The sequence below is a fragment of the Martes martes genome, assembly GCF_963455335.1.
Source record: "Martes martes genome assembly, chromosome: 12".
Taxonomy (NCBI): Eukaryota; Metazoa; Chordata; class Mammalia; order Carnivora; family Mustelidae; genus Martes; species Martes martes.
Window position 1 is genome coordinate 95,583,339 of NC_137900.1, and position 126,566 is coordinate 95,709,904.

General features: G+C 64.2%; 18 protein-coding genes across 30 annotated transcripts; 11 read left to right on the plus strand and 7 right to left on the minus strand.

Moving 5' to 3' along the window:
- Positions 1–647: 647 nt before the first annotated feature.
- Positions 648–23,958, plus strand: GRIN1 (glutamate ionotropic receptor NMDA type subunit 1; the record flags this gene model as incomplete). 8 transcript variants are annotated; one of them, XM_080819258.1, is made up of 21 exons in its annotated part: positions 648–905; positions 3,371–3,505; positions 6,009–6,185; positions 8,925–8,987; positions 9,760–9,860; positions 14,137–14,258; positions 14,334–14,508; positions 15,618–15,762; positions 15,860–15,943; positions 17,606–17,747; positions 17,839–17,966; positions 18,206–18,370; positions 18,460–18,578; positions 18,695–18,807; positions 18,882–19,030; positions 19,132–19,289; positions 19,545–19,706; positions 19,882–19,991; positions 20,101–20,246; positions 21,490–21,600; positions 23,890–23,958. In XM_080819258.1, 21 exons carry the CDS (start codon positions 648–650, stop codon positions 23,956–23,958), a joined length of 2,832 nt encoding a protein of 943 aa, XP_080675384.1. The 8 variants fall into 8 exon arrangements, with proteins under 8 accessions (XP_080675384.1, XP_080675382.1, XP_080675388.1 ...); XM_080819256.1 differs by lacking the exon at positions 23,890–23,958 and adding an exon at positions 23,522–23,638; XM_080819262.1 differs by lacking the exon at positions 21,490–21,600.
- Positions 23,959–24,796: 838 nt separating this feature from the next.
- Positions 24,797–25,996, minus strand: LRRC26 (leucine rich repeat containing 26). The gene is made up of 2 exons (XM_080819299.1): positions 25,251–25,996; positions 24,797–25,164 (listed from the first exon to the last, which is right to left on the minus strand). The coding sequence occupies exons 1-2, from the start codon at positions 25,921–25,923 to the stop codon at positions 24,878–24,880; spliced, it is 960 nt and encodes a 319-aa protein (XP_080675425.1). The 5' UTR covers positions 25,924–25,996; the 3' UTR covers positions 24,797–24,877.
- A 752-nt stretch (positions 25,997–26,748) lies between these two features.
- TMEM210 (transmembrane protein 210) lies at positions 26,749–27,751 on the minus strand (the record flags this gene model as incomplete). The annotated part of the gene is made up of 4 exons (XM_080820264.1): positions 26,749–26,947; positions 27,150–27,179; positions 27,385–27,520; positions 27,664–27,751. 4 exons carry the CDS (start codon positions 27,749–27,751, stop codon positions 26,749–26,751), a joined length of 453 nt encoding a protein of 150 aa, XP_080676390.1.
- Positions 27,752–29,914: 2,163 nt separating this feature from the next.
- ANAPC2 (anaphase promoting complex subunit 2) lies at positions 29,915–40,964 on the minus strand. 2 transcript variants are annotated; one of them, XM_080819264.1, is made up of 13 exons: positions 40,810–40,964; positions 39,985–40,607; positions 38,976–39,102; positions 37,816–37,990; positions 37,281–37,400; positions 36,771–36,888; positions 35,704–35,885; positions 35,016–35,157; positions 34,620–34,695; positions 34,328–34,531; positions 30,698–30,827; positions 30,286–30,521; positions 29,915–30,186 (listed from the first exon to the last, which is right to left on the minus strand). In XM_080819264.1, exons 1-13 carry the CDS (start codon positions 40,912–40,914, stop codon positions 29,974–29,976), a joined length of 2,451 nt encoding a protein of 816 aa, XP_080675390.1. In that variant the 5' UTR covers positions 40,915–40,964; the 3' UTR covers positions 29,915–29,973. The 2 variants fall into 2 exon arrangements, with proteins under 2 accessions (XP_080675390.1, XP_080675391.1); XM_080819265.1 differs by having other exon boundaries at positions 38,976–39,108; positions 40,810–40,963.
- Positions 40,965–40,985: 21 nt separating this feature from the next.
- SSNA1 (SS nuclear autoantigen 1) lies at positions 40,986–42,524 on the plus strand. The gene is made up of 3 exons (XM_080819308.1): positions 40,986–41,141; positions 41,596–41,795; positions 42,032–42,524. The coding sequence occupies exons 1-3, from the start codon at positions 41,090–41,092 to the stop codon at positions 42,134–42,136; spliced, it is 357 nt and encodes a 118-aa protein (XP_080675434.1). The 5' UTR covers positions 40,986–41,089; the 3' UTR covers positions 42,137–42,524.
- Positions 42,525–44,011: 1,487 nt separating this feature from the next.
- Positions 44,012–52,065, minus strand: TPRN (taperin). The gene is made up of 4 exons (XM_080819276.1): positions 50,233–52,065; positions 44,819–45,074; positions 44,635–44,741; positions 44,012–44,522 (listed from the first exon to the last, which is right to left on the minus strand). Exons 1-4 carry the CDS (start codon positions 52,048–52,050, stop codon positions 44,460–44,462), a joined length of 2,244 nt encoding a protein of 747 aa, XP_080675402.1. The 5' UTR covers positions 52,051–52,065; the 3' UTR covers positions 44,012–44,459.
- A 1,226-nt stretch (positions 52,066–53,291) lies between these two features.
- Positions 53,292–55,933, minus strand: TMEM203 (transmembrane protein 203). The gene has a single exon (XM_080819306.1). The coding sequence runs from the start codon at positions 55,688–55,690 to the stop codon at positions 55,280–55,282; it is 411 nt and encodes a 136-aa protein (XP_080675432.1). The 5' UTR covers positions 55,691–55,933; the 3' UTR covers positions 53,292–55,279.
- A 52-nt stretch (positions 55,934–55,985) lies between these two features.
- NDOR1 (NADPH dependent diflavin oxidoreductase 1) lies at positions 55,986–65,517 on the plus strand. Of its 4 annotated transcripts, none has more exons than XM_080819272.1 (14): positions 55,986–56,200; positions 56,518–56,595; positions 61,295–61,392; positions 62,320–62,418; positions 62,500–62,601; positions 62,679–62,888; positions 63,065–63,186; positions 63,289–63,509; positions 63,609–63,716; positions 63,928–64,042; positions 64,177–64,323; positions 64,403–64,521; positions 64,597–64,691; positions 64,779–65,517. In XM_080819272.1, exons 1-14 carry the CDS (start codon positions 56,066–56,068, stop codon positions 64,921–64,923), a joined length of 1,794 nt encoding a protein of 597 aa, XP_080675398.1. In that variant the 5' UTR covers positions 55,986–56,065; the 3' UTR covers positions 64,924–65,517. The 4 variants fall into 4 exon arrangements, with proteins under 4 accessions (XP_080675398.1, XP_080675399.1, XP_080675400.1 ...); XM_080819273.1 differs by having other exon boundaries at positions 56,006–56,200; positions 56,567–56,595; XM_080819274.1 differs by having other exon boundaries at positions 56,017–56,200; positions 64,837–65,511.
- A 103-nt stretch (positions 65,518–65,620) lies between these two features.
- On the plus strand, positions 65,621–67,790 carry LOC308353429 (ring finger protein-like; the record flags this gene model as incomplete). The annotated part of the gene is made up of 2 exons (XM_080820265.1): positions 65,621–65,662; positions 66,174–67,790. 2 exons carry the CDS (start codon positions 65,621–65,623, stop codon positions 67,047–67,049), a joined length of 918 nt encoding a protein of 305 aa, XP_080676391.1. The 3' UTR covers positions 67,050–67,790.
- Positions 67,791–68,360: 570 nt separating this feature from the next.
- Positions 68,361–69,324, minus strand: RNF208 (ring finger protein 208; the record flags this gene model as incomplete). Its single annotated transcript, XM_080819304.1, has 1 exon — positions 68,361–69,324. The coding sequence occupies one exon, from the start codon at positions 69,322–69,324 to the stop codon at positions 68,527–68,529; it is 798 nt and encodes a 265-aa protein (XP_080675430.1). The 3' UTR covers positions 68,361–68,526.
- Positions 69,325–74,722: 5,398 nt separating this feature from the next.
- CYSRT1 (cysteine rich tail 1) lies at positions 74,723–76,106 on the plus strand. Its single transcript, XM_080819305.1, has 2 exons — positions 74,723–75,128; positions 75,424–76,106. Exon 2 carries the CDS (start codon positions 75,432–75,434, stop codon positions 75,858–75,860), a length of 429 nt encoding a protein of 142 aa, XP_080675431.1. The 5' UTR covers positions 74,723–75,128; positions 75,424–75,431; the 3' UTR covers positions 75,861–76,106.
- Positions 76,107–78,092: 1,986 nt separating this feature from the next.
- Positions 78,093–78,545, plus strand: RNF224 (ring finger protein 224; the record flags this gene model as incomplete). The annotated part of the gene is made up of 1 exon (XM_080820266.1): positions 78,093–78,545. One exon carries the CDS (start codon positions 78,093–78,095, stop codon positions 78,543–78,545), a length of 453 nt encoding a protein of 150 aa, XP_080676392.1.
- Positions 78,546–80,237: 1,692 nt separating this feature from the next.
- SLC34A3 (solute carrier family 34 member 3) lies at positions 80,238–86,015 on the plus strand (the record flags this gene model as incomplete). The annotated part of the gene is made up of 14 exons (XM_080820267.1): positions 80,238–80,244; positions 80,368–80,390; positions 81,084–81,207; positions 81,498–81,587; positions 82,013–82,141; positions 82,219–82,362; positions 82,442–82,553; positions 82,634–82,829; positions 82,992–83,081; positions 83,164–83,251; positions 83,557–83,724; positions 83,809–83,925; positions 84,006–84,130; positions 85,464–86,015. 14 exons carry the CDS (start codon positions 80,238–80,240, stop codon positions 85,926–85,928), a joined length of 1,878 nt encoding a protein of 625 aa, XP_080676393.1. The 3' UTR covers positions 85,929–86,015.
- Positions 86,016–89,716: 3,701 nt separating this feature from the next.
- On the plus strand, positions 89,717–92,188 carry TUBB4B (tubulin beta 4B class IVb). The gene is made up of 4 exons (XM_080819296.1): positions 89,717–89,835; positions 90,136–90,244; positions 90,339–90,449; positions 90,988–92,188. Exons 1-4 carry the CDS (start codon positions 89,779–89,781, stop codon positions 92,046–92,048), a joined length of 1,338 nt encoding a protein of 445 aa, XP_080675422.1. The 5' UTR covers positions 89,717–89,778; the 3' UTR covers positions 92,049–92,188.
- Positions 92,073–95,523, minus strand: CIMIP2A (ciliary microtubule inner protein 2A; the record flags this gene model as incomplete). Of its 2 annotated transcripts, none has more annotated exons than XM_080819301.1 (7): positions 92,073–92,269; positions 92,624–92,741; positions 93,101–93,195; positions 93,516–93,600; positions 93,732–93,994; positions 94,077–94,291; positions 95,468–95,523. In XM_080819301.1, 7 exons carry the CDS (start codon positions 95,521–95,523, stop codon positions 92,181–92,183), a joined length of 921 nt encoding a protein of 306 aa, XP_080675427.1. In that variant the 3' UTR covers positions 92,073–92,180. The 2 variants fall into 2 exon arrangements, with proteins under 2 accessions (XP_080675427.1, XP_080675426.1); XM_080819300.1 differs by having other exon boundaries at positions 93,516–93,642; positions 93,729–93,994.
- A 1,946-nt stretch (positions 95,524–97,469) lies between these two features.
- STPG3 (sperm-tail PG-rich repeat containing 3) lies at positions 97,470–99,428 on the plus strand (the record flags this gene model as incomplete). Its single annotated transcript, XM_080819302.1, has 6 exons — positions 97,470–97,576; positions 97,669–97,823; positions 97,931–98,065; positions 98,162–98,250; positions 98,870–99,170; positions 99,295–99,428. 6 exons carry the CDS (start codon positions 97,470–97,472, stop codon positions 99,426–99,428), a joined length of 921 nt encoding a protein of 306 aa, XP_080675428.1.
- A 2,314-nt stretch (positions 99,429–101,742) lies between these two features.
- On the plus strand, positions 101,743–111,639 carry NELFB (negative elongation factor complex member B). Its single transcript, XM_080819277.1, has 13 exons — positions 101,743–101,977; positions 102,124–102,287; positions 102,461–102,560; positions 102,882–103,112; positions 105,081–105,266; positions 105,887–105,999; positions 106,554–106,656; positions 106,882–106,977; positions 107,179–107,321; positions 107,423–107,529; positions 110,167–110,308; positions 110,529–110,637; positions 110,737–111,639. Exons 1-13 carry the CDS (start codon positions 101,876–101,878, stop codon positions 110,932–110,934), a joined length of 1,794 nt encoding a protein of 597 aa, XP_080675403.1. The 5' UTR covers positions 101,743–101,875; the 3' UTR covers positions 110,935–111,639.
- Positions 110,826–120,243, plus strand: TOR4A (torsin family 4 member A). Its single transcript, XM_080819298.1, has 2 exons — positions 110,826–110,947; positions 114,115–120,243. Exon 2 carries the CDS (start codon positions 114,152–114,154, stop codon positions 115,418–115,420), a length of 1,269 nt encoding a protein of 422 aa, XP_080675424.1. The 5' UTR covers positions 110,826–110,947; positions 114,115–114,151; the 3' UTR covers positions 115,421–120,243.
- Positions 120,244–126,566: the final 6,323 nt, after the last annotated feature.

A 126,566-nucleotide genomic window follows, 5' to 3' on the forward strand; every position in this document is an offset into this window, starting at 1 on the left:
ACACTGCCAGGACACATTTGGTCATGTTAAAAGACATGCCAGGCAGCTGCAGTGACACGAACCCCACTAACCTCTGTAAACTCATCTCCCTGCGGCCCACGGTCCCAGCGACCCCTCCAAACACACCTGCGGGCACACGCACGCTCGCGCCCAGCCCCCCCCCCCCGCCCTCGCGTGCTCTGATAAATGCTCGCACCAACGCAGGCGCACACTCTGGCGCGGGAGGCGCCCCTCCGTATTGGGAAGCGGGGGCGGCGGGAGGAGCAGGAGACGCCGGCCCCGCTCGCAGCTCCGCAGCTGCCGCGGTCGCCGCAGCGTCGGGACCAGGAGCGGGACCAGCGAAGCCGCGGCCGCGTCGTCCTCTCCGCGCCGGGCGCCTGGAGCAGCGCCGGGACCCGCTTCAGCACCGCGGACAGCGCCAGCCGCTCCGCCCAGCGTGGGACCCACGCGCGCCCGCCCCGCGGCCGCCGGCTCGGGGACCCTCTTCCCTCCCGCAGAGCCCGGGGCACTCCGGCTCCGCGGGAAGACGTGGCGTCGTCCCCAGCCCGCGGGACCGGGCGCGCGCAGAACGGCCGGGACACCCCGCTGGGGATGCGCCGAGGGCCCTGTGCTCGCGCGGCCCAGAGCTAGGGCCCTCCCCGGAGCCCATGAGCACCATGCGTCTGCTGACACTCGCCCTGCTTTTCTCCTGCTCCTTTGCCCGCGCCGCCTGCGACCCCAAGATCGTCAACATTGGAGCCGTGCTGAGCACGCGGAAGCACGAGCAGATGTTCCGTGAGGCCGTGAACCAGGCCAACAAGCGGCATGGCTCCTGGAAGATCCAACTCAATGCCACCTCCGTCACCCACAAGCCCAACGCCATCCAGATGGCCCTGTCGGTGTGCGAGGACCTCATCTCCAGCCAGGTGCCCACCACCCCCCACCAGGGCTCCCCCCCACCCCGCTGCGCAGCTCTTACCCCTCCCCCCACACCTTCCCACCTTCCTCCCTCCTCCCCACTCCACCCCTCCTACTGTCCCAGCTTCATCCCACCCTTTCCCAGCCCTCTTGAGAGAGGACCCCTATGCCAGCTGGCTTCTGCTGGAAAGGGCTGGTCTCACTAGCAGCCAAACACCAGTCCCCCATCATGCTCCCCGCCCCCCCCCACTGGTCACCTGCTACGCTGGTCGGTCCTCACAAGGTTCCAGGGCTCCAGGACTCCCGGTCCTGACCCCTGTGTGCAGATGTGAGGCAAGAATTTCATGGTTTGTCTCATCACTGTGACGGGTGGGTGTCCTGGGCTTATGGGCAGAAGTGCTCTCCCAGCCACAAGCACGCACTCTGTGCACGTCTTTAAGCAGGATGGGGCCCGGGGCCATCTTTGTCTCCGCTTCTAGACCTCCTTCCCTTCCTCTCCCCCTTCCCCCACCCATGGATTTGACTGAGATGGGAAATGGCCCAGGTGTTGAAGCAGGGTGCTCTGGAGGGTGGGAGGGGGGACTGTGCTTGTGGGAAGCGTCAGGGCACAGCGTGGGAGCCGCCGACAGCCAGCGCTGCGGGGGAGGACGTGACTCCTGGGCTTTTTGCCTGTCGGAGCTGCCCGCCCCTGTGCCGCGCTGCCTGCCGCATCCCAGTGAGGCCACGGGATCACTGCAATGCAGCCTTTATGTAAGCGCCGGGCTGACGCTGGGCCGAATGGATGCTCACCTGACAGACACCCCACATCTGTGGGCATCGGCGGGCGGGCACACTCACATGTGCACGCATTCACGCCTGTGCTCGTGCACACAGATGCCTAGACTTGCACTAGCACACACTCACGTACATCGGCATCACAGTTGACTGCACACGCTCACTCACGCCCACCCGCCCAACACACAGGCACACCCACGGACACCCACGCTCCGGGGCCACACAGCGCTCAGCACACCCAGGTGCACATGCTCACACACGGGCGCCATCATGCACACGCACGCACACACACACAGACATGTTGGGTGTACGTTCATACACACATGTAGTCCAGCACACACCTGTGAACACCCGCCTGGTCAGACACTCGTGCAGACACAGACCGGGCACTTTGGGGTGCCTACTGGAGGTGCGGGCCCGGGGAGGAGGAGCCGGTCCAGACGGCTCCCGCTGCAGAGACTAGGGGCTGAGCTTTCTCGGGGATCTCCCCCTCCCCGCCTCGCAAGCCACCTCCCTGCTCCCAGCCCCGAGCAGTAGACAGAGGACTGGGGGAAGCCTTCGTGGCCAGCAGCTTAGGTCACGTGTCCCATCTGGGATGAGGGAGAGACGTGAAGAAGTGCAGTTAGAGAATCCAGGTAGAGCCCTTTCTGGGGACCCGTCCTCCCACTCCCAGTCACACTGTCTGTGAGCATTTGTTCCCTCAGAGAACAGAAGTGCCAGGAGCAAAGGTGAGGGCGGCCGCTGCCCCTCCGTGAGCACACCCGGAGGGCAAGGGCTCTGCTAGCGCAGGAAGAGGTAGGCCCTGGGGCTGCGAGTGGAAGGCGGAGTTGGGACAGACACGGGTCCTTCTAACGTGAGGATGGCAGGGAATTGCCAAGCCCTCGGCTCCACGCCACCCTCCTTCCCCCGTCTGGGAGGACTGAGCCACCGGCTTCAGACCTGCCCGCAGGAGCTGGCCATGGCCTGGGCAGGAAGGCAAGGCTGCACCCCCCACCCCGGCACCTCCTTTCCCTTCCTTGAGGATGTAGTCGGTGCTCAAAGTCAGGACTGGGTCTTGTTCAAACCAGGCTGAGCTCAGCCGGCCCCTGGAAGAACCTGCCGAAGGACTGAGGGCTCCGTGGCTCCTCGCCCGGCTTCTCCCAACAGAGCCCGGTCCGCAGTATTAGATGGAGACTTTCTGGGGCAGCTCTCCGTTGCGGGCGCCCTGGCCTCCGCACCCAGGAGGAGGGACGGTGGGTGGCGCGGGTGAGCTGGTCAGCATGCGGCAGGACCAACCGCTCTGGCCGCCCCACGGGGCGATGTGCGGCTCCGGGACATCCCAAGAAGAGCCTTTGTCCTTCCTCTCAAGGCCTGAATACACGCCCCAAGGCAGTCCCCCCAGTGAAAGGGGGTGACGGCAGGCCCCGCCAGGGAAAGAACGGGGAGGTCCATCATCCCCTTGTGTGTCCTGTCTGCTCCCTGCAGTCTTGCTCTGCCTCTGCCTCAGCCTTCAGTTGTCCTGAGGGTGGTTACAGGGTCTTGTCCCCTTGCCGGGGGCGCGTGCCCCCTGGGCAGCACGTGCGCACACACGAGGCCCCTGGACTTCCCCAGCCCGGCCTGCTGAGTTCAGCCTCCGCTGCTCCTGGGCGGCCAGCTCCAGGGCGGTGCCCATCCCACCTTCGGCCCCACCTTGAGCTGACCCTGTCCCCTGTGTCCACAGGTCTACGCCATCCTAGTTAGCCACCCACCTACCCCCAACGACCACTTCACTCCCACCCCCGTCTCCTACACAGCCGGCTTCTACCGCATCCCCGTCCTGGGGCTGACCACCCGTATGTCCATCTACTCAGACAAGGTAAGCCTGACCACTCAATGGGGACCCAGCTGGCTCTGTTCCTGTGTTCAGACCCAGTGGCTGAGTGCTGCCGCCCAGGGCCGCTGGCAGCTGCCCTGGGGAGAGGGGGAGGGCGGAGGCACGGACGTGCTCAGACCACGGGCTCTGGGCTCGAGGAGCAGCAGGATGAGACGAGAGCTCATGCATTCACGCATGTTCACACACTCACACGCGTACACAGAGCCGAAGACACACACACGCACATGCACACTGATGTGCGTTCTCCTAGCAGGCAAACTCGGACTCCCACAGATGCACGGCTTCAAACACACCTGTACCTCCACACTAAGCCCGCGTGCACACAAACACATTCCCGGGAACGCTCGGGTGCTCTTACACACGCCCACACACATGCACAGTCACACACACTCACAGCATGCACTCTGACATACCTTCACATCAGGTTCCGGCGCACACACACATTCCCATGAACACTCAGGTGCTCTTACACATGCTCACACATGTACACACACCCTACAGTCACAGTGACACTAATGTGTTCACCCTCCCATACTCATGTTCCATCACACACACACACACACACACACACACACACACACACTCATAAGCACAGTCTGCACTTATCCTCATGCCCACACACGGACACACACTCACTTTGGCAGCTGACAGGCACCAATAAGGAGCCCTCGGAAGCAGCAGAGGTCCCCGCAGGCTGGGAGAAGGGACAGACGGGTGGATTTGGAGAGCTGGAGGGGGTGCTGCCAGGGGAGGAAAAGCCCGGAAGGGGCGCACAGCCGTGAGGTTGTGGGTCCCGGTCCTTCCCGCCGCAGGGCACAGGTGGCAAAGACGCCCACATGGGTGCAGGGTGACAGAGGATGCCGCTCGTGGCAGGAGAGGCTAGTCTGGGGTCTGCAGGTCCCGGGGCGGCCAGCATCACCACTCAGCAGCATGTAGGACACTTGTGGCCCCCAGGGGGGGTTGGGGGTCTGGCTGGAGCCATCCAGCCCTGGAGCAGCAGCTGGAAGTCAAGAGGTCACCGAGTTGGTATCCCATAGAGGCAGGGAGCTCGTTCTAGGTCACATAGCTCTCCCACAGCGTCTGCCCGTGATCTGGGCACAAGAGCTGGGGAAGCCAAGAGCCGCCGAGAGGCTGGGAGGGCCCCGCAGCCTTCCCCACGTCCTCCTCCAGACCTTGGGCTCCCTGCAGACAGATCAGGAAGGATCAGATGAGGCGCCATGTGCTGGGGGCTTCCCGGTCTCCCGTCCTCTCCAAGTTCATCTCGCCAGGAGCTCACAGTTCGAGATAAAGCTTCCTAAGGCACCGAGGTCATCCCAGCCGGGGCCAGGGAGGTCGGGGAGGTCAGGGATGGGTCTGTCCAGAGGCAAGGGAAAGTGAGGCCAGAGCCAAAGTTTCTCCAGGAGGCCCCCAGGGGAGGAGGCCGGTTGGACGCTGGAGCTGCAGCTCCTTCCTGAGGCTCCGGAGGCCCCGGCATGTAGGTGAGGCATCCACATTGGTCCGGTGCACTCAGCCGTCGGCTGCGGACAAGTGGGGGATCCTGTCCCGTGCCCTCCAACCTCCTTAGCTCTCGGGCACCAGACCCCTCATATGCAAGAGGAAGGAACTGTGCTCTGCCCAGGAAAGCGGCTGGGAGGAGGCGCCCTGTGCCAGGGCAGAACTGTAGCCCAGATTCAGATCGCGGCCCAAGTCCCCGGTCCAGCGTGAGGTCAAACCTAATGACCTAACCTCACAAGTCCGCCCTGGCCCCACTCATGGTCCCAATCCACTGCCAGTCTGTGCCCAGCACACAGACCGCGAAGGCCTGGGTCAGAGCCAGCCCAAGACCCGGACTACAACCCCCTTGCTGCCGCACTGACAAGTGGGTGAGGGCTGGAGGCGAAGGGGTCCGCTTGCGTTCAGGTTCCAAGGCACTGCCCCGGGCCACAGAGAGGGAGCAGGTGGGGAAACCACGTGGTCATCTCAGAAGACCACGAGACCAGCGTGGGACTAGCGTCTCCTGGGTAGACGTGGAGGAGCTAGGCCGAGGAGGGTAGAGCCCGCTGCGCGCTCCCGTCCCGCCGCGCCCTGTGCTGGCCCTTGCGGGGACCTACGGAGCAGGGCAGGGTCCGCAGGCAACCACCTCTGCACTTGCAGACAAGAAGTAGTTGGCCCCAGATCAAGACTTCTGGCAAACACTGCGGTTCTGTGGATTTGGGAAGGAGCCCCGTGAAGCCCCAGTGGGGATCTCCGAGAGGCTGCTGCAGGGGGAGGCCGCCAGGGAGCAGGGGAGCTCATCCCAGGGACGGTGCCGGGGTCCCCATGTCTGTCCCGGAGCCGCTGGGCAGACGTGGAGCGGCCCTGACTCTGGCAGGTGTCCCCGGTGCTGTGAGGGCAGAGCAGAGGCGGCAGGGGCCCCGCGGTGTGGGGTCTGCTCGGTGGGGAGAGCGCCCCCGCGCCCCCCCCGCGCGCCCCGCGCGGCCCCTCAGCCCCGCCCCTGTCCCCGCAGAGCATCCACCTGAGCTTCCTCCGAACCGTGCCGCCCTACTCCCACCAGTCCAGCGTGTGGTTCGAGATGATGCGCGTGTACAGCTGGAACCACGTCATCCTCCTGGTCAGCGACGACCACGAGGGCAGGGCCGCGCAGAAGCGCCTGGAGACGCTGCTGGAGGAGCGCGAGTCCAAGGTGAGCCCGGGCGGCGGGCGGGCGGCAGGAGCAGGAGCCGCCGGCCTGTGTCTGTGGCCCGTGTGTGACACCCTCTCTTTCCATCGTGCATGGTCAGCACCACCACGTCTGGCGAGCGCCCGCCCCGGCCTGTTCTCGGCTCATTTCACTCGCTTTGCCATTAGTCCGAATCTCCTTCGTGTCAGTCCCTGCGGGGCGAGGGCAGGACCACCTGGAGCTCCGCAAACACCCCACCCCGCCCGCCGCCGCACCCCTCCGCACGGGGCTGCGGGGCCGCCCCCCACCCGGCCCCGGCCCCGGCCCCGGCCCCGCACCCCGCCCCGGCCCCGACCCCGCACCCAGCCCGCGGCCCCCTCCGCCCCAAGCCCGCGTCCCCCCCACTCCCGCCCCGCTCAGTCCTCCGGCGCCGCCCCGCGTAGCCCCGCCCCCTCCCCGCCCCTCTCCCCCCTCCCCGCCAGCCCCATTGGCCTTAGGGCCGCCGCAATCGTGCGTCGTGCCCCTCCCCCAAAGGAGCCGGTACTCTCCCTCCCTGCATTCCACGACGTCCCCTCCCCCGCCACCCTCCCTCCTTCAGCCGCCCATTGTCCTCACCAGAGCTCATCCACGGACATCTGCCGCCCCCTTCCCTCGGCCTGGGCTCTGCCCCCTTCAGGCCTCCCACTCCCCCCACTGAGCCCCGAGGCTGTCGCCCCCCACTCCCCTCGTGAGGCTGGGCTCCCTCCCGGCTCTAGATACACTCAGCAACAGCCCCAGCCCGGCCCCCACTCCGGGGGAGCGGGGGAGCGCAGAGAGAGCAGAGGGGCAATTTATGGGGGGTCCAGGTGACCCCCGGCCCCTTCCTTGCCCGCCCCCATGGCCAGCTTGAGGAGGCCCAGGGTCCCGCCTTCACGTAGGCCGGAGCCCTGAGCGCTCAACCCCAGGGCCATGGCCCTCAGTTAGGACTGGGGAGAGCGGGGGGAGGCCTAGGCTGCGGCGGGCGGGGAGGCCAGATCGAGGGGCTGGCGGGGAGCATGTTCTGTCCGTGAAGTCAGAGCTGGCTTCAACCAACTTAGTGCCAACCCCAGGCCCCCATAGGCCCCTGAAGGGAGTAGAGGGCACCGGCTGGGGTGGGTGAAGCCAGAGGGCAGACTCAGAGGGTCCTGGGGGCGCCCCGTGGGGGGAGATTGGCTGAGTCTAAGAGGGAGGGCTGACTGCCAGTGCCAAGGGCCCCCACGCCTCCCGAGACAGCATCTCCCAGTGCCCGGCAGGCTGAGCCCCTCCTGGTGGGCCCACTGGTGGTGCACACACTCACTCACACGCTTACCAGCCATGTCCGCGCACACCCACCCATGTGCACTCGTGCTCACAGGGATGTGCCATTCCCAAGACGATCCCCTCACACTTCACACCCTCCCCAGCCAGAGACCGCACCTGGACATGCACACAGGCCCGGAGCCCACGGACACACTCACCCCACCAACTCACACACGGGCCCACACACACCCCGGCTCACACATGCACACACACGCCCACACATGTGCCTGCACACACGCCTACACACATTCTTACACATGCACGCGCACATGCTGACACACGTGCCAGCATACACGTGTCCCTGCACAAACACACGCCCACACAGGCCTGCACACGTGCCCACACACACACAGGCCTACACACGTGCTCACACACCCGTGTCCCCATGCACGCACACCCACACACGTGCCCACACATGCGTGCACCATGCTGACACACATGCCTGCATACACATGTCCCTGTACACACGTGCACACGCCCCCCACAGGCCTACACGCATGCTCACACACCTGTGTTCCCGTGCACAGACACACCTACACATGTGCCCACACATGCCCACACATGCCTACACACGTGCCCACACACAGACACCAACACACGTGCCCACACACATGCTTGCACACGTGCCCGCAATGCACACATGTGCCTACACACGTGCTCTCACACACATGTCTCCACACACATGCATACACACACCCACACACGTGCCTGCACACACGCCCGCACACATGCCTATGCACGTACCCCACACACGCTGACACACGTGCCTGCACACACATGCATGCATGTGCCCACACATGCATGCGCACACGAGTGTGCAGATGGCACTGGCCCTCATTTCCCCACCAAAAACCTGGTGTAGACTAACTTTCACACAGATGCCCACAGATGCATACCACGCTGTGCGCACAGGTGCACACACACACACACAACCCTGTCACACTCGCTCTCCCGTGCACACGTGGGCCGACAGGTGTACACATGCCCGTCAGTGAGAACAGGCACCCGGGCCTCTAGGGGAGACAAAGGGGAGGGACCAAGGGGACAGGGCGTGAGGGAGGCACTGCTCATCCCCATGCAGGACTGCCTGGGGCGGGCTGGGCACTGCCGGGACCACACGGCAGGTGCATGGCAGGGGCTGGGGGGGGCGGCAGGTGGGGCCCCAGAGGGACACGTTGGTATTGGGACAGACAGGGTGCCCTTCCTCCCAAGTGTGACCTTTTCTGAGAGCACAGCTCCACAGCCGGGAGCCCCAGCGGCCCGGCCCCCACCCCCAGCGCCCCGGCCCCCAGCCCCGCCCGGGGCCGCGGTGTTTGCGAGCTCCAGGTACGTGCCCGTCTGCACACGCGCCGAGGAGGTGGTGTGGTTGCTTTAGCGCCGTCATTTTCAACCGTTTATAATCTTCTTCTGTGTCTGCATATTTTCTCTGTGCACATTATTCATCAGAGTAAAAAAAGGAACTATGAAAACCTCGACCAACTGTCCTATGACAACAAGCGCGGACCCAAGGTATATATGCATGGACGTGCACGCCACCCACCGACTAGGGAGCCCTGGCCTCCGGCGCCTCGGCCACGGGGCCGCTGTCGGCCCGGCTGTGCCGCGCCGCGGGCCTGAGCCTTGAGGAGAGTGAGGTCGTGAGGCAGGCAGCCGCAGGCAGGACAGGGCAGGAGCAGGCCGCCTGGGTGCCCGCGGCCCGCCCACCGCGGCCTCAGCCCGGGCCTGCCCCGAGAAGCAGGCACGGCCGGCCGCAGGAGGAGCTGCTCTCCGGGAAGTGCATGCGAATCTCCGGGACCCCCAGGGCTTCCTCGAGGAACCCAGGAGGGCGCCCGCCCGCCCAGCCGCCCGCCTGCCCCTGTCGGTCCAGCTGCTCCCGCAGGGGCCTGCAGGGTCGGCCCGAGAGGACCTCCCGTGGTTTTGGAAAAGTCGGCCCTATCTCCGCTCCCGGTTGCATTCCAAAACTCTTTTCTGTTTCCTGTCCGCTGCACGCATCCTCTGAGTCTCGGCCCACCTCCGCTTGCATGCTCAGTGCAACAGTGAGGACAGGAGAGAGCTGGAGTGAGTGCAGGAGAGCGAGCAGGCTGAAGAAGGACGGCACGCGAGGCCAGGCCAGGCCAGGCAGGAGCCGGGCAGGCAGGTGCACAGTGCAGGTGACAGGTGCGGGCCGCGGTGGCCCTAGCTAAGCTGTCTCTGGGCTCCTAGCAGCTACAGCCCGCCTCTCGCCCCTGAGGCCCTATGCCCCTGCCCCAGCCACCTGCTGACACTCCCGCTCATACCGCAGGCGGAGAAGGTGCTGCAGTTCGACCCGGGGACCAAGAACGTGACGGCCCTGCTGATGGAGGCACGGGAGCTGGAGGCCCGGGTCATCATCCTCTCCGCCAGGTGAGGCTGGACTGGGCCCCGCCCCCTACTTCACCCAGGCCTGGCCCTGGCCAGGGGCACTGTGGGGCTGATGCTGAGTTTCAGCTTCCCAAGTGCCACGGCCGAGGAGAGCCCCCCGCGCCCCTCCTCCCATGTACACCTGGAGACCCGGCCGATGCAACGCCCTCTACTTGTCCATCCTTCCGGTCGCCTGTTGCTGCTTGCTCTGAGATGGGAGATGGACGAGTCCCTGCTCTCGGAGCACAAACATGGTCCAAGGGGAGAGAGATGACCCAGGACTCTGGGAGCTGGGCTCAGAGGCAAACGCCGGGGAAGGGACATGTGGGTGTGCAGGTGAACCCAGGGGAGAAGGCCACAGCAGGGAGAGAGCCAGAGTCCTAGGACGGAAGGACTGGAGCGGCTGGAGTGGGCAGTAGGAAAAGGGAACTGGTTAGGGACCTGTGGAAACCAGGCTGCAGCCAGCCAGGACCTGACCCCCAGGCTGACCTTGGAAATGAGACCCCAGCAAAAGGTTTTCTACCTGTAAATGGCTAAGTTCCCCCTGGGAAGGGGACATCCAGGCCCCTGGTCTAGAAAAAGGAAGAGCCAGGAGGGTCTCCAGGGACACACCACAGTCTGCCCTTTCCCAGAAGTGCCACTAGACTCCAACAGAGTGGAGAAAGAAATGGGGTCACCTGGCCCAGAGGAGTGTTCCCCAAATGCCGCTGCCTGCCAGGCCACAAGGAGGAAGCAGTCCTCTGAGTCGCAGCAGGTGTCCGTTCGGACATTCAGTCAACAAACCCCTGACACAGAGCCTGGTGCCCCGCCTCCTGGTGCTGGGGTGGGGGGCGGGCAACGAAGGCTCTGTGGGCTAGACGGCAGGGAGCTCCGTGCTTACCGCAGCTGGGAGCTCGTCCCATCTGCCCCTGGCTGACCCGGGCTCACGCCAACCACCCAACCCTGGGCACTGGGGGGAGGACTCCGGGAGAAAGTGTAGGGACAGGCCCAGGCAAGGCACCATCCCTCCTAGGGCAAGCCCTGCCCAGAAGGAGCCTACAGGGAGAGCCCCAGCAGACCCTCCCATTTGATTTCCCAATTGGCTTCTACCCCCTCATTCATCATGGGGCTTGAGAGAGGTTCAGGGGATTTGGCGGGATCAAAGGCTGGGTGGGTGAGTGGACCAGCACACAGACAGATGGGCAAACGGACAGTCAGCTAACAACCAGCAGGCCTCTACAACCAGGACAGAGTGACCCGAGGAACTCATGCCAAAACATAGATGTTCAGCTGTTGGGCGCTTGTACGAAGGGTGAGGTCACGTTGAGCTAGACCCACTCAGCCCTCCCCTTATCAGCGGAGTGGCCACCAGGACATGGCCGGAAAGCCATGGGCAACAGCGATCTGCAGACTCCCCGCCGCACCCAGGTCCCAGCAGAGGGCTGGCCACTGTCTCGGCTGTTTCCCTTGCCCCGTCACGTCCCATGCCACACTGCCAAGCCCCCGAGTGTGGGCTGAGAGGGGCCTGCCATGCGTCCCCAGCCCCCAGGCTCAAGGACAGCTTTGGCAGGGGTGGATCCAGCGAAAAGCTCAGTCTGGGGCAGGCTATGTGGTCCTGTCTGACAGCTGCACACACACTCTGCACACATGGAAACACATACACGGACTCTGCGTGTGCACCACATACACGAATGCACATGAGCACACACGCATCACATGCACACGGCACATGCTCATCACACGCATCACATGCACACAACACATGCACATGCATAACATGCACATGACACACACACCATCACGTACACACATGCATTGCACGCACGCGCACATACACATCACATGCACATGGCACACACGCATCGCATGCACACATGCACACGACACACACACATGCATCACATGCACACGGCACACACATGCGTCACACAGCAACACACACATCACATGCACATACATGCACACACGAACACAACACACATACACACAAACATGACTCACATGCACACATGCATCACACGCACATGGTACACAGACATCACATGCACACAACACACGTGCACACACGCCCAAATAAACCTGCACGCACGTGCCCAGAGGCACACAGCATACTCACACCACTCACACACACACACTGCTTGTGTGCACACCCACACACGTGCAAACACCACATACACACCATGCACAATACATGCCAAGCGTCCACACACGTACACATTGTACCGTACATATATGCACATGAGACATTCACACACACACACACACACTATCCGTGCACATAGAGGCACAACACGGCATACACCACAAACACAGACCAGTGCACGCTTCTATACACGTGCGCGCGGCACACACATATGTACATGCACGGTGCACATTTGTAGTCACGCATACATACACCCACCACATGCACGCCACACATTGCATGCACACACCTGCCCCACACGTGTACCAAAGCTGTCGACAAGGCCGAGCACACACATCAGCCACACAGCCGCCAAGCCCCTCTCGGTCCGCATGAGGCCCCTCCCTGGATGTTAAGACTGGAAGGGACCCCTCCCCTCACAGCTGGGCTCCTGGGAACAGAGGCGACAGAGGGCCCTGGGCTGCCCAGTGCGCCCGGGTCCCCGGGAGCCAGGGAGGCAAGCGGGCAGCATGCACAGGTCTCCTTGGCCCTGGTACTCCCCCTGACACATTGGCTCCGCCTTCACGAAGGCCATTGAGAGCACATTCTGGAGAGACCTCACAAGCCAGTCCTAACTTTTGAGCAATTTTCTGCGGAGGGCAGAGAGTTCAGCTCTCAACGTTCGTGCTTACCTTCCGGAGATTGTCTTTTCCGGGACTGATTCCTTCCCTCAGACAGTTTGATGGAATGATCAGGGTTTTGCCTACAACTTTTTACCGGTGATCACGATTCACACAGACGCAAGCCCAGGCATGCGCTCAGTCCGCTCAGCCAGATGTCGCAGACATGAAGGTGTCGCGCAGACGGGCTTCTCTGCCAGCTTTAGTGGGCTGCCTGTGCCCCTGCAGACGCAGCGCTGGCTTCGCTGGGCCGTCCAGGCTGGAGGCTGTCCTTGGTCACGGGGGTGGTGCTGCCCGGGGCACCTCTCTGTGTGTGGCTTACATCTGACAGGAGCACATCATGTAGAGTGAGCATGGAAGGTCTGCACTTCCTCGCTGGCTAACCCTCGAGAAAATTGGAAGCAGACCCCTTAGGGAGTCTAGAAACGCCTCAGTTTCCAGAGTCAGTCATTGTGAAAATAACCCACCACTCAGACGGTCTGCCCAACCCCTCTGGACCCTGAAGTAGCAAATGTCAGCTGTGTTCCAGGCCCATCTGGGGCCGGGTCCAGGCTGGCAGAGAAGGGAAGGTGTGAGCAGGGGCAGGGCCCCCAGGGGCCCCCGTAGCTCCACCAGACCCAGGATGCTTGTCCGGACGTCCCGACGAGGAGAGCCTTCGAGGACCAGGTGCACAGGGAATCACCTATAAGGACGCCCCGAGAGCTCAGGATGACATTTGCCCCCAAGGCCAGGCCCTGCCCTGCCTCCTGCCGGCACCTGGCTCTGGGTGGCCGGGCAGCCTCCTGAGTGGGGGCAGCGGCTCTTGCTGCCCTGCGGGGGGCAGCTCCCGGGCATGGGGTCCCACCCACATCTGACCAACCTGGAGCATGCCTGGCCCCTTGTCCTGCATGTGCGGGTGGGGGGAACCGGAGGGTGCAGCTTGTCCAGGAGGGCGGAGTGTGGACTCTGGGCTGGCTGTCCACACACGGACCCACAGGGAGAGCACTGATCCCGCTGCATAGGGACGTCACGATAATTAAATACGAGAGTCTATAAAGTGCTCAGAGCAGGGCCCGGCACCTGGTGACCTGGTGGGCAAGCGAGCAATCCGCAATGACCGTGACCCTGCTCCCCAAGGCAGGAGGCCAGCAAGAGAGGCTGGAAACTCTGGGGGTCTGGGCCCCACACCCCCTCCCACCCTCCACCCCCTCCCCTCCCTGCTGTTGTGGGCGGGGTGCGGGGTGGGGGGGGGTGTCTCCTGGCCCAGGTGTGGGCTGGCAATGCAGGCTGGTACCGGTCCCTCTGCACCATCACTGGACACAGGGAGGGCGGGAGGTGGCCGTGGTGCTGGGCCTGTCACCTCTGCAGTGTCCCCAGGCCTATTTCCAGGCAAGGGCATAGCTGGGGGAGGGGCTGGGGGGCGCCCAGACTCCAGAAGAGAACGTGAGAACTGAGAGCAGCCCCAGGCCCGGTGGGGAAAGGCTAGAGTCCTGGCCCGTCACCCCCCTCTGCCCCACAGCGAGGACGATGCTGCCACCGTGTACCGCGCAGCCGCGATGCTGAACATGACGGGCTCCGGGTACGTGTGGCTGGTGGGGGAGCGCGAGATCTCAGGGAACGCTCTGCGCTACGCCCCGGACGGTGAGTGCGGGGCCTCTCGGGGTCCGGGTGGGCAGGGCGTCCCCACGGACTCTAAGCCCACCACACTGGCCCCAGGCATCATCGGACTGCAGCTCATCAATGGCAAGAACGAGTCCGCGCACATTAGCGACGCCGTGGGCGTGGTGGCCCAGGCAGTGCACGAGCTGCTGGAGAAGGAGAACATCACCGACCCGCCCCGCGGCTGCGTGGGCAACACCAACATCTGGAAGACGGGGCCGCTCTTCAAGAGGTGGGCGGGGCCTCCTCTGGGGTGGGCGGGGCCGCTCTTCGAGGGGTGGGCGGGGCCTCCTCTGGGGTGGGCGGGGCCGCTCTTCGAGGGGTGGGCGGGGCCTCGTCTGGGGTGGGCGGGGCCTCGTCTGGGGTGGGCGGGGCCGCTCTTCTGGGGTGGGCGGGCCCTCCCCGGAGACGGGAGTAGCTCTCTTGGGCAGGTGGTCCCGCCGCCGACACCCAACAGAGGCAGTCGTCTTCCTCACTTCCCTCCTCTTCCCCCAACTCTCTTCCACCCCCGCCTCCACTGTGCTAATCGCCGCCTCATTTCCGACCTGACATGAACGCCTCGGAGGTCAGTGCGGTCGCGGCTGCCTCCACTGCTCCTGACCCCACCTTTTAACGACGCAGCCAAGCCTGCGCTGCGACCCACCCCTGCTGACAACCTTGGGAGGAAGGTCCTGCTCCAGATGGGGACAGGGGTCCCCAAGGCCTGCCAGCAGATCAGACAAAGGAGGCCCCCAGGATGGAACCCAAGGCTGTAGAGAGCCGGGGTTGGCCAGATGCGCAAGTGGATGGCCACAGGGGGCAGCGTCCTGGACACTATGCCGCTCTGCCCATCACCAGACATCCCCCCCCCCCCCCCCGCTGCCGGCTGCAAACACTGAGGCGCAGCGCGTGTAGAACACAGTTCTGCGGCCCACAACAGGAGCACACACGCAGCCGCAGGTCTCTGCAGCATGTGATGTGTGCACAGACTCAGAGGCGTGTGGCACACACACAAAAACAGGACCTCAGCCCTACCTCCCCCGCTTGCTGGTGAACAGGCTACTGGCTCCTACGGGGCTTACTCCTCCTCATTTGAGAAGCAAGGACGGCTGCTGGGAGGGAACGTCCCAACCTGCAGAAAGCCCTCCACTAGGGTCTGGTGCTTAGGAGTCTCCGGGCGACCATAGCTGTGTTATCCGTCGGTGCTAGCCGCCGGGCATGCCGTCCACCAGATGCCCAGCGTGAGGGTCTGACGCCTGCTGGTCTTTCCTTCTTGGGAATGAGGCAGAAGAAGGGGCTCGGGCTCGGAAGGCCAGGGAGAGGAGCTTTGCTGATAAGTCCGCCCACACCGCCCCCCTGCAGGGTGCTGATGTCTTCCAAGTATGCCGACGGCGTGACCGGCCGAGTGGAGTTCAACGAGGACGGGGACCGGAAGTTCGCTAACTACAGCATCATGAACCTGCAGAACCGCAAGCTGGTGCAAGTGGGCGTCTACAATGGCACGCATGTAGGTGGGGGTCATGAGGGGGTGGGGGCTGGGGCCTTAGGGTCCTGGGGCCAAGACCCCTGCGTGGCCACCCTCCATCTCATACTCCCACCCCCAGGTCATCCCCAACGACAGGAAGATCATCTGGCCAGGTGGAGAGACAGAGAAGCCCCGAGGGTACCAGATGTCCACCAGGCTGAAGGTGGGGAGCCTGCCGCTCTGTGCCAGTGTCCACAGCCCGAATCTCCAGTCAGCTCCTCGGGCCCAGAGGAGGAGACAGTGAGGCCAGCGACAGTGACTGAAGGAAGTGGGGAATGGCAGGCACCTGGCTGCTGTAGCCCACGCCCCGCACCACAGAGCAACAGGGAGAGCAGGTGCAGGGAGGAGAGGGAGGAGAGGGCCCCATGGGTTCTCCACTTAAGCCGGGGAGGCCTGGGGGACAGGGCTTTCCTGGGGAGGCACTGGTGGAGACAGAGGCCACCCGGTGGCTCTTCAGTGGACTCTGGCTCCGGCACTCTCCGTCCTGAGTCCTGGGTCTTTAGATGCTACTTCCGCACCCCTCATCACTCCTCTGGGTGGCCCTCACCACCTCCGTCCCCAGGCTTCACAGCCTCCTGTTGTGACCCAGTCGAACTGTCCTTTTGGCCCTGTCCCCCACCGCCTGGCCCTTCCCCATAGCAGGCTGTTCCCTCCTTGGCTCTCTCCCTGGGCCTCTGGGAGCCCCTCCTTGGCTGACCTTTCCCCTCAAGATTTCCCTTCCTAGCTCCTGTGGCCTCATCCCTCCTCCACGGTCGTCCCCCTTTATGGCAGGCAGAGTTGTCTTCTCCAAAGCAGTTGGATACTTCGTATTGAGAAGTGTGAGAGTAGGAGCCCAATGATGGCTGGATGGGCCCGTTCAGCCTGCCAGATGCAGATGGCTTTATACACACCGATTTTTTAAAACCACAAACATGTATTGCTTTTATGATAGAAAAACTTTTTAAAGAAAAACATGATGGAAGTTTAAAAGCAACAAGTTCCTCCCAGTGCTCCCAATCCCCGGAAGGGGAACGTCAAATGCTGCCCTTGCAGCAGAGACGGTGAACAGCCCATCCCTGCAGACCCACCCTCCCCCACGTGCCATGAGACCGTCCCCCTCAAACTGACCCCTGCCTACTCTATGTGCCCAATTCCAACATCACCTCCTCTGGGGCCCTCGTCAGCCCCCCGTGTCCTCACCTCCAGGGTCTGGGCCCATGAAAGACAGGAAGAGAGAACCCCAGCATGAGCCTCAAGGGTGCCCTGGGTTGAGACAAGCTACAGGAGAGAGCACAGTGACCGCAGAGGAAAGCAGCAAAGCTAGGTGGTCAGATGCCCTCTGCTGTGGAGGCTGAGGGCCAGGAGAGGCCAGGTGATCCGACAAGGGTGATCCTTGTAGGGCCCGGGGTCCTGTGTAGATTCGGAGTGGATGTCATACGTGGCCCTGTCCTCATGGTGGGAAGTGGCGGGAGGATGGGTGCCCTGGGTTGGGACAGGGAGTTTTTCATCCCTGAGAAATCAGAGAAGGTGCTGGGCAGGCTGGGCATTCCAGCAGAGTCTGATGGAGGGATTGATGCCTAAGCCAATACCCCAAAGACAAGTGGCCAAGAGGGGGGGACAGTGTTTCAGGAGGCCATGTGCCTTCTGAACACTGAGTAGCCTGGGGAACCTCCCAGGGACAGCAGGCAGGTGTTGCTGATGGTGACCAGGGAAGACAAGGAGCTGGGCAGAGGGGCAGCGGCTGGAGGTGGGGGGATGTCAGGGATTTGGAGGGCATCCAGGGCAGTCTGGGAGCTTAGGGTGAGTGGTCCAGGCTGGGTCTTCTCCCCTCCCCACCGCCCCCCAGATTGTGACGATCCACCAGGAGCCTTTCGTGTACGTCAAGCCCACGCTGAGCGATGGCACATGCAAGGAGGAGTTCACCGTCAATGGGGACCCGGTCAAGAAAGTGATCTGCACCGGGCCCAACGACACGTCGCCGGGCAGCCGTGAGCGCGGGGCTCGGGCGCGGGGGTGGGGCGGGGGGGGGCGGAGGAGCCGGGAGCCCAGCGATGATGGCCTCTGTTGGGCCCCCCCTAGCTCGCCACACTGTGCCTCAGTGCTGCTACGGCTTCTGCATCGACCTGCTCATCAAGCTGGCGCGGACCATGAACTTCACCTACGAGGTGCACCTGGTGGCTGACGGCAAGTTCGGCACGCAAGAGCGGGTACGCGTGGATTGCTGGGTGCCACGAGGGACGGGTCCGAGGGGACGCAGTCTGGCTAGGGACAGGGCCTGGGGTGGGCGGGGATGGGCGGGGCCCGGGGACGGGGTGGGGATGGGCGGGGCCCGCGAACTGGGGTGGGGTCTGGAGTGGGCGGACCCAAGAGCCGAGCTGGGGCAGGTGCGGGGGGCTGGAGCGGGGCTGACGGCGGCCGCGCGCCCGCCGGCCGTCTCGCCCCGCAGGTGAACAACAGCAATAAGAAGGAGTGGAACGGGATGATGGGCGAGCTGCTCAGCGGGCAGGCGGACATGATCGTGGCGCCGCTGACCATCAACAACGAGCGCGCACAGTACATCGAGTTCTCCAAGCCCTTCAAGTACCAGGGCCTGACCATCCTGGTGAAGAAGGTGGGCAGGACCCGGCGGGGCTGGGCGGCGCGGGGCCAGAGGCGGTCCTAGGTGAGCTCGGAGGGCGCTGACGGCCTGTCCACCTGCAGGAGATCCCCCGCAGCACGCTGGACTCGTTCATGCAGCCCTTCCAGAGCACGCTGTGGCTGCTGGTGGGGTTGTCGGTGCACGTGGTGGCCGTGATGCTGTACCTGCTGGACCGCTTCAGGTGAGCGCGGCCCGGGGGCCGGACACCTCCAGCCGCGGGGGTGGGCGGAGCGGAGCGAGGGGGCGGGGCAGGGCTGTCCCTGCCGCCCTCTCCCGCCCGCCCTCTGTGCCCCGCAGCCCCTTCGGCCGGTTCAAGGTGAATAGTGAAGAGGAGGAGGAAGACGCGCTGACCCTGTCTTCCGCCATGTGGTTCTCCTGGGGCGTTCTGCTCAACTCGGGTATTGGGGAAGGTGAGGCCACGCACTGGCCGGCTCGGGCTCTGCCCCTTCCCGCCGGCCAGGAGCTGACTGTCCTTTGCCCGCAGGCGCCCCCCGAAGCTTCTCAGCGCGCATCCTGGGCATGGTGTGGGCCGGCTTCGCCATGATCATCGTGGCCTCCTACACCGCCAACCTGGCGGCCTTCCTGGTGCTGGACCGGCCGGAGGAGCGCATCACGGGCATCAACGACCCACGGGTGAGGCCTGGCCCGCAGGGGGTGGGAAGCGTGAGGTCAGCGGAGCTCTGCCTTGGGTGGGCCCCAGGAGCAGCCCTGAAGCCTGCCTTCTCCTCCTGCAGCTGAGGAACCCCTCCGACAAGTTCATCTACGCGACGGTGAAGCAGAGCTCGGTGGACATCTACTTCCGGCGGCAGGTGGAGCTGAGCACCATGTACCGACACATGGAGAAACACAACTACGAGAGTGCTGCAGAGGCCATCCAGGCCGTGCGGGACAAGTGAGGAGGGATGGGCAGGACGCTGGGGGGACAGACGGGTGGAACAAGGGAGGGGGACGGACAGGACAAGTGAGGGGGGAGGGGCAGGCGAGGGGCATCCACCCCTACGGGAAGTGGAGTGTCCAGGCTGGATGGGGAGCACGGGGTGGAGATAGAGGTGAGGTTTCCAGGGGGGCAGGATGAAGGCAGGCAAGGTGCAGAGGCGAGGGCAGCCCGATCGTGCGGGGCCCCTGTGACCCCCAGCCCCGCCCACAGCAAGCTTCATGCCTTCATCTGGGACTCGGCGGTGCTGGAGTTCGAGGCCTCACAGAAGTGCGACCTAGTGACCACTGGCGAGCTGTTCTTCCGCTCGGGCTTTGGCATCGGCATGCGCAAGGACAGCCCCTGGAAGCAGAACGTCTCTCTGTCCATCCTCAAGTGAGGGCCTTGCCCGCCGCCTACCGCCCTTCCGCTGTCCCCAAGAGGCTCCCCCCAGAGTCTAACCCCTCCCCAGAGCCAGACCCTACCACCGGGGCACACGGACACTGCCTCCCGCACTGGGGTCCGGGCCCCGGCCCCGGTGCGCGGCCCACTCCAGGACGCTCCCTCCCAGGTCCCACGAGAACGGCTTCATGGAGGATCTGGACAAGACGTGGGTGCGGTACCAGGAGTGTGACTCCCGCAGCAATGCCCCTGCCACCCTCACCTTTGAGAACATGGCAGGTGGGTTTCTCCCCATTTCCCTCAGCGCCCCTGCTGACACTGGCAGGGCTCTCCAAGGGGCCCAGAGACCGGCCAGCCAACAGCTGAGGTGCTGGGTCCTGGCCCACAGGGGTCTTCATGCTGGTGGCCGGGGGCATCGTGGCTGGAATCTTCCTGATCTTCATCGAGATCGCCTACAAGCGGCACAAGGACGCCCGCCGGAAGCAGATGCAGCTGGCCTTTGCGGCCGTGAACGTGTGGAGGAAGAATCTGCAGGTAGGACAGGCCACCCTCCGAGGCCTGGTGCCCATGGCCCGGCCCGGCCCCGGCCCTCCTCCATTCCCACAGGCCGGAGCGCTGGCTCAGGCTCCCCGGAGCCCGTGCGGGCAGGACCGGAGCCACAGCCCGGGGCAGCGTTGCTGGGGGGCCACCCGCAGATGGCGGCCCCCTGCAAAGCCCGGCGCCGAGCCTCCGCCTGGCCCCTCTGTCTCCAGAGTCGCCCGCCGGCACCCATTCTAGGAAGGCAAACTGAGGCAGGGTAAGACAGGGACCCACCTGGGTGTAGCACGTGAGTCCAAGACATATTCTGCCCTCGCCGCCCCACGCCTCTCCTCGGCACCCGCCAGGGACCTCCTTCCCTGCTGCCCTGCTGTGTTCTGTGCTCCGTGACTCCAGCCTGAATCAGGCCAGCTGGCCCTGCCCGGCACCCCAGGCCGTGTCTGTGGGAACTTGCTGCCAGCAGGAAACAGGCTGCCCGTGGGGCAGCCACAGCCCCTCCGGGTAGGGCAGGCACTGGGGCCCGTGCGGGCCTGCGGGCTCAAGCCCCACAGCCCAGTTCTGGTTTCCCTCATCTCTTCTCTTTCTCTGGGCGCCTCCCCAGAGCCTGTGTCCGGGGACGAAGCTGACGTTCAGAGAGGGAGGGCCGCGGGGGCATGGGCTGCTGGAGCCCTAAACCTCTCATCTGCCTACTCTTGCTCTTGGGACCTGGTCACTGCTCTCACCGGCTGGCACAGGGCCATCCTGGCCATCGGACCCCAGGCCCGGGTCTGGAAGCCGCCTCCGTCTGTCTCTCCAGTTCATCTTGCCGCCTGCCTTGGCCCCAGCCCCTTCCCGAATCTTGATGTCCCCCTCAGGGGACAGAACGGCTGGCAGGGCCCAAGGGGCAACTCCTCCAGTGCTCGGGGGACCCTCCCCCTTGGGACGCCTGTAATCCAGGGTCGCCCAGGAGCCAGGGAGCCCGGCCAACCTCCCAGGAAGAGAGCCGGACGGGACTCCCCACCCCCACTCCCCGGCCCCGGAAGCCCAGCCCCAGCACAAGCGAGGTCAGGCCCGAGAGCCGGCAGGAGCACAGGCTGCCTGCACGTGTTCGGCCGCTGGTCCGTCTGTCCAGCACAGGGAGGCAGGCAGGAGCGAGGGCCTGAGTGGCCGGCCAGGCTGGGCAGCAGCCCCCGAGGAGCAGGCGAGGGCAGGTGTGGCCGCCAGCCTTAGCTGTCTAATCACTTATACATATTCATTTTAGGATAGAAAGAGTGGTAGAGCAGAGCCCGACCCTAAAAAGAAAGCCACATTTAGGGCTATCACCTCCACCCTGGCTTCCAGCTTCAAGAGACGTAGGTCCTCCAAAGACACGGTAAGGGAAAGAACGCCCAGTCCCACGTCTCCGACTCTGATCTCGCCCCGCCCCCGTGTCTGTGTCCCGTGCATCAGGCGTGCCCGCTCCCCGTCCCTCACCATCCCATCCACCCCCGCCTCTGACCGCTGTGGCCCTTCTGCCTTCATCTCTATTTGCCCAGCACATGAGGTCTTCACTCTCTCTCTAGACCTTTCCGGGTCCTTTCTCCCACTGGCCCTCACTGGGTCCTCTTTCCCCGTGTGTCTCTGCGTTGGTCTGCCCCCATGCCATGACGCCATGCGCCATCTTGAAGCTGTGTCATGTCGTTGGTCAGCCAGTCGGCCTCTGAGCCCAGGGCCCCTGGGAGCCCAGAGCCAGTCGGTCCTGGACTCCTCACCTGTCGGGAGGCCACGCCACCTCTGTGACACCCGTCTCTCCAGCCTCGCCCAGGGGAGCCCACTGCCCTCTCTACCCCACTGTGACCTCCAGGGAGGGGTGGCTGTGCTGTCCCATCCGCCCATCTGTCTGGCCGCCAGCCCCGCCACCCAGACACCTGTCTCACGTGTCTCACCGGAGCCATGCCTGTTGCATCCCCTCCATGTGGTCTCTGTGTGGGCCGGGGCTGGGGGCCGGGCCGGCTCCCTCCGGGTGGACGGCTGGGGCCTGGAGCTGGGACAGGCCCCCAGCCGCAGGGGACCGTCAGGCGGGGACTGGGAGGCACCAGAGGGGGTGGAGCCCACCCCAGGCTGAGCCTCGGCCTGCAGAGCCGGAGTCACTGAGGCTCCCGGGCAGGAGGGCCCTCCCGGGAGATGAGCTCCTGACCCTCCAGCCCCTCCCCACAGGGCGTCAGAGGAGGCCTCCTCCCTTGGGCAGCTTGTGGCCGCACCAGCTGTGCACACTTGGAATAAAGCCCTTAAAGTGGACCCAGTCTTGCTAGGGGCACCCCGGTCCAAGGTGGGGAGGGGGCGGCCCAGACTTAGCACTGCCCTTGGCCTCCGTGCAGTCCGGGGCCCGGCTTGGCCTCCATCCTGCAGCGGCTTATGCTCCGAGGTGGAAATGGGATTTGCACCCACCCACCCAGCCACACACACACAGCACACTGGAAAGGGAGCAGATCCCCAGGACACAGACAGGGCTTGGCACAGAATGACCCCAGGCCAGGGCGAAGCTGCAGGGTGCCCCACGAGGGGCCCGTGAGGCCTGGCTGCTCTGCTTCCCAGGACGGGCTTGGCACTGGGAGGGCAGGTGAAGAGTGAGGGGCCGGGAGCTGGGAGCACAGCTGGGAGCTGTGAAGCCTGGGGCTTCACAGGCCCGAGAAAGTGGACAGAGCCTGAGCCGGGGCCCTGCCAAGGGGTTCAGGAAGAGACCCAAGACCAGAGAGGGGAGGTGGTGGGCAGGCCTGGGGAGAGGGTACCCTCATAGCACTTCCAGGGAGGAGCACAGAAGTCACACAGGCCATAGGCTGTTTTGTGAGGGCATCCTTGATTCTCCCCAATACCCCCACCCAAAGAAAACCCTCATCCCCTTAGCTGGTCCAGGTGCAACTCCGAGACCTTCGAGGTGCCTTTCCGGGGACACAATCCCAGCAGACTCTGCCCGAGCCTCTGCAGGCACCAGGGACCATCTCCCAGGCCGGCCCTGACACCACGGGGCATGTGGGGCTGGACCTGGCCTGTCGGGGTGACTGGGGGTGCTGCCAGCTGGAGGGGCTGGGCGGGGGAGGGCAACCCAGTTCCCATCCTGTTTCGGGCTGGGCACCTGCTTGGAGGGAGGCCTGGGTGGGGGGCTCTGCTGGGAGGGGTGGGGTCGGTCCGGCCGCTACGATCCTCTGGCCCTGTCCTGTGGCCGGTCTGGGCCAGGGCAGCACTGGGCGCTCAGGGCTGGGGCCCCTGGCGGCCAGCGGGGCCAGCGGGTATTGATTGTTGGTTCTTATTTATAGAGCACCGGGGGTGGACGCGGCGCTTTGCAAAACCAAAAAGACACAGTGCTGCCGCGACGCGCTATTGAGAGGGAGGAGGGCCAGCTGCAGATGTGTGCCCGTCATAGGGAGAGCTGAGACGCCCTGCCCGCCCTCCTCTGCCCCCCTCCCCCGCAGACAGACAGACAGATGGACGGGACAGCGGCCCGGCCCACGCAGAGTCCCGGAGCACGACGGGGTCAGGGGGAGGAGCGCCCCCCAGCCTCCCCCAGGCCGCGCCCGCCCGCCCGCCGGTCGGCCGGCTGGCCGGCCCACCCGTCCCGGCCCTGCGCGAGCCCCCGGGCGTGGGGGCTAACGGGCTGCCTTGTCTGTGTATTTCTATTTTGCAGCAGTACCATCCCACTGATATCACGGGCACGCTCAACCTCTCAGATCCCTCGGTCAGCACCGTGGTGTGAGGCCCCCGGAGGCGCCCACCTGCCCAGTTAGCCCGGCCAAGGACACTGATGGGTCCTGCTGCTCGGGAAGGCCTGAGGGAAGCCCGCCCGCCCAAGACTGCCCACCCTGGGCCTCCCGTCTGTCTGTCCGCCCTGCTGCCTGGCGGGCAGCCCCTGCTGGACCGAGGCTCGGACCAGAGCGGCTGAGGACAGGCCAGAGCTGAGCTGGCTGGGCAGGGCCACAGGGCACTCCGGCAGAGGCAGGGGCCCTGGGGTCTCTAAGCAGTGGGGGAGAGGGGCTACCCTGGCCCCGGAGGGGCTGGGAGCAGAGACTGAAGCCCAGACCTTCCCCAGCCACTACCAGAGCCACAGTGGGGGTGCAAGGCCCCACCTGGCTGGGTCACCCCATCCCCCAGCGCCTGCTCTGGGCGGCCTCGGCTCCGCCCCGCTCCTTTTCTTACCCTTCTCGCCTCCTCTCGTCCGGCCCCGAATCCATCCAGCTGGCCCTGCCCCTCCCCAAGGGCTGGCCCGGACCCTCAGCAGGCAGGTGCCTCCCAGCGCTGCGCTGGGGTTCTCCGCTGCCTCTGACCCTTTCTTCCGGTGTCCGCGAGGGCCGAGCCAGCTCTCCGCCTCCTCCAACCTGCAGCCCAGGATAGGCTTCCCCACGCGCGCTGGCTCGGACCGTCCTCAGCCCTGCCCTCCGACTTGTACAGGCCCAGCCCTTCCAGTGCCGAGCGCGTGCCTTCCCCGTGCGGCCCGTGCGCAGCCGCGCGCGGCCCCTCCGCCCAGGGGCCCGGCGCGCGCTGCCCCCGACCCGGTTTGTGCAGTGGTGATGTCTAAAGGAATGTCACGAAAATTTCTGTGTCGCTTGTTGACGCCTTCAGGGACCGAGAAGGAGGGCAGGGGACAGGGGGAAGATTCGAGAACAGCCAAGGCCCGCTCAGGCCCGAGCAGAGGCGGCAGGGGGCCCCGGGTCCCGGGCGCGCGGTCTCAGGCGGCCGAGGACATCCGCGCGGCAGCGCCGCGTGCGGCAGGCGGTGAGCGCGGAGCCCAGCGCCAGGCAGGCGGCGAGGCTGGCGAGGAAGGAGACGGGCCCGAGCACGTAGACCACGGCCAGGTCCCGCGGGCCGAGGGGCTGCGAGCAGTGGCTGAAGGCGGCGTCCGTGAAGGCGGTCAAGGGGCTGAGCGACTGGCGCCCCGGCAACACGCAGAGCAGCGTCTCGGCCTCTGCGGGACACGGGCGCCCGGTCAGCCGGCGGCGGGGGCTGCGGCCGCGAGCGCGGCCCCCTCCCCCGCTCGCCCCGAGGCCTCACCTGGCGCGGGCCGCGGGTGCCTGCGCAGCCAGGAGCAGAGCGGGCGCAGCGCGCAGCCGCAGGCCCAGGGGTTGCCGCGCAGGTGCAGCGCGTGGAGGGCGGGCAGGCCGGCCAGCAGGCCCGGCGCGAGCGCGGACAGCTGGTTGTCCCGCAGGCTGAGCGCGCGCAGCAGCGGGAGCGCGCCCAGAGCCGCGGGCTCCAGGCGCGCCAGCCGGTTGCCTGCCAGCGACAGGGAGCGCAGCGCGCGCAGGGGCGAGAAGGTGCCGGGCTCCAGCGCCTCCAGCAAGTTGTCGCCGAGGTCGAGCTGCTGTAGCGCGCCCAAGCTCCAGAAGGCCCGGGCGTGCACCCAGCGCAGCCCGTTCTCGCGCAGGTCCAGGCGCAGCAGCGTGCCGGCGCCCGCGAAGGCGCCGGGCGGCAGCGCGCGCACACGGTTGTGGTCCAGCAGCAGCGCGCGCACGCCCGGGCTCAGGCCCGCGGGCACGGCGGGCAGAGCGCGCCCCGAGCAGTTGACCAGGCCGCCCGGCGCGCGCGCGCACGCCTCGGGGCAGTCCGGGGCGCCTGGGGTTCCCGAGGTGGCCGCCGCGGTGGACGACTCGGCCCAGACGGGCCACGGCGACAGCAGCAACAGCAGCATCGGCGGCGGCCGCCGCGAGGGGAAGGAGGGCCTCCGCATGGGGCAGCGCGAGGAGCCCGCTGCTTGTGCGTCCGCGGAGCCGGCGGGTCTCCGCCGCTCCTGCACAGATACTAAATCTGCGGCCCGAGGGCCGGCGGTTCCTGTTCCAAGGCCAGTCCCGCACCTAGGGCGGGGGCGGGGCAGCCAGCCAGCGCCCTGCCCCGCCAGCCACCTGTCCCGGAGCTGGGCTCCTCTTGGCTCTGTGCCAGCCGCAGCGCTGACAAGACGCCTTGCCCTCCTGCCCTGGGGTATCCGCCACCCTGCGCCCCAGCGGAGGCCTGAGCCCCTGGACGACACCCACACCCACCAAACTCATTGATGCCACACGTGGAACGGGACCCCGTGAGCCCTGCTGCTCTCCCCAGTCCCTGCCCAGTCCCTGCCCAGCCAAGCGACCCCAGCACACACAGGCGCCCGGCCAAGTTCTCTTGTTGAACGCCGCTCCCTCTGGAGTCATGGCAGTTGCACATCCTGTCCCGAGGTTCCTGGTGTGGGGGTGGGGTGGACAGGGCCCCGGAGGCGGTGTGCCGGCTTCCCAGGACACAGCGGCAGGAAGATGTGGGGAGGAGCCAGGCCGAGACCCAGGCGAGGAGAGGTGGAAATACCAGGGCTGGGCTTCCCTGCCCTGGGGGCGGACGGTGGGTGGCTTGTGCAGGCCCTGGGCATCCTTCCCCACCCGGGATGCAGGAGATGACCCAGGTGTACGCAAACCCCTCCCCACTTGACGCAGCTGCACAGCCGCTGGAGAAGGAGCCTGCAGGGGGGACAGGGCAGAAGCACTCAAAACTGTTTAATTCCCCTCCCCCAGGCTGCCTGCAGCCCTGCTCAGGTTGGGGGGGCGAGAGGGGGCGGCTCCTCTACAGTCACGTTTGGGGACATGGGGTCCATGGGGATGGTCATGAGGCCTTGCTCCTCCAGGGGTGGCATCATAGAGACCTCCAGGTCAGGGTCCATGACGTGAGGCCCCACTTGCACGGTGTGTAGATCCATGCGATCTTCCTGGACCCCGTAGTGCCCCACCAACCTGCACGGCAGGGGCCGGGCCAGGCTGGCAGCAGGCAGCTACCATCACAGGCCTCACGAGGCCTTGACTCCCCTCCCAGGGCAGTCCTGGGCCTCCTGTCAGTGCTCCTTCATGCTCGTGATGCATGTGACCCCCCCCCAGCCCTGGGGGCAGGAAGCAGGAACCGGGCTCACCTGTGGGGTCCTCCCCTGAGGCTACTCACCTGCTGTTCATGTGTCTGGGGCATGGTTCACTGGAGGGACAAAGGGAGGAGTGGATCCTGGAGCAGTGGGGCTGGCCTCCAGGAGCCCGGAAGTACGTCCCCCCACCTCTCCACAACCTGGCCTGGGAAATGCCATTCCCCAGCTCCTGGTGACATCCCACCCAGGGCCAGACGCCCCTCCCCCAGTGCGGCCCTGTGGCCCTCACCCACCACCCCGGCCCCGGGGCTCATGCACCTCTTGGCTTTCATGACACCGACTGCCACGATGACGAGGGCACAGAAGCAGCTGGCGCCGATGCCCGCCAGCACCACGAGCAGGGCGATGAGGGCCTCGCGGCTGAGGCCAAGGCTGCACTCGCAGTACGTCCCAGCTGCAGAGACAGGGCCCGTGCGGCCGAAGGGCCCTCGTCACCTGCCGGTGGAGGACCCCCAGGGCCGCCCCTCCCCCTGGTGGCCACCGGAAGGCTGCCGGAGAGCCCCTCGCAGGGGCAGGGCTGGGGGCAGGAGGAGGCACCTGCAGCAGGGTTGAGCAAAAGGGACAAACATATCCGGCCAAGGGGGCTGCCAACCAGGCAGGAGTCAGGCTGGGGACAGGGGGCCATGTCCAGCCCCCAGCCCCACCACACACCTCTGGACGGAACCCATCAGAAGGCGCTGACCTCACAGTGGGGCTCTGAAGCGGAGCGGGTGGGGGCAGGGCCTCGGCTGGCGCGTCACTTGAGCTCGGGGGCCGGAGTGGAGGAGTCCTGGGCAGGCCGCCCTGGGGTGGGGCAGGTAGGGTGGACAGGGGCCTGGGAGCCACTCAGAGTGCCCTGCTGGACCCAGGACCAAGGCAAGGATGGGGCTGCCCTGGCCTTGGGGGATGGTGCTTCTTGGGGAAGGGGAAGACACCCATGCTCAGGGCCCTGGGAAGGCGGAGACAGTGGCCTGGAAAACCTGTGCGGGGGAGGGGAGGGCCTGGTCCTGTCTCAGGATCCGCGGAGGCTGGGACAAGCAGGGGTGGATGGGGGGACCTGTGCTCACTGCCCTCCCTCACACTGGCTGTCCAGAGGAGGATCTCGCCTACACCCCAGCAGTGCTCAGGTCCAGGGGAGCCTCCAGGGGTTCTCCCGCCCCCCAGAGAGGTGGGGGGCACCGCCCACAGGTCTTCCCAGAACCACCTCCCCTGGGCGCAGCCGGCTCGGACACCGTGCATCTTCCGTCAAGCGCCCAAGCGCCGCCTGAAGGACCCACCTGCAGGCCGGCGTCTTCAGGGTTAACCCCAGCCTCCTCCCCTAAGGACTTGGCCAAGCAAACCACCCGGGCAGCAGCGGGAGGAACCGCCCCCCTCAAACGGCTGACCCGACAAGGCACCACGGGCAAGGTTGCAGAGGGGCCCCAGCTGACCCCTGCCCACCGGGGACCTCCCTGCTCCTGACACGAGCGGCCCCTCCTAGGGGAGCGGCCAGGGACCAACCAGCAGTTGCTGGCCCCCCTCTGCACCTGAGGAGTTAATGCTGTGACCCAAGACACAGCTTTTTAACCACATTCGTCCACAAATCACGTCCAAACTCACAGAAGCTGGAGTGCCGCGCCCAGGAGTGGACGCCGCCCCCTGCCGGGCCAGTCTAGCAGGTTTGCATCCTGGTTAGGATGACAAAGGTACACTCAGCCGGTGCCAGGTGGCCTTCCGTGGAGGGGACGGCGGGTGTTAGAGGCTGCAGGGCACCCACCCAGGATTTGGAGGAAAGCGGGAGGCCCCTTCTAAGTGACCACAGCACAGCAGCTGTGGTGGCGGGCAGAGACCGAGGGAGGGAGACACTGCCTGCTAAGACCACACGCCCAGTTTCCACCACTTGGTCCTGCAAACCCGCGGCAAACAGAACGCTCTGGGGCAAGAAGGGGAAGCCCCAGAAGAGGGTCGACCTCAGGGCCCCTGTGCGACAGGCCCAGGAGGAGGTGGCATAGGCACTGAAGACAGCCGGGGGGACCCCGGGGGTGTGCGGGGGCAGCAGGCATGGCTCCAGGCCTGGGAGGGCACCCTGGGCGGACAGGAGCAGGAGAGTGGAGACTCCTTCCCAGGGGCCTCCGTCGCTGTCTGGGAGGACAGCGGCCCCAGCTAGAGCGGAGCTCCCGGCACTGGAGGCGGCTGCACTAGCCCGGGTGGGGCCAACACCCTTCCCCACCTTCTGGGACCTCTGGGGCAGGGGCAGTGGCAGGCCCCCCTAAACCCCTTGGACAGGCCCCCCTGTGTGTTCTGGACACAACTGGCCTCCCAGCTGCACTAGAGAGGTTGGACTCGCAGGAGTCTCCCCTGTTCTCCTGACCACGTGTCTGAGGGCACAGAAACTAACTTTATTGTGAACCACAGCCAGCCCCTCCTGCCGGAGACAGGAGGAGTTCTTGGTCCACCAGGGGACGCCCAGCTGCCTGTCCGTCTCACGCATTCCAATGGCATCCATGCGTCCCGGCAACAGCCCTGGACCCTCAGGCCAGGAAAAGGGCTGGGGACCCAAGGGCTCCTTCCAAAGGCCAGAGTGCTCGGGGCTGGAACCCTCCAGTGTGGGTGCTCCCGCCTGAGCTTCAGGCTGGCCTAGGGACACCTGTGCGCTGGGGCTCTGGGTCTGGAGCCCAACCCAGGATGGGGGCCTGGCCACCCGTGTGTTTCCCCTTGCCTGCTCTCAGGGGGTCAGGTCCTGCGAAGCGGGGGTGGAGAGGGCAGTCTGGAGGGAGAGCCTGGACCACAGGATCGTGACGGACCCACAAAGCCACCAGGACAGGGAGAGGACAGAGAACCATCTGCTTTACTCCGCACTGTGGGGGCCCGGGCAGGCCCGGGGGGGTATCAGCTGCAGCTCTTGGGCAGGCGGTAGACACCAGCCGAGTAGACAAGCTGCTGGTCGCGCACCTTCTTCTGTAGGAAGCCCTGCAGCTCCGGCAGGTCGATCTCGGCCAGCGCGGGCCCTGTGACCACGAACATGCGCAGCATGCTGTAGATGCGCTCCAGCGAGAGGCTCTCCAGGTTGGTCAGCATAGCCTGGATGTATGTCCAGAAGAGCTGCGCAGACAGACGCCCGGCAGCCGTCAGCACCCCTCCCACCTGCCCAGCCAGACCGCCGCCCCCCACCGGAGCCGCCCCCCAGCCCCGCAGCCGCACCAGCAGCTCCTCCTCCTTCTGGTCAGCCTGGGAGGCCATGCCCGAGTCGCTCTCCTCATCACTGTCGATGAGCACCATGCTGTCCCGGTCCTGCGGCCGCTCCTCCTCCACGACGGAGAAGGTCCCGGCCGGCTCCTCCCGCAACACGCCCTGCTGCAGCCACACCGACATCCGCCGCCGCAGCAGCGCCACGGGCATCTTTACCACCTTGCTCAGCTCGTCCAGGGTCCAGCTGGCTGTGCGGGGAAGCCGGGGCCACTGCACCCACGGGGCAAGGCCGAGCCTCCCCACCCTCCACCCCTGCTGTGTGGGCCCTACCCGGCTTCCCAGAGGTCAGCAGGTGCCTAGCAGACAGGTAAAGGCCCCCGGGGAGGCATGGGGGGGGCAGGCTGGCTAGGAGTCGGGGGCTCACCTTGGTCCTGGAAGTACAGCAAGACCACCGCCTGCACGGGAGTCACGGCCACAGACAGGGTGCGGTCAGCCAGCTCCACGTCCATGGTCACCAGGCCCAGGGTGTGCTTCCAGCTGAGGGTCCGCATGGCCTGGGGAGGACCGGAGTTAGCATGGGTGGCCTGGTGGAGCCCAGCAGAACCGAGAGGAAAGGGCTCCCTGACCTGCCCCTACCAGGCCGTCAGCAGCGGCAGCAGGAGAGAACAGGGCTCTGGCTCCCACTCCCACCTGCTCAACCAGCTTGTCTAACACTGAGCACAGGAGGCACAGCGAGCACTGCGGACAGATTTGTGTGTCTCCGAGAAACATGTCCGCATCCTGACCCCGTCCCCCAAGTGTGACCTGAGCAGAAGAGGGGGTCATCGCAGGTGGGGCCAGTGACACGAGGTCATCTGGAGTACAAAGGGCCCCGACGGAACATGACCAGCGTCCCCTGGGGGAGCGGACAGTGTGAGGACAGAGGCAGAGACCCCAAGTAAGGCCTGCAAAGCCCCTCCCCCAATGTGGGGAGGGGCAGGAGGGGCCACCCCACAGCCCTGCTGACACCCTGGTCTCCGCGCTGCCCTGCAGGACGGACGCTTTGGTATGGCAGCCAGTGGGAAGGGGCACTGCTGTAGCAAACACCCAGGAATGGGGGTGTCCACGGAGCCAGGTGGGGGGCACACGCTTGTGAAGCCCGGACTGTCCTGAAGGGACTCCTGGCAGGAACGTGGGAAGGAAAGCCACGCCGAGGAGCCGTCAAACTGGAGACATGCGACCCCACCACGCGGTGGCTGAGGCCCGTGTGCACAGGCCTGGCTGAGGGAAGCGTGGGAGGGCGGCCTCATGGTGGCCGCAAACCTGCTCCGTGCAGGAGACGGAGCCCAGAGGGCACCAGAGACCAGCGCTCTGATCCCGGAGCCCACTGACAGCTGCAGAAGAGCCCGGACGGAGACGGGCTGGCAGGAAGGGGGTGCATGAGGGTGGACGGGGCTCCAGAGAATCGGGCAACAGCCTGCACTAAGGGAGGGGAGCCACCTGAGGCTGGCTCTGCACGCAGGGGTGAGATGTAGAGGCCTCGGCGGCAGGCTGGGAACACAGCCATGAGGTCACCCAAGTTCTTCTACTGGCTTTCGACTGACTTGGGGCCTGCGACCCCTTCCTTCCTTCAGAAGTCTTCCTCTTGGAATGCAGTCGGCCCTACACCTTCCCAGACGCCCTTTGGAAGCACCAACTCCCCGTCTGCTCTCCCAAGCTCGCAGCTAGAGCGGAACCCTGCCCAGAATGAGCCGCACCATCTCGCTCTCCCCCATCAGATGATACTCCACGCTGGACTTTGGGGTTGCTGTGAACTTGGAGTCGGTGCTGGAAAGGTAAGGACTTCTGTGGACCTTGCTTGAATGTGTTTTGCACGCAGGAAGGACATGAGTTTCAGGGAGGGCTGGAGGGTGGAGTGTTATATGTTATGTCTCTCAACACGATGCTGAAGTCCTACCCCCGGTAACTCAGGACACAAGCTTATTCGGAAACGAGGTCATCACACATCCAGTTTGTCCCGGTGAGCTCATTCTGACAGAGTGGGCCCTGTCCAACACGGCTGGTGCCCTTTAAGGAGGAGTGTGGACAGAGAGAGACATGGGGAGAACGCCACGTGACAACACAGGCAGAAGCTGACGGATAGGGCCACAAGTCACGGGACGCCTGGAGCCCCCAGAAGCTGGAAGAGGCAGGAGGAAGCCTCCCCTGGAGCCTCTGGAGAGAGAACAGCCCCACGACCGATCGCTTGAGTTTGGACTTTTAGCTGCCCCAAAACTGAGACAGTAAGTTTGCACTATCTTAAGCCCTGTTGGTGGTACTTTGTTTCAGCAGCCCCAGGACACTGACACAGCCACCCTGGGCCAAGTGCTAAGAGTCTCTCAACAACCCCTCAGCTCTAGGGGGGACAATAGCGAACCCCACTTTGCAGAGAGAAAACGGAAGCAGAACCCCCAGCTTGCCCACGTCACAACAGCAGAGCCACGGGAAGGCTCTCTGGCTCCACGGCTGGGACCTTAGAGCCATCACTCCAGCCCACAGCGGGGCAGATGCGAGGCCCAGCAGCAGAAGGCACGACTAAGGGTACTCTGTGGCTGCCCGGCCACCCACACGTGTCCAGCATGATCCTCGGGCCAAGAGTTCAGTTGGTGGGAGGCAGAGACACTGTGGCCACAGGCCTGACCTCCAACATGGCCCTGGGGCCTGCCCCCGCCCCCCTAGTATCCAGCTGGACTTAAGGACATGCAGGCTGAAATGTGGCCATCAGTCAAGTGCGACAGGCCTGAGCAGAAGGACATGGCTGAGCCACCCTGGGGCCCACGGCAAGACCCCGGCCGGAGGTCGTGGGGCCGCTCCCGGCAGCGGCTCCTTGCCAACAAGGCAGCCAGAGGGGGCAGGGAGAAGGCGGCAAGCACGAGCTGTCCTCCACCAGGGAGAGGTGGGGTGCACTGTGGGCAGGCTCCGGAGTGAGCACCTCACCACAGTCCGCAGCAGAAACCACGGGGTGCTCCAATGGCCCAGCGGGAGCCGGTGAGAGCCACACAGACCCTCGCAGCCTTGTGCAGCGCTGCCCCGCGTCCGGCCCCGCCCCCGTCCCGCCTTCCCACTCCAGGACCTCCTGCCTTGCTCCCACCCTTGCCGCGCTCTGGATGGGAACCCTCCTCCCTCCAGAACTAGCTTCCTTGGCCTAGAACTTGGGAGACTCCGCCATCTCTCCCACTACCCGGCTCTGCTGTCCCCTCTCTCCTCCATCCCCCGGCCCACTGGTCTCCCTCCCAGGGTTCCGTCCTAAGGGCTGCTGGTCCGTCTCTGGAGTGTTCCAGATGCCCCCAGGGCTCCGGCTCTGCTCCCCAGACACCTACCGTGTCCTCTGCTCGGGAGCCCAGGGGCCCCTCACAACTCAGACCAAGTGCCCCAGAACCTGCTTTACCACTCCCCAGAAACTTAGGACAGGCACCCTAGCCCCCCACTCTCTCTAGACACGGGTCCACCTGCCACCTGCACTCCCAAGCCTGGACCACCCCACACGGCCTGCAGCGCACCCCTCTCTCCTCCTGCCCGATCCTAGGCCCTCAGGGCCCCAACAGCAGACAACACCATCCTGGGCACCCTGGGGCCTGGGAAGGCAGCTTCTAGGGAAGCAAGCTGGACAGTGGCAGGGACAGAGCAGGGTCCTAGAAGTCAAATCCCTCCCGGGTAACTGGAGAGGGCCCGGAGGCAGACAGCCAAAGAGCAGACAGAGCTCCCTGACTTTTCCTGGGACGACCCCGGCACCCCAGCCGCTGGTTCGGAGATGCCAGAGGGTAGACAGCGGAAGAGGAAGCCCAGAAGGATGGGAGGGCATGGGCCATGCAGCCCCTCTGTTAGTACCTGGGGGGGGGCACCCATGCGCACAGGTGCATGGGTCCCTGAGGGAGCAGGACATGGACCACCCCCCCACACCCCACCCCTGCCTGACACAGAGGCAGGGGGCTCTGGGGAGGACCGCAGGGAGGGGCTGCACCCAGCTGCTACTGCACAGCGGGGCTGGAAGGGTCACCTGCGCCTCGTTCCCGACCCAGGGAGGCGTGCGTGGTACCTTCAGCTTCTCATACTTCTTGCAGTAAACCTCAAGGGCCTCCCGGATGTCCTCGGGGACCTCCAGCTTCTCGTCCTTGAAGGGCGGCCAGAACTCGCTGGACAGGATGACGGCATAGACCCCGAAAGGCGGCTGCTCCTCTGCAGGACGCTTCTCATCCTCCTCGCGGATGTTGGCATTAATGCGACGAGAATCTGCCATGTCCTGGGGGAAGAGAGAGGGGTCTCAGAGGCCCCAGGACTGGGCTGGGGGTGAGGCCGGGCCAGCCGGGCGGCGAGTCCCAGGAGCCCACCTTCAGCATGACCTCGCAGAAGTGCATCGGGGCCTCGCCAAACCGCAGCTTCAGCAGCTCCACGTTGCGGATCTCCCTGAAAAGATGCACCTCTGGGGGGCTGCAGCGTGCCCCCACCCGGGGATGCTGCACGGGCACCCCCCCGACCGTGCAAGGGCACCCCCAGGCCAGGAGGAGAGGGGAAAGTGCAGGTGCTACCACCCAGACCCTGGGCCCGCTCCGTCCCAGCAGAGGCCCGGGGGCCCCCAGGCCCCCGGCTCCCCAAGCTCCTGGGCCGCCCCCCCCCACCGCCAGCCTCCAGGACCACGGCTGAGCACGGGCCCGTCCTCGCTTGGCAGCACGAGGCGGCTTCCTTCTGGAGCAGGGCAGCCGCCCGGCGGCCACTGCGAGCCTCACCGCTCGGGACTGAAGCTGAACTGGTGCAGGAGGCGGTCGGCCAGCAGCGAGCGGTACTCGTTGATGAAGAGGTCCTTGCTGCCGTAGATGCTGACCAGCAGGCTGATGATGTCCGAGGAGCGCCGCTTGGAGCTGGACTTGCCTGCACGGCACGGGGGTGGCGGGGTGGGGGGAGCGCTGAGGAAGCACCATCCGCACCCAGCGGGGCCCACCCCACCAAGCCCGCGAGGCCCAGGCTCAGATCCCAGGATGGGGCGGGCTGGTGGTGCACACGCCACCTGCGAATCTGTTCTCCAAGCAACTGGGATGGGGACACAGGCCGCTGTGGGTCCACTCAGGCCAGCGGAAGCACCCTGGGCAAGGGGCTGGTTTAGGCGGGGACAGCTGACACCCTCAAGCCTCAGGGCTCGTGAGTACACAAACTCCAGGCCAGGGGCGCCTGGGTGGCTCAGTGGGTTAAGCCTCTGCCTTCGGCTCGGGTCGTGATCCCAGGGTCCCGGGATCAAGCCCCGCATCGGGCTCTCTGCTCAGTGGGGAGCCTGCTTCCTCCTCTCTCTCTGTCTGCCTCTCTGCCTACCTGTGATTTCTGTCTGTCAAGTAAATAAAATCTAAAAAAAAAAAAAAATTCAAACTCCAGGCCAGAGCCTCCCCCGCAATCCGGAGCCGGGCAGGCCTGGTGTGCACTGACCTGGATCAGCATCCACGGGGTCGGGGACCCAGTCCTCCGGCTCGCCAGAGTCATCCTCGCTGTCCTGACCGGTCTCCAGGCTCGCTGGATCCGTCTTGGACAGCTCAACAGCCAAGTCCCCTGTCCCGTCGGAGTCCCCCGTCAGCCCAGCCACAATCTGTCGCACTGTGTCCTCCCGCGTCCTGCCGAACGGGAGTATTGCTGGCCCTCTCAGCGCCTGTCCCTGCTCACCACACTAGCCCGTACCACCTCACCTCACCCGTGGCAGCCACGTCCATTGGCCACATGCTTAAGGTAAGTCTACCAAACTGCGTCTCAAAATGTAACGGTAACGGACGTAACTAAGATAAAGACTACCGTTTTCCGGGAACACCAAGAACTGAAACAGTAAGACAAAACCAGGGTGCCGGGGGGCTCAGTCGGTGAAGTGCCTGCCTTCGGCTCAGGTCACAATCCTGGAGTCCTGGGATGGAGCCTTGCGTTGGGCTCCCTGCTCAGCAGGGTGTCTGCTTCTCCCCCTCCCCCTCCCCCTGCTGGGGCATGCGCCGTCCCCCCTTTTCTTTCAAAATAAGTAAAATCATTAAAAAAAGAAAGACCAGAAACAAGACCAGGCCCTTCCTACCAAGACCCCTGAGCTTCTACCACCCCAAGGCGCTTCTGGGCAGCTGGGCCATGGCACCCGCTCAAACACGTTCTCAAGCACCACACCCAACAGTCCCGGCTGCTCATCGGAGGCAAGGCTGAGCCCGGGATCCCCCCTCCTCCTCAGCCTGGGGGCCTGGCCAGCCGGGCAAAGCTGAGCTGGGGCCTCTCTGTGCTGGGAGGAGGGGCGGAGTCAGAGGACAGGGGTGCACAGTGGGGCCCCCAGCGTCTGCGCACTGGGCGGCGGCTCCAGCAACAGGAAGGACCCTGGCCTCGGCCGGGCTTGTGGCCCCACAGGAAGGACGGAGTGTCCCTCGTGTCCTGGGTGCCACCAAGACCCAGGGGGAACTTGGCTGTACACACGGAGCTAGAAGACAAGGGCCCCACGTCAGAGCTGCTCCCCGGGGCCTGCCTGTGGCACTCACCTCAGGTAGCGGCGAACGGGCTCGCAGGCCACCTCCAGGATGACCATGGATGGGTCCAGCACACGCAGGGCCTTGATGGCGGATATGTAGAGGGTGATGATGTCACATGTGTTCACGCCTACGGCCAGGAGGGAGAACGGTCATCCACGCAGCACCCAGGAGTGCTGGCCCCACAGCACACGGCTGCACCCCAGCCGGGTGGGCTTCTGGCTGCCCCTGTGACCTCACTCCCCAGGGTACCAGCGTGACATGCGGGAAGCGGCCCCCTTCTCCCCCAACTCTCGGCGGCTTTCCCCAGAACGTCCCTGGATCCCAAACCCCCTCCCTGGGTGGCCTGTTCTGTGGGGATCATGCACCCCCTGTGCCCGCAGGCCACAGACCTCCCTTCCCGCGACTCCTTCAAGGGAGGATCAAGCAGAGCACCCCGGCCCTCCCAAGGACTGCACAAACCCACTCTCTACACAGGCCCCGGCGCAGGGAGGCCGGACCCTTGTGCCGCAGCTTCGGTACCTGGATGGAGGAGGCGTGTCTCCAGGGCAGCCTTGAGGGACAGGAGCAGCTGCTGCCTCTGGTCAGTCCTTTCCAGGCAGTACTTGAGGTCCTCGACGGCTGGCCGGGAGTCAGGGAAGTCTGCAGAAGGGCACCAGGCCTTGCATACACATGCCAGCACGCCCGCACTGTGCACGCGAGCGAGGACGCAAGTCGGCATAGCCCCGAGGCTGAGCAGCCGGACCTCCGCTCAGCAACGCTGCGGGACACCTGCTAGGCGCTCCAGGTCACCCTTGCACCCTCCTAAGCCCACAACCCCCCATGGGGCAGAAGGACAGTGCAGGGACATGAAGCTGGGAGGAGGAGCGTGGACACCCAGAAGCACTGTCCGCTGCCCCGTCAGCCCTGCCCTGACCCAGACACTGAGCTGGGGCAGCCCACGCTGACGGGCCCCGGTCTGCTCAAGAGCCCACAGCCCCAAGGACCCCTCACTGCCTTCCAGATCTGAAGGGCAACGGCCCAGGGAAGGGGGCTCCTCCAGCACTCAGGGGCCGACCTCGGATGATGCTGAAGAGCTCCTCGATGCGCAGGCTGGCGTAGATTCGGTAGAAGAACCGCTGCACGTGGCAGCGCCAGCGACGCAGCGTGTTGCCAGCTTCAGGGGACGCGGGCCGGGCTGGGCCATCCTGCAGGAATACCTTGCCCAGCCAGCCCACCACCCTCTCGATCCACTGTTGGAAGAGCACAGGGATGGGGAGGTAAAGAGCTGAGCCCCAGCCTGACGAGCAGGGGCCGGGAGAGGCCACACAGCTAGCTAGCCACCCTGCAGCCCGTCCTGGGGAGTCCCCAAGGCCGCTTGCTACGCAGTAGGACACATCGAAATCAGCAGGAAAATGGGCCCAAAGGGGCGCCCCAGGCCTTCTCTCATTGTGCCCCACACCTTCAGAGCATCCGTGCCCAGACACCTCTGGCAACAGTGGCTCCGAGGCAGGGCACAGAGAGCGTGCTCACCTGACTCAGTGGACAGACGCCACCTGGGGACCATGTACCCGACTAGCCGCGTGCACACAAGCCTGAGGACCCTTCTGAGCACACGAGCATTTGGCAACATGGCCACGTGGACTCTAGAATGCACGCGTTCCCCCACTAAGTACACGGCCACTGACGAGAGTCTCTGGAGGTCCTACCCCTGGGGGAAACCCAGGTGTCCCAGCCAGGCCTCCGGGCTCATGCCCGTCCGAGACCACGGCTGCGGGGGCACCGGCTCTGATTCCCCACCACGGCTGGTCTGTGTGCTCAGGAGACAGTGGAAGAGAATAGGGAAAAAAAAAAAAAAAAGGAGCAGGCCGGACAGTCCCTGTGGTTGGACCCAGAACCTCCACAACTCTGTGGCGTCCAGAGCAGAGCCTCAGACCATGTCCCCAACAGTATGGGTGCCCTGAGAGCTGTCGCTGGCACACCCCAGACCTTGGCACTGCCTCCAGCCAAGGAATTCCACACCGACCTCACTGCACATGTCACGGGCTCTTTCTCCCTGTCACCAGGGCAGAATGGGAAGGGTCAGCCTTCACCCAGCACCAAGACAGCTTCACCGACCAACCAGATCCTAGTTCACCCAAGCCTCCGTACTCTCACTGCTTCTAAAACCAGGGGTCGGGTCCTCCAGAAACCTTGTCTACAACCTCCGAGGGAAAGGGCCCGAGGGGCTGTCCTTACCTTGTGGAACTCCCGCAGAAAGGAGCGCTCGTACTCGCCCCGGCATCGATCCTCCATCCTCTCCCTGGTCACCTGGTGCAGGGTGCTGGTCACAGCCTCGGCACTGACCCGCTCCAACAGACTGAGCCTGTGCCTGGAGGGAGAGCCCTGCCCGTGGAGCGCGCAGACCACACTCCTTTCCCCCTGGTGCCCTCAGTAACAAAGCCTTCCAGAAAAGCAGCTGGGAGGACAGAGCCCTGCCCGCCCCAGCTGACTTCTCTGCCCAGGCTGAGACACTGGCCTTCTCCTTGTGAGCAGTGGGTGTGGCTCTCAGGGCCAAAGCCTCAACTCCTCAACACGGCTCTGGAACGGCAGGTAAATGTGCCCCATGGACGCGGCCATCCCCAGTCCGGCCTTTTGCTGCGGACCCTGGTCAGCAAGGGCAGCGGCACTCACAAGGATGAAGCACGGTGCTGTGCGTCCTTCATCTGGGATGAACCCAGCAGAAGCCATGCAGGGCCTCCCTACCCCTACCGGCAACAGGACCACTCCCTCCCTAATCGCTGCCTGCTGCTGCCTCAGTCGAGGTGATAAGACCGTTACAAACAACCACAAAGGACAAAAGGCCCACAGGTCAGAATGCGGCTTTAACAACAACAACGTCCCTCCCACTTTAAAAGGCTGGAAAGGCCACCTGCTTGCCCAGCATGCTGGCCTAACCCCCAGCTTGTACTGGAAACAAAACCAGCAAGCCCACTGATCGCAAGGGAAAACAGAGGCCATCCCTTTCCTGGAGAACCCACGCAAGGCGATCTGTGTGGCCCAGGGCATGTGGAATCACGCAGGCTCTCAGGGTACGCAGAGCATGAAACCTGGCGCCGGCGTGAGCAGCAGAGACACACCTGTGTCCGGGACAGGACGCACAGGCTCCCAGCACAGAGAGCCCGGGGACCCTCCCTGTGCCACGGCCAGCCGGCCGGACCCAGGGCGGGAAGTGAGAGTCCGGAAGAACAGAGGCGCGAGTACTCACAGGACCTGGCTGAGCTGGTGAAACTGCTCCAACGCCTGGCGGCACCAGCACCGCTGCTTGTCACTGCCGCACCCTGCGCACAGCGGGCTCTGCAGAAGCCGGTAGTACCGCCGCCGCGCGTACCTGCTGTCCAGGTCCCCCTCCAGCTCGGGGTCCGTGCCCCCCTCCCCCTTCCTCTTACTCTGCATGTACACTCTCAAAAACCGGCCGTAGAGCCGCTGAATCGTGTCCTGGAAGGTCCTGGGAGTGGAAAAGAACAGGACGCCGCGCAGCGTGGTGTGGACCTTTTCCCGCAGCCCCTGCGCGCCGGCGCCCATCAGCAGGCCCAGGCGAGTCCACTTCTCCAGGAGCTCCAGGCTACGCAGGTAGGGGTCCAGCCGGCTCTCCAAGAGGCCGAAGGCGTCCAGGAGAAGCAGAAGGCACTGGGGCTCGTCTGCGCAGTTCTCGCGCTGGGAGATGGCGTTCCAGAACTCCAGGGAGATGTTGGCCTGCAGGTCGTTCTGCAGCACCTCCACGAACCACTCCTCCAGGACCGAATGCAGCCCGTGGCCCCTCAAGACCTCCACCGCCGCCCGCAGCTCCTCCTCCTTGGGCGGCACCGCTCCGCTGGTCCGGGAGGACGCCTGGAGTGCGCAAGGCCGCGAGGACGGAACGCAGGGTGGGGGTGGGAAGGGCGGAGACAGGCGGGAGCAAGCGGGGAAGGCGCGGAGCGCAGGGGGAGCTGCGGCCGACGCAGGGGAAGGGCTGCCCGGGGCGCCTAACGGACCCCTGGCTGGACGTCCCGGGAACCCCGCGCGGGCCCGCTGCCCTCTTCCGGGGCCTCACCAGTCCCAGGGCGGCCGGCGGCACCAGCCCGGTGCTCACGGTGTTCCAGGCCACCAACAGCTCCTGTGCAGGCCCGGGGTCGCCATCGCATCCCGCCGCCGCCATCGGTGCTCCCACCCGCTTCCCGGAGCCGACGGGCGCGGCGCGCGGCGATGACGCACACGAGAGGCGCGCGGCGGTGACGTGGCGGAGGGCGCGCGGTCGGAAGGCAGCGCGCAGGCGCGAGCGGGGGTGGGGGCCCGTAGCGGCGGTTGGAGTGGTCGTGGCCGCGGCGGCGACCATGACCCAGCAGGGCGCGGCGCTGCAGAATTACAACAACGAGCTGGTCAAGTGTGAGCGACCGCGCGGCGGGGTGCGCCGGGCTGGGAGGGCGCGGGGCTGGCCGGCTTGCAGGCCCAGGCGGCAGCGGGGCCGAGCCGGGTGCACGGTGCGTGCGTGGGGGTCTCGGCTCGGACGGCGCCGGAGGCCGTGCGGGGCCGCAGCCGCCGGGCCGGGCCGCAGCCGCCTGGCGCTAGGTGTCTGCGCGGCGAGCGCGGGAACGCACGGCTGGAGCGCGCACTGCCTCCCAGGCGCTCGCCGGCGCGTCTGTGCGAGGTTTCCCTTGACCCTGGAACCCCTAGGAGGTGGGACACTAGCCTGGCTCGGGGGCAGGTGGCCCGGCCAGTCCCGGGCCCTGCAGCACGCCGCCCTCCTAGCAGGCGGTGGGCTCCAGAGGGGGCGGCGGCTGCCCTCCTTCCTGCCCTGGGTCCACAGCGCCTGCCCCCCGCGCTGCCCCCGTCCCCGCAGGCATCGAGGAGCTGTGCCAGAAGCGCGAGGAGCTGTGCCGGCAGATCCAGCAGGAGGAGGACGAGAAGCAGCGGCTGCAGAACGAGGTGAGGCAGCTGACGGAGAAACTAGCTCGAGTCAATGAGAACCTGGCGCGCAAGATCGCCTCCCGCAACGAGTTCGACCGGACCATCGCGGAGACCGAGGCCGCCTACCTCAAGGTGGGGTTCCTGGCCGCACGGGGGTGGAGGGTGGGGGCCGGAGGAGCCTAGCCTGGCTTCCCCAGGTGTGAGGAAGGGGCTTTGGGCTAGTCTCACAGAGGACAGGGGCCTTGCTGACCCTGCCCCACCCTCCCCTCAAGGGCTCCCTCTCGGTGCTTCTGACCCACCGGCTGGTGCTGGTGTGGCCAGAGCTTGCTGACGGGTGGAACGGTGGTAACCATCACGTGTGTTTCCAGATCCTGGAGAGCTCGCAGACTCTGCTCAGTGTTCTGAAGAGGGAAGCTGGGAACTTGACCAAGGCCACAGCCCCTGAGCAGAAGAGCGGCGGCAAGGACAGCTGACCGGACGCAGGCGGTCAACAGGTTGGCCTCCAGCCCTCTGTCTCCAACGTGTCTTGACTTCACGGCTGCCTCCTTTCACTCTTTTGGCTACCAGGAGGCCGTTGCCAAGCTCCACCCACTCTAGATGATGAGTACAGCCCACCAGCTGGGAGTCCTGGCCCTGGGCCCACGCAGGATTTGGGGAGGGCAGGCTCTGGGTCACTTCTGCTCAGGGCCTGAGGTCCCCACAGCCCCCTGTGCTGCCAGAAAGGCCCTGCTCCCTAGTCTCGGCACCATGGCCACACACTCATCTGGGTGCCCAGGCCAGGGGAGTGGGCGGGGGCCTCCATCTTGGGGCTTGCCCGGGTAGTCTGTGAGTGTCAGTAAAGGTTGTGTTTGTAAAGCCGGAGTACTGCCTGTGGCCTGCATTTTGAGCGTGGGACTGCCCGGTACGCCCAGAATCAATGTGAGCCGCCGCCCGCCGTGGCATGGCTTGTCTTTGGGAGGGAAAGCCCAGAGCAGCTGTTCCTATAACAAGCCTTATTAGCTTTTTTTTTTTTTTTAAAGATTTTATTTATTTATTTGAGAGAGAGAGAGCATGAGCGAGGAGAAGGTGAGAGGGAGAAGCAGACTCCCCGTGGAGTTGGGAGCCCGATGCGGGACTCGATCCCAGGACCCTGGGATCATGACCTGAGCCGAAGGCAGTCGCTTAACCACTGAGCCCCCCGGGCGCCCACAAGCCTTATTAGCTTTAAAGGCAGACTTGAGCATCTCCTGTGACCTTGTCACCCACTCTCTCTCCCCACCAGGGCTGCTGGCCCCTTTCCCCCAATTCCACTTAGCCTACCCTACTTTCTGGGGGGTGATCTGCCTGTTGGTCCTGGTCTGTGCCATGCCCTCTTACCAGCACAAGGCCTGGCTCGGGGAGATGCCCTCTCGGCACAGGTCCTCCAGACGGGGCTGTCCCCCAGCTCCAGGATTCTGAACTTAGCCCGGCCCAGCGACTCTTCTTCCCGCTGTCCCTGATCACACCAAGCATGCCCACTTCCAGCCTTCCACGCTGCCTGGGGCCCAGCCCTTCATCCCGAGTCCCCTCTGGGACCATCTCTGCTGGCCTGTCAGCCCCTGTGGGGGTCCCTGCGGCTACTGCTTCCAGGGGCTAGGCAGGTTTGGGATGCACGTGTTGTTCGAGAGGGTCTGGGAAAACCTGGGCCCACCCCACCCTGAAGAACACACTAAAAACACCATCCTCCTTCCCAAGCTTGCCGACGTAGCATTTCTTACGGGCTTGACTCTCCCGGAGGGACCCCCTTGGGTTCAGTGCCTGGACCGTAGAGAGCCCCAGCTCCCCGGCTCCAGGCCGCAGCTGAGCGTGCGGTTCTGCATCTCCCGCTACTGCTCGCACTGAGCCCAGGGAAGCGGTCTGCCTTCCACAGCCTTGCTGCAGGCTGCTGGGGGCCAGGTAACTTTCCAAGCCACACAGGAGGCTCTGCCCACCCCCTGCCCGCTCCTCGTCCCCTCCCAAGTGCTTGGCCTTTAAGTCAAACCACTCCCATCCTGCCAGAGTGCCCCCCCCCCCACAGCTCCCACTGCGTCAGCCCCGGATGGGACAGGGGCCCCAGAGGCCAGACGTGCTCACGGGAAGGTCCCTCTCCCAGACCAGGGGACGGCTGGGACGGGAGGCAGGGCAGCTGGGACTACGGGAGTGAACGGCTGAGCCGCCAGGACTGCAACGTGTGGGGGGGCCTCACTGGGCCGTCCCCGTAGCTGGGCACCGATGTTCTAGCCAGGCTCCCACTGTACCCTCCTCCCCGCTGCTAGGGGCTCGAGGGAGTCCCCCAGACCCCACCCCTGCTCCCTGCTTCTCAGGCCAAGGACAACACAGGAAGGCAGAGGCGGCCTTGTCCAGTGCTATTTATTGAGTCCCTCGTCAAACGCAAGAAAAGACTTGCCATTCGTCACAAAGGGGGTGGGTTGAGGTCTGCTGTTGGGGGTTGTGGGCAGGGAAGGGCCTTAAGTTCCCGAAGACAAGGAGCCAAGCTAGCCCTTCACACACCTGGGACAGCTGCCGGGCGTGGTGTCCAGCAAGACCCTGTCCGTCCTCCACAGGCGGTGCCCCTGAATCAGGGCTGGAGGGCCAGGCTCCCCCCAAGGGAGGCAGGAGCCCCCAGGGCCCTAGGCTCAGGCCGAGCACCAGCACAGTTGTGAGGCCCCAGGAAGGGAGGGTGGGATCTGGCAGGGCAGAGCCTGGCAGGGCAGAAGTGGGGGTGTAGAATGAGGACAGGGCTCCCGGGCACTGGCCAGCTCCCAGGGCTCAGCCTTGACCATCGTGGCAGGGCCGGGGTCAAAAATAGAGAGCAGGCTCACTGCGGAAGTCTGAGAGGTCATTCTGACTGGCAGGGGTGAGCTGAGAGAGAGGGACACAGAGGGAGCCAATGGGGCTCATCCAGAGGTTAGAGAGAACCCCCCCCGCCCCGCCCCCGTCCCTTGTCTGCCCTCCTAGCCCCAGCCCCGCTCACCATGACCTCCTTGGGTGCGGGCTCTGCCTCCCTCGGAGCCTGTGCCGGTGTCTGCTGCTGCCATTTGTTAAAGGCCACAGAGTGCTTTGGAGTGTAGCTGGACAGACCTGCGGGGCAAGACGCACGTGTGCACATGTGGCCCAGGCCACACCCTGGGGCACCCACTCCGCAGGTGGGCACTCACCTGAGCTGCCGTCTGGCAGGCGAGGGTTCTCGGGCCCCACACTGTTCACAAAAGTGGCTCGGGGCAGGAAGAGCGCAAAGGGCTTCTCCGCCGCCCCTTCTGAGCCGGACTCCTCCTCCTCCTCCTCCTCCTCCTCCGCCTCCTCCGCCTCCTCTGCCTCCTCCTGGGCCTCAGCCTCCTCCTCCTGCACCAGGGAGGTCTCAGGGGGGTACTCGAAGGTGGTCTGCAGGCGCTTGTCATTGAAGGAGATCTTCATCTATGGGCAGGAGGCACGTCAGCGGGGCCCGGCTGCCTGGCCACCGGCGGACCTTGAGCCCGACAGCTGGGCCCAGTGACCCCGAAGAACACAGCAGAGGTGGTCAGGCCTGGGCAGGACCTGAAAGGAGGAGGAGCTGCCCCTCATCAGAGACGACTCCTTTACCTGTATCCTGTAGGGCCGGGCCAGAAGGACCCCAGGAGGATCGGGTCTGGATGCCCATGGCAACCCAGGGTCAGTGTGTCCAGAAACCTGCGTCCCAGGCCCCACCCATCTGCTTCCTATCCCAGGCCCAGGGTCAAGTCACCTCGAGTAACCTACCCTTCCCAGGGACCAGATCGTAGCCCCAGCAGGAGCCCAAAGTCTCAGGGTCTCCAGAGCTGCTACGGCAGCTCCCAGGGTGGAAGGTCTGCCTTCTCAGGGCAGCAGCAGCCACACTTCCGAGCGGCTCTGCATACGGCAGGAGCAGGGTCCAGGTGAATGTACTTCGGGGCCCGCATCCTTGGAGGCCCTGCCGTCCCAGCTGTGAGCAGTCCCTGCTATCGGTAGGGCCTCTCTCCAGGGCTGAGCTCACATCTTGGCACAGCGCAGCACGGACCACCGTGGCTGGGCAGGGACTGGGCTCACCCAAGCCCCAGGGTCCCCACGAGGTGACAAAGCATGGTGGCTGGCACACCTAAGTCCCAGGAAGGTGGCACCAAGGGCCATCACCCTGTTTCACAGACTGCCTCAGAATTAGAACAGAGCTGCCCCCTCCCCACGCCGTGGGGGTTGTGGTGACCCTTTCCTCCCACCTGGACTACCCATCTGGCCCTAGTGCCCTAGTGCCCGTAGAACTTCACGCCTGAGCAAATCCTCTCCTCTCTCGCCGGCCTCAGAGTGCAGGCCAGGCTGGTCCTGAGAGGAAGCTGGCTCAGGAACGAGCAGGACTGCAGGCAGACCTTCACCCGCCCTGACCCAGGACCCGCTCCCCACCAGAGCCCCAGGCCTGCTCAGCGGCGCTCAGCCAGGCCCAGCGGGCGGGTAATGAATCCGAGAGCCGCCGGCCCGCAGCAGATGGGACCAGCCCCTCGGCCGCTCGAAACATTAAACTCCTGAGCACGGACACCAGCAGGCAGCTCAGGTTCCTCCTCCCGCCTTGGAAGGAGCCACAGTCAGGAGCCGGGCCCCCAGGCAAGAACCATGGGACCCGGGGACAGCAGGACACCGAGGGGCCTCACAGGAAGGCTGGACTTGCAGCCTGGGCAGCAGAGGGACCCGCGGCACTGGCCTCGGGGGGCAACGCCCGGCGGAGCCAGTGTCCAGAAACAAGGGCGCCTGCTCCTGTCACCCCACCATGCTCCTCCCATGGCCACACGAGCACACCCCCACGGCCACGGGCATCCCCAAGCCCCGTCCTCTTTGTCCCAGCCCGCTGCACGTACAAGTGATCACGGGTGAGAGCAGACAGGTGCAGACCACCCGGGTCAGCCAAAAGCAAGAGCAGAATACCTGTTCCTGTCACTCGAAGGCGTCCTGTCTCTCTACCTGCCCTGCCCCCCGCCAGGCCCGCCCCAGCCCTCCAGCTGCATCACCCTAGGCCTAGCAGGACAGAAGCCCAGGGCAGGATGGGACTGCCAACCCAGGGACCTCTCCCTGCCCCAAGGCTCCACCGCGAACAGGGCTTCCAGTCAGCCCTGGGTCCACGGCATTGTCCTCAACGACCCTGGGCCCTCCAGGCCCATCCCCCACCACCGAAGACACAGGAAGGGCTGGCTGCCAGGGCCCGGCCGGATTAGCGTGCCCTCATTCGTCCACATGACCAGCTCCTAGTGGGGAGACCGAGGGGGCTGGGCACACACGGGCACTGAGCCTGGCACGGCCTGGTCAGGCAGGGGCGGGTGGTGCTCCCAGGCCACTATCTGCACCCAGCTGGGGCCCCGGGCTTGGGTCACATCCCACCTCCCCTTCAGTCTCCACACTCTACAGCCAGTGGGGCTCACAGGCCTCCTTGGGGGTACAGGTCGCTGGGTCACAGGACACCCTGTGACGAATGCTGCCAGGAAGGGGCCGGCCTTCGGCTCGGGGCAGAGGAGCGGGGCGTGGCCAGGGGCCGGCACTGGCGCTCACCTGGCTGGGGGGGGCCTTCGTGTGCTGCGCCAAGCGTCCCCTGCAGGTGGTTTCTGGCTTGGCCCACCTCCAGCTCCCACGGGCCCTTTGCCCCCTCACCCCGCCCTACCAGTACACACCCAGCTTGGGTTACGGAAGGGCGTCCACCCTGGACTCTGGTCCGGGAGCTGGGTCCGACCAGCCCTTGCCGGCAACGAGGGAGCGCCCTGCCCTCGCTCCCCAGCCCACCTCTGCCTCCTCCCATCCCCCACTCAGTCTGCCCCCTGGGAGGCCGCCCACAGCTGCTTCCCGGTCCTCCCAGTCCAGTGCGGCACCGGCCCAGGGCAGACCCTCCGCCAGGGGGAGGGGAAGCTGGCGGAGCAGGGACCAGCCTGCTGCCGTGGCCTCTGGCTCTAGAAAGCCACTGCAGAAGCCCTAGGGCGAGTGGGAAGGGTGAGAAGGAGGTAGAAGAGACACAGCCAGGGCACTGGGGGGTGGGAGGGCACGAAAGGGCCGGTGGGGAAGTGGGCTCCCGAGGGCCGCCGGCCGCACCACAGCCCTAAGGACTGCAGTGAGGCTGAGTGCCATGACCCCCTGGCAAAACCAGGGTGCTGGGGCAGCACTTCTTCCGCAGCTGAGGCCAGATGGCCCAGGGTGTTGCAGACTGAGCTCTGGGGATGTGGACACGTTCAGGCTGGCAGAGGACCCGCAGGTCGGGAGGTGAGGAGGGCAGACGGGAGGGGAGTCACCAGACCCGCAGGAGCCTGGCCAGGTGGCCCCTGCAACGGGGAGAGGCCCACAGCACCAAGCCAACGACCCTGCGGGAGGCGGGGGAGGGCAGCAGCTGGCCGGTCCCACCAACCGCTGCCTGCGGGCTGGGGCAGAGGTGAGAGGATGCCTGGCCACCAGGCCCCACAGCAGTCAGCCCCTGCCTGGCCATCAGGGGAGGGACAGAGAGGACAGCTGCAATTCTGCCAAGAGACAACCAGTAGGGACAGGTCCCCCCCAGGCAGGCCTCCTGGGTGCTCTGTCCACTGGGCACCCCCGCCACCGCAGACAGGCCTATAACTCTCCAGGTCCGGCAAGGGCACAACGGCCCACACTGACCAGCCGGCTCAGGGGCAGGCTGCCCAGGAGAGTCGGACCTCACCCACCGCCTGGGAGAGGCCCCAGCACCTCCCACCACCACCCCGGTCAGCCAGCCATGTGGGGGTCAAGGTGAGCAGCGGGCCCCAAGGTCCCCAGTCGGGATGGGGGCACCAGGACGATGTACCAAACCACGGGCTGGCTGGAGTGGTCCAGCAGCCCAGAGCCCAGAGGAAAGCAGGAGGAATGCCCAGAGGCTCGAGTCGGGGAACAGAGCACACCGGCAGCCCAAGCCCAAGCCAGCAGCCTGCTCCGAAGGCCTGGGCAGCCCCATGCCTCGGCCCCACGCAACAGGGGTTCTGGCTCTTCCTGGGCTGGGCAGCTGGTGCAGGGGTGGGGCAGTGCTCACAAGCCAGAAGGCACCTCCGACAGACCGCACTGCCTTGCCAGGCAATCCATCTGGACCCCCGACGCCCTCGGGCTGGCACAGAGATCGGGGCCAGGTTGGTCTGAACTGCTCTCGGCTCTGGGCCAGGGCCTGCTTCCTCCCACCGCTTCCTCCCGCCCTTCTCACCCCAACCCTGCCACAAACGACCCCCACAGTGCGGTCATCAGCTGGGGGAGGGATGAATGGGGGCTCCAGACAGAAACTAGCACTCAATTCCTGCCCCACAAGCTCCACGACCTCTGGCCACCTCCTACAAGGTGGGCGGCTGTTATCACCTCCACTTCTTGGGGCCAGCACGGAAAGGTACCGCCTCGCAGTTCAGGGTCAACCGTCAGGAGCAGGAGCAGGGAAGTGGGGCTGACGACCACGGCAGAGGGCAGAAGCGAGGGCGGGACCACTACAGAGAGGGTGAGTCAAGGTCAGGCAGGCAAAATGGGCCCACCGGGAGTGCCAAGGCAGGTGGGTGCGGACACCCGTCCCAGCTGGCGGAGCCGGCGGGAGCACCGACGCCCTCACCCACGGAGGGGAGGGCGCGCAGAGGAAGAGCGGGGCAAGGCCAGCCGCGGCGGAGGGAGGCAGCGGCTCACGTGCTTAGACAACCAGCAGGCACCGGGGACGGGGGCTTCGGTGACACAAAGCACAGCACCACCCCCATCATCCTGAGGAAACTGAGGGTGGCGGCAAAGGTGGCTTCAAGGGTGAGCCAGCGGAGAAGCCTGCCAGGTGCCGTCTCAGTTCCAGGAAAGGCCCATCTGCCCGCGCCTGCGGATGGGGGTCAGGTGGGGCTGGCTGTGGCATTTGCCCCTGCGCCAGACTCAGGCGCTGGAATGACCAGGAAGAATCTGAGGAACGTTGTCTCGTGTCCAGAGGGTTCCGGGCCCCTGGGCCGCTGGGGATTGAGACTCCAGCAGGGGTCCTGGTCCCGCAGCTGCATCTCTCCGCATCACCCCCCAGGCCTGGCACACACCAGGAGGTCAAGAAATGCTCACACGAAGCCAGATCCTGCTAAGCTCCAGGCCACATGCCTTCTGGGGGAGTGAACGGTCCCCCACGGAACGGTTCCCAGCGCGGCACCCCAAGGCTGACAGCGGGGTAGGGATCCGATCACACCCAAATCACTGGCCTCCTGAGCCTTCCCACTTCTGTCCTGGCACCCGCGACCCACATAGGCCAGGCCTCCAGAAAACCCAGCCCGGCTACACCCTCAAAGCCAGGGCCAAGGGGGAACCGACAGGCCCAGAACTACTTCTTCAAGCTGGACCCACGATAAGACAGGTCGGCCCCGCCGACCCCAGGTGCGGTCACAGGACCAAAAAGGCAGCCGTGGTGCCGGCTGGACTGGCGAAGTACACCTGAAGCCAGCTGTCCCCTCTGGGCCATCGGGGCTCTACTGGAGCCCAGACCAGGGATTCCCCCTCCCCAGCTCAGCCCTCCTGGAGCTCGCACGGCCACCCAGTCCGGCGTTTCCTCTGGTCCCCACAGACGCCACCCCCCAGCCAAGCCAGGTGTCACCTCTCTCCCCTGCTCCCGACTGACCTTCTTTCTCGAGGAGCCGGCCTTGGTGAGGCAGGACTTCTCCAGGGCCAGGTAGCCACCGATCACCTCGATCTCATGCACGGTGGGGTAGCGCTTCTTCAGTGTGGTCCCCAGGGCAGCGGGGGGATCTGACGAGCCGCCCGCCTCATCCTCCTCAGCCTCCTGTGGCCTGGGCTCCCCGTTGGCCTGCAGGGACCCTGGTTTTCTCTTGGGCACCACGGTGAAGGTGTTGCCACCTAGATGCCGGCGCCCTGACGGGTGCCCGGGCCCGACGGGGTGCAGGGGGCACCAAGGAGGCCCAGCAGCTCCCGAGCAGAGCAGTTTGGCTTCCTGGGGGACCTCATCCTCCGAGTCCACCTCATCGATGAAGGTAACAGGCAACCCTGGCCTCCCAGGCTCCCTGCCGCTCTTGGCCAGGCTGGGGACCCCGAGGCCCTCGGCAGGCTTAGCTTCGTCGGCAGCCAACGGACATGGGGACGGTGAGGACAGCCTCTGCTGCCTGACAGCCTGGTCCACGAGGGCAGCAGCTGGCCTGGCGCAGGCCCCCTCCTCGACCCCCAAAGGGCTCCTCCCTCCAGTAGGCACGCTGTCCCTTCCAGGCACCAGCTGGGCTTCAAGCTCCAGACTTTGGGAGGACCAGCCAACCTCTCTCTCAGGCAGCCCCCCGGCCTGCCTCCCTTCAGGAGGGGGGGCCCCAGAGTCCTTGCGCTTGGGGATGAACAGGAAGGAGTTTCGGGAGTTCACACGGAGGCTGGCCAGGGCCCGGGCCTGGAGGTCCCCAGCAGGGATCCTGTCTATGTCTGGCTTGGAGGCCCGCCGGATCTCAAAGGAGTCATTGGCGCTGGTGGCCGCGGAGACCCACTGGCGCTGGCTGGGAGTGGCACTGGCAGGGTTGGGTGTGGGCAAGGCCAGGGACGCGGCTGGAGTGGCACTGGGGGTCCCCGGGCTGGGGGGCGGGTGGACCGGGGTCTCCCCGGACTCCACCTTTGGCTTCCACTCGCCCGGCCCAGGTGCGGAGCCCGCGAGGCCGTTGGCAGCGCCGGCGGGGGACTCGGGGGCCGCAGGCTCGTTGCGGAGCGGGCGAGGGCCAGCGCTGCGGTGCAGGCCCCGAGGGTGGACGGTGAAGGAGTTGCTGCCGGTCCTCTGCAGGAAGTCGCTGCGCCGCGCCCCGGGGCCTGTACCACGGCGCTCAGGCTCGAAGCAGGCTGCGCGCTCACCCACGCGCGAGGCGGCGGGGCCGGGAGCCGGCGGCGGCGGCGGCGGGGTGCGGCCGCGCTCCGGGCTCCCGCGGCGGACCGGCGCGTCGAACTTCTGCAGCAGGCGGCTGACGCGCCCGGGCGGCGGCGGCGCCTCGTACACGAGCACCTCGGCGGCGCAGATGCGGGCGGCCGGGCCGGGGCCGGGGCCGGGGCCGGGGCCGGGGCCGGCGGGCGGGAAGCCCGGTGCCGACTCGATGATGAGGATGTTGTCGGCGTGGATGGTGCGCACGCCGGGCACGCGGCGGTAGAGTTCCAGCAGCTGCTGCACCGGCCGCGCCCCCGCCGGGCCCTCGCCGCCGCCGCCGCCCCGCGTCCCGCGCCGCCGCTCCGACTCCAGCCGCATGAACGGGTTCTCGCGCAGCGGGCCCAGGCTGTCGGCCAGCACGAGCCGCTCGGCCGCCGGCCCCGAGGGCTCCGCCGCGCCCGCCTCGGCCCCGGTCTCAGGCGCCGCGCCCCCGCCCAAAGCGGCCAGCTTGGCCCGCTTCCGCTCCAAGATCTCCCGTTTCCAGGCGGGCAGCGCGGCGCGGGGCCCTGGGCCCGGCCGCCCCAGGCCGGCCATGGTGCGGAGCGGGGGCCGGAGCCAGCGCGCGCCGGGAACTGCGGTCGCCGCCCGCCGCCGGCCTTCGCGCCGCGGCCACGCCCCCCGGCCGCCGTCTGTTGGGGAGGGGCCGACTCGGACCCGCCCCGCGGCCCGCGGCCCCACCTATGGCGGGGGAGGGCGGCCGGCCGCGCTGATTGGAGGCTGCTCTCCCTGACCTCTCTTTCCCGGGGGGCCTAGTTGGATGGCACCCGTCTCCCGAGCCGGCTTCCATTGGGGAAGGCCCTCCTGGACACGCCCCCGACCCCTCGCCGCTCATTGGCGACCCCGCTTCCGCCTCTGCGCCATTGGCCTCCGGCGACCGGAGGGCGGAGCCCGGCGGGGGTGGGTCCAGGCGGGCGGTGCCAGCCGGACCCCTGCGCTCAGCCAGGTGGGTGACCTTGGCTGGGCTCGGTCCTTCCTCATCGTGCCAGTACCAGTCCACCTGTTCCTCACGCTCAGAACCCAGTGGAAGAAGGGCCTGCCCGGGACCGGAAAGCTGTCCGCGCTGGTTCAGGGACTGCCCACCTGTGGTCCTAGCTCTTCTGCGGGACTTCGTGCAGATGCCAATGCTGTAGCCTCCCGCAGTGCTGAGTTGCTTCTCAGGAACCCCTAGCTCCTGCCAGCCCCGAGAACTCACTCTGTTGCTCACACAACCGGGAGAAGCCCTTCCCCACACTTTGCCATCCAGGGCCCACCGAGCAGGGCAGGAGTGCAGAAGCTGCGAGGAGGCACAGAGAAGGCTCCCCGCACACAGCTCTCCAGTGCAGAGAGCCGCATGAGCCAGGCTGTGCACTCGGCCCTGCCTCCCCACACCACTCCTCTTTCTTTGAACTTCCCTCATCCCAAGGCTAGAAGGGGTGCCAGTGACCTTAAGGGCACAGCTTCCTTGCCCACATGCCCTGAAGAAGCTCACTCCCAGCACCAACCACACTTGGAGGCACAGGGGAGCCAAGGGGACATGTTGCCTGCCTCCCCCTCACCTCTCCTGCACTCAGCACTTGCTCAGTAATAGCACTACTGCGTACAACAGCACCCACCCTTCGGGGACAGGGCTCCAAGGACACCCGGGGCTCTGGATAGACTGGGGGCAGGTTTCAACCTGGGGTGCCCTCCTCAGCTTCTGGGTCCCATGGTGGTCCACACTACCCCTCTTTAACAGTGACTTACTCCTTTCCACTCTACTAAGCCAAGATAACAAACTGGATTTCAGCCTTCCAGAAGTCACGCGTCTCTTTCTCAGGACTCTGGTCAAATCACTTTTCCAAAGGAAACGAAGCCTTCCTATGCTCATTACTTCTATACCAACAGGATCACCCAATTCTGAACTATAGAGTGAAGCAGAATACGACAAAACATGCAACTTAAAAATAACATTAAAGGAAAACCCACCCCCAGGGTGCTTGGCTGGCTCAGTCAGAAAAGCATGCGACTCTTGATCCTTGGTCCTGAGTTCAATTCCCATGTCGGCTATAGAGATTACATAAGTAACTTTAATAAAAATAAAAAATAAAGAAAACACCCTGGCAATGTTCAGCTTCTGTCTGATTTTGACGCAAATACGCCAGTCCTCAGTAGAAAGCTATGTGGCAGCCGTGGCACAAACCAGACCAGTCTCCAACACAAGCACCTCAGTGGCTCAGGCCGTTCAGCATCCACTCCAGGCAGAGGGTCACAAAGCTGTTTCACTGAAGTAAGGGTCTGCAAACCTGTGCTGTAAAGGGCCAAACAGCAAATGTCTCTGCTAGCGGTTCTCACCAGGGACAGTTTTGTCTCCCAGACTTGTTAATGTATGGATATCCTTCTATTTCCACGAGTGAGGGAGGCTCCCGGCATCTACTGAGTAGAGGTGAGATGCTACAATGCTCAGAACAGCACCCCCACCCCGCCCCAATGCAACAATGATCTGACCCAAAAGGCCAAGAGTGCCAACTGCAAGCCGCATTCATTTTCCATCACATGTTGTTTCTATAGCCTTTGAAAATGTAAAAATCACTCTCAGCTAATGGACTCCCAGTACAAAAAGAGGCCACAGGCCACAGTCTGCACAGCGAGGCCTACGATGACCGCACACCGGCAGGAAAACAAGGCTCCGATGTCACAGAAACTACTCAGCAGGTCCTCAACACAGTCCTACCCTATGTTGTCTTCACCCTGGTCACCCAGCCAGGAAGATAAACTTCTCCGAGGGAACGCCCCCATCCACCCATGAAGCCCTAGTGCATTCCAGTCTCCCACAGTCAGCTTTGTAACCAGTTACATGACACAGGGGGGCGCATCTCAGCACTCATGTGATTTCACCCTCAAGAGGTCAGGCAACCACTGCCCATCTCAGCAAAACATTCTTATTTTATTTTTATCTCAGCAAACGTTCTCATTTGGCACCTGACTGGCATTAAAGACCCCAGGCCAACAAACGTGGGCCAAGACCATTTCCAGGTCTCAGTGCCTATGAGCGTTAAAGATGCTCCTCTCCCCCGTCCCTTAGGAAGACCTAAATCTGTCCCAGGTGTGCTAACAGCGCTGGCCACAAGGTGGTGGAAAAGTTGCGATCAGCTGGGACAGGAAGCCAAGCGGTGCTTTATAAGCAAAGTTCTCTCAGGCCACAGATCTCCAAATACAGGGTCCCAATCATGCTTACTCAACGTACTTCTGTCTGCCTGGAATGAAGACAGGGCCATCCTCCCCCAGTGGCTCAGGGGAGGGGATGCAAGCTCATTTACGCTTTTCAGAGCTCAAGCATCTAAGTAAGTCTTGTCGGATGGACGGGGCAGTGAGCTCTTAGGTGAGCGCTGCGGGGCAGAGGAGACCCCGAGTCAGGCTTTGCAGCCTTTGCACAGGGAGTCCTTTCCCAAGATCCACGGAAATACTCAGAGCCCATCAGGATATCTTACATATATGCAGTTTCCAACTGTCAGAGGAATTCTGCACTGTCTGGCCTGGGTCCTTCTCGGCATCTCAATTCAAAGATTTGCTGTTCAAAGCATGAAATAACGAGAAACACATTTTAAGGACCAGGGCTGCTCTTTCCAGCCCCGCTGAGGGAGCAGTATTAGACATGGTTGGTACAGAGAAAACTGGGCACTGGCCAGACAGGAGCTGGCTTTGCTTTCCGACCCAGACTTCTCCTTTGGTGCGATGGAGGTAGGACCTCAGCCTGGGGTCCAGCACCCTAGCTTTGCAGAGTCCCCTCTCCCGCCTTTCTGCGAGGCTAGTTGACCCGACAGGCGCGGATCATGAGCAGCTGCAGGAGAATGAAGACTGGAGACGTGATCAAGCCGAACCAGAGCTCCCGAGTCTGTTCCACCAGCTTCTGGCACAGTAACATCTCGAAGACAAACTTGAGGCTAAGAACCGTGAGGACCCAGAAGAGGCGGAGCACGGCCAACCGCTTCTCTCCGTCCTGGAAGAGGCGCACCGACACGATGGTGGTGAAGTAGGTGCTGAGCCCATCGGCGGCGAAGAAGGGCACGAACACGTTCCACCAGGAGAGGCCGGGAGCCAGGCCGTCCGCACGCAGTGCCAGCAGCACGGAGAACACCAGCAGGGCCAGCAGGTGCACGAAGATCTCGAAGGTGGCGAAGCCCAGCCACTGCACCAGCTCCCGGAGCGAGAAGAGCATCGCGCCGGCTGAGCGCGGGCCAGGGCCCGGCCGAGCGTCCCACCGGCGGGGCTGCTCCTCCTCTCCCCGCGGGCCTCGCCGGCGCCTGCCGCCGTCGCTGCTGCGGCGAGCGGCGGCCAGCGAGCGGCTCCGGCTGTCCCGGCCCTCGGCCCTGGCGTGACGACGCCACTACCCTCGCCCCAGCCCGGGACCCAGTACCGGCCGCTAGCGGACGCCCGCCTCTCTCGGACGCCATGCCCTGCGGGGCGCGGTCTGAGGGCGTCACTTCCGGCCACCGCCGGAAGTCGGAAGTCCAAGCGGGTCCGCGCCGCCCGGGCTCGCGCGAGTGTTGGGGGAGGCGCGGTACCGGGGTGCGGGCGTCCCCGGGCCGCGCGGATGCCGAGCCCGGGGCTTCTGGTGCTCTTCGGCAGCCAGACAGGCACGGCTCAGGATGTGTCGGAGAGGCTGGGCCGCGAGGCTCGGCGCCGGCGGCTCGAGTGCCGGGTGCAGGCCCTGGACTCTTACTCAGTGGTGAGGGCGCCCTAGGGCCTCGGCGGGGAGACCGAGCTGCCGGGGGCGCCAGCGCCGCGTCCGAGCCCTCGACCGCGGGGCGCCGCGTCTTGTCCGGCAGCGGGCCCTTCGTTTGTGGCGGGGAGACTTGGGGACGGTGGCTTGGCTTAGCACCTGGAGGGAGGAGCGGGCGAGGTGGGAGGGGGGACCCTGGAAGGGAGGAGGCCGGCCGGCCGCTCGCGGGTGCTCACCGAGACCTTCGGTCCTGCCGCCCCGAGGGAAGCGGGGATGCCCAGTCATTGCAGCGCGAGGTCTTACACGTGTGTCTTTTCGTTGAGGTGAATCTGATTAGGGAGCCCCTGGTGATATTTGTTTGTGCGACTGCAGGCCAAGGGGACCCTCCTGACAACATGAAGGTAAGGCTGACGCGAAGGCTCTGCCCAGGCGCTCAGGTCCCTGCGCGGACCCTCGCTCTGTTGTCTCTGGCCGAGAGTCCCGGAAGCACAGGAAAGCTTCCCCTCCTGTACCTGCTGCCCATTGGCTATGGATTTGGAAGGGTCTCTTCCGATGGAGCTGGGGGCTCTGGCTGTCCTCGCTAATAAACTCTCGACAGGCCATCAAATAGCCTTGATCTCCATTTTAACCCTTAATAGTTTCTCCAGGGCTGTCTGTGGATCGGGTCTGGGTCTCTGTGTGTATTTCAAAACCGTTACACCTTCCCAGAACATTCTTCTATTCTTTGAACATCTTTTGAACACACCTTCTACTCCAAGCATGATCCAGTGCTGGGAATCCAGCCGCGAACCTATTTCTGTCCTCAGGGAGCTCACGATGTAGCAAAAGCAACCACCTTCACAGGCAGTTACGATGCTAGGAGATATCTGCTGCCAGGGAAAGTACCAGATGTCATGGGGGCGTTAATAAAAGCTGTGTAGCCCAACCTAGGGACTCAGGGAGAGCTTTCTGGAAGAAAGGCGTGTAGGCTAAGTCCTGAGGATAAGTGGAGGCTGGCCAGGGAGGAAGGAGCAGCCTGTGCAACAGAGAAAAGACCAGCTCTGGGAAGAGTAGAAAGCAGCTCTGTGGGACAGAGGCAAGGAGAGCATCGGGGTGGGAGGGGAGGTGAGAGGCAGGAGGCCGGACCTGATCCCAGGGAGCCCGGCAGCCACAGTGAGGTGGACGGACTCGATGTGAAACGCCGTGCAATCCACTGGGGACACGGCCACATTTGTACTCCAGCAGAACTGCCACTTGTCAATAGGGAGGGCGGGTTGTGGAGCAGGAACAGTTCCAGAGGACGCGTGGTACAGGCAGGACTGGTGGCCTGGACCGGGAGGGCGGCAGACAGTAGAGAAGAAGAGGGGCGCTCCAGACGTGTCAGGGTGGAATCGAGAGGACATGGACTCACACGGGGATTGGGGCTCGGGGACCGGAATGGATGGTAGTTCCAGGCACAGAGATAGAGACCAGGGAGGTCAAGTGCTAGGTGTTGTCCAGGTGGGGATGCAAGGTCGGGGGGCAGCTCTAGCAAGGAAGGAAGCTCCTCCCTCTCTCCAGAGACAGGTAGCCCTGAACACCAAGGGCATGAGAGGTGGAGGAAAGCCTGAGAGGGCAGGAAAGTGGCCCCAGCAGCAAACAGAAGGAGTGTACCAAATCCAAAGTCAAGGGCACAGAGGTGACTCCTGAGAGGAAGGTTTCCAGCTCTCAGAGCTGCACAGAAGTAAAGTAAGATAAGGCCTGAGCGGCACTGGCGGGGTTTATCAGCAAAGGGACTGCTGGTGACCTTGGGGAGACCAGTCTCAGGGACCCACAGGGAGAGAAGTGGGTCACGGGGCCAACAGCTAAGTGAGTGGAGAGGATCTTAGGAATGTCTCTACACTAAACAAAAAGGGCGCCTGGGTGGCTCAGTCAGTTAAGCGTCTGCCTTTGGCTCAGGTCAGGATCCCAGGGTCCTGGGGTGAAGCCCCACGTTGGGCTCCCTGCTCAGCAGGGAGCCTGCTTCTCCCTCATGCCTCTCTGCCCCCAGCTTGTGCTCACTTGCTTGCTTCCTCTCAAATAAATAAATAAAATCTTTTTTTTTTTTTTTTAAGATTTTATTTATTTATTTGACAGAGAGAGGAGACACAGCCAGAGAGGGAACACAAGCAGGGGCAGTGGGAGAGGGAGAAGCAGGCTCCCCGCGGAGCAGGGAGCCCAATGTGGGACTTGATCCCAAGGCCCTGGGATCGTGATCTGAGCCAAAGGCAGACGCTTAACAATTGAGCCACCCGGGCATCCCTAAATAAATAAAAACTTAAAAAAAAAAAAAAGATGAGAGAGACATGTTAAATGCTGGGGGTGAAAAAACAAACAAATAAACAAACAAAAGAAATGCTGGGGGTGGGGCGACGGGGAGAAAGAGGCTTAAGACTGAGGAGCAGGGTCCCAGCAGGGCTGGTGCGGGAGGGTGCGGGGACCTGGGGCCGCGCCTCCGACACAGTCAGGAGCGGCCTCCTCGGACAGGAAGAGGAACGGGGGAGAAGCCAGATCTGAGGGGACCGGAAGCAGGAGATGAAGGGTGGATGCCGAAGGCACGAGGCACGGGAGGGAAGGGGAGACGAAGACATCTGGGAGGTCAGCTGGGCTGGGGTGCAGACCGGGGATCAGACGCCAACAGCACGAAGGAGGCGATGGCTGTCCCTGGATGTGGTGGACACATTCGGCGGCAGGCACAGACCCCACCACGGAGGCGGTCAGGACAGAGCCCTCCCCAGCCGAAGCAGGGCCCGGAGGCTTCTTGGAGAGGCTGCAGACTGAGGTCCCGGGGACACGAAGGAGGGGGCTGGCCCCTGCTGGAGACCCGACTCAGCGACCGGCTGTGTACTGGACGGGAAGGCTCTGGCTGCCTTGCCTTGGTCCTCAGAGCCCCGAGGTCAGGCATGCGCTCGCAGGCAGTGGACAGGCGGAGCCCTCTGTCGGGAAGGGGAGTCACCACAGTGAGAAACTCAGCAGGGTCCTGGCCGGGAACCCACAGCGGGTGACGGGCCTGAACTCACGGTTTCCTGTCAGTTTCTTACATACAAGGAGACCAGGAAGAACCGCCATGCCCTCGAGGGACAACGCCTCGGAAGAGACCAAGACGCTTGGGGGGACATAAGCGGGAGGAGCAGGGGCGGGGGAGACCCTCCAGAACCCGCACCCACAGGCCAAGAGCGCGTGAAACAGGACAAACCTGGAAACGGAGGAAACGCTCCGGAAAACCGTGTCAGGAAAACTTGAAAAGATGAGCGAGTAGAGTTGAGATCTGCTGGAAAGTATAACAAACAATGAGCTAGGACACGGATCAAATCAAAACCCTAAGGTCATCCGAGTAACCTCAGTAGGTGAACCATAGGGTGGGAAGAAACTGACCGAAGAGAGTCACAATGTCCCAGAATGAGTGCCTGGGAGAGAAGGGCACCTGGGAGAGTCCTGCCTGGAAGGAAAGGCTCCTGCGGAGGCACGTCGTGGTGGGTTGCAGCGCTTGGGCAGAGACAGCAGGACACAGCAGGACACTGGCTTCTCGGCCCCCGTGGCCCGGCTGGACCAGTTTGGAGCAGGGGCTCAGGCTCTTGGGAGAGAGGGTTTCCCGTGGAAGCGTGCCCCGCAAACCTGTGGGTCCCTGTGGAGGGAGGGCACGGACGCGCTCAGACGCAGAGCTGCGAGAAGTGTACCTTCGCTGGGCCTCTCGGCGAGCACCTAAAGGGTTTCAGGAAACCGGTCTCTGAGGAGCTGCGCGCTGGGGAGGTCCCCGGAGGCAGAGTAGGCACAGTCCCCAGTGCAGCAGGTAGACCCAGGACAGGGTCGGAGTCCCTCCACCCCAGAGGGCCTCTGCTTCTGGAGATAAGCAGCAGAAGGGAGGTGGAGTGCCCCGACATCTTGGAGCGCACACACAAGCAGGTGTCGCCAGGGCTCTGGTCTCCATGGCTGAGGGTGACGGGACTCCGTCACCATGTTGGGCAAGTACGCCTGAAGGCTGGGACAGAGTGTGGCCCAGGACATGCTCCCATAAGGAGCACGTGGGAAGGAGAGGCACTGGGCTGTGACCTTGGGGGTCTGGGTGTAAGGCTGCTGGGATGGGCAGATGCATGGAGATGAGGGTGCCCGGGGATGGGGACAGCTCTGAGTCCTTGGCCAGCACAGTGAGTGAGGTGGGGAGCCGTCGGGGCGGCAGTGAGTGTGAAGCACACTGATGGGGGCTCGGGGCCAGGAGCGGGCTCCAAAGGAGAGAAACATCCCCTTCCACTGACCACTGACGGGCTGCAGGGCCTGACATCTCGGCCCAGCGGGGTGCCTGTGGCGGCCCGGGCTGCGGAGCTGGGGGTGGCAGGGCGTTCAGGACACAGGACTGTAGTGTGAAGGAGTCAGCCACCTGCGGGGGAGACCCAAGCAGGGGCGGGTGCTTCCCCCACCTGGGAAGAGTGGTAGGAAAAAGCTGTGGCCTTCCTGGGGTGGACCTCAGGTGCCTTCTCCCCGCGGGCCCTCTGCCCTGGTGGGGCGGAGCTCCACGTTCTGGTGGTGGCTCTGGGGCAGCTCACTTGCTGTTTTTTTGTTTGTTTGTTTGTTTGTTTTAAAGATTTTATTTATTTATTTATTTGACAGAGATCACAAGCAGACAGGCAGGCAGAGAGAGGGAGAAGCAGGCCCCCCGCTGAGCAGGGAGCCCGATGCGGGGCTCGATCCCAGGACCCCGAGATCATGACCTGAGCCAAAGGCAGAGGCTTTTACCCACTGAGCCACCCAGGCACCCCTTATCGTTGTTTTTTAAAGATTTATTTATTTGAGAGAGGGAGGGGAGAGGCAGAGGGAGTGAATCTCATGCAGTCCTCAGCGTGGTGCCCAGCCTGGGGCTCTATCTCAGGACCAAGGCAGGAGATGAAACCAAGCCCCCTGGGGCAACTTTCTTTTGTGCGATTTTTCTGCTTTTTCCCAATACCCCCCCACCCCCATCGCAATAGAATAAAAAAGTGGTGTTGTTTTAATGCCAAAGGTCTAGAGGAACAGGGTGACTCCAAGAGGCGGCTCCTCCCTGCCCGGCCCTGGGACCCCGTTGCTCAGAGCAGGGCTTCTACCCTCTAACTTGTTGGCTTCTGGCTGCAGAATTTCTGGAGGTTCATATTCCGGAAGAATCTGCCACCGACCTCTCTCTGTCAGATGGACTTTGCTGTCCTGGGCCTCGGGGACTCCTCGTACGCCAAGTGAGTAGGAGCAGGAGGGCTGCCGGCCTGCGGGGACTGTCCTCCGGGTCGAGCACAACGTGTCCCAGTACCGGGACGGGTGACTCAGCCCCCAGGGCTCCTGCTGGACCTTGGGCGGGGACAGGTTGCCTGTCCTGCTTCCGCAGTGACCACCGGGGAGCATCTGGGTTTTGAAGGGTGCTCGGGGCACAGACTGGAAGCTGGCAGGCAGCAAAGGGGTGTCTTCTAGGGCAGGGGGTGATGTCTGGACCTGGCCAGCATCCTAGGTTGATATGGGACCCAGGGCAGCAAAGGCCCACTGACTCCCCACTCTTAGAAAAACACGTAGTCAGGAGATATGTGGGCTTACGAAGAGCTCAGAGAGCAGTGGGAACAAGTGAGGGGCACAGAAGACCCCCCCAGCCCCTGGGAGCCACTCAATAGCACTACTTCCCTGGGTAAGGTGTGACCTCCTCGGCCTTTTTCCACGTCCTAAGCAAAGAGCACTACTGCTTTACTTCTTAGGGCGGCACCGAGGGCTTTGCATTGAAGGGAATGTGAGTTGTCAGGTCGCTGAGGCTTGGAAACCCCTAGCTGTGCCGCGCAGGGGCTGAGGGAGGGCCCGCTGGGTGCCGGTGCTGGGTGCCGGGTGCCGCAGCCCGCAAAGCCAGGCGCAGCCAGTGCAGGGCTGGGAGGGCTCAGGCGAGGAGGACGGGAAGCAGTGGCAGCATGACAGTCCTCTGCTGGGTGGAGGTCTTGTTCCGTGCCTCACACAGACACTTGTGCACGGTGGCAAACACAGGCTCGAGGGGGGGTGGGGGGTGGGGAGCCCCTCCTGCCGTTGGCTTCCCCAGCCCATGAGGCCCCGTGGGCTCATTTGGGGCTGCTTCCCCTTCACTGCCCTGTGGCCCGGGCTGGGTATGCCCAAGCCTCGCTCCCTCTCCGAAGGTTCAATTTTGTGGCCAAGAAGTTACACCGTCGGCTGCTGCAGCTCGGGGGCCGCGCCCTCCTGCCCGTGTGCCTGGGCAATGACCAGCACGAGCTGGGGTGAGTGGGGTGGGGGTGCTCTCCTGCAGGCCCAGCCGCGAGCAGGGCCCCCGGGCGAGCACGCACACGCTCTCTCTCCAGGCCTGATGCTGCCATTGACCCCTGGCTGCATGATCTGTGGGAGAAGGTGCTGGCGCTGTACCCCGTGCCCCTTGACCTTGGTGTGATCCCCGCCGGAGTCCCGTGAGTGTGGGCCGACAGGTGCGGCGGAGCAGCCTGGGCCCTGCCGACACCCTGACCAGTGTGCACCCTCTCCACAGTTTGCCCCCCAAGTTCACCCTGCACTTCCTCCCGGAGGCCCCCGGGATATGCTCTGAGGAGCCGCACGGGGCCGGCACAGACCCTCCAGGTCCACCTTCAGAGCAGCAGCCCTTCCTGGCACCCATGGTCACCAACCAGAGAGTCACCGGCCCCTCGCACTTCCAGGATGTTCGGCTGATCGAGTTTGACATCGCGGGCTCGGGGCTCAGGTGAGGGGCCTGAGACACCAGATGGGCGGTGGCCAAGGGCCGGGGCTGGGGGACTGGGGGTGCGGGTCAGGCAGCAGGGAGACACTTGCCCCCGAGGACCCCTCTGCTAGCACCCTCCCCGCACCGCTGGTGCCCTGCGCGCCCCCGCCCACTCTCCCAGCGGCTTCCCCACACAGCTTTGCAGCAGGCGACGTGGTACTGATCCTGCCCGAGAACCCGGCCGGCCACACCCAGCAGTTCTGCCAGGCGCTGGGCTTAGACCCAGACCAGACCTTCACCCTGCTGCCTCAGGAGCCCGGTGAGCGCGGGGCCGGTGGGGGCCCAGCTGTGGGCACGCGCTCTCCCTACCCCGCTGGGGTCCGCGGGCCCACTCAGCCCTCCCCCTGCCCTCCTGCTGCAGGTGTGCCCTGCCCTGCACGGCTGCCCCAGCCCTGCTCCGTGAGGCACCTCGTGTCACACTACCTGGACATTGCCAGCGTGCCCCGCCGTTCCTTCTTCGAGCTCCTGGCCTGTCTCTCTCCCCACGAGCTGGAGCGGGAGAAGCTGCTGTACTTCAGCTCCCCCCAGGGTCAGGAGGAGCTGTACGCCTACTGCAACCGGCCTCGCAGGACCATCCTGGAGGTGTGAGCAGCTGTGGGCAGGTGGGCCAGCTCGGGGCTCCGAGCCGCAGCCTCGAGGGGCCGTGCCGGCCGAAGCCCACCCGAGGCTGTGTCTGCCCAGGTGCTGTGCGACTTCCCGCACACGGCTGGAGCCGTCCCCGCAGACTACCTGCTAGACCTCATCCCCCCGATCCGTCCGCGGGCCTTCTCCGTCGCCTCCTCCCTGCTGGTGAGGGCCCATGGGGCAGAGCCCAGAGCTGGCCTCGGGGATGCTGGGTAGGCCGCAGGCAGGCGTATAGGTGGGGTGGGGGGCCCCCGTTCCTCCCCGTCTACCCCACGTCTGGCCCCAGCCCTCGGGGGAGTGGGTACGGCTTGAAGCCAGGGCGGACGGAGGCCAGGAGAGGCCGGTGGAGCCGGGCAGCCTCCGTCCCATCCCCCAGGCTCACCCGTCCAGGCTGCAGATCCTCGTGGCTGTGGTACAGTACCAGACGCGCCTCAAGGAGCGCCGCCGGGGCCTCTGCTCCTCCTGGTTGGCCTCGCTGGATCCCGGGCAAGGTGACCCCTGTTTTCTGGAGGGGCGCGTAGAGGACTGGACCCGGGGCCTCTGTTCTCCCCTGTCCACCACGGCCAGTCCCAGGCTAGGGCGCTGGTCCTCCGCACCCCTTCATGCCTCCTCTCTCCTGCCGTAGGACCTGTCCACGTGCCGCTGTGGGTGCGGCCCGGGGGCCTGACCTTCCCAGAGACACCAGACACACCTGTAATCATGGTGGGCCCTGGCACTGGCGTGGCCCCTTTCCGAGCGGCTGTCCAGGAGCGCGTGGCCCAGGGCCGGAATGGTGAGCACGCGGGATCCCGGGCAGGGCGGCGGCCGGGGCCTGCAGAGCCAAGCCTCGGGGCCACCCTGTGTTCCCCCAGGAAACTTTCTGTTCTTCGGCTGCCGCTCGCGCCACCAGGACTTCTACTGGGAGGCTGAGTGGCTGGACTTGGAGAAGAGGGGCTGCCTGACACTCTTCACAGCCTTTTCCCGGGAGCAGGTGGGTGTGCTTGGAGGGGCGGGGAGGGGGCCCTCGACGCAGTCTCACCCCCCGGCCCCTGCCACGTCCCTGTAGGAGCAGAAGGTGTATGTGCAACATCGGCTCCGGGAGCTCGGGCCGCTGGTGTGGGAGCTGCTGGACCACCGGGGCGCCCACTTCTACCTGGCAGGGTGAGCCTGGGCCGCAGGGTGGGGATGGGAGCCAGGCCTTCCGGGGGCGTCCCAGCCGCACTGAGCCCTCCTGGCCTGTCCCTCCAGCAATGCCAAGTGCATGCCCGCAGACGTGTCGGAAGCCCTGATGTCTGTCTTCCGGGAGGAGGGCGGGCTCTCCAGCCCTGAGGCAGCCGCCTACCTGGCCAGGCTCCAGCGGACGCTGCGTTTCCAGAGTGAGACTTGGGCCTGAGGAACCATCTTGCCGGCCTGGGCCCCTCTAGCCACCGCCCTCTGGGAGGCCGCCACCCTCTCCACCTCCCCCCGCCCCGCCCCGTCCCCTGCACAGCCTCGCTCTGGTCCACCTGGGGCTCTGTCCTCAGCCCTGACGCCACTGCCCATGCGGCACCCCACTATGCCCCCATGCAGGGTTCCGGGCTCCTGCTGGCCTTTTCCCACTGGCCCCAACATGGGTCCTGGTCAGGGTGGTCCCTGGGCTGCGCCACCCTGCATGGGGACGGTGCCTCAGGAAGGAGCGGGCAGCCTGACGGGCATCGGGGCTCCCCAGACGACACAGGAACCGGGGGGCTGGGGAACTCCAGGGAGCCTTCTGAGGTGGTGCAGGGTCTCTGGGAGTGCCACATGCCACCACCCCTTTGCCCTAGGGGACAACGGGCTCCCAGTCACCCTCTGCCACCAAGCACCTGGTGCTGCCTCAGGGCCTCACGGGGCTCTGGCCAGGCTGGAAGTCAGTGAGGGTCAGAGCAGAGGGAGGAGGCCCCCAGCCAGTCAGACTTTCCCCGCCCCAGTCCTGGAAAGCCTCAGTAAAAAAATCGTGGGCTCTGGTTGGCTGTTTCTGGCATGCTTTTCCTTCTGACTGTCTTGGTACCTGGGGGGGGGGGGGGGCGTGGCGCTGGGGGCCCGCAGTGGGTCTGCATGGGACTGTGTCCATGGTGGGCACTGTGCACCATTGCTCGGCCACCTTTGCTGCAGTACTTAGGGGTCTGGTTCTGCTGTGGTGTGTGCTGGCTGTTGGCCCACTTTGTACAGCTCTGCCCTGTTTCTGTCAAGCAGGGGGCAGCCTTAGGCAGCCCTGGAAGGAAGGGAGAGTACTGACCATTCCCTCCCAGCGCGGGGAGTAGCTGTCCTGGCCAGGGGAGAGAAGGTGGGGGTGGGGCAGCCATTGTCCCCACCCCTGGGAGGGGCCTTCAGGATCCCCAGGGGAATTCCTGTGGGAGGAGTCAGGCTGGCTGGTCTACCTACAGAGCTGCTCCCTGGAGTCTGTGTGTCTGTCCGTCAGCTGTGAACACAGGGGTGGGCGGTGGCCACGTCTGCGGGGCAGATCCGGAGAAGACAGCACCCGTGGGCCCAAGAGCTATCCGGAGCCTGGGACAAGTGCTGGGGCCCAAGCGCCGGTGACTTTCCAGGGTGGGGCAAGGAGCCCAGCGCTGGGACTAGGCTACAGCTGCTTTGAGGTCAGTGCCAGACCCTGCCCGTGTCCAGAGGGCCACGCTGACCTTCACAGCCCCAACCACCCTGGCTGCCACCCTGGGGACCCTACCCACCCATCCGGACTCCTGCCCCAGGGCCCCCACTAATGGCCCCTGTGACCTCAGCTCTGGATTCAGCGGTCCGCCTTCAGCCTCTCTCGGCCCTGAATGCCGAGCCCCCCCGCGCCAAGTGTCGGCAGACGAAGAGTTGGACGGCAGGGTTCTTAGGAACCCCCAGGGTGCTGAGGCTCTAGACAGTGAGCCCCTGCTGGGGGCCAGAGCCACAGCCTGCGCCTGGGCCAGGCAGGCAAAGGACGAGGACGCCGAGGAGCGGGTGGGAGAGTGGGGGCAGGAGGAGTGCCCCATCTGCACAGAGCCCTATGGGCCCGGTGAGCGCCGCCTGGCCCTGCTGAACTGTGGCCACGGCCTGTGCGTGGGCTGCCTGCACCAGTTGCTGGGCACAGCCCCCAGCGCCAGCCTGGGCCAGGTATGCTGCCCGCTGTGTCGCCAGAAGACGCCCATGCTTGAGTGGGAGATCTGCCGGCTGCAGGAGGAGCTGTTGCAGGCAGACGGGCCCCAGGGCCCCCCGCCCCCTACGCCCCCTGCTCCTCCCCGGCCCCGGGGCCCAGGGCCCTGGGCCTCCCTAGAGCACCGCTACCAGCTGCGCTTCCTGGCAGGGCCCGTGGGCGGCCAGGGCTGCCTGCCCTTCCTACCCTGCCCGCCCTGCCTGGGTGCACGGCTCTGGGCCTTGCGGGAACGAGGGCCTTGCCCCCGCCGCCTCGCTCTGCTGGGCCTGCTGGCCCTGGAGCTGCTGGGCCTGTTGCTCGTCTTCACGCCACTCATGCTGCTGGGGCTGCTCTTCATGCTGCTAGAGCGCTCCGGCCACTGAGCGGGGCCTCCCACGCCTGCGACCGGCACCACTGGGGCCTCAGACGGTCCCGGCCGCCGCCGGACCAGGAGACCCAGGCTGGCCCTGAGGCCTGATGACCGAACTGAACAGCCAGAGACTGGCCCCCATCCAGACCCAGGTCTGGGGCCAGGCCACCCAGGAGCCAGAGACTCCTGACGACCCAGCCACCCGACGCGGACTACCGGTGCCCACGGGCAGTGCTGGAGGAGGCCTGTGGCCAGGCCCCATACCGACAGCACAGTCTTCACCCTCCCCCTGCCCCACCTGGCCCATCTGCAAGAGGACCACGGCGGACACGAAAGTGAACCCGGAAGGCCGGCAGTGAGCGGACTCCTTGGCAAGGGTGGAGCCCTGGGGGGGGCTGCGGGGCCCCCACCTTGCGTTCCAGATAAGGGCCAGTGTGTATCCCCTGAAGGGCAGGGCAGCAGAGGGGAGGGCGCTTGGCGTGCCAGCTCGGGCCGCAAACAGCTTCCTCGCTCACTGGGTCAGGACCCAAGAGGCTGGGCGTCGGGCACTCGTCCCTGAACGACTAGGCCTTGGGGCTGGACGGCACTGACCCGAGGCCCCTGAGTGCCCTGTAACCTCTTGTCATTGAGCTTGGGGCCTTTATCTAAAGGACAGACACAATCAGCACGACCGCCCGGGGTCATGGGTGACGACTCGCTGAGTGCTCTGCCCAGCACGAGAAACGGCTCTCAATACACAGCACCTGCTACTGAGACCTGGCCACCGTGTTCTCGTCGCCTCTGTCCCTTCAGCCCCCGCGGGTCTCCCCAGCCCTTCCCTCCTTCCCTCCCACCACAAAGCTTCCTTCCCAAGTTCAGGTAGTGGAGTACAGGATCGAAGGCCCCTGGGTCCTCCTACCCCAACACTGTCTTGGCCAGCTTTTGTCTCAACCCCAGCTCAGACAGCCTCCAAGGCCATTCCCACACAACTTCAGAGGGTCTGGTGCATACCAGGAGCGTGATGGACTGAGGTGTCCGCCATCCAGCTGCCCCCACATCCAGGGCCAGTGCAGAGGACGCAGCCACCCTGTGCCGACACACAGGAGGCAGGCTGGCCCTGCACAGACATGTGGGACATTCGCACAGGCGTGCACACACACACACACACACACACACCCCGGCCCAGCCCACACACACGTGGCCCAGCCTGGCCCCAGCAAGCAGAGCAAGCGGACCCCAAGTGGCACTGGGCCTCCCTCTGGCGGCTCCAGGCGGGACCCTGTATGGGCTGCAGCCCTGGGCCCTGGCCGCAGAGCAGGCTTCAGGGAACAAGGTACAAACTTTGGCAAAGAGTTTTAATGGCAGAGTTGGCTGCAGCGACAATGCCACACAGGGAGGGGCCAGAAGCTGTGGTGGGCGAGGGGTCAACAGGCGGCGGGGCGGGGCCGGATCCCTGGAGAAGCGGCGAGCGCGGGCTGGCAGGCCAGGGCACGGTGGGGGGGGTGCTCTGGCTACATGATGGAGCAGGCGGACAGCGGGTTCCGCACGTGACAGGTGCACGCGGCCCCACAGTACTGCCGGAAGGTCTGGTAGCAGCTGCCCTCCGGCTCACCCCCCCACTGGCCCCCAGACGGGGCGGTCAGTGCCTCGGGTGGCAGGCGGCTCAGGATGGACGTGTTGACGGCGAGCGCGGCCAGGCCGTAGTCCGTGAAGAGCACAGTCTCGCGGTGGCAGGTGGGGCAGGAGATGAACTTGTACTTGGGACAGGACTCATAGAGGATCTGCAGGCACTGCTCGCACACGGAGTGCAGGCAGGACAGCACTCGGGGCCGCCGCTGGGTGACGTTGTACGTGTGCCCGCAGGTGGGGCACTCCAGGGGCTCCCCCGAAGCTGGCGCTGCCGTGGTGGGGGGCCCCGAGGAGGCAGGCCCAGGCCGTATCACGTATTGATTCACGATGACCTCGTCCGCGGGCGCCACTCGGGGGAAGCCCAACTCCACACTGCCCTTGCGGGGCCGTCGTGGCAAGGGAGGGGTGCGGGGTGCCCCATCCAAGGCAGGCATGTCCCCCCCACAGGCCTGGTTGACGATGATCTCTGTGTCTGAGGGCCAGGCCCGTTTGGGGGCCAGAGCGGGGGTGGGCCGCGGTGCAGGTGGGAAGCAAGGGGCGGCCGCCTGCAGCTCGGGGAACTTCTCGGGGTGAACAATCTTCATGGCCTCCATCTTGAGGATGACATGGGGACCCTTCAGGCAGGACATGAGGAGGCCTGGCCAGCCACTGCCCACCTCGGGCCCAGGGTCAACCGGCATCCGGCTGTCTCCAGTCAGACTGGGTGTTCGGGTGGGTGGGGGCGTTGGGTGAGGCCGGGGGGGAGGAGAGGGAGCAGCATCCTGGTCCCGCCAGGCCTGGTAGGGACCCCGGCCGCCCCGAGGACTCCTGGGGGCGGCCGGTGAGAGCTGGGGAGGCAGGGCCCCCCCCAGTGGCCACAGTGGCTTCTCGGGTCCAGTCCTAGGAGGAGGAGGAAGGGGTGGGGGAGGAGGAGGGAGGCGGGGGCAGGGGGGTATGGGAGGCTGCCCTGGGCTGCGGGTCTGGCCCAGGGGCTCACCCAGGGTCTCTGGCTGCTGAGGCTGGCGAGGGGGCGTGGGGGGAGCTCCCCCTGCAGCCGAGGTCAGCAGTCCCTGAGCAGGGACATCCGGGCAGGCAGGGGCTAGGTGGGCCCCACGCCTCCAGGACAGGGCGCCCAGGGAAGGCAGCTAGCCGGAGCCCTGGCTGCGGGAGGCCCCAGGCCGCGGGCTCGGCGGCGGCGGGAGCAGAGGAGAAGCCTGGCCCAGGCCCGAGCTGCAGGTGAAAGACGGCGTGAGGGCAGCGCCCGGGCCCACCCTCACCCTGCACAAAAGACAGGGCGCCCGACCTCTGACCCTGACCCTCGCTGGACTCGGGACCCAGCCCCCTCCCAGCCCCCGCCCCCAAGGCCCAACCCCTTCCCCGGTGGGAAGGGAAGGCGAGTCGCGCGACCCCGCGGCCGTCCCGCCCCGCCCGAGCTCACCTGCCCCAGCCTGGCGTCCCCGGGCCGCGCGCCGCCGCCGCAGAGGTTGGCTCAAAGGCAGGCCCGGATGCGACGCCCGCTCCCCGGCCCGGCGGCTCCAGCGGCTCCGGCGGCGACCTCGGGCGATGGCGCGGCACGGCGGCTCCCAGGGGCGCGGGGCGCGGGGCTCCGGGCAGCGCGGCGCGGCGGCAGGTGCGTGCGGAGCGTGGCGCGCTCTGCGGCGGAGGCGCGGGGACCGCAGTGCGCGCGGCGCCCGCCCGCGCCCGCAGCGCCACCCCCCGTCTGGGGACCCGCGCGGGGTCCGCGGGGCGGGGCCAGTCGCTCAGCCGCCCCTCCATCGCCGCGGGCCTGGCGCCCGCTCCGGGATTGCCGGCCCCCGCGAGCCGCGTGTGGATCAGGACCCCCGCGTCGCCGTTTCCAGTACCCCCTCAGCCCGAGGCCTGTCTGGCCGACCCTGGGTCCTAGTCAAGTATCCCCTCCTCCAGTTCTAGAAGGGAAACCCTGTTTTTCGAAGCCTGGGGCCTCACAATGCCAGAGGGAGGAAGGCAAGAGGAGTGGAGAGGGGGTCTCAGGAAAGCTGGTTCCCAGGGCCCCACCCGGAGACAGCCATGTGCCCCCCCCCCGCACCCCCTGGAGTCAGGGTCTCTGCTTGTCCTTCCACTGTCCCCAGTGCTCATGCCCCTGGCTCACAAGTGCACCCAGGTTGTGCTCAACGGGGACAGGGACGGCGTGACCGTGAACTAGGGTGAGCAAGATACCCGAGGAGTGGGTGGAGAGGCTGGACGGTAATTGGGGGCGGGCTCCGAGGACAGGAATGCTGGACAGGCGGGTGGGGTGAGGGGTATGCAGAAGGTCAGACGGACAACTGGACAGGCCAGTGGGGCAGCCCGCTGGGGACACGCACCCAAGGTGGGGTGGCCCTTTCTGGCATCCCATCAAGCCAGCACGTGCCCTGCTGTCACATACTTGTGCTATCCGGACCTCACCCAGCACAGAGGCCCCTTTCCTTTCCGCTTCCTCCTCAAGCCAGGCTCCCTGACTCCCTGGGGTGTAGCCTCTGCGGGAGGCCTCAGGTGAGAGACAAAGCAGAGAACATGGTGACAACTACCAGGCAGGGGACCACAGCTTGGGGGGGGGCTCCACAGTGCCACCCCCTGACCTGCTCCAGCTACCACACGGCGTGCCAGCATTCCCGTGACCAGCACCGGGCCCCGTGCCTGACCCTGGACAGTATCAGCCCCTCTTCCCTGTACTGGCCCCACTACACCGGGCTGGAGGCCTTGCTCAGGGGTCCTTCAGGGCAGCCGAGCCCAGAGAGGCCGCCGCTCCTGGTGAGGAAGCCCACGCGGGCAAAGCAGCCTGGAGGAGCGAACCCGGGCCCTAGGGGCACTTTGCAGCTCTGTGCGACCTCAGCCTAGGGTCCGCGGATCTCAGTTTCCAAAGCCGTTTAGGGAGAGGGGCTGTGGGGTGTGTGCAGGTGCCCGGCAGGGCGCGCAGCGAGGGCCTTCCCGGCCCTGGCGTGAAGCTGGGGCAACTGAAAGAGCCCCGGCCAGGGCGGTGCGAGGAGGCGAGCCTCGGGCCCCACTTCTCAACCTCCCAGCGACCCTCTGGGCGCGCACCCAAGGAGGCACCGGCCACAAGGCGCCACCCCTTGCCCCGTGGCCCCGCCCCTGGACGTGAGGTCCCGCCCCATGCAGGCCCACCTCCCCGAGCCCACCCAAGTCCGCGCCCCGGGAGCCGGAGACCCGCGGGTCAGAGCTGGGCAGCCCAGGTTGAGTTCCGGGCCGTCCATGGCCAGCAGACCCCGAACCGGGTCTTTAGAGAAACCTTTGAGCGCGGAGGCTTCTGGGGAATAAAGTTCTCACCGGCAGCCCCAGGCCTGTTGCGCGCATGCGCCAGCCTCCGCCTCGCAGCAAGGGGCGGAGTCTTGTAGGGGCAGTGGGCGGGGCTTCTTGAGCCTGCGCAATGAGCGTCTGTCCTACACCTGCGAAGTCCCTGGCCGCTGGCCGACTTCCCTCCTTTCCCGGAGCTACATCGGTAGAACTCGTGTCCGGACCGGTCTGACTGGCCTTACGCGGGCCACCCCGGCCACCCCGGCCACCCTGGCCTCTGAGCCACGTCTGATTTGATCCCGCCCTTCCTCGGGGTTCCCTTGCACACCAAGACTGGAGGTGCGGGTCCCGGCCCCACCCTACTGCCCACATCGCTCTGGGGGAAGATCACCGGTGCCAGGCCCAGACCCAAACGCTCGCATCCGCCGTCACCCCAACACACGGCGACCCTGTGTGGCAGGTGCGACCTGCCACCTCACAGAGGAAGGTGGGAGGAGGAACGCGTTCCAAGGATGGAGACGCAGGTGGGGCGGGGAGCGCGCCGGCCCCGAGCTCCCCCGGAGAGGGAAACAGCAGTTTCAGAAATGAGCCAGAAGGGACACCTGGGTCGCTCAGTCGGTGAAGAGTGTGCCTTCAGCTCAGGTCCTGGTCTCAGGGTCCTGGGATCAGGCCCCGCATCGGGCTCCCTGCCTAGCGGGGAGTCGGCTTCTCCCTCTTCCCCTCCCCCGTTCATCCGTTCTCTCTCTTAGATACATCCATACACACGCCACACACACCATGCACACGCCATACACACGCCATACACACGCCATGCACACGCCACGCACACGCCATGCACACGCCACACACACGCCATGCACACGCCATGCACACGCCATGCACACGCCATGCACACACCATACACACGCCATGCACACGCCATGCACACGCCATGCACACGCCATACACACGCCATGCACACGCCATGCACACGCCATACACACGCCATGCACACGCCATGCACACGCCATACACACGCCATGCACACGCCATGCACACGCCATACACACGCCATGCACACGCCATACACACGCCATACACACGCCATGCACACGCCATACACACGCCATACACACGCCACGCACACGCCACGCACACGCCACGCACACGCCACGCACACGCCACGCACACGCCATACACACGCCACACACACCATGCACACGCCATACACACGCCATGCACACGCCATGCACACACCATACACACGCCATGCACACGCCATGCACAAGCCATGCACACGCCATGCACACGCCATACACACGCCATACACACGCCATACACACGCCATGCACACGCCACGCACACGCCATGCACACGCCATACACACGCCATGCACACGCCATGCACACGCCATGCACACGCCATGCACACGCCATACACACGCCATGCACACGCCATGCACACGCCATGCACACGCCATACACACGCCATACACACGCCATGCACACGCCATACACACGCCATACACACGCCATGCACACGCCATGCACACGCCATGCACACGCCATGCACACGCCACGCACACGCCACACACACGCCATACACACGCCACACACACCATGCACACGCCATACACACGCCATGCACACGCCATGCACACACCATACACACGCCATGCACACGCCATGCACAAGCCATGCACACGCCATGCACACGCCATACACACGCCATGCACACGCCACACACACGCCACGCACACGCCACGCACACGCCATACACACACCATACACACGCCATGCACACGCCATGCACACGCCATACACACGCCATGCACACGCCATGCACACGCCATGCACACGCCATACACACGCCACACACACCATGCACACGCCATACACACGCCATACACACGCCACACACACGCCACACACACCATGCACACGCCATGCACACGCCATGCACACGCCATACACACCATACACACGCCATGCACACGCCATACACACGCCATACACACGCCATACTCACGCCATGCACACGCCATGCACACGCCACGCACACGCCACGCACACGCCACGCACACGCCACGCACACGCCACACACACCATGCACACGCCATACACACGCCATGCACACGCCATGCACACGCCATGCACACGCCATGCACACGCCATACACACGCCATACACACGCCATACACACGCCATGCACACGCCATGCACACGCCATACACACGCCATGCACACGCCATGCACACGCCATACTCACGCCATGCACACGCCATGCACACGCCATGCACACGCCATACACACGCCATACACACGCCATACACACGCCACACACACCATGCACACGCCATACACACGCCATGCACACGCCATACTCACGCCATACTCACGCCATGCACACGCCATGCACACGCCATGCACACGCCATACACACGCCATACACACGCCACACACACCATGCACACGCCATACACACGCCATGCACACGCCATACTCACGCCATGCACACGCCATGCACACGCCATGCACACGCCATACTCACGCCATGCACACGCCATGCACACGCCATGCACACGCCATACACACGCCATACACACGCCATACACACATCATACACACATCAGAAATGAGCCAGAAGTGTCACTTGCCAGTGAAGCCCCTCTTGTTGCCATTTTTAAGAATAGTCGTAGCCAAGGTGTGTAAATCAAACCATTTTTATCGGTTGAAAAACACAAACCTCCAAGCAGTCTGTGGTCTCAGACGCCTCTGAGCCAAGCCTCTGCCAAGCCAAGCCTCTGCCAGGAAGAGGCTTGGCTTGAAGTGAACCTCCGTCCTCTGCCTCAAAGCAGGGGCGCTGAGGTGTGTGAGGGATGGCTGGGGTTCCCCAGACTGCCAGCAGGCCTGGGAGCTGAGGCTGATGTCCGGCTAACCTCCGGTCCTCCTTCCTGGGGAGCTGTGGGTCTTTGGAGGGCTGAGGACGTGCCCCAGATGCGTGGAGGCTGAGTCACCCAGCCTGTCCGTGCCCCTTGGAGCCCCGGCGGGGGCCACCACCCACCACAGAAGGAAGGGTGGGTAGCTGCTGTGCCGGCTGAGCCTCCTGGGATCCTGGGAACCCCATCTTTGAGCTCCACCCGTGGCTCCGCCCCTCCCCAGGACGGAAAAGGCAGCTAGCTGCCGGTGGCTCACCTCATAGGCACTGGACCTGGCCCGCAGGACGAGAGGGTAGACTGCTGCCATCACCACCTCAGGTGGGTCCTGGGCCCAGGGGCTTCCCTGCACTGGGGCTCAGCCATGGGCACGGCCCAGACGGCCTCTCTCAGCCTCCCCAGCCCATCTGCAGCCCCATCGCGGGGCGGGGGGGGGCAGCTGGGAGACGCTGGCCCTCACACTCTGCTCGCCCCCACTCGTGGGCGCACTAATGCCCAGGCCTGGTGCACTCTGGCGTCTCCCCAGCCTAGCTTTTCCGAGGGATGGGCACTCTCTCGGGCTGCAGCTGTCCCCCTCCCCAGAGCCAATCTTGTCTCCTCTGCCTGCCCCTGCCAGGCTGGGCCATGGACCCGCACGAGATGGTCGTCAAGAACCCGTATGCCCAGGTCAGCATCCCCCGGGCTCACCTGCGGCCCAGCCCGGGGCAGCAGCTGGACGCGGCTTCCTCTTCCTGGGGGTCGCAGCCTCTACCTGCGGGGTCCTGCCCCTCAGAGCCCACCCGGCTCCTGCAGCCCACCGAGGAGGCCCTAGAGAGCAAAGGTGGCAAGGGGGCCAAGGGGACTGGCCAGATCCAGGGCCACCAGGTCTGGCCACAGCCCAGCAACCCCTACAGCAGTGGGCAGCGTCCGGCAGGACTGACCTACGCCGGCCGGCCCCCCGTCGGGCGCGGCGACGACATCGCCCACCACTGCTGCTGCTGTCCCTGCTGCCCCTGCTGCCACTGCCCTCGCTTCTGCCGCTGCCACCGCTGCTGCTGCTGCGTCGTCTCCTAGCGCAGCACCCGCCGGGCCGGGGGGCCCGTGGTGGGACTCCCACCGTGGCTTGGGCGGCCACCGGACCACTGTCATGGGCATTGGCCACCTCCCACCCCAGACGGGAGCATCTACCTGCTGAGGGGGCCGACCGCCCCGCGCTAGCCCTTTGCTGGAGATCCTGGGCCCCTGCGGTGAGGGCAGCCCCAGGGACACCCTCGACCACGTTCCTCGAGCCCCACGGCCCGGGCAATAAAGCAGAGTGAGCCTTGCTCTGGTGGCTCTTTACTGCCGCACCTGAGGGGCTCCTGCGCTCGATGGCGGCACAGGCCTCCGCCGCTGCGGGGCGTTCAGCGATGGGGAAGCCACCCTGAGCTGTAGGTCTTGGGTCTGTCCCGAGACTGGACTGGAGGGAGGGGAGCCGGGCCTGGGTTCAAGCTGTCTCGCATTCCCCAGGGCTGAGGCCAGGGCGGGGAGACAGATCAGGCAGGGGACCAGACGGGAGGAGGATGCTACACGTGGAACTGGGGTGGGGCCCTGAGAGAGGCCTTCAGGAGGAGGACCGTGTTGGCAGGACCGTGGCGGGTGGGCCTGGCTCTGGCAGGTTTCTGGGAGTAGGAGCCCAAGCAGCCAGCGCCAGGGCCTGCCCATCCATGAGTCACGGCCCTACCTTAGCCCAGGGGTTTTCTGGTTCCTCACGAAATGTCCAATCCGTAAACACCTGCCGTGTGTCACCCAAGCCGGCTGCCCGTCCGCTGTTCTGCCTCCAGGGCCCGGACCTCCTGAGCCAGGGGGCAGGAAAGGAGCTGGCGGGGGAGACCCCTCAGGGGACAGATCTCCCATCTGTCTGAGAAGCGCAACCGGCCGGCCTAGGGGGGCGTGGGGGGAGACCAGCTGCTTGGCACTGGGTCGTCTCACTGCTGGGGGGAGGCTGTGATGCCAGGGCAAGGACTGAGTGGTAAGGCCTGCGCTGGGCACACTGACATGTCCAGGGCCAGGCAGGGACAGCGGAGGAGGAAGCAGGGCTGGCCTCGCAGGATGGACGGGTCCCAGTGCCAGCCCTGCCCTGACCCAGGGTGACTCTCTACAGGGCAAGACCCGCCTCTGGGTGTGGGCGGCTGTGTCATTGGTCTGAGCGGGCAGGCACTCAGGTGGGCCAGGTTTCTGGCCCCTGCCCCATGGCCGGCCTCCACCAGAGGAGGGCCCCACCCAGGCCAGCCACAGCAACCTGCAGAACCAGTCAGGGAGGCTGCGGACCGCCTGGGCGGTAGGACCGAGGAGGAGCCCCTCGGGTTCTTGGCTTCCTCGCAGCTGAGCAGCGAGGGTCCCGATCCCATCCTGACCAATCTCGACACACCCCTCTCTGCTATGCCCGCCGTCAAGGTGACCGTGCTGGCCCAGGAGCCATAGCTGGGCAGATGCCGGGGGGGGAGGTGGCCTCTAATGGGGGTGACCAGGGCTAGGCACGGTGTGTGAGTGGGGATCTCCATACCCCTGCCTCAGCACCTCCATGGACCTCGTGGGGCTGGCCGTGGCCCTGTAATGGGGGCGCGACAGACCCAGACCAGGCAGGAGGAAGGTGCTGGGACAGATCGGCGTGGACACACACTGCGGTTGAGCTTGGGGAGAAGAGGACCCCCCAGGGCTCTGAGCTGCTGGGGGTCCCAGCAGGTAACCTGGAAGGGGTGATGCTTGATCAGGGAGTTAAAGCAGCATCCCCCAGGTCAAGGCCAGCAGGCTTGGGGAGTGTGAGAGTTGGGGTGGTGTGGAGGCAGGCCAGGCTGGCCAAGGTGGGGAGAGGGACCAGGGTGAGCTGGGAAGCTGGGCGTGGGGGGACCCATGGAGCCGCATCCGGGCACGGGGGGGGGCTTATCTCCCCTGGGTTGGTGGTGCTGCTGGATCCAGTTGCAAGCGCTTTGTGGCTGAAAGGGGAGCCCACACCTGCCTTCAGCCACCCCCCGCCTCCCTGCTGACTCCTCTGTGCTCAGCCAGTAATGCGAGCCCCAGGGCGGGAGCTGCAGGGTGCTCTGGGTCCCCTCCCAGTCCCTGGGCGTCCTCCCGCTGGGCAGAGCTGGCCCACAGAGCGGATGCAGGTAAGAGAGGCCTGGGGCTTAGGCAGGCTGGGGAGAGGGGCGGCCTGGAACCCCGGGCTCCTATCTTGCGGAGCCAAGTCCTGGCGTCAGGCCCCAAGCAAGCAAGCCCGCCTCTGTAGCAGGCCGGGTGGGCTGCAGCTCCCTGTACGCCTCCCCCAGGATGCTGCAGCCAGACAGGCCCCGGGTCTCCGAGGAGGGGACGGCTGCGGGGTCCCGGCGGGGTGACTGCGTCATCTGCTACTCTGCCTACGACCTCGCGGGCCACCTGCCACACCGTCTCTACTGCGGCCACACCTTCTGCCAGGCGTGTGTGCGGCGGCTGGACACGCCAGCCGGCGAGCAGCGCTGGATCCCCTGCCCGCAGTGCCGCCAGAGCACACCCACGCCCCGGGGAGGGGTGGCCCTGCTGGACCTCGACGTGGCCGCCTTCCTGGCCGTGAGGGCTGAGCGGGAGCCATCTCGCAGGGAGCCCCTTGCACCCCTCAAGGGCAGCGCCGCCATCACTCAGCAGCCGGCCAGGCTCTGTCCCACCCTAGGCCCCCAGCCCCACTTCCCCCAGGCCCGGGGCTGCTGCGGTCTCTGCTGGGACGCCCCTGGCGGTCCCGAGGTCTGAGTGCTGGTGGCTGCCCCCCTGGCAGAGGAGCTGCCGCCCACAGCCCATCCCAGGAAACTCTACCCGCGGCACAGCCAGCCCAGAGCAGCCCGGAGCCGAGCACCGGGCAGGCTGCCCTCCACAGACTTCCCCGGGCCGCAGCCGCAGCTTGGAGGCTGTGCCCCCACTACTAGGAGACTCTGCAAAGACGAGCGGGTGACCTCCTGCCGGTCTTGGCCAGGATCCCAGGGCCTCAAGCTAGGCTGACTGTGTGTAGGGGGAGGCTGCTGCGGTCACTGCAGACCCAGCCTGGGCCTGGGCTCAACTCTGAAGATGCCTCCCTGGGTCTCCGGCTGCAGGCCAGGGGGTCGGGGTCTGGCCAAGTCTGTGCCTGGTCATGCTGGAAGCCGTCTCCCCGTCCCTATACAAAGTCCCAGCGGTGTGAGCCGGACAGAGACAGACCACCTCCTTCACCCTCGGCCGGCCAAGCATCCCCGTGAGGATCACTCGTTCAGCAAAGCGCAGGGAGCACCAGCCTCGCCTTGGTTGCTACTCCGGGAGGCTCTCCTGCAGGCACAAAGTCCCTGCTATGACAGGTGTCCGAGGAGAGGGCCCTCGCAGGGCCAGCTCCAGGCCCAGAGAGGGTGGGAGCCTGCCCAGGGCTGCACAGCCGCCCCTACAGGGGCCCTTTTCCTGGCCCTCGGCTCCCTGCTGCCTCACAGTAGCCCCACACAGACCCTTCCAAACCCTTCCCAGGGGTCAGAGCAGGGCCGGGGGCTACGGACACAGACACCCTCCCAAGTCAGGCTGCATCGTCCCCATCCCTACCCAGAAAGGAGCTGTCCCACAGTCCCTCAGAAGCCTCTGGGAGGGACTGTTGGGTCTGCCCTGGGCAGTGGGTGCGGGACAGGGAGAGAAAAGAGAATCTGCTGAGAGGACACTCAGAGACCTCCTCCTTCTCTGGGGCAAAGTCTCCCAGGCACACGGCGATTGGTGGGCAGCAACCAGACCAAGGTGCTGTGGGCCACCAGGCCCCCTGGGGCGACCAGACCCAAAGGGGAGGGGGAGATGCCTGCCCCAACAGGGGCAGCAGGAGGGGGGCTGAGCCTGAGAGGCCCCCACAAGCCCCAGGGCAGTGGGGTCATTCTCCTGTGAACAGATGGGGTGAGTCTGTGGGTCCAGGCGGGGTGGGCAGTGGGCTGGGCAGCAGGGTGGCCTAGGGGATGGGTCCTGCCCCCCTAGCTTGCCAATAGAGGCACACACTCTCCAGCATAAGTGCCTACCCCTGGGGCCGAGCCCGCCGGGAGCTCTGCTGGGCCCAGCCCTGCCCTGAACCCGGATCTGAACTGGGCGACTTCAGGGACTGGAGCCCTCCCCACCCACCTGGTGCAAAGGGCTTCCCTCCCACGGTTGGATGGGTAGGGGCGAGCACAGTAAAGCCCGCAGAGCTTGGGACGGACTTCCCCAGGGGCCTCCAGGCCAACCAGCCAGAACACCAGCATCCTATCCTACCCTGGGCGGGCAGCGTACAGGGTCCAGTCACTCACTTCCCATCCGCGTCTGCTCATGAGCCCGTCCCCACCCCTGCAACAGCCCCGGGCTGGCGCAGAGCCCAGCCAGGGAGAAGTCCCACTCTAAGAGGGCTGGGCTGGGGGTCTGGACCGCCTGCTCCAGGGTGATAGTGGAACCAGGACAAGGCAGGCACCTGGGGCTATGACAGGTACCCCTTGGGGGCCTCGAGTCCTGGGTAAACATTAATGGGGCTCGGTACACAGCAGGTCATGTGTGCGCCCAGCAGATCTTTGACCGGCCGTTGCTCCCGCCCTGTGTCTCCTCCCCGCAGGTGCCCCCTCACTACCCTCACAGGTAGGAGCTTCTAGAACCAGGTGGGGGCCCGGGACGCCAGGACAAGGGCTGGGTGACCTCCTAGCCCAGGGCTTAGGCCCCACCCTGAGCCTCCTGAGCTGAGGACAAAAGAGAAGGGAGGGGTGACAGAAGGCTGCCCAGGACCTAGTCCCTGGGGCCTGGAAGGGAGCTGGGGCAGAAGACTGGACAGGGGGTCCAGACCCAGAGGGTTGAAGAGAGGAGCCTTGGGGGGCTGGGGGCACTCAAGCCCCTTGCCCTGCCCCCATCTCTGGGGGTGCGGCCCTTATCAAGCCGAGACGTCACCGTTTGGTATCAAATGCCAAAGTCTAAGCTGGGACCATCTGCAGTGTCCCTGATGACACTTGATAGGAAGGTCGCTGGGTTCCTTGCTCCCAGGCACTTCCGGCACCCGGCACCCTGTGCCCTGGGCCACCCACCAAGTCTTCTTCCAGCCAGGACCAGCGAGGGATCCGGGGAGCCAGGGCCCCCTCGACTCTGCCCCCGAAACTGGACTGGGCTCGCCTGACAACTGCTGGAGGTCACTGTGGCCATCCCCTTGTAGCTGGAGGAAGTGGGAAGTCTCCAAGGCCAGCGGGGGTGCGGAGGGAGGACAGGTCCCAGGTTAGAGGACCCCAGGATGACCTGGTGGGACAAGGGGAGGACACATGTCTGACCTGCCTTTCCCCCCACCAGATCCAGGCTTGGGCCTGGGTCTGTCCCTGCCAGAAATCCATGCCGAATTCCTTCACGGGTGGCCAGGTCCCTCCCCTCACTCTGGACACAGTTGGCCTGGTGGACCGGAGTCTAGGAAATGCAGGTACCAGGAGTCCCAGGGTGTCAGGCCTCAGCCTGCCTCCCCGACTACCCAACCAGCCCTGATTCGTTGTTCTGTGTGAGTGGGGAGGGGGTTCCCGCTCATCCCCCGTAGAGTCCGCGGGGCTCCTGACAGTTCCCGTCAGGGCCGGACAAGCCGGGGGCCCCTTCCCGCTCTGCTTCCCGTTCCTGCTTCTCACCCCGAACACTGATACCATAGTCCCCTCCACACCCCCTTGCCCACCACCGGCCCCCGGGAGCATCCTTGGCCCTGCTTCCCCTTGGCTCTTGCAGGGAGCTCCGGTTCTGCCCCAGTCTTGGAAGAGGGGGATGTGGACCCCTGGGCCCTCCCTCAGCTGAAGGACACTGGCCAGTCCTGGAAAGGTAGGTGCTGGGGAACTGGCCAAATGGGGCTCTGCTTCCCCAGGGTCTGAGGGTGGAGAGGGTCTTTGGGAAGAGAGAGCAGGAGAGAGGTTTGTCTCCACAGGCTGTATAGAAACCTACTGTGCGGGCCATCACCCCAGGGATGCTTTTCCCTCAGCTTGGCTGTCTGTCATGTCTGGAGATGAGAGTCACTCCCGCCCAGCCGGCCCCTCCTTCTCCCTCCTAATGACCGTTAGGTTTCTGGGAGGTCCCAGGGGCAGTCGGTTTGGCCGTTGTGCAAAGGAACAGAGGAGGGACCCAGACCCCGCCTTGAGGGGCAAGGAGGGAGAACCAGGCCCTGCCCTGGAAGGAGACAGAGGAAGGGGACCGGGAGGGGTGCCAGGGAGGGCGGGGCTGGCTAAGGACAGCCTGTCCTGTGTTCTCAGAGCTCAGCGTGGCCGGAAGGGTGCTCCGGGTGGTCACCGGCTTCCTCAAGGCTTGTGGGCTCCTGGGCAACCTTTACCTTTTCATCTGCTCCCTGGACATCCTCAGCTCTGCCTTCCAGCTGCTGAGCAGTGAGTGACCGGGGGTCTGGGGGTGGGGCGGGCAGCCAGTCGGGCACAGCCTCAAGTGCACCTCTGCCCGGACACAGGCAAAATGGCCGGAGACATCTTTAAGGACAACGTGGTGCTGTCCAACCCCGTGGCAGGACTGGTCATTGGCGTGCTGGTCACAGTGCTGGTACAGAGCTCCAGCACGTCCTCCTCCATCGTGGTCAGCATGGTGGCCTCCAAACGTGAGTGCCTCCCCCCGCCCCCAACTCGGGCTGCTGGTGGGTGGGCAGAGTGCGGGAGGCTGATGCGGCACCCCCACAGTGCTGACCGTCCAGGCATGCGTGCCCATCATCATGGGCGTCAACGTGGGCACGTCCATCACCAGCACCCTCGTCTCGATGGCACAGTCAGGGGACCGGGATGAGTTTCGGAGGTGAGTGGAGGGAGGGGAGGGCCAGGGGCTGCCGGCCAGGCCACGGCTGAGGCCGCTGACCACTCTGCTCCGTGCGGCAGGGCCTTCGGAGGCTCAGCCGTCCACGGCATCTTCAACTGGCTCACGGTGCTGGTCCTGCTGCCGCTGGAGAGCGCCACGGCCCTGCTGGAGAGGCTCAGCGGGCTGGCTCTGGGCGCAGGCAGCCTGCAGCCCGGGGGACAGGCCCCCGACATCCTCAAGGTGCTAACAAAGCCTCTCACACACCTCATTGTGCAGGTGAGGGTGGCTGCGGCCTCGGGGTCCGGGCTGGGGGATGCGGTGCCCTGGCACCCTCCTGGGCCCTCCCTGGGGGTGCATAGTGGGCTGGGCTGGGGGCGCCTGAGGACCAGGAGAGCCTCCTGGGGTCCAGTATGTGGTCACAGCTCCTCTGTCCCCCAGCTGGACACCGATATGATCACAAGCAGTGCCACAGGCAACGCCACCAACGGCAGCGTCATCAAGCGATGGTGCGGTACCAGGGAGCTGACGGTGAGCACCTGGGACCCCAAACGCCACCCTGCCGGTCACTTGGGGCCCCAGGCGCTGAGCCTGCCCTGTGTCACCTCCCCAGATTTCAGGGAACAGCAGCGACTGCGGACCCACTGCCTCCAGCCCCTGTCCTGAGAGCAACAGCTCTGTGGTGGTGGAGCAGCTGCCCTGTGAGGCCCCCCCGCCCCGCCCCTGCCCCGCACGCCCTGCCCCCGGCCCCAGCCCGCAACCCCAGCCCTGTACCTGCCCCACCACACCCCGCCCCCAGCCCCAGCCCTGTCCCTGTCCCCCCCACACCAGGCCCCCAGCCCAATCAACCCCGTCCCTGTCTCCCCCCATGCCCTGCCCCCAGGCCCAGCACCCCCAGCCCTGTCCCCCCCATGCCCTGCCCCCAGCCTCAGGCCCCCGGCCCCTCCCCTGTCCCTGCCTGCCCCTAAAGCTGGCCTAGGCTCACGGACCCCCGCCCTGATCCCAGGCCGCCACCTGTTCGTGGGGACCGCACTCACGGACCCGGCCGTGGGCCTCATCTTGCTGGCCGCCTCCCTGCTCCTGCTCTGCACCTGCCTCGTGCTCATCGTCAAGCTGCTCAATTCCGCGCTGCGCGGCCGCGTGGCCCAGGCCGTGAGGAAAGTCATCAACGCGGGTGCGGCCAGGCGGGGGACGTGGGGACGTGGGCGGGGTGGGGGGGAGCGGGGTCGGGCAGACAGTGACGCCCCCACCCCCGCAGACATCCCCTTCCCGTTCGGCTGGCTCAGCGGCTACCTGGCCGTCCTCGTGGGCGCCGGCCTGACCTTCGTGCTCCAGAGCAGCAGCGTGTTCACGGCCGCCGTCGTGCCGCTCATGGGTGAGCACAGGGGACAGGCCCGGGGCCCGGGGCCCCAGGGGGGAGGGCCCGGCGCCGGCGCTGACTCCTGGCTCCCCCAGGGGTCGGGGTGATCAGCCTGGAGCGGGCGTACCCTCTCTTCCTGGGCTCCAACATTGGCACGACCACCACAGCCCTGCTGGCCGCCCTGGCCAGCCCCTCGGACATGCTGCTCAGTGCCCTCCAGGTACCGCCTTCCCTCGCCTCTCCCTACCCCCCAGCCCCTCCCACCCCCACCCCAGGCCTGGGGCTTCCCCTCGGGCTCAGTTCCCTCCTGTCCAGCCCTGCGTGCAGCTTGGCCATGGCCCCAACTCCCCTGGGACCCGCCTCCGGCTGCCTGATCAGACCTGCAGCCTCCTCGAACCCTAGGGACCCTGTGGACATGTCCCCACTCTTCCTCCCCGGGACCAGATCATTCCAAGGATCCTCTGGCTTTGGGCTGCTGTCTGCTCCTCCTTTCTGGCAGCCCCTGTCCCAACTCCCTCGAGGAACCCTTGTCCTCCACATTCAGCCCTGGCTGATGGCTGCGCTCCTTCAAGGCATCCTGGTGCTGGGGGGCCTCAAGGCCTCCAGTCCACCAACTCTGGGATGAACTCCCCACCCCTGCAACAGCCATCTAAACCCAACAGGTCCCTACTGGGACCGCCTGCCATCTTCTGGCCCGAGTTCCGCCTCACCTGTGCTGGGGGCCCCAAGCTGCCCTTGCCCACGGCCACAGTTCGGCCTCCAGGACGCCTCCCTCTGGTCCCCTAGCTCTGTGCCCCACACCCAGTCCCCTCAGCCCTGCTAATTACCTCTCTAAGTTGCCCTTTCGGTGGTCTGCTGCCCTGGCTTGAGTTTCTCTCCTGCACAGCCTCTGGCTCGGTGCCCAGAGAGGGGCAGCTCCCGAAGGTCCGGACCCTGCTGGGCTTCTGCCCACGAGACCTCCCTACCATCCTCCTGCAGTTTTGCTTCTGCTCTGTCCACGCAGACCCTCTTGGTGCAGGGCCCTGGTCCACCCCCTCCAGGAAGCCCTCTGGACTGCACCTTCCACACTGACTCCTCAAGGCCGGCAGCCCCTGGCAGGAGCTCTGTTCTCTGCACGTGTGGCCCTGCACCTCCTCCCCACGGGAGCCCGACCAGAGCCCAGGGCTGGGTGGCCAAGCCCACTCGTGGATAAGCAGGAGCGGGGTCACTAGGCATGAGGTGCAGGCAAGCTAAGCCGGCCCAGGGGAGGAGCAGATGTGTGCCGTCATTAGAGATGGGGTTCCCCCACTAGGAGGCTAGACTGGGCTCCCAAACGCTAGGTGTGCTGGGGGGAGTGGGGCGGAACTGGAAGGCGTACCCATGTCTGGCGGGACTCTACCCTCCGAGGCGGCCCGTCGAGGCCAACAAGCGGACCCCCAACAGGCTTCAGACTTAGCACCCTCTGGCTGGGGCGGGGGGTGGGGAGGAGGAGCGGGGGTCTTGGGTATCTTCCAGGGGACCTGCGTGCCATGGGTCCCAGGCTCCTGAGCCCCGCCCGCCCTCTGGACCTCCAGGTGGCCCTCATCCACTTCTTCTTCAACGTGGCTGGCATCCTGCTGTGGTACGTGGTGCCCGTCCTGCGGCTGCCCATCCCGTTGGCCAAGCGCTTTGGGGACCTGACGGCCACCTACCGCTGGGTGGCCGTCGCCTACTTGCTGCTCAGCTTCCTGCTGCTGCCCCTGGCCGCCTTTGGGCTCTCCCTGGCAGGGAGCACGGTGCTGGCTGCCGTGGGGGGACCCCTGGTGGGGCTGGTGCTCCTCGTCGTCCTGATCAACGTCCTGCAGCGGCACCGGCCCGCCTGGCTGCCCCGCCGCCTGCGCTCCTGGGCCTGGCTCCCACGCTGGCTCCGCTCCCTGGAGCCCTGGGACCGCCTGGTCAGCCGCTGCTGCCCCTGCAGGGTGTGCAGCCCGCCGCCCGCCGCTGCCAAGGAGGCCCACTGCTATGAGAACCCCGAGGTCCTGGCCTCCCAGCAGTTGTGAAGGGAGGGTGCCCTGGGGGATCCTGGTAGCGGACGACTTCGGAGTCACCCGGCTTGCCTTCCTTGCAAATAAACAAGGCTTTGACCCAGGTGCGAGTGGTCTTCACTCTCCTGCCTGCAGAGGACCCCCGACTAGCCTCTGAAGCGAACCGGAGGCGGACAAGCGCCTGCTGTCCACCCCCCCCCCCCGCCCCGTGAACACTCGGGGCCCGCTGCAAGCCCCGGTGGTGTGCGCACACGGCTAAGCCTGGAGTCCCAGGCTGTCACTCTGTTCTCTCTCCTGAGCCTCTGGGGACAGAAGGTGCCCAGCGGCAGCCAGTCTGGTGCGTGAAGACATCCCTCGGGAAGAATCTGTGCTCGGACGCGGCCGGGATCCTTCCGCCCAGCCGCAGAGGACGCACCTTCCGAGCCACGTGGTGCTGGTAGTCCCTCTGGGGGTCAGCCTCACGGGTCCCACGGGTGCCCCAGGGGTGAGGGGGGATGAGTGAGGACCCGGAGGCCCCAGGCTCCCCCGCCATACTGCCCCTGCGATGGGCAGGGCACAGGGCAAGTCCGGGTGACACGCCTCGGGAGGGCTGCCACAGGCCCAGCAGAGCGGGTTCTCAGTGCCCCCCCCCCCCGCAGCAGGATCCCCCAGGAACTGGGTCCTGCACAGCCCTAGAGCTGCCCCCACCCAGGTCCCAGGCCACCATGCCCCCTAAACCCTTCGGCCGTGAGGCAGAAGATCAGGTGAGAGACGGTGAGCCTGAGTGCGGTCTCCCCACCTGAGAGGACGTCCCCCACGGGGACTCCTGCCCACCCCTTACCCCTCCCTGTGCTCGCAGGGCTCACCTGCCGGCCGGCAGGTAAGGAAACTCCAGGAAGCCGTTTGGGCGTCCCCCCACCCCGGCCCGGGCCTTCCTGCCACACACTTGCCTCAGAATAAAACAAGGAGAGACGCTTCTCCAGTAGGATTAAGTCTACGGCCCAGAACCCCAAAACACCCGCAGTGAGGGGCACACCCCCCCCCACAGACCAGAGGTGGAGGTGACCCTGAGCCCGGGTTCAGCTGGCCCCAGTTCTTAGTATGCTGCTGTGGGCAGTCACCTTCTCCTCGTCCAGGGAACGCTGCCCTGATAGAGGGGCACCTCCTCCCCAGCCCTCCAGGTTTGCCTACCCAGACCCAGTGTGGGGAGAGGAGGCCTGGGGAGCCCTGGGGCCAATGCTTGTCCACGGTCCTGTCTTCATTCCCCTCAGAACTCCCAGCCCTCAGTCCCCTCAGACCCCCTATGTCCCCCAGGTCCTCTCAGTCCGCTCCCTTTCCATGTCCCCTGTCCTCCCCCAGCAAGCTTCCAGGACTTCTAAGTCTGGGGTTCCCTGCCCGGCTACCAAGGGAGTTAGCTACCTGTCTGGGGCTCATAGAAGCAAGACCCAGGGGCAGGCTCACACCCTCCAGCTTGCACCACTACCCCCTCCCCCCAGCAAACCGACTTCTATGACCTCAGGACATTCCCCGGCGTGGAGTGGAGGGACACATCAGCCTCCTGGTCCCACGGATGGAAGTTCCCTGAAGTGGGGCTGGGCCTGGCTAATTCCTTGGTGAGACCGGTGGGGAGCTTGCCCTCCCTACAGTGGTGACACAGAGGGAGGGGAAGAAAGTACCCCATGCACCCCTCCTTCCGGGGCGGGTGAGGCCGCCCACAAAAGCTGACTGCGGGTCCTTTGAGGCCGAGAATGACTGTCTGCCTGCTGCCCCTGCCTGGCGGTAAGGCACCCTCCCGCTGGGACCATGGCCACCAGTAAACAGAGCCTGCGTTTGTGGAAGCCGCCAACAGCTGCAGGCTGGGGCGGGAGGGCCAGGTGCCCAGGTGCCCAGGTGCCCAGCACTCCCACGGCCCCAGCCTGGGCTTCCCTGCATGTCTGGCCCCCTCTGCCCTGCATCCCTCCTGGTCACAGGCCCCCACTGGGCCCAGGCCACTGGGGCTGGCCCTCCTGCCCTACGCAGGCCCAGCTCCCACACTGTGGCAGGAGCACCTCGGCTCAGGGTGGGGGTCTGCAGGGCCTTCCCCCACCAGCCCTGTGCAGCCACAGCCACTGTGCTCCTTGGGCTCACGCCTGAGGGCCGCAGGGAGACGTCTGCGGTCTTGTTCTCACGGTCCAGGTCCCTGAGGCCATGGGAGGGTCAGGGTGGACAACCTGGTGTCTCAGAGCTCTTGGGCTCACACCTAGGCAGAAAGTGGGGACCTGTGGCCACACAGCCTGGGGTAGCGGGTGAGCCGAGAAGCCTCCGACAAACACCTCATGGACGCACTGGGGAAACATGGAGCTTCTCCGGCTCCGCCGCCGATGTGTGATGTGTGACTTACGACCGCCGCAGAGCGGAGCCCTGCCCTGCCGGGGGCTGCCTGGCCAGCTCAGCCACTTTGCGGGCGCGGGGAGGAAGCCATCCTGGGATGCCTGTGCACCTGCCGGCCGGGGAAGACCCCACCTTCCCGCACAGGTGTGGGCGGGAGGGGGCCGGCCCCCTAAGGCCCCGCTGGCCGGCGGGCACCGGGCCGCGCTGACTCACCGCGGGGGCCAGCACTGCAGTCCCGGAGCCGCGCGGCAGACCCCTCTCCCGGGGACTCAACGCCCGGTGCACCGACTCCGTCCCGACCCTGCGCTGGGCCGGTAACGCGCCTTCAGACCGCGCTGCGCGCTCCCGCCGCCGCACGGAGGGGAGGGCAGGACCCGGAGAGGGCACCCAGGCACTGCCCCCACCACCCACGGGGCAAGAAGCCGAGAAAACTGGACTCTGCTGAGACCGCAGCGGCCGCAGCAAGGGACGCCGCTCCCGGCAGACGCAAGGGCGTGACAGAAACGCACGGGGCAGTCTCGGAAGCGGCGGACTGGACGTGCGACCGCAGGCCGCGGAGCCGCGTCCCTTCCCGGACCCCCGCCCGCACCGGCGAAAAGGGCATTTGTCGGCGCAGGGCGGCCGCGGGGCAGGCACAGGGGCCGGAGGCCGGGGGCGCGTCCCCACGCGGCTCGGGCGCTCTCGGGGCCGGGGCACCAGGCGACCGGCGCGCAGCCAGCGCCGTCGCCACAACAAGCGCGCGGCAGCCGGGAGGCCCCCGCCCCTCCCCGCCCTCCCGGGGCCCCGGGGACAGCGGCCCCACGTGCTCCCTCACCCGACCGCCCCCGCGGCGGGCGGGCGTGCGGACCGAGGGGGCAGCAGGGGACCCCCCGCCCCGCCCCCTCCTCCGCGCCGAGCCCCCGCGGGGTGGGCCCGACCCCTCGTTCCGTGCCCTCGGGTCCCGGGCAACCACCCCGGGGAAGGCGCTCGGCGGGCCGGGGCTGCAGAGTCTCCAGCTCGCGTGCGCGCCCCGCCCCGCCCGCATTTATCGGGGCGCCGACCCCGAGCTGCGCACCCCCAGCCCCCCGGCCCGGCCCCCCCTACCTCCCGGGAGGCCCGCCCCCCCCCGCCCGCGCGCGTCCCCGCGGCACTGCGGCGGTTACCAGGACGCCGGCCCTCGGTCGGCGTGCTCTCCCGAGCCAGCCAATGAAGGCGCAAATCAATCATTTGAAACAGCCAATGGGCAGAGCGCTGCGGCGCGAGGGAGGGGGTTTTGATAGGGAGAGCGGAGGCCGAAGCGGACCAATAAGAAGCGAACGGCGTTGGGAAGGTGGGCGTTAGGCGGCAGGATTGACAGGAAATGCAGCCAGTCAGACCAGGAAGCTTGCCAGCCTCGTCCTGGCAGCCCAATAGGAAGCGGGCGGGGGCGGGCGCTGCGGGTATATAAGCGTTGGCGGAGCGTCGGTTGTAGCACTCTGCGCGCCCGTTCCTTGGCTCTCGCGTCCGTCCTTCCGCCAGCGCCGCCGCCGCCGCCGCCATGAGGGAGATCGTGCACCTGCAGGCCGGCCAGTGCGGCAACCAGATCGGCGCCAAGGTGGGCAGTGGGGCGCCTGGGGCCTGGCCCGACTGTCCCGGGCGGGCGCGCGGGCGGCAGGAAAGATGGCGGCAGCGGGCGGGCGGGTGGGCGGGTGGCCACCCGCATTGCGGCCCGGCGCGGGGTCGGGGCCGGGGCGGCGGCGCGGGCCCCTGGGGACGGACCTGCCCTGGCCTCGGCGGCGGCGGCGGCGGCGGCGGCGTGGGGGGAGGGGAGGGCCGCGCCCATCCGGGGCGGGGCCGGCTCGGGGCCCCGCCGGCGTGACTCAGCCCCGGCCCGGCCCGCCCGCGTCCCTCGCAGTTCTGGGAGGTGATCAGCGACGAGCACGGCATCGATCCTACCGGCACTTACCATGGCGACAGCGACCTGCAGCTGGAGCGGATCAACGTGTACTACAACGAGGCCACCGGTGAGACACCACGCCCCTTCCCCGGCGCCTTCCTGCCTTCCCGCGGCCCTGGCCCCGCTGACGTCCTCTTCCCCCCTTCCCCCACTCGCCCCAGGCGGCAAGTACGTGCCCCGCGCTGTGCTCGTGGACCTGGAGCCGGGCACCATGGACTCCGTGCGCTCGGGACCCTTCGGGCAAATCTTCAGGCCAGACAATTTCGTTTTCGGTGAGCCTCGGGATGGGGGCTGGGCGCTGTCCGAGAGCCAGGGCGGCCTAGAGGTCAAGGGGTGCCCAAGGTCAGCGCCGTCAGCGGCGCAGAGCTGAGGTGCTGATCCATTCTGCCCTCCCCAGGCAGAAGCTCACGCCCCTGGACACCTCCTCTCCCTGGAGAGGCTCAATCTTCTAAAGCCGCTTTGGGAGGGAGGCCCAGCTGTCCCCCAGCAGGGCCAGAGCGGGCGCGTGTTGCCTGCTGCAGACACGGAGGTGGCCGCATCGGGAAGCTGTGCTTGTCGCCTCTCGTCCTTGAGAATTGGCAGGGGCTGCCTGTGGGGGGGCTGGCTCCCTGTTAGGCCGTCTTGCTTGATCCCTAGTTTAAGTTTCAGACGAGCGGGTTACCGCTTCATCCGTGTTGGGGGGGGTCCCCTCGGTCTGCCCGCAGGCTGAGCTGTGTGTGTCTCCTCGTGCTACGTTACTTGGGCTTTTTGGCACAGGTGGCCAGTGGTGGCCGCGTGCCCAGCAGAGTGAGACTGGCTGTCCTCTTCCAGGTCAGAGCGGTGCTGGGAACAACTGGGCCAAGGGGCACTACACGGAAGGCGCGGAGCTGGTCGACTCGGTGTTGGATGTTGTGAGGAAGGAGGCTGAGAGCTGTGACTGCCTGCAGGGCTTCCAGCTGACCCACTCCCTGGGTGGGGGGACCGGGTCTGGGATGGGTACCCTCCTCATCAGCAAGATCCGGGAGGAGTACCCAGACAGGATCATGAACACGTTCAGTGTGGTGCCCTCGCCCAAGGTGTCGGACACGGTGGTGGAGCCCTATAACGCCACTCTCTCGGTCCACCAACTTGTAGAAAACACAGATGAAACCTACTGCATTGATAACGAGGCCCTCTACGACATCTGCTTCAGAACCCTCAAACTGACCACACCCACCTATGGGGACCTCAACCACCTGGTGTCGGCCACCATGAGTGGGGTCACCACCTGCCTGCGCTTCCCGGGCCAGCTCAATGCTGACCTGCGCAAGCTGGCCGTGAACATGGTGCCCTTTCCCCGCCTGCACTTCTTCATGCCCGGCTTCGCGCCGCTCACCAGCCGGGGCAGCCAGCAGTACCGGGCCCTGACGGTGCCCGAGCTCACCCAGCAGATGTTCGACGCCAAGAACATGATGGCCGCCTGCGACCCCCGCCACGGCCGCTACCTGACTGTGGCCGCAGTATTCAGGGGCCGCATGTCCATGAAGGAGGTGGACGAGCAGATGCTGAACGTCCAAAACAAGAACAGCAGCTACTTCGTGGAGTGGATCCCCAACAACGTGAAGACGGCCGTGTGCGACATCCCGCCGCGGGGGCTCAAGATGTCGGCCACCTTCATCGGCAACAGCACGGCCATCCAGGAGCTGTTCAAGCGCATCTCGGAGCAGTTCACGGCCATGTTCCGGCGCAAGGCCTTCCTGCACTGGTACACGGGCGAGGGCATGGACGAGATGGAGTTCACCGAGGCCGAGAGCAACATGAACGACCTGGTGTCCGAGTACCAGCAGTACCAGGACGCCACGGCCGAGGAGGAGGGCGAGTTCGAGGAGGAGGCCGAGGAGGAGGTGGCCTAGAGCCGTCACCTGGTGAAGCGGTTGGAAGCGGTGTGAACGCTTTATTCACTCACGACCTGTTCTTTGTGTGCACGTGCTCTCCTTCCTGTCTTGACGTCACGTTGCTGTCCAGACGCCACCATTAAAGCATTTTCATAGTGTCTGGTGTCGCCTCTCCAGTTCCTTCCGGTACGCCTTGCGGGTACTGTTGCCGAAGGTCAGCGCGTAGTTGTCCTGCATGGCTGCGGGGGCAAGGCTGCAGCTGAGCCCCGGGCCTTGATGTGCACCCGGGCTCCAGCTGCCCTGGGCACCTGCCTCCTGCCCACCCGGCCTGTGCACACTGAACCTCTGGAGGGCTAGCGTGGTTCTGGACGCAGCTGGCCTCTGTGTGCCTGTGGCTTTGGGTTCGGGGAGAGGTGAGCCCCTTCTACACCGGAGATGAGAGGATGGGTGGAACCCTGGGGCCGTATAGCTGGCCCTGTGCCAGTGGTACAGCAGGGGCAGGGGGGAGCCCCGGTCATCCAGCTCATCCCTAGAGCGGCCTGGTCACTGCAACCTTGCCAAGGAGGTAGGCGAGGAGCCCGCTGCGCACTCACACGGTATGAAGCCCATGTAGAAGGGGATCAGGCCCTGGCTGCTGTAGATGGTGTCACCAGGCCAGTGTGTTTGGGGCAGCCGCTCCCCCAGGGCACAGATGGGGTTTCTGAACAGGAACTGCGGAAACAGGCAGCTGCTGACATGTTCGGCCTTTCCTGGCTCATAACCAGTAAACAAGCTCACGGGGGTGGGGTGGGGTGGGCTGGGTTCTTACTGCTCAGGTGCCCCTTCCGTCTCACCCGCTCCCCACCGTGCAGACGCAAGCACGGAGGAGGCAGATGCAGGGGAGAAGCAGCCTCCTCCCCGGGGCCCCTAAGGGCTGCCCTTCACAGCCCCCTCCAGGGAGGCTAGCTGAGCCTCGGCCCTGCTCCTGCCTGCCCTGAGGAGTGGATTCCACCGTGCGGGCTGGGCTGGGCTGGGCTGGGCACTGGGGCACTGGCGAACTGGCGAACGGGCTGGGGGTGGCGGCCTCATACCTGGTTCTTGCTGAACTCATCCATGGCCTGTGCGACACCGTCACGGTAGTTCACCCCCATCACCCAGGCAAACCGGGGGACAAAGCCAGCATAACCTAGGAGAGGGGGTGGTCAGGGTGCTGCCCCGGCTCCCGCCTGCCTTCCCTGGGGCACACCCACCTGCTCCCAGCTGTGCCAGGGACGCCCGTCGGGACTCCTTCCCTTCCCTAAACGTCATCAGTTGCCTGTTGGGGCAGGCAGCCACGGGTGACCAGGGGCTTCCGGCCTTGTTAAGGACTGTTCTCAGGGCTGGGGGTAGACCTCTAGGCAGTTCTCACTCGCCCTCACTCTCCTGGTGCCTGGGCCTCGGGAGTCTTGCAGTGCTTGGGGAGCGGGGAGCAGTGAGCGTTCTCATACGCAGTTCCCGGGCACCGACCTGAGATGGCTTTGCGTTGGATCAGGTTTGGGTGGTCGAGCTGCGGCAGCCGGTGGAAACTGCCCACGTCTAGGGTCTCCTGCCGCTGAGCGGGGGGTGGGTATTCATCCCTCCTGCAGTGGTACAGCTAGGGCCAGAGGGGAGCCAGTCACTCCCGCAGCCCCCAGCTGGGTCTGGCTGAATGAGCCTCGGTCCCGCACCTTTCCCTGTTACCTGGTCCCGCCCAAGGGCCTCGGGGACAGGGGTGGTGCTCTTCCAGCCCTCCTCTCCGTATGCCAGCCGCAGGCCTGGGTGTCCAAAGTCTCTGGAGCCCCCCTTCCTGCCTGGTGGGCATGGGGGGTAGGGGGCATAGGGCATGAAGCCCGCAGGCAGCAGGACCTGCCTGGATGTGCTCTCTACCCCCTGCGGCCCCCTCTGGGCGTTCCCCTCCTGGGGTGGGAACCGGCCTAGGATCTCAAAGTTCTTGTAGGGCTTCAGACCTGTGCGGACAGGGTGGGTATGAGTGACAACAGGCGGGAGGCCGAGCCTGGGGCCGGCAGGACTGGTGGGCGGGCAGCTCACCGGTGTAGTGGGGGACATAGGGCTCAGTCAGGTCTCGGCAGGGCATCCAAGGTGGCTTGGGCTTGCTGAAGTCCTCGATGAACTTGGGCTTGGATATGGGGGACAGCACGGAGCAGGGGCTCTTCTGTACACTGGGGTCTGTGAGCAGCTGTGCTGTGGTGCGCCCATAGGTGTTCCCCACCTGATAGCGCAGCTGCGGATAGAACCCCGCGTAGCTGCAGAGGGAAGAGGAGGGGGAGGCAGGCCCCCGTGCGCAGGGTGTGGAGCCGGCCCGCAGCCAGGGGCAGAGCCGCCGGACCGGGCCAACTGCGCAACGGCAGCCCCGGGAGCCCCGGCCTTCTGAGGCTCCTGCGGCACGGACGGGCGGCACAGACCAAGCACCGAGACCAGGCCGGGCCCGCAGGTGAGATGCACTGTCCTCCCCGCCATCAGGTTGCCACCTACCCTCTGCCTGGCCCTCCTCAGGCCAGGAGCTTAAGATGGAGGGAGCAGGAAACTCCGCCCCCTCGACGCATTCCCAGGGAAGTGACAGGGTCCGGGCCTGGACTGAGGCACAGCCCAGTCTACACAAGGTGGTCCCACTGGGGAAGTGTTGCAGGGATTTGTCCGAGACTTTTGCCCAGGACTTGAGAGGCAGGCAGGAGGGCTGCTGGGAGGAGGTGACCGTTGAGATGTAGCATGGGCATCACTGTGCAAGCCCCAAAGGGGGTGAGCCCTGGGGCCAGTACGATCACCCCAGTAGAGCGAGTGGTTTTGTACATGTGCTGCCAAAGCAGGCGCTGAGCGAGTAGTTCTGAAAAAACCGCCAGAGTGAACGCAGAATGGCTAGTCTGAGAGCTAAGCAGGGCTAGGGCCCGGAGGGTGAGAGCCCGTCCCTTGTCGCCTGGCCCAGCGTTTCCCCTAGAACCACTGAGAAAAGTGGGGCCTGACTCCTTGCAGCCGCCCTTCCTTCCCAGGGACCCGCTTGCACGGAGGAGCGTGCATCATACGCCGTGGGGGGCTCCCTTTTTGTTTCTCCGTTAGGGCACCTAGTGTGGTGGCCTGGTGTCCCGCCAGTCAGCCTGCTCCGAAGGCTTGTGTCTCTAAGACATGCAGCACTCCAGGCGGTATCCGGGGTGGATGCAGCCAGCCTCCGCCAGCTGTCGGGCCGTCCCTGGTGTCCCGCTCCTCACAGGCATGTGGGACATCTGGTGGGGCTCTCAGCACAGGGCCAGCAGGGAGGGGAGGCGGGGGCCTCGGCAGCCCTGACCAGGGCCCCTCCGGGGCCCTCGGGCCTCATCTCCTCTCCCCAGACACGGGCTCTGGTGCTCTCTTCACAGGTGGCCTTGAGCCTTGTGGCCCCAGCCCCACTCCCCCACCCTTTGCAGACCCCCGCCTCCTCCAGCACTCACCCAGGGATGTAGTGAGGTTCTGGCGTGAAGAGGTTGTGTTTCTGAGTAGCTGCCATCTTGCCTCAAGAGCACCTTTGGCTCCTGCCCCTTTCCACGTCTGACTCCCTTCCCTCAAAGAAAGGAAACCTGTTGCCTGGAAACCATTGTGAAGGGGCCTGCCATTGTTGGGCCCGCCCGGGTCCAGGACCCTCCCTTAACCCTGTGAGTGCTCCCATGTTACCGGTGGAACTCCGAGGCCCAGACAGGCAACAGGCTGGGAGGGTCAGCCTCAGGACCGGGGGAGCTCGGAGAACTGGGGACAGCCCTGCCGGGAAGGGTAGGATGGGATTGGGCCTGGACTCTTGCTCCCCGCACCCAAGCGCTCTCCTCAGATCAGAGGCCCTTGAAAGCTTCTTGGGCATCGTGGGAGGCCTCAGGGCAGGTGTCTGCGCCTCAGGGCTCTTGGAACTCTGTTCTGGAGTCTTTCCCCGGAAGTGGGTATTTTTTTCCCCTTCAAACGATAACTGATTTTATTTTTTTGTATAGGGATGACTTCTTAACTATAAAAACAAAGGAAAGTATCAAAGGAAAAGACGGGTCAGAAAACACAAAAAACTGCGAAAAGGCGGACTATGAAAAAAAGGGGAAAAAAAAAGGGGAAAAAAAGATTGCAACAAATTTAGGCCGAGATATGCTATCATTGTCAAAACCTCACAAAAACAAGAAAAATCAACACTGGGGTAGGAACATGGAATGTGGACACCTTAACAAAAGAACCCACAGTCAGGAAACAGACCCAAGGTCGAACCTCACACCAACGCTGATAGCAGGGGTGCACGATGCTCCCTCCAGCAAGGCCACGGGCGCTGTCCGGAAAGCAGCGAGGGGATTCGGGTCAAGTCCTTACCGAATGTTACCTACTTGGATGGGCCGCTTTTGCTCACAGGAACCCACGGAGAGGTGGCTGAGGACGTCTGTGTGAGGTCAGCCATCACAGTATCTCAAATGTCCAGTGAAGGCGGCTTTGTCGCGAGAGCTGCCCCTGCAGAACACCGTGCACCAGGGAGGGGCCCGGAGCACAGGCCGTGAGCCCCTCACCGTCGTGAACCCCGTGTTTCCTGAAGGTAGTTTCTGTGCCTCCCTCCTTCCATCTATCCGGAGCGCCTCCCGAGGCCAGGCAGGGTCGGTACTGGCTGGGAGAGATCGGCAGAGACTCGGTGGGGGGAGGTCTGGAGGACGAGCTGTTCTTGGCTGGGCCCTGCTGGCATGGGTAAGGTCAAGACCAGGCCTAGGGCTAGCAGGCTAGTCAGTTGCAAAGGGCACAGCAAGGGCCCCGGTGCTCACGCGGGCTCTCTCTCACGTGCGCTCGTTACTCCTTCACACTGGGGCCTGGGCAGCCCCATTCATCTATGACACCTTCCAGCCTCTGTGCAACTAAGCAGAAGACGAGCCCCCATACCTCAGCCCTCCCTAGGCCACCGGGCAGCTCCAGTCCCCGGACTGCCTCTAGGGTCAGCAGGGCCCACCCAGACCCTCCTCCCATTGCTTTGCTTTTCTGAGGGCTGGGTTTCCCGCAGGGGCTCCTCCTCCAGGGAGTTTTCCTGGGTCCCTCCACCCTCCCCTCCTCATCCTGGATGGCCCCCGCACGGCTCAGTCCTGTGCAGAGGCCCCGGTCCTCCCAGAAGCCCTGCTGAAGCGGACCCCGGCCGTCCAAGAGACCCCCGATTCTAGGGGAGGAGAGGGGTTGGGATAACGAAGGGGAGAAGAGTGGAAAGGAGGCCAGGCCAGAAGTCACTGGGGCAGACTAGGGGTCCCCCGGGCTGAGGCTGACACCAGAGTGACCCACCTGGCCGGCCAGGGGAGGGGTCTCTGTGAGGGGCCCACGGTAGCAGCCCCTCCAGGGCTGGGCAATGTTCCTTCCCAAGGGAGTTCCTGGCAACTGAGGCAGGGGTTGCTCATGGCTGGTTAATGAGGTCACAGAGCTCTGAGATGTCCCTGCAGAAGAGAGCCAGATACTTTGGCAATGAATTTTGACCAGAAAGCTGTGAAATTCCTGGCGAATTTTTACATCAGTGGAGGCCAGCACTGGACTCATGGTTCCCTGAGGCAGAGGCCACTTGGGCCAGCCCGGTAACTTCTCCCGGAGCTGGGGGTGCTGGGGGAGCCGCCCGGACGGGACGGCCGTTGGGCTGGGTGACAGCGCTCCCCCCTCTCCCTTGTAGGCTCAAGGCTAGGGTGTTCTTGTGGGGCCCCCAGCCAGGGGCCGCCGGGGAGGTGCGGCCCCCGGGAGGGCAGGAGCTCCCGGCCGGCCTCAGGATGGAACCGGGCTTCCTCCAGGAGCACCCGCCTACCTGCGCCCAGAACCGGAGGGAGCTGTGTGAGTAAGGGTCCCGGCTCCCCCCCACCTCAGTCCGGTCTGGGGAGGCGGGCAGGGCTGGGGAGGCGCCCGCTGAGTCCCCAGGCCCGGAGCTTGCTTCCTCCCAGGGCTGGAACGACGCCCACCCATCGTGACCGACCTGCAGACCCCCGGCCCCGCCAAGTACCCGGCGCCGGCCGCTTCCGCGCGCGAGCCCTCCCCGCATCCCCACTTCAGCATCGGCCGCAGGCTCCGCACCCGCGGTGCGTGTCCCCTCCCCACGCCCGCCCCCTGCCCCGGGAAGGGGGGCTCCGGCCGCCGGCCTTCCCTGCCCCCCAACCACGCTGCGGCTGCTGCAGAGGGCGGTGGTCGCAGGGCGTGGCAGACCTTGTGGTTCCAGAGCGAAAGCCCCTTCACGCAGAAGGCCGACTTTAACCAAGAGCGAAAGGTGGAGGGCCCGCCCGCCGGGTCCTGCGGGGGCGGCCTGGAGGGGGGCCGGGGAGGGGCGGGGCCTGCGGGGCGGGTGGGAGGGGCCCGGGGAGGGGCGGGGCCGGCGGGGTGCGGCCGGGAGGAGGGGGCCGGGGAGGGGCGGGGCCCGCGGTGTGCAGCCGGGAGGAGGAGGCGGGGCCGGGGAGGGGCGGGGCCTGCGGGGTGCAGTCGGGAGGAGGGGGCGGGCTGGAGGGGCGGGGCCTGCGGGGTGCGGCGGGGAGGAGGGGGCCGGGGAGGGGCGGGGCCCGCGGTGTGCAAGCCGGGAAGAGGAGGCGGGGCCGGGGAGGGGCGGGGCCTGCGGGGTGCAGCCGGGAGGAGGGGGCGGGCTGGAGGGGCGGGGCCTGCGGGGTGCGGCGGGGAGGAGGGGACGGGGCTGCGGGGAGGGACGGAGGGGGCCGGGGAGGGGCGGGGCCTGCGGGGTGCGGCCGGGAGGAGGGGGCGGGAAGGGGCGGGGCCTGCGGGGGTGTGGCCGGGAGGAGGGGGCGGGGCTGCGGGGCGGGATGGAGGGGGCCGGGGAGGGGCGGGGCCGGCGGGGCCGGCGGGGGCGGTGGGTGCTGCAGCAGCCCCTTTCCCCGCAGTGGCCATCACCCGCCGACTACCAGCCACTCAGCCGGCCTGCCTTCCCGGCCTTCAGCTTTGGGGCCCGCCGCCCCGCTTCCAAGACAGTTGAGGCCCCCGCCCGCCCGGGGCTGCCGCGGGCCGGGGGTGCGGGTCACCGTCCCCAGCCCCAGCTTCAGGGCCCTCCACAGGCCCCGCGGGGCGAGAAGCTTCCCGGCCCCAACACCTACGACATCCTTCCTGGCTGCCGCCTGCAGAACCCGCGCCCGCCCGCCTTCTCCATGAGCCGCTCACCTGCGTTCTCCTCCTGGCTCAGTTCCAGTGAGGAGACCTCCGAGAGAGGAGGCCAGGCCGGGGCCAGGGGTGGGGACTCAGCCTGCGGGGAGCTGCGAGCTGCGCGGCCGCTGGCGCTGTAGCCTAGGTGGGCTCCACCTTCTCCCTGCAGCCCGCGGTCCCGGCCCAGCTGCCTACCACGTGGAGGGTTGCTCTAACTCGCGCTTCCCCGCCGCGCCGGGAGTGGTGATCCAGGGTGTCCGAAGACCCAAGCGCCATGACACGGGACCCTTCTGCGCTCTGTAGCGCCTCCTCGGCACAGCCGGCCACCTGGTTATTCACAAAACCCTGGTTTCCTTGGGGGCCTTCCCAGGCCTGCCTGGAACTGAGGGCCTCCAGCTGGGCCTTTTGACTGTGGGTGCCTCTGACCCACCCTCCTGGCCGGCCAACCCCTCTGTGAGCTGCAGACATTGAGGATGGTCCAGCCTGAAACCCATCTACCCCCCACCCAATACAGAGATGCTGTAGGATCTTCCCGACTCTGTTGTGTGCTCGACGGATGTGGCCTGCTGCCAACCCGTCATGTTTGGTTTTCCTTGCCCAGGGGTCTCCCTCTGCTTCCCCTTTGGTGCCCTCTTCTCTAGGGCGGGTGGGGTGGCAGCCTGGGACTTCCTGGCTGGGGACTGCATGGGAGGGGGCCCTGTGGGCAATACAAGACACCTTCACCCAGCTGTGCTACCCAGGGGACTGGTCAAGCTGTCAGTGTACCCAAGGATCAGCTGTCATCTTGAGGTGAGCTCGGCCTGCCCAGTGACCAGGGAGGGTGCAGAGGACCAGCTGGTTCCCCACTTCTTCGGCTCCTGCCCAATGACCCTGTGAACTTGCCCAGGGGTGTGCAGGCCATACCACAGCCAGCAGACTTCCTGGGCCTTCACTTGTTAGGGCCCTGTCTCTGCCCACAGGAGCAGCCTACCTTTCTACCCAGGGGTTGTCGCCAAGATTGCCTCCCTTAAGGGCCTCACCTGCAGCTGGGGGTGGCTCCTGTCCCTGCACCAGTTCCTCCAGGGGTCCTTCCTGTGCCACCCATGTGGTGGGCCAGAGCCTGACCCCTTCAAAAAGGCACTGCAACAGTTGATGCTGTGGTGTGGACGTCATTGTATCCCGCAGAGAGGCCAAAGCCCAGGGAGTCCGAGTGCAATTTACCTGTCACCTCCTCTAGGGCTCAACTTCAGACGTTGAGCCCCAGCATCCCCGGGAATTAGAGCAGTGGCATGGCAGATGGCCATCCTTAGGCCCTGGGCTGACCAGCTCAGCCCGCAGGCAACAGAGGCAGAGCCGTAGAAGGCCTGGCCTTGGGAGCTTGACTCAGGGGGAAGGGGGTGGAAAGCAACCCCCAGGGCTCAAAGTCAGGAGTGGGACCAGCAGGAAGGAGCACTGCCCTCCAGCTGGGCTGAAGAGGGAGGGCTTCCTGGAGGAGGTAGCAGGGGAAGTGACTTTTAAAGATGACCAAGAGTTTGCTGGGCAGTAGGAAGAGAATTTCCAGCAGGATGAACCTCAGAAGACAATGCACACAAAAAGGGAGAGGGTGTGATATTTGGTGTGGCCAAACCTGGGAGGATATGGGGCTGTTTAGAGGGGAGGAGGTGAGCTGGTGAGCTGAGAGGCCGCAGAGCGCTGAATGCTGGGTCCAGGGGCTTGTACACGTAGCAAAGAGGAGCCCAAGGAGAGTGCCCACTAGGCGGTGCCCACTCACTGTGTGCGAGCTTCTTGCATTGCAAGGGACAAGGGACACCATAAAACCTGAGCCTTGAATTCGCAGTGTGTCACGATGGACGAGTCAGCCTGAGGGCTACCCACCTTGGGTTAGCCTGGGGCTTGGATGTTCACCGTGATGAGAGCGAAGACACATGTCCTTGTCCCGATCTCACTCTGTCCCCCAGGTCTCCAGTGGGTCTCTGCTAGGCGCCTCCGGAAGCACGCGGTAGAGTTTAGTCTTCGTGACAACCTTGCGCCGCAGCCTCTTCCCCGTCTCTGTCGGGCAAGGAGGGAGCCGAGTTCCAGGGACGGAGAGGGTCGTGCACCCGGTGCGGCCCGGGGGCGGGGGCAGCGAGGGCGGACTGCTCTCCTTGAAGCCGAAATACCGTCAGCGTCGAAAGGCTGATCTCACAGGCTGCTCGCGGGACTTTCCGTGATTAAAGCACACGTGGTCAAAATCCCAGTTCCGACCCCGCCGGCAGCCCCCTTCCCGGGTCCCGCACTCCCGGCGCCCCGCAGCGCGCCGCCGTGCCCCTCGAGGACCCCGAGCCCGAAGATAAGGTCACGCGCAGCGCACGCACGCGGCCCAGCGGGAGACCCGCGCGAACGCCCGCGGCGGGGAGCCTCCCTGGGGGGCGGGCCGCGGCGCAGGGGGCGGGCCGCGGCGCAGGGGGCGGGGCGGGGCGCTCGGCCTCAGCGCGCGCTCGCTCCCAGGAACCTCTGCGCGCCGGCGGCGGCGTTTCCGGGGGACTGTTTGGCCGGGGGACCGTTAGGCCGGAGGACGCGGCCTCGCGGGACGGAAGTGGGCGGCCGCGGCCCCGGCGGAGCCGCGCTGCCGGCGGGACCTGGCGGAGCTGGAGGGCGCCGGGGAGCGGAGCGCGGGTGGCCCCCGAGGCCCGAGCGAGCGGACGCCGGGGGGGCCTGCGGCGGGCGCGGCGGCGCCGGGGGAGCGCGGCGGGGATGGGGCGCCGGGCCGCGCGGGGGCCGCGGCCTCGGCCATGTTCGCGGGGCTGCAGGACCTGGGCGTGGCCAACGGCGAGGACCTGAAGGAGACGCTGACCAACTGCACGGAGCCGCTCAAGGCCATCGAGCAGTTCCAGGTGCGGCGGCCGGCTGCGGGGGGCTGCGGGGGGCTGCGGGGGGCTGCGGGGGGCGTGCTCGCACCGGCCGCGCCGAGCGTCCTGGGGTCGCCCCGCGCCCCGGGAGGCGCAGCCGACCCCGCGCACACGGCCGCCTGTTTCCCCAGACGGAGAATGGCGTGCTGCTGCCCTCCCTGCAGTCCGCCCTGCCGTTCCTGGACCTGCACGGGACGCCGCGGCTGGAGTTCCACCAGTCGGTGTTCGACGAGCTGCGGGACAAGCTGCTGGAGCGCGTGTCGGCCATCGCCTCGGAGGGCAAGGCCGAGGAGAGGTGGGTGGGCCGGTGAGACGCGCAGCCCTCCTCCGGGCCCAGCCGCGGCGCTGACCCCCGGGCCGCACGGCCCTGCTCCGCGGCGGGCCCCCGCGCATGGAGACCCGTCCCCTGACCCGGCGGCTGCGGGGGCACGGGGGCAGCTGCTGTGCTCAGAAAGGGAGTCTTTCCAGGTACAAGAAACTGGAGGACCTCCTGGAAAAGAGCTTTTCCTTGGTGAAGATGCCGTCCTTGCAGCCGGTGGTGATGTGCGTCATGAAACACTTGCCCAAGGTAAGCGGCACAGGCCAGCTCAGGGCTCGCTCTGCCCCGCGCCCCCCCGGCTCAGGGGGGCCGCTTGGAGCTGGGGAGGTGTCCTGAGCCACCGGCCCAGACCAGCAGCTCCAGGGCACGTTCTCCAAGCCAGGCAGAGACAGAAGCGTGGCTAGTGGGACCCACGGCGCGGCTTGGCAAGAGCTGGCCGTCTGCCTCTGCCGGGGCCCGGGGTCCAGGCACAGGTGCCCCTGCTGGTGGGGCTGGGCTTGAGGTGGCCGCTGCTGGGGGCGCTGAGGCCTCCTGACCTATCCTGATGGGGTGGCCTGTGTGGGCATGTAGGTTCCGGAGAAGAAGCTGAAGCTGGTGATGGCCGACAAGGAGCTGTACCGGGCCTGTGCTGTGGAGGTGAAGCGGCAGATCTGGCAGGACAACCAGGCCCTGTTTGGGGACGAAGTGTCCCCGCTGCTGAAGCAGTACATCCTGGAGAAGGAGACTGCGCTTTTCAGCACGGAGCTCTCCGTCCTGCACAATTTCTTCAGCCCTTCCCCGAAGACAAGGCGCCAGGGCGAGGTGAGGCCGGTGGCAACCTGACCACCCCCTTCCCCACGGCCGCGTGGGCTTCCGTTGTTCTGCTCCTGGGAAGGGCAGGCTTGTGTGTGTGACTGGCCAGAGGGCCTTGTGGTGCTGGGCCTCGTGGGGGTCTCTTTGCTGTATGTGCTTGGCCCTTGGCGACCTGGCAAGCCTTCCCGGTGACGTTCCTTGGTTCTTCCTCCGGCTCTAGGAAATTTTGGTTTTCAAGATTTTATTTTTAAGTCGTCTCTATATGCAGTGTGGGGTTCCAGCTCGCAATCACAAGGTCAGGAGTGGCACGCGCTTCTGACTGACCCGGCCAGACATTCCTTTTTTTTTTTAAAAAAGATTTTTATGGGTTTGTTAGAGAGCATGAGCAGTTGGGAGGAGCAGAGGGAGAGAGAGAAGCAGGCTGTCCACTGTGCAGGGGGCCTGATGTGGGGCCTGATCCCAGGACCCTGGGATCCTGATCTGTGCTGAAGGCAGATGCTTAACCACTGAGCCCCCCAGGGGCCCCTCCTTTCTTTTGTTTCTTTGTCTGACTCACTTATTATTTTGGCGGATATTTCTTGAGTCCTGACTTTCTGCTGTAGGTGTCTGCACCTTTCACTGACCCGAGAGGTCTCGGTGTTTGCCTGGGGCAGACACTACAGAGTGAGTGTCACATGCTGGTCATCTAGAGCTCAAGGGGTGACCAAGGGCTGCGGAGACATGAGGCCACAGAGCAAGACGAAGCAGGGCTGGGGGGTGAGCACGGGCTCCGAAGGGGAGCCTGCTGACCGTCGGGAATGACTCGGCTTACGCAGCTGAGCCGAGAGCACGTGATGAGTAGATCGGGGGCTGAGCTCGGGAGGGCTGGAGGCCACCACGGAGACTTTGGCTTTTCTCAGCACGTTGGGGGTCACAGAAGTCGTCTGACGTGCTCCAGTGTGACGGTGCATGGAGGAGGCAGGCGAGGGTGAGCCACCAGATTCTGGTTGAGTGGCGCCGGGTGTTTTTTTGGTTCTTCACTTTCTCGATGAGGACTGTGGGCTGCTGTGAAGTGGGATCTGACCTAACGCCTCCTGCCACAGTCTGGCCAGTGGTGGCAGTACTACTTCCTAGCTGTGGTCTCTTGCTTCTTCCTCATATTCCCCTCCAAGCCAGTGCCCCCCGGGGGAGCCTGGGTCTTTCCGGCTGTGTGGCCTGCGCCCACTGCGAGGGGAGAGGGTATCGCCCACGGCCCTCAGGGTGTGGCTCAGCCACTGGGGCCACGGCTCTGGGCCTAGCTGGCCTCCCCGCCAGTAGCCTCAGCCTCATCACTCTTGTTCGCCGGCAGGCCAGGCCTGATGCCTGCTGAAGAGACCTTGCCTGGGGCCCCCGAGGTTGTCTCCCACACCCACTGCCTCGGCCGTCCCTGCTCGTCTCTGTAGTGTGTCCAGGCCGTCAGGTTACCCCAGGTTCTGTGTGTCCTTCCCAACGTCAGAGCCAGAGGCCCAGCCCCCGTTCAGGAGCAGTGAGCCATGCTCCCTCCTGCGGGCCGCGGCAGTGCGGCAGGAACCTCCTGTGTGGGGCGTGGGCTGGACTGCGGGAGGGGGTGGTCCCTAACTGAGGAACAGGCCAGGTGCTGCACGTGGGACGGGGCCGCCACAGGGCGTCGTGCTTTCGGACAGTGCAGGGAGCCAGGTGGCCCAGGCTGGGCTTCCCTCGTCCTGTGGCCAGTGTCCCTCCCCCGGGCCTGCGTCTCCCTGGGCCAGCTGACCGAGCAGGCAGGCAGCAGACCTCCTCGGCGGCTCTGAGGAGTCTGGGGTCGCAGGTCAGTGGCCTTTCGGAGAAGCTGGGATCTGATGTGGGCTTCGTCTTAAACCCCAGAGAGGCCACCTGCTGACACAGAGCTGGCATCTTGTGAGAGAGGAGACTCCCGGGTGTCAGGAAGGGGCCACGCAGCCCGGGGCCATCAGGGACACTGTGGCGCGGGCCCCTCCCCAGGTGGTGCAGAAGCTGACGCAGATGGTGGGGAAGAACGTGAAGCTGTACGACATGGTGCTGCAGTTCCTGCGGACGCTGTTCCTGCGAACGCGCAACGTACACTACTGTACCCTGCGGGCCGAGCTGCTCATGTCCCTGCATGAGCTGGACGTCGGGGACATCTGCTCCGTGGACCCCTGCCACAAGGTGCTGGCCTCACCGGCCCCTGCCCCTTCATTCTGTCTCTTCCCTGTCTGCGCCCTACGCCCAGCGGCCCCTCTGTGCCAGGCCGGGGCCCCCTCGGCCACCTGGACTCCGGGGCAGGGGTCTCTTCCGGTCCTCGTGTCAGAGCCGCCTGCCCCGACCTCCCTTGTGTGGCTGCTCCGTGTCTCCCTCTGCTCCAGCTGGGACCGGCCCCTGCGGCCCCTCCCGGGTGCTGGCTTTGGCTTCTTTTGGGGTTTCCCGGCCACTGGTCCTCCCCTGCTCCAGAGTCCTCCAGGGGCAGGGCTTCCCGCGTCGCCCTTGTCCCCAGCGTGGGTGCTGTGCGGCCTGGGGCAGTGTCGCCTCCCGTGGGCTGTGTGGTGTCAGCATGTGAGACGGTAGCACCCACCCCCACAATATGGGCCAGGGAGGCCCCTTGAGAACAGAGCACGTGCACCATCTGCGCACACCGCCTGGCCCGCCAGGCGCGTGGGACCTCGGGCCTGTCTGCCTTTGCACTGAGCTGGGCCTGGACCACATGATGCAGCGAGTCCTGCTGTCCGTGAGATGTGGGCACTGGCCGTGGTCTCTGACGGCGTCCTGACCGTGCTTCTTCCTCCCTGCAGTTTACCTGGTGCCTGGACGCCTGCATCCGTGAGCGCTTTGTGGACAGCAAGAGGGCCCGGGAGCTGCAGGGGTTTCTGGATGGAGTGAAGAAGGGGCAGGAGCAAGTCCTGGGGTAAGGGTGAGCCTTGTACAGGTGCTCCCCCGCCCCCGAGGTCCTGTACGCTGGTGTCCAGGCGAGCAGGCTCTGTCTGCAGTTTATTCCAGCACGTCTCGGAACTACCAGGAGCTCATGCGCACTGCTGAGGCCCAGCTGCTGTGGCTGAGGCTCTCGGAGTCTCGGGGAAGCCTGGGCCTGGGCTGGGGCACGGATGTCTGCACTCATTGGGGCTTGCGTGTGACAGAGGGCTGGGGGCTCAGCGCCGTCCCAGGGGCCTGCTGTGCTGGTGGCATCTGGCTCCCAGCACTCTTTTCTCTCTCTGTCTCTGGGGGTCCTTCATGTGCTTGCAGAATCAGGGTCAGGTTTTCAGAACCAAAATGGGAGCTTAAATTTAAAAAAAAAGTTTTTTTGACTCTTTAGTGTTTTGAGTAAGTTAGAGATGAGGTATGAACGGCAAAGTTGTCTCGGGAAGGGATCCAGAGCACGTAGACAGGCTTGCTCCGTGTGGAGGGGCCCTTCTCCCCGGCCTGTGGCCAGGCCATGGAAACACAATGTGCCCGTCCTCACAGGGACCTGTCCATGATCCTGTGTGACCCCTTTGCCATCAACACGCTGTCGCTGAGCACCGTCCGCCACCTGCAGGAGCTGGTCAGCCAGGAGACGCTGCCCAGGGTGAGCGTGTCAGGCTGGCTGCCTGCTGCCTCCGGGCTGGGGTGCGGGCACGGACTGCTGCTGGTCAGGCATGCACGTGCTGCTCCTAGTGGCTGGTAGGCGTGTGGAGCCTGGGAGTGAAGTGGATGGTAGTGGTTGCGCCAGGAGGACCCTGCGGCAATGAGGGATGTCAGCAGGGGAGGGAGGCCCCGCTGAGCGCGTGTTGAGGCCTGTGCTTCCCCACAGGACAGCCCAGATCTCCTCCTGCTGCTCAGGCTGCTGGCCCTGGGCCAGGGGGCATGGGACATGATCGACAGCCAGGTCTTCAAGGAACCCAAGATGGTAACGGTACTGGGGTGGGATTGTGTCTGTGGGGCTGAGGAAAATCAGTAAGGTGGGGTCTTGGGAGGTGGGAAGGAGGACCGGGCCTTTAGGTAGACGTCCAGAAAACATTGACGTGAGGTGGGTGGGCGAGGGCCGGGGTATGGGCCAGGACAAAAGCGGGGCTGTGCTGGACGGGTTTGGGGTCCTCTCCCGGCCTAGGAGGTGGAGCTCATCACCAGGTTCCTGCCCATGCTCATGTCCTTCGTGGTGGACGACCACACCTTCAACGTGGATCAGAAGCTCCCGGCCGAGGAGAAGGCCCCAGTCTCGTACCCAAACACGCTTCCGGAGAGTTTCACCAAGTATGGGCTCAGGGGCGTGGGCGGGGTGCCTCGCCCTCGGGCTCCCCGCGGAAGGCCGTGGGGTGCGAGCAGCTCGGGGCTGACCCGTCCTCGCGGCGCAGGTTCCTGCAGGAGCAGCGCATGGCCTGTGAGGTGGGGCTCTACTACGTGCTGCACGTTACCAAGCAGCGGAACAAGAACGCGCTGCTGCGCCTGCTGCCGGGGCTCGGTGAGTGTGCCGGGTGCCCGCCTCGGTGCGGCCCCGGTCTTCCGAAGTTGCTCTGGTGCAAGGGCGAGCCCAGCCTGGTGGACTCAGACCCCCCTGGCCACGGTCGCCGTTTGTGGAGGGTTTCTTTCTGCTGTGGTTCTTCCCAGCTGGCGAGGGACGGGGGGGGGCGGCGTCCCTCCAGTCCCTGCGACCGTGGAGGGGGCCCACCCCAGATGGTCTCGGGCCACGGGCGCTGTGGGGTGGGCGGCTTCTCGGTAGGAAGAAGAGGGCGGGGCCTGAATGGACCCCTTTGGGGGTAAGCTGCAGGCCAAGCCAGGGAGGGGGCTCGGGGGCACCCCTCTTTCCCACTGCCGGCCGCAGGCTCGTCTAGGGTGTTGAGGCTGCTTTGGAGAGGTGTCGCCCGTCCCTTGCCGAGTGCGTTTCTGGGTCATCGACAGGCCTGAGGATGGTGCCTGTGTCACGTTTCCCGTGTTCTGTTTGCGAAGGAAGCTGTTTGGTCTTAATTTATACCCAGCTTCTACGTGAGCGAACAGCACGAACTGGCTTTCTTACCAGGGGCCAGAGGATGAAGCGAGTCTCCCAGGGCTTCCGTCGAGCTGCGGGCAGGGCTGGCTCCCTCTGGAGGCTCCGGGGAGAACCCGCGTCCTTGTCGCCAGCTGCTGGGGCCCGCGCACACCTGGGCCCCTGGTTGGGTCTTGTGGGCCCCCTCCCAGTGGCTCTCACCCCGTGTCCCTCTGGCCCCGGCCTCCTCCATGCAGCAGAGTGCCCCTGGGTGGTGTCAGGCCCATCCTGGGGCTTCTGACCACGTGAGGGGGCGCTCTCGCCGCTTTTGGATCAGAGCGTGGACACGTCTTGGGCCGCCTCCTGGCCACAGAGGCTGGAGCTTTTGAGTATGTTTCTGGAAGCTTCTAAGAGTGCAGGTGCAAATAATTTGCATTTCTCATTTCCATTCATTTCAGTGCTTTTGTTTCTCTCCGTTGTGTGCAGGCGTGGGCTAGACGCGGGGATGTCCTGCCTGCCTCGGGAGCTCCCGCGTCTCCCGGCCCCGCACCGCTGCCCAGTGGGCGGGGATGCGGGCCTCTCCGTGTGGTTCTTTTGTGGCATTAGTGGGTGTTAGAATGGATGCCACTTTAAAAATTTTTTCCTGTTTTTTTTTTTTTTAGTTTTTTCTCTTTTTTTATTTTTTATTTTTTAAAAAAAGTTATTTACTTATTTATTTATTTGACAGACAGAGATCACAAGTAGGCAGAGAGGCAGGCAGAGAGAGGAGGAAGCAGGCTCCCTGCCAAGCAGAGAGCCCAATGCGGGGCTCGATCCCAGGACCCTGGGACCACGACCTGAGCCGAAGGCAGAGGCCTTAACCCACTGAGCCACCCAGGCGCCCCAGTTTTTTCTCTTTTTTTAAAAGACACTGTCAGAGCGAGCAGGAGCAGGGGAGCAGCAGAGGGAGAGGCAGCAGCAGGCCCCCCGCCGAGCAGGGAGCCTGACGTGGGGCTCCATCCCAGGACCCCGGGACCACGACCGACTGAGCCACCCAGGCGTCCGTATTTTTTAGCTTTTTATTGTGAGAATTTTTGATGACATCACAGAGCACCGCATGGTGAAGCCCAGTACCTGCCACCTGCCTGCGCGGGGGCCGTGGAGACGGTCTGGATGTGAACCCAGACTCGGCAGCGTAGCAGCCGTGAGGGACCTAGCAGGTGTCTCTACAGAAGACGGGCGCTGTCAGAAACCGCAGCGCAGCTGTGGTCATGCGTGGGGCCAGGTCCTGGCGCTGCTTGTGACTGCCCAACCGCCCCGTGGTGGTCTTCTGTGGTACTTTGCTCAGATTGGGAAGTGTATCACTTCAGCTCTTGTTTCTCCTTGTTACCTCTCGGGTTTCAGACCGTCTGTAGGCTTCTGTGGATTTGTTGGGACCTGTTGTCATGACTGTGGACCTGCCTGGGTGTCCTGTCTGCTCAGATGTGGGGCAGGAGCCCACCCCGGCTGTGTCTGGCAGCACCTGGGTCCACCCATGCTTTGGGTGCCGTTGGCATCGCTCCGTCAGCCCTGAGGGCCCTGGCGGTGTTTCCCAAGCAGCTGGTACAGCACTTGTGTCCGTGTGCACGTCCCCCTGTGGCCTGCTGCCCTCCAGCTGGGGCTCTGACCCGGTCGGCTGTGCGCGTAGGCGTTCTCGTCTCTGCTTATCAGTGAGGATCCCTGGTAGTCACTTCCGCTGCTGCTTTTAAGTTTTGGAGTCCGTGGCTTCGAAGCATGAAGTCACTTTGCGTTGTCGTCTTTCTCTCAGAACCGGGCCGCCAGCCGTCGGGGCGAGCTTGTGGCCTGGGCTGTGGCACTTGCCTGGGCGGTTCTCTGTTCAGTTTCTCTATCCTGCAGTCCGCTTAATCCCGAGTCCCTTGGCCAAGGGTCACAGCCACTGGTGATGGGCTCTCCTGCCCTGCCCGGCCCGGTCCTCGCACTGTAGCCTGCTTCACCACCTAGGCCGGGGCCCCTGTCCGCCCCCTGCCCCGTCCACCTGGCCTGTGCGGGGCCCTGGCTCTGGCTTGCAGGCACACCAGGTCCGCGGCCCCAGGCCCTGCGCCCCGCCAGGGGCAGGGCTGACAGGGCGGGTGGGGCTGACCCGGGCTACGCTTGCAGTGGAGACCTTCGGCGACCTGGCCTTTGGTGACATCTTCCTGCACCTGCTTACGGGGAACCTGGCGCTGCTGGCGGACGAGTTCGCCCTGGAGGACTTCTGCAGGAGCCTCTTTGACGGCTTCCTCCTCACAGCCTCGCCCAGGTGCCCGCCGCCCACCCTTGTCCGCACTGCCCCTGCCCGGGGTGGGGGGGGTGGGGGGGGGCTCCGCTGCAGGGGCGGGGCGTGTGGCCCAGGGGGGTCCGCACTGCCCCTGCCCGGGGTAGGGGGGTGGGGGGGCTCCGCTGCAGGGGCGGGGCGTGTGGCCCAGCCCGGGGGCGGTCACGGTGGGCTCCGGGTCACTGCAGCGGGGCCCCTCCCGCAGGAAGGAGAGCGTGCAGCGGCACGTGCTGCGGCTCCTCCTGCACCTGCACCACCGGGTCGCGCCTTCCACACTGGACGCCTTGCGCAAGGCGCTGGAGCCCACAGGCCAGGTGCGTGCCCCGGCCCTCGCCTTGTGTGCATGTCCCCCGCGTGGAGGCGTCCCGAGTGGCCCTGGGGCCCGCCCCACAGCCACACGCTTCCCCCCGCAGAGTGGAGAGGCGGTGAAGGAGCTTTACTCTCAGCTGGGGGAGAAGCTGGAGCGGCTGGAGCACCGGAAACCCAGCCCGGCCCAGGCCACGGAGGCGCAGGCCCTGGAGCTGCCCCTCCCCGCAGTGTCCGCTCCAGCTGCGCCGGGAGGCTTCCCAGGGGCCGCTCAGGACCGGGCCGGGCCCCTGGCGGGTCTGTGACGTTGGCTGGCCGGTAGGCGTTCCCCTGGACTTGGAGTGCTGGGGACCCCGTCTCTCCCGAAGGCAGATGGCCTGCTCGCGGGGCCGGGCCGGCTGGAGCCGAGCGCTCTCCGCCCTTGGATGGCCTGTGCGGGGCAGCCTGCTGCCGGGCCTCAGCCCCACCCTCACCTGGGTCCCGGGACCTGTGTTTGCTCCTCGGGGGCCCCTGTCTGCTTCCCTGGAGGACAGCGCCGGGGGTGATGGGCCCAGCTGGCCCCTCGAAGTCACTCCCAGGCTGTGGGGAGCTTCCGGCATGTTCCTGCCTCATGGTGTGAGTTTCCGCTTCTGTGGGGAAGACAGACTGGCTGTAGTTGGGATCAGGAAAAAGCTACCTTTTTTCCACGGGGAGAGGGCAGGGGGACCCAGGCCTGAGGGAAGGGGCGGGCCCAGCCCTGTGGGCCCAGATCAGCCAGCGCTTTGCTGGGTGCTAGCATCTGCGGATGGAACCAGCTGCTCTGGGAGCACCCGAGTGTTTCCCGGGACGGTCTGGCCGGCCCACGGCCCCACAGGCAGGGAATCGGCCGGCAGCACCCTGTGTCGCTGAGGAACGGCTGCCTTAGTTTACCCCTGGAGCCGTGTGCTCCTTGCTCAGCTGCACCGTCTTGGTCACGTGCGAGCCGTTGCGCACAGCGAGCCTTCACGTGTGTAAATAAAAGGCGTTTGGGTAAACCCAGGGGTTGAGCTGTTGGTGGGCACGCCCAAGTGTCGGATGTGGGGCAGGTGGGTGGGTACCTTAAGGGCATGTCTGCCTCTGTAGGCCTCGGTCTGGATGCCCGTGCCCGTCCCTGGGAGGAGGGACATCCTTAGGGAGGACAGATGTGTGGTTGGAGGTCGGGGGGGCGGGTCGTCTTCCGGTTGCTTCCATCTTGCCTAGAAAGCAGAGAGCCAGGCAGGACCTCACCCCGCCACACCTGTGCTGGGATCATGGGACACGGGCAGGGCCTGGATAATGTCCTTCACTCCTGGTCCCAGGAAGCCTGACAGCACTGCCGCCCGGGTGGTGGGTTAGGTGCCCAAGGCCCCAAGCACCGGCCCCTGTGCAGAAGAGGGGCGGTGGTCCTGGGGAGCCAGGCCCCACAGCTGGAGAGGAGGATGTGGAGAAGCTGTGCTTCCTCCGTGCGGTGATGCTGCCCGAGGGCACTGAACCGATAGGCAAACAGGAACTCCCATGTTTCAGACAGAATGAGAACTCCCAAGCCCGAGAGCCACGTTTCCCGGTTGCTGGTCGTGCCTGCTGGTCACAGCGAAGCAGGGGGAGCTGCAGGGGCAGTGTGCTGGGCAGGGAGCCCGTGTGGGCCACGGGAGGCTGAGGACGGAGAGCGGGGCCATGAGCATGAGGTTGGGGGCCACAGCAGGACAGCCAAGGGATGCTGGGCTGCCGGTGCCAGAGGGACACAGGGCCAGACCAGCCTGGGCTCACTACGGGTTGATGAACTCACTCTTCGGGAGGGTGGCAGACGAGCGTGGGCCTAGGCGCGGTGCCTCCCTTGGCCAGAATGGGAAGAGCGGAGGGTCACTCAGGAAGGCCCACCTGTGCAGGGATGGGAACAGGGCTGGGCAGGGACAGAGGAACCCCCACCTGCCTTAGTTTTTTCTAAATTTGCTCCCTGGCTGGGACGCTGAGCTATGCCTGCGGGTCTTCCCCCAGCTCTAGAACTTCTGTCCCAGTGTCCTTGGGGTGGGAGGGCTCTGGGGGGGTGGGTAGAAGGGAAAGGGGGATGGAGGGGACGGAGCCCCAGGCCTTGGGAGAGGAGGTGGGGTGGGAGCAGAAGGAAAGGAGCTCTACTGTGGGAGCCCCCAGGTCGGGGCCAGGGGAGGGGAAGAATGAGGGAGTGGGGAGACCCCACTAGGCACATGGTCCCCTCTGCTCTTGCCCTGCTGCCCTCCCTGTGTGGGGTCAGGCGCAGGAGGTGTCCCTGGGGAAGTAAGAGTTCTGTGGAGGACAGGCTGACACGCAAGGGGCTGTGGGATCCCAGAGGAGGGGTTGCTCCCCCAGCCTTACTGGGTGACAAGGACGAGCCAGGAGGGCTTCAGGGCCAAGGAGGATAGGTGGTGACCTGAGGGCCCGAGGGACCTGGGCCAGCCAGCCAGACCTCCTCCTCTGGGGCCTCCCTCCAGCCAAAGTCCCGCCCTCCTGCCACACCCCTGACTCACTTCCTTTGCCCACAAGCGGAAACCTCCCAGCGCTTCCTCCCCTCCTCACGCTCCCCAGGGACCCGCAGGTGTTGCTCCCCCTCCAGGCCTGAGCTGGCGGGGCCACACCCCTGACCCCTCTGGGACCGTCCCCTGGAACCTGGTGTTTTCTGTGTCCTGAGTTGCAGCCCCAGCATCTGGCCTGGGCAGGGGGCTGCCCTTTGTGGGCTGGGGGGCCAGCAGGAGCTTAACCTGACAGCTGCAGGTATGGGGCGGGTGGGGGGCCATGGACAACTGTCCTGCCTTTCTTCGGCTCTTGTCTCCCGGGCGGCTCTCGTCTCCTCCTCTGGCTCTTTTTGTCCGTTTTCCCACCCCACCCCACCCGTCTCCGGGGGGCTCCCTGCTGGCCGTTCCATCAGTGTGTTCACTGGAGGGGTGTTGGGAGGTTCCCAGTTTGGGGGAGTGAGGCCTGGGCCCATTCCCAACACAAGTTCTGGCCAGATTCCCCCCTCCCCCTTGAAGCGTTTTTTAGTGCGGGGGGGGGGGGGGGGAGGCCTCCGGGCTCCGCGCCTGGGCCTCTGCTGCTTTTGGTTCCCACTTGGGATTCGGAGGGCCCCTGGCGCCTGGCGGTCGGGCCTGTGGGCGGACAGCGGGGTCGCGCCTTGACCCTTCTTCGCCCTAATCGGCGCCTGGTTGGCAGCGACCTCTCCTCCAGGAAGCCGGCTGGCTTCCCGATAAGCGGCGCCCTGCCCCCTCTGCCACTTCCTCAAGGCCCGCGGCTGTTCATGGGAGGACCCGAGAGATTTGCATTGGGGCCCCGCGGGGAGCCGCTTCCTGGTCAGCGGGGCGAGACCCAGGTTCTGCGAGGCCGGCACCGGGACCACCCCCCCCTTACCCCCGGCCCCGCCGCGCTCTCTGGGGACCTCCCAGAGGGGTGAGGTCATTCTGGGGAAGGGTCCCAGTCGGCCGGGCGGGTGTCTGGAGACCCTCTCCATCTTCCTGTTGCAGGGAGGGCGACCTGCATGCCGAGCGCCGCCTCTGCGCCATGGACGGCGGCCAGGCCAGTCTGGAGCCCGCGGCCGCGGGCCCCAGCATCCCCGGCCCGAGCGTGATCGCGCCGCTGCGCGCCGTGGTCCGCCTGCGTCGCCGCGTGTGCCTCCTGCGCAAGCGGCGCCTCCCGCCGCCGGGCTCGGGGCCGGCCTCCGGGGCCGGAGCGGCCAGAGCCGGCTGCAGCTCGGGGGCGCCGCACGCCGACCGGGACCGGCCGCAGTTCTTCACCTTCGATGGCCCGGCGGAGCTGCCGTCCAGGACGCCGCGCAAGAGGCGCCGGCGCAGCCGCGTGGTGCTCTACCCGGAGCCCTCGCGCAAGTGCCGGCCTCACGCCGAGCGCCGGAGCCGCGCGCAGCGCTGCCTGGTGTTGCTGGTGGCCATCGTGGGCTTCCAGGTGCTCAACGCCATCGAGAACCTGGACGATAACGCGCAGCGGTACGACCTCGACGGGCTGGAGAAGGCGCTGCAGCGCGCCGTGTTCGGGCAGCCGGCCGCCGTGGGGCGCATCGTGGCGCTCCTGCGGGACTACCTGGCCACGCACGTCCACAGCCGCCCGCTGCTTCTGGCGCTGCACGGGCCCAGCGGCGTGGGCAAGAGCCACGTGGGCCGCCTGCTGGCGCGCCACTTCCGCGCGGTCCTCGAGGACGGCGCGCTGGTGCTGCAGTACCACGCGCAGCACCACTGTCCCGAGCCGCGGGCGGCGCAGGCCTGCCGCGAGCAGCTGGCCGGGCTGGTGGCCGACGTGGTGGCGCGGGCCGAGGTGGAGGAGAAGACCCCGCTCGTGGTGCTGGACGAGGCCGAGCTGCTGCCGCGGGCGCTGCTGGACGAGCTGCGGAGCCTCCTGCAGCCGCAGCGGGCCCACCGCTTCCACAACGCGGTTTACGTGCTGCTCAGCAGCGCGGGCGGCGCGGACATCACGCGCTTCGTGCTGCGCAACGCGTCCGGCGCGCGGCCCCGGCGCCCCGACGGGGACCCGGACGGGGCGGCCGCGCTGCGCGCCGAGGAGGAGCTGCGCGCGGGCCTGCGGGCGCTCCTGGTCCGCGAGCACCCGCTGTGGCAGGCCGCGGCCATCGTGCCCTTCCTGCTGCTGGATAAGCAGGACGTGGTCAGCTGCTTCCGCGAGGAGATGGCCGCGGAGGGCTTCTTCCCGGAGCAGGCCCGCGCCGAGCTCCTGGCGGCGCAGCTCAGCTACTATCGCGTCGCTGGCCGTGAGTTCGCCGTCACCGGCTGCAAGCAGGTGGTGGCCAAGGTCAATCTCTTGTAGCACAGCCTCAGCGGGACATGGCGGTCGCCAGTGGGCCGACAGGACTCTTGGGTTGGGGGTGGCAGTAGGAGAGAGGGGACCCTGCGGATTTGCTTGAGGCCTCTAATAAATCTGTCTCCACCCCCACTGCCCTCCCCCAGCCGTGTTCACCCTGGGACCTAGGGAGGCTGGCAGGGCTGGGTCAGTTCTGTGCCGGCCACTTCCAATAACAGTTCCCCCTCTGAGCCCCCAGTCTGCCACCTCCTGGTTCTTAATTCAGCCCACATCTTTGAGCACCTGCCCTGCGCCCCTCGCAGCAGGCATCCCGGCAGGTGGGCGTTCTCATCTCCTCGCTCCAGGGGAGGGACGGCCTTAGAGAAAGTGCGTGGCTCCCAGGGAGGGTCACGTAGCTGGTCCCCTGCAGCTGGACGTGACTTCAGCTCTGTGGGAGGCCTGCAGCAGCCATCACGTGCACTCGCACACACTCCCGTCCAGCCCTTGCACACCTGCTCACCCCGTGGGCCCCAGAGTCCTGGATGCTCCTCCCGCCAGGAGGATCCTGGGGCCTCCCTGGATTTGTCCTGGACTCCAGGGCCCAGGAGCTGCTGGGAAGATGGGACGCGTGGGAGTCTCCACGCGATGAGCTCACCCAGTGGAATCCGAGGAAGGCTCTGGACGCTGAGTTCTCAGCCCCCCTGCCCTGGTCACCACCTTGCTCCAGGACGCTGAGCTGGGACGGGCTTCAGGGTAGAGATCGCGTAGACCCACCGCCGAGGGTTTCGGGTTTTCAGGCGCTGCGGCTGCCTTTTGCACGTTTCTCCCGGAGGGCGGTGGTCGCGTCCAAGCGGCCCCCACCGGCTCTCGCAGCCCCAGCCCTCGGGTGGCCTCAGTGCTGCCGCCCGGTGGCCGGCGTGTCGGCGGGGACGTGTCCTGGCGGAGCGCACGGCCTGGGGGCGGGGGAGCGGGGACACGTGCAGCGAATGCCCGCCGGGGACCTGGGGAGCAGAGGCGAAGCTCCAGCTGGCTGGGCGCAGGGCTACGCGGGCCATCCCCCGCGTCAGAGCTCAGCACACCCCCGGGACCCCGGACACCCGGGCACCAGCACGGGCCGCTCCGGAGGCTCCCGCCGGGAGGAGAAGCCCCGGCCGGGTCCCAGGTCGGCGGTTCTCTCTCGGGGTGGTCGTCTGTGGCCCTGGGCCGAGGTCTGCCCGTAGGACAGGAAAGCTGCTGGGCCCCAGGTGGCAAGGAAGGAAGGCTCTGGGCTGGTTCAGAGAAGTTTTGCGAACTCCTGGGGCCGGGCATGGGTGCAGGGGGAGGGGAGGTGCAGGCGACATTTGGAAGCTTTGTTGGGGGGGGGGGTCGTGGCTAGGTCTGTCCACCCGACCGCACTTGCTGGGCAGCTGGGGAAAGGAGCCCGTGTCCAGTTCCAAGGCTCCCGGCCCGGCCCCTGCATCCGGGTGTGGGACACAGGCGCATCGTCCTCCCTCCCGGCTTAACACTTCTCGGGGGACTTTGTCTTTGCCTTTTATGCTTTTTTATATCTTGCTGTATTTTTAGTTTTTGGTAGTGGTTCCCCTCAGGGTCCCATCTGTCTCCTTAATCGGCTGGCAGGTGTACCCCAGAACGAGGACTTACACCCTCACTTGGGCAGCGAACCCACGGGCGCTGGAGTGAGGGCCGGTCCACCCTCTCGGCCCTCAGGGCCATCTCACCAAATACTTCAACTCTGTCCTTTTATCCAACCCCCCTTATCAGACTTTATATTTAATTTTTATTGATTTTTAAATTTTATTTTATTGATGTATTTATAAACTAGTTCCCTCTTTTTCCGGGGCTCTGTAATTCCCATTCTGCTAGAAACCAGGTTCTCAGGTTCTCTCTGTGCTGGTGGGACTGTTTCCCAGCTGTGGGTCAGTTCGTGTTCCCTGGGCTGGGACAGCTGGTAGGACACGATGCTTGAAGACTTACTTGGCTCTTCTTGGGCTTTTTCCCTTAGAATTTGATTTTGTGGAAAAAAAAAATTATTATTATTATTATTTTTTTTTTTTTTAAAGCAGGCTTCCTACCCAACTCGGGGCTTGAACTCATGACCCTGAGATCAAGACCTGAGCTGAGATCAGGAGTCTGAGTCACCCAGGTGCCCATGATTTTGTCAAATTCTTTGGAAAACCTTTTCGGATTCTCACGGGAATCGCACTCATCCGCGGGCCAGCGTGGGGAGTGTGATGCCGTCACCCCGCCATGCAGCTGACAGTCCTGATTCGCGTATTTGAACTCACGTGTGTGACGTTCCGCCAGCAGATCTAGCTCACATTTCTGAATTTATTCCTAAAAACCGTAGGTTTGGCTGGTATCGTAAAGGGTTAATTTTCACAAAGCAAGCACCCATCCCAGCCAGGAAGCAGGGCTCGTCCAGACGACTGTCCCCATCGCTGCCCGCGTCCTACATCCCTGAACCACCTGACTTCACAGCTGCGACCGGTCTGGGTTCGTTCTCATGCTGTAGCTTTCCTGTTTGCTTAATTAAAAAACAAACAAACAAACAGAACAGCTTGATAGAAGTAGCGTTCGTAGGACACAAAATTGACCCATTCGAGTGGGTGATTTAATGATTTTTAGTAAATTTGCTGAGTTGTGCAGATAATGCCACAAGTTAGGCTTAGGGTCTTCCCACGACCCCAGAGAGCCCCCTCCTGCTGATTCTCCGTGAACACCTGTTCACGTGAACACCACCGCTTCCTCACACCCGCTCGTTCTGTCTCCTGAGGTTTGCCTTTTCTAAAAGGCGTTTCCTATATGCGGACTGTGTTTAGCTTTGGTGTCGGGCTTCCTTCCCTTAGCATACGGCTTTTGAAGTTCACCCAAGCCATAGGGGTTGGCTTCCTGGGTGCTCTCCTTTCTGCCGCTGACGAGTGCGCCGTCGTGCGGACCAGACACATTCCGTGCGCACTCGGACTGCTTGCACTCGTTGGCTATTATGCATAAATCGTGCAAGGAACATTTGCCCCAAATTTCTTTGTACATACGTTTTCCTTTATCGTGAATAAATACTGAAGAGTAGAATTGCTGAGTCACAGGAACGTTTTGTGCGATTTCTTAAAGAAACGGCCAAGCTGGTTTCCAACGTGATTATGCCCTTTTGCACTCCAGCAGCAGTGCGTGGGGACGATGACTTCTCCACATGCTCTCCGACACTTGTTACTGACGGTCTCTTACGTGACAGCCATGGGTGTCTTACTGGTTTGACATTGGTTTGACGTGGGTGGTTTCGGTCTGTGTTTTCCTAGTAACTAACGCCCTTGAGTGTGCCCGTGCGCTGCTCAGACATTCACGTTCTTTGGGTGGTTTTGCTGATCGTTGACCGGTGAGAGGTCTCTATATATCCTGGCCGTACGTGTTTGATCAGATGTATGTTGCACACGTTTTCTTCCAGTCTATATGTTGTTCTTAATTTTCGTAATTAAAAATGCGTTTTGAAGTGCAGAAGTGTTTAATTTTAATGAAGTCAAATGTACCCATTTTTTTTCTTTCATGGATCATGACTTGGATGTTTCTAAGAACTCCTTGCTTACTCCCAGACTATAAAGACTTTTCCCTGTGCTTTATTCTAAATGGTTTTAAGGTTTTAACTCTTACATTTAGGTCTATGAACCATTTGGAACCAATTTTTATGCGTGGTGTGACATGAAGGTCGAAATCAATCTTACTGTGTGTGGGTGAAAGGTCTGTCCTTTCTCCATCAAATTGCCTTGATGCCCGTGGCAGTTAGGGGCCACCAGAGCAGAGCATGCGTGGGAGGTCCCCACACGGGAGGGCAAGCCACGGGGAATGGCCGGCTGGGGCTCAGGCCTGAGCCGGTGGAGGTGGAGTCGCAGTTGTGCTCGTCTTTTCCTCATTTTGAGTCAGGCCCACCCAGGTCAGCCCAGATTGTGTCCTTTATGTATGGTTGATTACGGCCTTGAATCTCCTCTACAAAATGCCTTCCCTGCAACGCCAGACTAGGTTTCCATTGAGTGAGTAACCGAGCCCCCGCGCACAACTGCACCGACCGCCTTTGTCAGAAATTCAGCGGGCATGAAGACGAGGGTTTGTCTCTGGACTCTCGGTTACGTTCTCTTTCCGTGTGTCCGTGCTTCTGCCGGGATCACGTTCTTTTGATTTCTGTAGCTTTATAGTTAGTTTTGAAATTGGAAAGTGTGAGTCATTCAACTTTGTTCTTAGTTTTCAATATCGTTCTGGCTGTTCCGGGCCCTTTGCTTTTCTGTATACATTTTAAGATCAGATTGGCGACTTCTACGAAGAGAACAACAACAACAACCCTAACAAAAACCCGATTTCTGTGCGTAAAGATTGCGTTGACTCTAGGGGCGTCTGGGTGGCTCGGTGGGTTGAGCCTCTGCCTTCGGCTCAGGTCATGATCCCGGGGTCCTGGGATCGAGCCCCGCATCGGGCTCTCTGCTCCACAGGGAGCCTGCTTCCCCCTCTCTCTCTGCCTGCCTCCCTGCCTGCTTGTCATCTCTGTCTGTCAAATAAATAAATAAAATTTAAAAAAAAATCCCTGCCACTCGGCTGGGTGAGATGGAGAGGGACAGACGCCGAGGAGCCTGTGTTGGCAAGGCCATGCGCGGTCGGGCCCTTCGTGCGCTGTGGCGGGAAGCAGTGTGGCCGACAGCGTGGTGTCTTCTCCGCTCAGCCCAGCCCTTTCCCCCGGGAATGGGCGGCTCGGGCCCACGGGAACATCAGTGTGCGACTGTCCACGGTGGCCACAAGGCAGAACCCAGATGAGTGTGGTCCAGCCGTGGGAAGGAGTAGATGCCTGCCTCTCTGCCTAATTGTGATCTTTCTCTGTCAAATAAATAAATAAAATCTTAAAAAAAAAAAAAAGATTGCGTTGACTCTACAGCCCAGTTGGGGGAGAACCGCCATCTTAACAATATTGAGCTTTCCAGTCCCCGGACCTGGAGCTGCTCAGGCTCCCAAGTCTTCAGTTTCCTTGGAGACGAGATGTGTAGCTCAGTGTGCAAGCCTCGCACTCTCTGTCTTCCGCGCATCCGGAGTGCTTCATTCTCACAACGCCCCTGCACATGCAACAGTGTCCGGTCACGCCCACGCTCTTCACTGTCTATGAAAACAACACAGAGGGGCACCTGGGGGGCTCAGTGGGTTAAGCCTCTGCCTTTGGCTCGGGTCGTGATCCCAGAGTCCTGAGATCAGGCCCCGCATCGGGCTCTCTGCTCAGCGGGGAGCCTGCTCCCTCCTCTCTCTCTGCCTGCCTCTCTGCCTACTTGTGATCTCTCTCTGTCAAATAAATAAATAGAATCTGAAAAAAAAAAAAGAAAAAAAGCCAGAATCTTGTACATTGGTCTTGAATCGTGTGACCCTGTGGGATTTATCAGTCTTTTTTTGTTTTGTTTTCTCAGCACGGGTTTTTTTAAGGTGCTCGACATAGGGAATCATGTTTCTGCAAATAAAGGCAGTTTACTTCTTCCTTCCCAATCTCTATGCCTTTTATTTCTGTTTCTTGCCTCACTGTACTTCCTGGGACTTCCTAGTACAATGTTGACCAGAAGTGGTATTCCTGTTCTTCGGGGCAAAGCATTGAGTCTTTTACCAGGAAGCAGGACGTTAGCTGTAGGGCTTTCTGTAGTGTTCTTTGTCAGCGTGAGAAGGTTTCCTTCTACTCTTTGAGTGTTCAGAGTTTTATGAATGAGTGTTGGATCTTGTCAGATGTGTTCGCCTATTGAGGGGATCACGTGATTCATGTTCTTTAATTTCTTTCTTTCTTTCTGAGAGAGCATGTGTGCACCTGTGGGCCTCCATCTCACGACCCTGAGATCATGATCTGCGCCAAAATCAAGAGTCGTACGTTTAACCAATATCACCCCTACTTTATTGACTTTTAGATGTTAAACCAACCTTGAATTCCAGGGATAAATCCCCATTTGGTCATGGGGTATAATCATTTTTATATGTTGCTTGATTCAGTTTGCTAATATTTTGTCCAGGACTTTTGCATCTGTATTTATGAGGGATATTGGTCTGAAGTTTTGTTTTCTTGTGATGTCTTTGTCTGGCTTTGGTACAGGATAGTTGTGACAGTTTTCTGCTAATGCCACAACAAGTTACTACAAACATCGTGACTTCAAACCACACAAGTTGATTATCTTACAGTTCTTGAGGTCAGAAATCCAAATTGGATCAAAGTAGGCTAAAATGAAGGTATCAGCGAGGCTGCATTTCTTTCTGGAGGCTTTGGGAAAAGTTGGTCTGCTTGTTTTTTCCTCCTTGGAGAGGCTGCATTCCTTGGCTTCTCCGAGGCTGTCTCCATTCCCTAACAGTAACATTGTATCTCTCCGACCTTTCACATCTCTTTCTGAACACAGCCAAGAATATTTCTTTGCTTTTAAGGACTATTTCTACTAGATTGGTCCCATCTGGATAATCCAGGATACTCTCTCCATCTCAAGGTCTGTATTCTTAATCTGCAAACTCTGCAAGTCAGTTTTCATAATTTATGGCTTTCTAGGAATTTCTGGGAGTTTATCCAATTCACATAAGTTGTCCAATTTTATTGGCATAAAGTTTTTCCAGTATCCCCTTATAGTCCTTGTGAAAAAGACTGTTTCATTTTGTGTTTATGTTTCGTCTAGTGTGCCCTTCTATATGTACTCTCAGATTCTAGCCTTTCATTTTAGGTCTCTTTATAAGCTGATATACATCCAAATTCCAGTCTTTTCCATTTCTGCGAAAACCGTTGTACGTCTGGTTCATGTAACTTGACTACATTGAAGCTGTAGTTTACCTTGGGGCATACTGACATCTTGACAATATTAAGTCTTCCAATCCATGAACATGGGATTTCTTTCCATTCATTTAGGTCTTCTTAATTTCTTTCAGCAGTGTTTTGTACGTAGCAAATAAGTTCAATGAGTTTTGATGGATATGGAATTCTCGGTTGACAGTTCTTTCCTCTTGGCTCTTTAACAATGTCATACCACCGCTGTCCACATTTCCACTGTGTCTGACAAGAAGGCGGTTGTCACTTCACTGTGTGTCCCAGCACAGAAGCCCTTCTTCTCTTGCTGCCTTCAGGTTTTCTCTTCGTCTTTGACTCACCATCTTCTCTCTGATAGGTCTAGGTGTGGATCTCACTGAGCTTCTCCGAGGTGTGGATGAATATTTTGCATCCAGTTTGGGAATTTGGGGTCTGTATTTCCTCAGATTGTTTTTTTCTGCTTCTTTTTCTTTTGCCTCCCATCATATGCATTTTTGTCTCCCATCATACGCATTTTTAAATTCCTGATAATTCCTGATAATGCCTCATGGGCCTGTAAGGCTCTATTTTACTTTATTCCTTTTTTTGTTTCTTCAGAATGGATAATTTCTGTTGATCTGTTTTCAAAGTCAGTGATTATTTCTTATGGCTTTTCAAGTCTGCTGTTGATCCTTTGAGTGGATTAAAAAATAGGCTGGTTTTTAAAAGATGTCTACTATATTGTTTCTTTTTTCTTTTTTAAAAAAATATTTTATTTATTTATTTGACAGAGACACAGCGAGAGAGGGAACATGAGCAGGAGGAGTGGGAGAGGGAGAAGCAGGCTCCCTGTTGAGCAGGGAGCCCGATGCGGGGCTCGAACCTAGGACCCTGGGGTCATGACCTGAGCAGAAGGCAGACGTCTGCTTAAGTGACTGAGTTTTTGCAGGTGCCTGCAAAATAGACTTTTTTTTTTTTTTTACAGCAGTTTTAGGTTCACAGCAAAATTGGGAAGAATGTAGATGTTTCCCGTAGATCCCCTGTGCTCCCAGCCTCCCCCACTGTGAACATCCGCCTGCCCCCAGCAGTGTGTTTGGTACTGTTGTTAACCCCACACTGACAAGTCGTTATCACTCAGGCTCCATGGTTTGCGTTAGAGCCCACTCTTGATGTTATATTTAATGAGATCCCACTGATCATTTCTCTCTTTCATGGATTGTGCCTTTGATTTTGAATCTTAAAGTCATTGTCAAACCCATGCTTATCTGGATTTCCTCATTGCAGAAGTTCTGTGGCTTTGCATTTTACATATAAGTCTGAGATCCGTTTTCAGCTTTTTAGAAAGATGTTATTTATTTATTTTGAGAGACAGAGAGAGCACAAGTGAGGGGAGGGCTGAGGGCGGGGGTGAGGGAGGCTCCCTACTGAGTGTGGAGACCCACGCAGGGCTCCATCCCACGCCCCCAAGATCATGACCTGAGCCAAAGTCAGAGGCTTCACTGACTGAGCCCCCCAGGCGCCCGTTTGGCTTATTTTTAATGAAGGGCAGAAGGTCTGTGTCTGGGTTAATGTTTTGTGAATGTGAATATCCAGTTGTGGCAGCCCGGACTCTCGGGCACTTTTCGTTCGGGTCGTCGTGCTTGTCGGCTCTCGCTGTTGCATCTGGTTCTTCTTGTCCTCCCCTCCCCCTTCGCTCCCTCCTCCTCCTCTTTCTACTCTGTCTCCTTCTTCTTCTGTCTTCCAAGTTTGTATCACAAAAACCTGTTGTTTTCAATCTTGGAAGTTTCAGAGCCGAAGCATCTTCTCTCTCTTTTTTTTTTTTTTTGCATCTTCTCTTTTTGATGAATTGAAACATTTTGCAGGCAGAATGGAAAGTGATGGAAATCTACAAAAATATTTGAAGATTCTAAAGGAAAGGACCAGTTCGTCTCTAGAAACGTCTGTGGCTGAGATGAAGGAAGACACAGCAAAGCCCTGTTTTGAGAGTCGGGGGACTTTCTAAAGGGGACTGCACAGCTGTAGTGCACCTTGTTTGTTTGTTTTTTTCTAAAAGTGATGGAATTGGTGACACTTTTTCCCCCAGGAATGTGCAAAATGTTGGGAACTTCTTTTTCCGGAATGACTTTCAGAACAAGTGGTCTGTTCTTTAAAACACCCTCAGGGTCAGAAAGCTTCATCTTGTGAAGATGTGTTTCTCAGGTTTTAAAATAATCCAGAGTCCCTCAGGACCAAGTTGGATGACACATTTTAGGACCAAGTTGTAAAGGTATGAGACTGATTTTGAGAGTGTCTTGAAGGTGGTTTCATTGACATCACTGGATTACAGGTTCCACTTCTTTAGATGCCCCAAATCAAGGAAGCACCATACTGTCCACGTCTTGGTGTCCACTGTGTGCTGGAGCTTTTTTTTTCCCCTTAAGATTGATTTATTTATTTGAGGGAGAGACAGGGAGGGAGAAGTAGAGAGAATCTCAAGCTGACTCCCCGCTGAGCTCTGACACAGGCTTGATCCCACGACCCTGAGATCATGGCCTGAGCTGGATGAAAATGTAAGTAAATAAATAAATAGATGCTTAACTGACTGAACCCCCCAGGTGCCCTTTTGTGCTGGGGCTTTTGATAGCAAGCTGACATCCTGAATCCCAGACCCATGGAGGGCAGGGGCCAACTGTCCCTCTTTAGCGGATCTCTGTTTTGTTTTTTTATGATTAGTTATTTATTTGAGAGAGAGAAAGTACACAGAGGGAGAGGGAGAAGCAGGCTCCCCGCTGAGCATGGATCCTGATGCGGGGCTTGGTCCCATGACCCCGGGATCATGACTTGATCCAAAGGCAGACACTTAACCCACTGAGCCTGGATCTCTGTTTTTATTAATAATATCCTTTACAAAACTACGCATAGTTAAAAGATTTTTAAAATGTTCTTTTACTAAGATTAGAATTCATACACCGCACAGTTTACCATGTAAGTCTCAGAGTTCGATGGCTTTAGTCTACTCACGAAGTTGTGCAGCTGTCACCACACTCTGATTTTAGAACGTTTTTATCTCAAAAACATTTTTTTTTCCTGTGCCGATTAGCACTCACTCCCCATCCCTTCTACTCACCCCTCCACCCAGCCCTAGGCAGTTTGTTAAACTGGAATCATGCAATATTGGTCCTTTTGTGTTTGGCTTCTTTTTTTTTTTTTAAGATTTTATTTATTCATTTGTCAGAGAGAGTGAGCACAGGCAGACAGAGAGGCAGGCAGAGGCAGAGGGAGAAGCAGGCTCCCCACCGAGCAAGGAGCCCAATGTGGGACTCGATCCCAAGACCCTGGGATCATGACCTGACCCGAAGGCAGCCGCTTAACCAACTGAGCCACCCAGGTGTCCCTGTGTTTGGCTTCTTTTACTTAGCAGAATGTTTTCAAGGTCGGTTTTCAAGCAAGTACCAGTGATTCATTCCTTTTTGTGGCTGGACAGTATTCCATTGCATGGATATCCTACATTGTATTTGTATCTTCATTTGTTTTTCCTACTTTGTGGCTATTTAAAAAAAAGATTTACTGGTTTATTTTATTTTATTTTATTTTAAAGATTTTATTTATTTATTTGACAGATCACAAGTAGGCAGAGAGGCAGGCAGAGAGAGGGGGGAAGCAGGCTCCCCGCTGAGCAGAGAGCCCGATGTAAGGCTTGATCCCAGGACCCTGAGATCATGACCTGAGCTGAAGGCAGAGGCTTAACCCACTGAACCACCCAGGCACCCCTATTGATTTATTTTAGAGAGAGAGAGACAGCATGTGAATGCAGGGGGAGGGCAGAGGGGCAGAATCTTCAAGCAGGCTCCCCACTGAGCATGGAGCCCAACTCGGGGCTTAATTCCATGACCTTATGAGACCATGAACTGGAATCAAGAGTTGGACACTGAACTGACTGAGCAACCCTGGTGCCCCTCTGTTTTTGGCTATTATGAATAATGCCGCTGTGACCTTTTGCATACAGTTTCCTGTGTGGTCATGTGTTTAACTTTATCCTGGGTATACACTGAGGCTCGGAAAAGAGTGATACATCCTGGGTCTTGGGGCAACACCGCTTTTAACATTCTAAGTAACTGACAAAGTATTTTCCAAAGCAGTCCCGTTTTTTCAAAATAACTTCTCTTTACTGATGTTCCCTATTTGATGAGTCGTTTCCATCATACTTTCCTTTAACTCTTTTGGGGCGCCTGGGGGGCTCAGTTGTTAAGTGCCTGCCTTCAGCTCAGGTCATGAGCTCAAGGTCCTGGGATGGAGTCTCACATCAGGCTCCCTGCTCAGTGGGGAGTCTGCTTCTCCCTCTGCCTCTGCCTCTCCCCCTTGCTTGCACGCCTGTGTGGGAAAGCCGCTGGTGCCCCACGTGCTCCCCGACATTTGGTGTCACCAGTGGTTCTC

Coding starts and splice junctions, on each gene's coding strand:
- LRRC26 (XM_080819299.1), bottom strand. CDS start 25,923: ATGCGGAGGCCCTCCTTCCCCTCGCGGCGGCCGCCGCCGATGCTGCTG. Junction 25,165..25,250: donor GCACCCGCGGCCCGCGCCAG/GTGAGGCCTCGG, acceptor CGTGTCCCGCAG/AGGCCGAGACGCTGCTCTGC.
- ANAPC2 (XM_080819265.1), bottom strand. CDS start 40,914: ATGGCGGCGGCGGGATGCGATGGCGACCCCGGGCCTGCACAGGAGCTG. Junction 40,608..40,809: donor CGCCGGCCGCCCTGGGACTG/GTGAGGCCCCGG, acceptor TGCGCACTCCAG/GCGTCCTCCCGGACCAGCGG. Junction 35,158..35,703: donor CCCCGTGGATGCTGATCCAG/GTCAGTGCACAC, acceptor CGTGCCGTGCAG/GCAAGTCCAGCTCCAAGCGG.
- SSNA1 (XM_080819308.1), top strand. CDS start 41,090: ATGACCCAGCAGGGCGCGGCGCTGCAGAATTACAACAACGAGCTGGTC. Junction 41,142..41,595: donor CAACAACGAGCTGGTCAAGT/GTGAGCGACCGC, acceptor CCGTCCCCGCAG/GCATCGAGGAGCTGTGCCAG. Junction 41,796..42,031: donor CCGAGGCCGCCTACCTCAAG/GTGGGGTTCCTG, acceptor GTGTGTTTCCAG/ATCCTGGAGAGCTCGCAGAC.
- TPRN (XM_080819276.1), bottom strand. CDS start 52,050: ATGGCCGGCCTGGGGCGGCCGGGCCCAGGGCCCCGCGCCGCGCTGCCC. Junction 45,075..50,232: donor CCGGCTCCTCGAGAAAGAAG/GTCAGTCGGGAG, acceptor TCCTGCCCATAG/ATGAAGATCTCCTTCAATGA. Junction 44,523..44,634: donor CCGCACCCAAGGAGGTCATG/GTGAGCGGGGCT, acceptor CCTCTCTCTCAG/CTCACCCCTGCCAGTCAGAA.
- TMEM203 (XM_080819306.1), bottom strand. CDS start 55,690: ATGCTCTTCTCGCTCCGGGAGCTGGTGCAGTGGCTGGGCTTCGCCACC.
- NDOR1 (XM_080819271.1), top strand. CDS start 56,066: ATGCCGAGCCCGGGGCTTCTGGTGCTCTTCGGCAGCCAGACAGGCACG. Junction 64,043..64,176: donor CTCGCTGGATCCCGGGCAAG/GTGACCCCTGTT, acceptor CTCCTGCCGTAG/GACCTGTCCACGTGCCGCTG. Junction 64,324..64,402: donor CGTGGCCCAGGGCCGGAATG/GTGAGCACGCGG, acceptor GTGTTCCCCCAG/GAAACTTTCTGTTCTTCGGC.
- CYSRT1 (XM_080819305.1), top strand. CDS start 75,432: ATGGACCCGCACGAGATGGTCGTCAAGAACCCGTATGCCCAGGTCAGC.
- TUBB4B (XM_080819296.1), top strand. CDS start 89,779: ATGAGGGAGATCGTGCACCTGCAGGCCGGCCAGTGCGGCAACCAGATC. Junction 89,836..90,135: donor GCAACCAGATCGGCGCCAAG/GTGGGCAGTGGG, acceptor CGTCCCTCGCAG/TTCTGGGAGGTGATCAGCGA. Junction 90,245..90,338: donor GTACTACAACGAGGCCACCG/GTGAGACACCAC, acceptor CACTCGCCCCAG/GCGGCAAGTACGTGCCCCGC.
- NELFB (XM_080819277.1), top strand. CDS start 101,876: ATGTTCGCGGGGCTGCAGGACCTGGGCGTGGCCAACGGCGAGGACCTG. Junction 101,978..102,123: donor AGGCCATCGAGCAGTTCCAG/GTGCGGCGGCCG, acceptor CTGTTTCCCCAG/ACGGAGAATGGCGTGCTGCT. Junction 106,657..106,881: donor GCCAGGAGACGCTGCCCAGG/GTGAGCGTGTCA, acceptor GCTTCCCCACAG/GACAGCCCAGATCTCCTCCT.
- TOR4A (XM_080819298.1), top strand. CDS start 114,152: ATGGACGGCGGCCAGGCCAGTCTGGAGCCCGCGGCCGCGGGCCCCAGC.